A 144,179-nucleotide genomic window follows, 5' to 3' on the forward strand; every position below is an offset into this window, starting at 1 on the left:
TGGATATTGGCGGGAACTGGAACACACTGTAGTACATGTTGATAAGAGCATCCCAAACATGTTCAATGGGTGAAATGTCTGGTGAGTATGCAGGCCATGGAAGAACTGGGACATTCAGCTTCCAGGAATTGTGTACTGATCATTGCGACATGGGGCTGTGCATTATCATGTTGAAATATGAGGTGATGGAGGCGGATGAATGGCACGACAATGGGCCTCAGGATCTCGTCACGGTATCTCTGTGCGTTCAAATTGCCATTGATAAAATGCAATTGCATTCGTATGACTGCCCATACCATAACCCCTCTGTTCACAACGTTGAGATTAGCAAATTGCTCGCCCACATGACACTATACATGCGGTCTGCCATCTGCCCGGTACAGTTGAATCCGGGATTCACCTGTGAAGAACACACTTCTCCAGCGTGCCAGTGGCCTTCGAAGTTGAGCATTTGCCTAAAGTTGGTTACGATGCCGAACTGCAGTCAGGTCGAGACCAGATGAGCTTCCCTGAGATGGTTTCTGACAGTTTGTGCAGACAGTCTTTGGTTGTGCAAACAAAGTTTCAACTGTCTGGGTGGCTGGTCTCAGACGATCCAGCAGGGGATGAAGCCGGATGTGGAGGTCCTGGGCTGGTGTGGTTACACGTGGTCTGCAGTTGTGAGGCCGGTTGGAAGTACTGCCAAATTCTCTAAAACGACGTTGAAGGCGGCTTATGGTAGAGAAATTAACATTACATTTTCTGGCAACAGCTCTGGTGGACATTCCTCCAGTCAGCATGCCAATTGCATGCTCCCTCAAAACTTGAGACATCTGTGGCATTGTGTAGCATGACAAAACTGCACATTTTAGAGTGACCTTTTATTGTCCCCAGCACAAGGTGCACCTGTGTAATGATCCTGCTGTTTAATCAGCTTCTTGATATGCCACATCTGTCAGGAGGATAGATTATCTCGGCAAAGGAGAAAATGATCACTAACAGAGATATAAATACATTTGTGCAAAAAATGAGAGAAATAAGCTTTGTGCGTATTAAGCATTTCTGGGATCTTTTATTTCAGCTCATGAAACATGGGACCAGGTTACGTTTATATTTTGTTCAGTGTAGTTTGCTTAACAAATAACTTGCATGATTCCAGCTGTGTGCAATACTAGGAGTTAATATACCACAAACACCAAGGAGCTTTTCCAATGGCTTATAAGTAAGGGCACCAAATGGTTTGGGTCAAAAAGATATTGAATACCCCGTTGAAAATTGTAAAAAAAAAATGTATTAAAGGCCTACTCCTTAATTTGAAAAACACCACAATGGTAACCACTTAGTTTCAGAAGGATATCACAAGTTCATGAGCTTAGTTCATATGACTAACCACATCGTAACCTAAAATTCCCTGTAGCTCAGTTGGTAGAGCATGGTGTTTGCAACACCAGGGTTGTGGGTTCGATTCCCACGGGGGGCCAGCGCAGAAAAAAGTTGTATGAAATGTATGCATTCACTACTGTAAGTCGCTCTGGATAAGAGCGTCTGCTAAATGACTAAAATGGAAATGTAAAATATAACGTTGTTTTACTCCAGTGTTTGTAGAAAATACAAATAATTAGGCCTAATGTATTGCTTCAAAATATGGTTGAAACTATTAAGAGATTGTTATGATACTAATGATTAATAGTGCTTTATATATGTCCCAATAGGCCAAGTAAATTAGCTAACATCTTCAAATGAAATAAACCAGAAGACAATTGTATTAAGCAACTTCTATGTCATAATCCAGACAATTTCAAACAGGCACTGCTTCAGCCCTAAACCACAGATGTTCCAGTTGATAGAAAGACGCAGATCATCTCACACAGAAAGGAAATATGATTGATACACTTGTCTTAATCTCCAGGGGCATTCCATGCGAGTTTGGCCCAAAGTTTATTATGTTTAGGATCTTCCTGAAATGAAATTAATAGAAAAAAGTATATTTTTTATTCAATTTAACTAGGCAAGTCAGTTAAGAGCAAATTCTTATTTACAATGACGGCCTACCCCGGCCAAGCCCTAACCCGGACGATGCTGGGCCAATTGTGCACTGCCTTATGGGACCCCAATCACGGCCGGGTTTGATACAGCCTGGAATTGAACCAGGGTCTGTAGTGATGCCTCTAGCACTGAGATTCAGAGCCTTAGACCGCTGCTCCACTCAGGAGCCCTATATGCTTGGCATACTTTTGATATCTGCATCCAAATAATTAAGACATTTTTCGAAAGTAGCAGAGCGCTCACTCTGGAAATTTGAGGCAGCATCTACAGACTAATCATTGTAGTATCTTAAAGCAATCTATGCATGAGGACAGACTATGCTTTCAAGTTAAGGAAACACATTTTGTTTTGTTATTTGGGTAAACTACTCCTTTAAGTCAGGAGGAGCACTAAGGTCATTGGACTTTAGATCATGTGTTTGAATAAGCAGAACAAAACTGGCATGTGGTCATTACCAAAGGCACTAAATAAAACCCACTGAGATCAATGAATTATGTTAAAAGTGTGGTAACAAGTTAGTGCGACTCACCATAAAGACTATGGTCCACTTGTAGCTCTAAAAAAGGGAGAAATCTGAGAGAAGATGTTCCACTATGGCCTACAGAGGAAAGCATTGAGCTGAAATATTGCATATTACTCAAAATACATTGTCAGAATAAATAGAAATAATGACTATTTTCTCAAAATGTATCTTTTGACACATGTGTACATGCGTGTGTATTTCTGTATCTGGAAAAGTTTAAAAACAGCTGCTGGGGCACTATTATGACTTCAATCCAATAGTGCTTGTGAATATTCCTTCACAAACAAAACAAGATAATGCTTCCTTAAACCCATCAAAGCATGACAAAAATTGCTGTCTGATAGGATTTACTACAAAACAGTTAATTGAAAGTGGTGTTTGTCCATTTAACATCCCAACACAAGTAGGCTATTGTATTTTAGAGTGAATCAATCTACAGTGATGAGTCTTCTTAGCAAAAGTATGTATAATCAGAGGATAAGTATATTAATACAATTAAATGGATTGGAGGTACATTTAGGGTCATCCTGGTTTAGCAGTCTTTAGTCTTTGAAACTAACATGTGCCACATTAGGGACAAGGGCCTTGCCGCTTCCTGCCTTGTCAGGACCTGAGTCACTGGCAAAGTCATCATCATCACTGCCCAAGTCACCAAAGTCATCATCAAGCTCATTGAAGTCCTCCTTCCTCCGAGTACATCCGGTCATCTTTTGATTGGTGTATTCCTCCTCTTCCTCTCCTTGCTTCTGTGTGTAAACCCTTTGGGAGGAATTTGAATTAAAAAACTTAAAAAATGACAAATGGAACCCTTTATGATTTTTACGGCCTGAAACTACTAGTGCCCAACAGCACACTTTTGGAATGTCGATCCAGGTTTTTTGTAGGTTCTTCAGAGACTTAAGCCAATTGAAATAGAAGTAGGGAAGACTCTGGATAGTTGTAACACTTTTTACCTTTTGGAAAGTTACTCCAAGCTTTTTAATAGCTACAGAATTCAAAATGGAATACAAACAACTTACATTTGTCTGCTACAAATGTATTTTAAAGCAATCAGAGAATGCATGATTTTGTCTCAAACACATGGAAAGTAATGTTACAACTGACCCCGGGGGTCAATTAACAGTATTTGGGGTGTAATATAAAGAACATTTTTTAAATCCATTACACTCATACCTGTATACAGGTTGAAAATGGCAGATTTGGACACTGATAAGTACAGTTTTAGGCATACAGACAAGAACATTTCAAACATACAAAACAAAGACACAATTCAACAGAAACAATCACAGACATATTGATCCTCCATAACATTTTTAAAATGGGCAAGGGACACCAGAGTGTCTAACTTAAGTTGGATCTGCAGTTTGTTCCATAAATAAGGTGCAAAGGAACTAAAAGCAGTCCTACACAACTCTGTGGAGACCGCAGGAGTCTAATGTAATCCACATCTGTGATCTGGTTAAAATTAGTATATCTAGTGGAAATGAATGATGATATATATGGAGGTAGTTTTAAAAGAAGTGCTTTATAAATAAACAAGAGAGCATGTTGCTCTCGCCTCACAGATAGAGAGGCCCAACCCACATGTTGATATCGGATACAGTGATGAGTTTTGTAATTATCACCCGTGATAAACCTGAGTGCACAATGATAAATAGCATCCAGTGGTTTTAATGTGTTTGCCGATGCATGCATATAGATAATATCACCATAATCTAAAACGGACATAAAAGTAGCCTGCACAATTTGTTTTCTATTTACGGAGGACAGACAAGCCCTGTTTCTGTAAAGGAACCCTATCTTGAATTTGAGCTTTTTCCCCAATTCAGTAACATGTTTTTTAAAAGAAAGCCTATCATCTAACCATACCCCTAAGTAACATGCTATACATGAAGTCAGAGCTCTGGCTCTGCACTTCACAGCTCTGTATGGGTTTTGACGGACGGCCATTCTGAACTTGAGCACCTCGTGCGACATGACGCTCACTGTGTACACTTTGGAGAGGTGTGTGGTAGAGCTGGGACGATAAACCGGAAATTATCGATGCCGACCACTTATCACAGGCATTTTTCAGATATCGTTCAATGCGATAAGTAGCCTAAACTAGAGAAATTTGAAAGGAAATAAGTTTGCTAATATGGGTGATTGTTAATGGGATAATTGATGGCTACAACCATCAAACTACTACTAGTAGTAGAAGTAGTAGTTTAAAGGATAATAAAAATCAACACAATAACCCATAATGACAAAGCAAAAACAGGTTTTGAAATTGCAAATGTGTATTTATTTTTAACCCCGGAAATATCACATTTACATAAGTATTCAGACCCTTTACTCAGTACTTTGTTGAAGCAGCTTTGGCAGCGATTACAGCCTCGAGTCTACTTGGGTATGACGCTACAAGCTTGGCACACCTGTATTTGGGGAGTTTCTCCCATTCTTCTCTGACGATCCTCTCAAGCACTGTCAGGTTGGATGGGCAGCGTCGCTTCACAGATATTTTAAGGTTTCTCTAGAGATGTTCGATCAGGTTCAAGTCCTGGCTATGGCTGGGCCACTCAAGGACATTCAGAGACTTGTCCAGAAGCCACTGCGGTGTTGTCTTGGCTGAGTGCTTAGGGTCGATGCCCTGTTGGAAGGTGAACCGTCGCACAGTCTCAGGTCCCGTGCGCTCTGGAGCAGGTTTTCATCAAGGATCTCTTTACTTTGCTCTGTTCATCTTTCCCTCGATCCTGACTAGTCTCCCAATCTCTGCTGCTGAAAAACTTCCCCACAGCATGATGCTGCCAGGTTTCCTCCAGACGTGATGCTTGGCATTCAGACAAAAGATTTCAATCTTGGTTTCATCAGACCAGAAAATCTTGTTTCTCATGGTCAGAGTCCTTTAGGTGCCTTTTGGCAAACTCAAAGCGGGCTGTCATGTGCCTTTTACTGAAGAGTGGCTTCCGTCTGGGCACTCTACCATAAAGTCCTGATTGTTAGTGCTGCAGAGATGGTTGTCGTCGTGGAAGGTTCTCGATCTCCACAGAGGAACACTGGAGCTCTGTCAGTGTGACTATCAGGTTCTTGGTCACCTCCCTGACCAAGGCCTTTCTCCCCCGATTGCTCAGTTTGCCTTTCCAAATCATGTCCAATCAATTGAATTTACCACAGGTGGACTCCAAGTTGTAGAAACATCAATGATGATCAATGGAAACAGAATGCACCTGAGCTCAATTTAGTCTCATAGCAAAATGTCTGAATACTTATGTAAATAAGGTATTTCTGTTTTCTATACGTTTTATACATTTGCTGTCATTATGGGGTATTGTGTGTAAATTGATGAGGGATTTTTTATTTAAATACATTTTAGAATAAAGCTGTAACGTAACAAAATGTGTAAAAAGGGAAGGGGTCTGAATACTTTCCAAATGCACTGTAAATCAATGTTTTATGGGTAAATAATCACATTAAGACACAGGGTGACGTTGCCCAACCCCAGTCTATGATGAACAAGGTAAATTTGGATCATTTGTTTCACTTTGGCTGCGGATATGACTTTTCTGTACCATTCATCCCGAGCACTAAAGGTCCCGAAGCTTCTGCACATGTGCGGATCACGTTCTGAGCATGCGTTTCTTTACCTCTACTTCATGCAACAACAAAAAATGTGTGGTCTCCCTCACTGTCAATCGTGAATGACAATTCACTCAAGTTTTACCGGTGAAACGTCTATACAGCATCTGCATACAAACCATTTGATCTGTCAGTTTCACTGGGATGTGCATTTCGATTTTCTTGAGTTAATTATACAGTGTTATTTTGAAGTAGTGTTATTTTGAAGTAGTGTTATTTTGAATTATGTACAGTGAGCGAATTTTGCCTAGTAGCGCACCGCTGAGGTTTGGCCACGAGACAAAAATGCAACCATATGCACAATAATCCTTACATTTCCAAAACTAGGTGGTGTTTTTGTCTTACAGTAGCATACTATTATATTCAGTTCTGCTATGTAGAATACTATCATTATGTGATGTTGCACATTGATTCAGCTTTAATCTAACTTTATTAAATGAGCACCATACGCCAGAGTAACCTGTTTTATACGAGTAGCTAAAAGCAGAGACTGTGCGTAAAGTAGCGAATCCAGCAAATGCGCCGAAGCGTCGGGACCTTAAGTGCTCGGGAAGGACCAGAAAAGTTGGATCCGCAGCCACTCAATATTTGTATCCCTCCAGTAGATAGCAGTCTTAGAAACGCTGTGATTATCTTATAGGAATGTTTTCTGGACTTTGATTTTTTAATCCTGAACACCCCCCCCCCCAAAACAGACAACACAGTTCCCAAGCAACACCTCTGCCAGCTTAGCCCATTGTGTGTGGGCTTTAGACTCACACACACACACACACACACACACACCATAGCGTAGGAAGTAGGAACACTCACGGAATTACGATGTCCTCTTTCTTCCCACACTTGGCACAAAGCTCCAGCTTCAGGGCACAGGTTTTACAAATGACGTGATATGCATCCTTCACCGTCTTCTGAGAACATTTCACACTAAAACACACAAACACACTGAATACCCAACAAGCTTCCCTCGGTCTTCCACATTTAAAACAAGTATAGAGAAAAACATGTCCCCCACGAATGATGTAGCGCTCCTACTTGTGTCAATTATTCCAACGTATGTTGCGTGGATTAATGATATATATATAGATAGATATCCATCTCCATTGGATGTGGAAAAGCCATTTAATTTGTAAGTCCTGAACTTACATACACTGTAAAACTTCAATTAAATTGCCAAGTCTTACCCGGGCAACGGTAAACCCTGGGTCTAAATCAATTGTTTACAAGGTTTCATGTTTGTTACATTAAATAATTCAGTAATGACTCGAAAAAAATATGTCAATCATCCGTTTTGAATCGCCAGTAAAAAACAAAAACAAAACCTCTTGCCTGCTAACAGCTGAGAACTGCTAGCTAACTGGCAAGCACAAAAACAGTCAGACCCGTAGAAATCGAGAAGGGTGCAATTGCGGCCAGCATTGCAGGAACCCCTCTTTATACTTCTATTTGTCAATTCTTTAAGTTAGGACAGACAGGAGGCGGGGACGCTCCAGTACAGTAGGTGGCAATAATGCACAATAACGTTGGATGGCAGCCGCCAATAAATCCAAAAGAAGAACCGTACACCGGTAGGCGGTGTCCTGCGCCCCCGACTATCGGCATTGCTTTTCCGCAGTTCTGTTAACGACCGCAAGGGCTGTTTGTTAGCTTAGCCAGCTAGTCTTAAGGAGGACTCTGGTACACAGCAGGTGGGGCCGACACCATACACTAGCAAGCTACCTAGCATACGGTGTCGCTAACTATCAAGATGGCTAATACACGGTGTCGCCTTAGCTGTGCTAGCGAGAGGCGGGGACAACCGGTAGCAGGCTTGGGCGGTCAACCATATACCGGGGTATTTGGAAATAACCACGGGATGGTTTTTTCAATACCGTCAATAACATTGAATCTATTTATTTGAATTTTTTATAGACATTAATATTTGTAGCTACTTTTTAAGTAAATATCAGCAGTCAACTTGTGCAAGATGTTAGGAGATAAAGATCGCGTTCTTCATTTCAACTGTCAGAATTTTTTTATTTATGAAGTTTGTAGTAACTTGACAAGGAATGCCCACACGCATTTCAATATTACTTTCCTTTACTTTCAACCCAATAACTAAAAGGTGTACAGCCAGGTACAAAAATAGCAGAACTATATAGCCCACTCAACCGGTGGTAGAATCACATTGCACAGATCTGACTCTTTGTGATCACGGTTACGGTCAATGCCAATAATAACCATTTCATTATTTATAGTGTCCACACTATAACAAAGTTTACCGGTAGTCCCCAGTCACGTGGTGTTTGTTTCTAAGCACACAACTACGAGACATGTACAGCCATGTGATCTAGTTACAGTATGGAATTCACAACTAAATGCTTGTCAGTTAGATATCTTATAAGTCAACTGTCTAAATTGTGCTAAATGCAAAACCAAGTTTCGCTTGGTAATAGCAGAGAATCCAATCCTGGATTAAGAGCCTTGCTGTCTAATATTTGTTTTATGCGTGCAACACAGATTGGCATTTTTTTGTTACTTGTATAACTTTGAGCTGGGATGTATGTCTGGTGTATTTCTTCTCAAAAAAACAAAAGGAAGATCCAAAATATAACATTCTCACAAACGGGTTAAAGTACTGATGGGAAGGCAAGTATACATCCACAATAACATGTTTGAGAAAACGTTGTACTTTTTTCCCCATACAGGTTAAGGTTGGAATAAGGCTTCGGTTTAATAGGTTTAAGGAAAATAGGATTTTGAATTGAAAGAAAGGTGTCCACGAGGACAAAAGAGCATACCGTGTGTACTCACCATGTTCGAGGTTGGGTAAGGGATTTGTATTTGTTGTATTTGACTTTCCACTCAATAACTTCCTTGCAGCGTTGACATAACCCGTCGTGGACCTTCGAGTTTGCGATCTACAATAATAACATCCGATATACACACAGAGAAAAGTAAAACAGTAGAGCTACAATTAGCCCAGCAGTATCCATACAAATGGTGAACATACTGTAGCTGACTTGCCAGAGTGGCTCCAAATGTACGTTAGTAGCCAGTCACAAGACCCTACCTTTACTTGAACACTTGCTCCATATTTGTCGTTCTTGTACGCAGTCGTGTTTTGGTGCTTTTGTCCTCGCGAGCGCGATGCGTTGCCCTTTTGAGAACTCATTTTGATCTAAACATAGTTTTCTAACGTTAGCTTGCTATCAGCTACCACAACACATGGACCAGCGACTCGTCAGCGACACACAAAAAAAGTCCTTCCGGGTCGCGGAATTTTGAAGTATCGAAATAAAAGCCTTTCAGAGAAGTGTCACTAACCACGTTTCATCCAGTTTTTATTTGAGTAAAGGCATACCATATACAAAAAATCACGACAGCTGTGATGGAAACAGGAAGTCCGAGGCTGTTTTTCATGGTTCGGTCCAGGCCCCTTAGTTCCAGTGAAGGGAAATCTTAATGTTACAGCATACAATTCAAAAGTCCAGACGATTCTGTGCTTCCAACTTGTGGCAACAGTTTAAGGAAGACCCTTTCCTGTTTCAGCATGACAATGCCCCCGTGCACAAAGCGAGGTCCATACTGAAATGGTTTGTCGAGATCGGTGTGGAAGAACTTGACTGGCCTGCAAAGAGTCCTGAACTCAAACCCAACTAACACCTTTGGGATGAATTGGAACGCCAACTGCGAGACAGGCCTAATCGCCCAACTGCACTAATGCTCTTGTGGCTGAATGGAGGCAAGGCCCTGTTGCGTTGTTCCAACATCTACTGGAATGCCTTCCCAGAAGAGTGGATGCTGTTATATACAGCAAAGGGGGGACCAATTCTATATTAATGGCCATGATTTTGGAATGAGATGTTCCACGAGCAGGTGTCCACACTTTTGGAAATGTAGTTTATTGCAAATATCCACATGCGAATATGTTATTGTTCTAATTGAAATATTGTATTTACACTTTCCTTTTCAGGTAACGCATTTTTCTCATCCCCAGTCCGCATAAAATGTAAATAAGTATGCCATTCAAAATTGAAGCTCTAATGGTGCTTTCAAGACAACTGGGAACACAGACAAAAACTAGGTCAAATCATGACGCCAGTGATCTTCAGGTCGGAATGTCGGAGCTATAGAAAGATGGCCAAGTCTCCGACTTTGAATTCTGGGTTGACCGTTCAAAACGATTTTCCCATTCGGAGCTAGTTTTTTCAGAGTTCCCCGTTGTCTTCAAAGTAGGCTACTGAAGTCAGAGATTTCCGAGTTCCCAGTTGTTTTGAAGGCGGCATTAGTTCCCAGTGATGAGGTTCGATTCATCACACCGGGCGCCCGTTTAGGCGTGCTTTCTATCGGTTGAAGGTTGATTGCATTCGGTTTGGAATGGCTGCCTCCCGTGCGTGAGCCAGGTGCCCGCTTCAAAGCCACAGCAAAGTCGTCTCAAAACTAAAGTGACGTAATTAAGCACGTGTAGTAATTACTAGGATCCTGTGTTTTCCCATGCAAACGGGATTGCTTTTGATAAACGCTTTATTTGCATTTCCAATGAAAAATAGTTAGAAAAATCTAACATTTATTTTATCGAGAAAAAAAAATGTTGTGTGTTTCTGGACCATACACCATGCTGCCTTGTTGACAAAATGATCGAGCGGCGCAGATCACTGTTCGAATTGAAAAGGGCGCGCCTCCCTCCGCGCTTTCGTCTGATGACGTGACGGACTATGTCCGGTGCCCCGCGGCTCAGCATAATCGAATACGACCAGTGAGTCAGTCGTTTTCAACGCTGCAAAACACCGCCTTGAGCAATCTGATTGGTCTCTGTTAGCACATTGTAGTTTGTAATTGGCTTTCTTATAAACCAATCCAATCATCACCTCGCCACTGCGGTTTCGATATGTTCCCTTGGCTTGAACGGAAGACATCTAGCGACAGTGGGCTAGCGAGAAGGGTTGAAACTGGTGACAGTCAACAATTATATAGCATATTTGTTTACGCAAGTCTTGTGGATGCAGTTAAGTCATTATCAGGACTACTTGTTGACAAGCTTGAGTGGTAAGTAGTCAGAGCTTGGTTTGGGTAGTCGTACAAGTGTCAAGAAGATACATAGCTATTTAACGCTACCTATAAGAGAGTGGACGAGGGGGAACGAATGGACATTCAAGTCAACCTGCCTGGTTAACTAGCTACCTGTACTTGTTTCCAGTTAGCTGTTTTTCATCAGCTGGCTTGTTCAGACGTTAATTACAACCCGTGACGTTACCAATAACCAGGTATGTGTGAGATCCTCTTCGCCGTTTACCAGTTTTTCAAAGCTTAACATTATTGCCGGTGTTTGTTAGCTTGCTAACTAATGTAAATGAGCTGCTAGCTACCTTTTCTTTGCTGAGTACTGCGTGACTGTTCACTTAAATTAGACCTACGATTTGTTTTCGCTAATCGATGCGACGCAATTCTGGCAAACACGACAGGGATTCAGAAAAAAAAAGTGCCACTGTTAACGTGAATTGCTAACTAGTTAAATGTATAGAGTAACGTTAGGCCAGCTAACGTTGTAGCCAGGCCTTTTGGGTACTGTAACGTTAGTCTCTAAAACAAACTCTCGTCGACAATGATATTTTTGTGGTCCCCTAGAATCTGAATTGCTTTTATCGGAGGGGTCACCGCCAAGCTTGTCATCCAAGACAAGTGGTTATTTTCATGTTGGACAGTGCTCAACTTACTGTAAAGAAGTGGTTTCAGAATCGTCATAACTACATATCTTAACATCTGAGCATGATTCCTGTCCCCAGCCCCATCTTTAACGAAAATAGGCTTCCATAATCTGTGTGAACTAGACTGCGCCCACCCCATGTCTGACCCATAACCTGGATATTAAAACACACGCACACACCATAAAATTGTATTTGTCACGTGCTTTAACAGCAGGTTTAGATTAACAGTGACATGCTTACTTATTGCCCATTCCAAGCAATGCAAAGTAAATAATAGAAAATTAAAAACAAGGAATAAATACACAGTAATGACAACTTGGCTGTATACACAGGGTACCAGTACAGTCGATGTGCAGTGGAACGAGGTAATTGAGGTAGGGATAAAGTGATTAGGCAACACAGTATAGTGGGAGGGAATGGCATGCATTAAAATGAGCACTTGAGGACTGACTAAATGGACCAGTCAGAACTGGAGATTGAGAAACATGCATATGACAACAATATATTTTCTTAAAGCATGTGTGGTTCACAGAATACATTGAAAACACCTAGCCATTTCACCAGAGGGACATTTTGATAGGGCATCATTGAATAAGGCAGTGCAGACAGATCATCACAAAGAAGCTGACCAACAGGCTCTTAACAAACCAACTAAAAGTTATTTCTGAAAGCAAGCCTGGGACCGAGGAGGCATTGGAAAAGCTACTCTATGTACTCAGCGTAGCGAGAAACTTTGAGGCAGACAGAAGAAATGCTCATCAGTACTGTCGAATGATCCCAGGGCCAAGGAAGGCATGTATGTAAAAGCAGCTTTGTTGAGGGCAAGCCGAGGCGAGTTCATGTTATTTCCTACTTAACAAGACAGGGTGGATAGAGAGCTTTGAGAATCCCTGCGAACCAGCCTAGTAGCCTAAACACTCGCGGTCGACTCTTCCCAGGGTTCGCCGAACCCAAAATACATGTTTAGCCTCAACGTGTTTTAGATACAGGGTTTCTGTTAGAGTTTAAGCAGAGGTGAAATCTGGTGATACGCTTTAACATGTGTGACTCATGGTCGGTTGTTGGTCTGTTTGTGGAGTGAGTAATACATCAGTGGTCGAGACTCAGCTGTGAGTCACAGCTGTGTGTCTGAGCATACTTTCAAAATGGCCATCAATAACTGGGGTGTGCTTGTGCACTGGGCTGGATAAGAGACATGAGGTGTACAATTAACCTAACCACATGTAAACATGCATGCACCTTACACCCTCCCATTTGTCCTCTGTCTTGGGGAGATCATGCAAGTGTTTGCTATTTAATGTGCCACGTCAATGATACCTTTTTAGTAATAGTGAATGATGAGCAGTAAATGGTAATGATCCCCCCCTTGCCCCAGCAGGGTTTGAGGATGAACCACCTGTCCCTGAGTGAGCTGTGCTGCCTATTCTGCTGCCCTCCATGTCCCAGCAAGATCACCTCCAAGCTGGCCTTCCTGCCCCCGGAGCCCACCTACACCCTCTTGTGTGACGAGAGCGGCAGCCGCTGGACCCTGCACCTGTCTGAGCGTGCAGACTGGCAGTACTCGGCGCATGAGAAGGACGCCATCGAGTGCTTCATGACGCGCACTTCGCGTGGCAACCGCATCGCCTGTATGTTTGTGCGCTGCTCGCCCAGTGCCCGCTTCACGCTCCTCTTCTCGCACGGCAACGCCGTGGACCTGGGCCAGATGAGCAGCTTCTACATTGGCCTGGGCTCACGCATCAACTGCAACGTCTTCTCCTACGACTATTCTGGCTACGGGGCCAGCTCGGGGAAACCCTCGGAAAAAAACCTGTATGCCGACGTGGACGCCGCCTGGCACTCCCTCAGGACACGGTAAGTAAAGAGACCAGGGGGCGGAGGTGATGGTGGAGGAGCAGCTGTCTGTGACGTTGTTGACTGTCTTTCCACCTTCAGCTCGCTCCGTGGCTTATATGCCCTAGGTTGGAAAGCAAGGTGGGGACAGCTTTTCCTGTTCATTACATCGAATGATTGAAAATCAGAGCGTACTCTGGCATTGTAAGGCTAAACTGCACATTTGTAAAAAATAATTTAACTAGGCAAGTCAGTTAAGAACATTTTTATTTACAATGACGGCCTAGGAACAGTGGGTTGTTCAGGGGCAGAAGGACATATTTTTACCTTGTTAGCTCGGGGATTCGATCTAGCAACCTTTTGGTTATTGGCCCAACGCTCTAACCACCTCAAAATTATGCCAGGTTCTGCCCCACTACGCCACCCATCCACTGGTAATCCAAAGTTCCATGTCAGTTTTGGCCCATAATTGCCAAACTGACTGACACCCTCATGGTAGAAGCTGCCCCTAATGGCAGATCCAAGATAAACCCACCCCCCATAAGTCTTATTTGTAACCACACAGGGCAAAAAGACACAGACCTCAGATCAGCGCAATGGGGACCTTCCTCACCACTGCCTGCCCCAAGTATCCACTGGGCATGTGATATTGTTCTGTTCTTCAGGGAGCCCTGGCCTCGTTTAAATAACATGGTTAATCTTGCCGTATTTCACTGCCCTGTGTTTGGATTAACAGAGACATGTGGGGAAACTTGTACATGTATTTAGATGCAGATATGATAAAGATGACCATAGAATTAAGAATTGGAATACTCTCGTAATTTAATGGCATCTCTAATAGAGTTCGACGGATTTTATTTTTTTTTTTTATTTTTTTGTATTTTTATTTTTTAATGATTTTTCAACGCCGATACCAATTATTGGAGGACCAAAAAAGCCGATTTTAATATTCCTTTTTCATTTTTTTGTCTTTATATATTTTTTATTTTAAATATTTGTAGTAATGGCAATTACAACAATACTGAATTAACTTTTATTGTATTACTTTAAATAAAAATCTATTATATTGTCTCAAATAATGAAAAAAGTGTTGGAGAAGAAAATAAGTGAAATATATGTGGCATGTAAAAAAGCTAACGTTTAAGTTCCTTGCTCAGAATATGAAAATATTTGAAAGCTGGTGGTTCCTTTAACGAGTCTTCAATATACCCAGTTAAGAATTTAGGTTGTAGTTATTATTGGAATTATGACGCAGTGACTATTTCTCTCTACCATTTTGTATTTCATATACCTTTGACTATTGGATGTTCTTATAGGCACTTTAGTATTGCCAGCCTAATCTCGGGAGTTGATAGGCTTGAAGTTAAGTGCATCAAGCATTGCTAAGTGCTGCCGGCGAACGCACTAAAGTACTGTTTGAATGAATGCTTACGAGCCTGCTGCTGCCTACCACTGCTCAGTCAGACTGCTCTATCAAATCACAGACTTAATTATAATATAATAAATACGAGCCTTAGGTCATTAATATGGTCAAATCTGGAAACTATCATTTCGAAAACAAAACGTTTATTCTTTTAGTGAAATACGGCACTGTTTCGTATTTTATCGAACGGGTGGCAACCCCAAGTCTAAATATTGCTGTTACATTGCACAACCTTAAATGTTATGTCATAATTATGTAAAATTCTGGCAAATGAATTACGGTCTGTGTTTGGAAGAAATTATCTTCACACAGTTCGCAACGAGCCAGGCTGCCCAAACTGCTGCATATACCCTAACTCTGCTTCCACTGAACGCAAGAGAAGTGACACAATTTCCCTAGTTAATATTGCCTGCTAACGTGAATTTATTTTAACTAAATATGCAGGTTCAAAAATGTTTACTTGTGTATTGATTTTAAGAAAGGCGTTTATGGTTAGGTACATTGATGCAACGATTGTGCTTTTTTTTTTCTTCACGAATGCCCTTTTGTTAAATCATCACCCGTTTTACGAAGTTGAAGTAGGCTGTGATTCAATGATTAACAGGCACTGCATTGATTATATGCAACGCAGGACAAGCTAGTTAACCTAGTAATATCATCAACCATGTGTAGTTAACTAGAGAGTGAAGATTTTTTTTTATATGGTAAGTATAATGCTAGCTAGCAACTTACCATGGCTCCTTGCAGCCACAAGGTCCTTTTGATGCTACACTCGCTTAACAGGTGGTCAGCCTGCCACTCTGTCTCCTCGTGGATTGCAATATAATCGCCGTCCAAAAATGCCGATTACCGATTTGTTATGAAAACTTGAAATCGTCCCACCTCTATACAAGACACCTGTCTGAGTGGACTGATCCATTGTGGAGGCCATGGGGATCAGTCTAAAAACGTGCTACTGAAATTATTTATTTTACATAAGAACAATGGTGCAACACTTAAAAAAATATATTATTTTGTTATAAAGTAAATGTGGAATTGGTGTGCTTTGTCCAGAATCGTGGTCGCTGTCCACAATTCTGAAACGCATTAGTGCGCTGTTGAATTGGTGCCTTTTCCTAGACCATGTAGCTATATGCATAATAACATGGTTAATTTCATATTAGTGTTGAGATCAATGCGGCGGAGGCAGCAGTAGAATGAGATGAAACAGCCCTTGCCTTATTGTCTAACAAAAGTGATGAGAATGTCTGCAGTATTGAAGTTCCCCAAGAACACAGTGGCCTCCATTCTTAAATGGAAGAAGTTTGGAACCACCAAGACTCTTCCTAGAGCTTGCTTCCCCACCAAACTGCACAATCAGGGGAGAAGGGCCTTGGTCTGGAAGGTGACCAAGAACCCGATAGTCACTCTGACAGAGCTCCAGAGTTCCTCTGTGGAGATGGGAGAACTTTCCAGAAGGACAACCATCTCTGCAGACCGAAGCCACTCCTCAGTAAAAAGGTGCATGACAGCCTGCATGGAGTTTGCCAAAAGGCACCTAAAGGACTCTCAGAGCATGAGAAACAAGATTCTCTGGTCTGACGAAACCAAGATTGAACTCTTTGGCCAGAATGCCAAGCGTGAAGCATGGTGGTGGCAGCATTATGCTGTAGGGATGTTTTTCAGTGGCAGGGACTGGGAGACTAGTCAGGGTCAAGGGAAGATGAACGGCACAAAGTACAGAGATCTTTGATGATAAACCTTCTCCAGGCCCTATTGTGCCCTCTTCGGATGGGATTAGTTTTACTGGGGGAGGTTGGGTAATGTAATTATGAGCGCAAAACACCACATCTGTAATTTTAGTCCTGTCCGAATCTGCCAGTTAGTAATTTTCTTTCTCCCCAATTTCGTGGTATCGAATTGTCCCATCGGTGCAACTCCCTTACAGACTCGGGAGAGGCAAAGGTCGAGAGCTGTCCGTCCAAGCCACACTGATTCTTGACAAAATGCCCGCTTAACCCGGAAGCCAGCCACATCAATGTGTCAGAGGAAACACTGTACACCTGGCGACCGTGCCAGCATGCATGCGCCCGGCCCGCCACAGGAGTCACTAGAGCGCGATGGGACAAGGACATCCCTGCCGGCCTAACCTAGACGATGCTGGGCCAATTGTGCGCCGCCCAGTGCGTCTCACGGGTCGCGTCCTGCTGCAACAGAGCCTGGACTCGAATCAGGATCTCTAGTGGCACAGCTAACACTGCAATGCCTTAGACCACTGTGCCACTCGAGAGGCCTGTCAGTAATTTTTACATGGCAGGAGAGTAACTATTCCAGCCAGAATAACCTACTGTTTTTTTTGGGGGGGCCAACTCCAAGGTCCTCTCAAAATATTAGTCCCGTGCAAATCGACATCCCTGTGTTGAGAGAAATGCTTGCGTTTGACAGGTGTTGCTTACGGTTTGCGCAAGAAAACAAATACTTCAATTTATCGAACCAAAGTGCTGCACATTAACTTAGCTTACATGCAGGACATTCATATATCAACTTTATCAACCCTTAATGTTAATAGATATTAAAGCAAAATACAGCTGGCAAATGTTTCTAAGTAAGGTAACTTTCTCATCCATAGCCTTAAAAAACATCTCAATTGCATTGTTTAGTTCACTGAAGATTGCCAAAATATCCTAATGATTATGATCACACTTCCTCAATTCAAATATTATGGCGACACTAAACCAAAGATGGTTTAGAAACTTGGTAACCAAGTTCAGTGTGGCCCTATCACCTCAACATGTTAAAATAATGCATATTCATTCCTAGAATGAAAAACCTCCAGGCTTCTGTCATAACTGTCAATTTATTGAACAAAAATAAGAATTACAGGGGGCAGTTTGGAGAACCCCCCCCCCCCCCCCAAAAAAAGAAGAGAAATCCCATCTGAATCGTCCTCTGGAATAACAGACATTCTGGAATAATTACATGACCAACGTTCTCTAGTAATACTAGTCCTGTGCGACTCGGCCTTTGGTCACGTGCATGTGATACATATGTGTCACGTGAAGCGAGCAAGGGTTGAGGGAATGTTTTTCCTAAACAAATTAATGATTTTGGTACAGAACTTTTCAGTCAAATGGCTGTGATTATGTTTCAGCAACACGGACGGTGGGATGAACACTTTGCTGTCCTATGGTGGTCGCTGCAGCAGGGAGGAGGGAAACAACGGGTTCTAGTCAGTCACTCGCTGTTTTTTATTTTTAACACAGCACAGCAATTCTGAGCCCTGCACAATCAAATCAATTGCTGTTCGTACTTTCTCTTAATTATTTAATCGTGTGCTTAAAGCATCAGACATGCTCAATATATGGAAAAATACAAGTTTTATTTCAATGTAGACAATCGATTGGTCGAAAGAACAGACGACTCTCTTTGTTGACCAAGATCTTATTTAGTCGGGGACAGCCCTAGTGTGTGTGTGTGCTGTACGTTTATTTGTTCTGGTGCAGGGTGAGGTCGTCTTCTTTTAAAAACAAAAAATGTTTTACCTGAGTAGTCGGGTGACTCAGTCATGAGTCAGAAGGTGTGTCCCACACCGTCAGCAGACTGCTTTGCCGGTGTGTACACACACTCTTTATTGTTGCATATTGTCCTAGGGTATAGGGCGTACAGCCAGTATCCGGTTATGGCATTGAGGCCCCGCACCTGGGTGTGTCGGTAACACCATCTGCTCTCTTCACCACCCAGAGAGAGGGAGACGATAGGGACGAGGGAAGTAGGCTGAGATCCGGGATGGATAGAGGACATGTTTAATGAACTATGTCCTAGATAAGACCAGTATCGAAATTGCTTTCATAAAAAGGGTGTGATTGCGTTGTGTACACGAGTAGGATGGCACGTTCAGTGTGTAGTATACAGTTTGTTTGTGAAATTGTTGACACCCGTTTGTGAGATTCTGGAACTGAAAGGGTTTTGTTTTCTCAGTGTGAGCCTGCTGTGGTTGGGAGGGCTGTCCACTCCTATAGAATAGTGCTGTATAATTTTCTTTTCACTTGGACTTGGAGGTGTTCCAGCAGTCAATCCTCCTAAGTCTAATATTGACTGGTAGCCTAGCAACAGATCTCCAATGAGGTTTCAGACAGAATTTTATAGGATCTCTACTGAGACCCAATGCAACCCCGGCAACAGCCTGTGCCCCAGGAAGTGAAAACGACAAACTTCCTAATCAATCATATTATTGATTGGAGACAAAATTAAGGTCTCTTCTCCAGCATTGAACACACACACACACACCATAGAGGCCAGGGCAACCCACACAGTAAGTGGTTTTATTAACTTGTGGTTAGAGGTCGACCGACTAATCGGAATGGCCGATTTTAATTAGGGACGATTTTTCAAGTTTTCATAACAATCGGTGATCGGCATTTTTGGACACCGATCATGGCCGATTACATTGCACTCCACAAGGAGACTGCGTGGCAGGCTGACTACCTGTTATGCGAGTACAGCAAGGAGCCAAGGTAAGGTGCTAGCTAGCATTAAACTTATCTTATTTACATTTTAGTAATTTAGCAGAAGCTCTTATCCAGAGCCACTTACAGTAGTGAATGCATACATTTCATGCATTTTTTTTTTGTTGTTGTACTGGCCCCCCGTGGGAATCGAACCCACAACCATGGCGTTGCACACACCATGCTCTACCAACTGAGCCATATGAGCACCATCTTATAAAAAACAATCTTAACAATCACTAGTTAACTACACATGGTTGTTGATATTACTAGTTTATCTAGCTTCTCCTGTACTGCATATAATCGATGCGGTGCCTGTTAATTTATCATTGAATCATAGCCTATTTTGCCAAACGGGTGATTTAACAAGCGCATTTGCGAAAAAAGCCCCTTAAAATCAATACACAACTATATATTTTTAAACCTGCATATTTAGTTAATATTGCCTGCTAACATTAATTTATTTTAACTAGGGAAATTGTCACTTCTCTTGCGTTCTGTGCAACAGAGTCAGGGTATATGCAGCCGTTTGGGCCGCCTGGCTCGTTGCGAACTGTGAGAACTTTCTTCCTACCAAAGGCAGCCTACTTCGCTAAACGGGGGATGATTTAACAAAAGCGCATTTGCGAAAAAAGCACAATCTTTGCACGAATGTACCTAACCATAAACATCAATGCCTTTCTTAAAATCAATAGACAGAAGTGTTTATTTTTTTTTTTTTAAACCTGCATATTTAGTTAAAGGAAATTCATGTTAGCAGGCAATATTAAACTATGGAAATTGTGTCACTTCTCTTGCGTTCATTGTACGCAGAGTCAGGGTATATGCAACAGTTTGGGCCACCTGGCTCGTTGCGAACTAATTTGCCAGAATTATGACATTGAAGGTTGTGCAATGTAACAGGAATATTTAGACTTAGGGATGCCGCCCGTTAGATAAAAATACGGAACGGTTCCGTATTTCACTGATAGAATAAACGTTTTGTTTTCAAAATGATAGTTTCCGAATTTGACTATATTAATGACTTAAGGCTCCTATTTCTGTGTTATTATGTTTAAGTTGATGATTTGATAACGCAGTCTGACTGAGCGGTGGTAGGCAGCAGCAGGCTAAAGCATTCATTCAAACAGCACTTTCGTGCGTTTGCCAGCAGCTCTTCGCAATGCTTCAAGCACAGGTCTGTTTATGACTTCAAGCCTATCAACTCCCGAGATTAGGCTGGTGTAACCGATGTGCAATGGTTAGCGGGGTGCGCGCTAATAGCGTTTCAAACGTCACTCGCTCAGATACTTGGAGTAGTTGTTCCCCTTGCTCTGCAAGGGCCGCGGCTTTTGTGGAGCGATGGGTAACGATGCTTCGAGGGTGGCTGTTGTCGATGTGTTTCTGGTTTGAGCCCAGGTAGGGGCAAGGAGAGGGACGGAAACTATACTGTTACACTGGCAATACTATAGTGCCTATAAGAACATCCAATAGTCAAAGGTATATGAAATACAAATGGTAGAGAGAAATAATAACCTCAACCTAAAACTTCTTACCTGGGAATATTGAAGATTCATGTTAAAACGAACCCCCAGCTTTCATATGTTCTGAGCAAGGAACTTAAACGTTAGCTTTTTTACATGGCACATATTGAACTTTTACTTTCTTCTACAACACTTTGTTTTTGCATTATTTAAACCAAATTGAGCATGTTTCATTATTTATTTGAGGCTAAATTGATTTGATTGATGTATATTAAGTTAAAATAAGTGTTCATTCAGTATTGTTGTAATTGTCATTATTAAAAATAAAAGAAATCGGCCGACTTAATCGGTATCAGCTTTTTTTGGTCCTCCAATTATCGGCATTGAAAAATCATAATCGGTCGACCTCTACTCGTGGTTCGTAACGTCATTTGGTATGGGGCCACAATGCCCTGCACACAATGGCAGCAGTGTTCTCAGTCTGAGTGTAACCACTCAATCTTCAGTTCCGATTGACATGACTGGGAGCCAGTGGAGGCTGCTGAGGGGAGGACGGCTCATAATGGCTGCATTGGAGTCAATGGAATGGTATCAAACATGCCATTGACATTACTATGATCCGTCCTCTCAGCAGCCTCCACTGCTGGGAGCAGCTATTACTAATGTACAGGCGGGTACGTAGCATCAGGCCCTCTTAAGTGAAAAATGGTACAGAACACACAGTACACAAGACCGAATTTGCTTATAGCCTGACTGCTTCCTCCTCTTGATCTCTCCTGTCAGTTCTGTTCTTCCCTTCTTCATTCTTCCCTTACATTTGCTCGCTCGCTCGCTTAGCCTACTTCCTCTTTCTTTCTCTAGTTCTCGCTCTCTCAAAATTCTATTCAAAGGGGCTTTATTGGCATGGGAAGCATGTTTGCGTTGCCAAAGCAAGTGAAAAACATTAGTGAGAAGACAAAACATCAACAAATAACTTAACAGTTAATATTGCATTAAAGGTTTCAAAAAGAGATATACATTTCAAGTGTTATCAATGTTAGATTTGTTTTCAAATTCTTTGTGGCTCTGTGGGAAATATGTATCTCTAATGTGGTTATACATTTGGCAGGATGTTAGGAAGGGCAGATCAGTTTCCCCCTCATTTTGCAGGCACATAACCTGTCTTCTCTCGAGCCAGGTGACTCAATAGCAAGGCTTTGCACAGTCTGTACATATTCAATAATTCTGGGTCAGTCAGTAGTCAGGTATTCTGCCACTGTACTCTGTTTAGGTCCAGGTAGCATTCCAATTTTCTCCTTTTTTTGGGGGGGTGGGGGGGTTGATTCTTTCTAGTGTGTCATAATTCTTTTTTTTTATTTCTCATTTGTTTGGGTTTAATTGTGTTGCTGTCCTGGGGCTCTGTGCGGTCTATTTGTATTTGTGAACAGAGTGCCTCAGAACCAGCTGGCTGAGGAGACTCTTCTAAATTAATCCATCTCTCTCTGTAGGTGAGGACTTTGGTGTGGGCATTGCTTCCTTTTAGGTGGATGTAAAATTTAACAGCTCTTTTTTTGTATTTTGATAACTAGCAGATAGTCCTAATTCTGCTCTGCATGCATTATTTGGGGTTTTGTGTGTATTTTTGCAGAATTCTGCATGCAGTTTCTCAGTTTTTTGTTATGGCTGTGACTAATTGAATGTGTAATTGACGGTTATGATGAAGACGTTAATATGCAACAAGTTTTGGTTTATTTCATACCATTTACCCGCTCCATGTGAGCAATGACATGTCTTGTTTCTCTGTCCTCTTAATGTTGACGGAACACACGCGCCTGAGTACGCATGGAAGTACCTGGCCTGTTTCTCACAAATGTAGGGAAGTACCCAGCTGGGCTTCAGTAATTTTTCAAATATTATTTTTTTCCCCCTTCACCTCACACATTAAGTCAATAAAGTCCTTTTTGATTTTTTTTTTTAATGTATTTTTAATACATCTATTCAAATTATAATAGTTCCTCACAGTATTTGAAAAATCTTTCCAACAAACTCCCCCTCTAATTGGCGTCGCTGATAAATGGACTTATGGCCATGTTTCTATGGACGTGGTGTGTGTTTGTTTCTATTTGAATCATTGTCAATTTCATCTTCATACTATAGCATAGCTGTCCCCTTCATCATTTCCTTGTCATTTTCATTATCTTATAGGTTTTCTGAAAGTAGGTTAAGGTAGTCCTAGGTGTTTTTAACATGTAAAGAAAAGCAAATATTTCTAACACACTGGTGTCTTTGATGCATGCTTTTAACATGGGTTTGTCTGAGTAAGCTGATTCTCTGTAGGTCTATATGTCCATCCAGAAAGTTTCCTAAAGTAGCCTGTTTGGACTCTTAAGAATCAAACGCTCCTGTCATGATTTAAAATCTTTATACAAGGCCTATTTTCAGTAGCTTAGGCTACATTATGTCTCATTACAGCGTACTCCTTGTGAAAATTTGGGAAAAGTGGGACGAAACCCAGACTTCGTTTGAATGGTTTAAATCAAATTTTCAAATTTATTTTTATATAGCCCTTCGTACATCAGCTGATATTCTCAAAGTGCTGTACAGAAACCCAGCCTAAAACCCCAAACAGCAAGCAAAGCATGTGAAAGAAGCACGGTGGCTAGGAAAAACTCCCTAGGAAAAACTCCCTAGAAAGGCCAAAAACCTAGGAAGAAACCTAGAGAGGAACCAGGCTATGAGGGGTGGCCAGTCCTCTTCTGGCTGTGCAGGGTGGATATTAAAACAGAACATGGTCAAAATGTTAAAATGTTAAAATGTTCATAAATGACCAGCATGGTCAAATAATAATAATCATAGTAGTTGTCGAGGGTGCAACAAGCACGTCCGGTGAACAGGTCAGGGTTCCATAGCCGCAGGCAGAACAGTTGAAACTGGAGCAGCAGCACGGCCAGGTGGACTGGGGACAGCAAGGAGTCATCATACCAGGTAGTCCTGAGGCATGGTCCTAGGGCTCAGGTCCTCCGAGAGAAAGACAGAAAGAGAGAATTAGAGAGAGCATATTTAAATACACACAGGACACCGGATAAGACAAGAGAAATACTCCAGATGTAACAGACTGACCCTAGCCCCCGACACATAAACTACTGCAGCATAAATACTGGAGGCTGAGACAGGAGGGATCAGAAGACACTGTGGCCCCATCCGATGATACCCCGGACAGGGCCAAACAGGCAGGATATAACCCCACCCACTTTGCCAAAGCACAGCCCCCACACCACTAGAGGGATGTCTCCAACCACCAACTTACCGTCCTAAGACAAGGCCGAGTATAGCCCACAACGATCTCCGCCATGGCACAACCCAAGGGGGGGGCGCCAACCCAGACGGGAAGACCACGTCAGTGACTCAACCCACTCAAGTGACGCACCCCTCCCATGGACGGCATGGAAGAACACCAGTAGGCCAGTGACTCAGCCTCTGTAAAAGGGTTAGAGGCAGAGAATCCCAGTGGAAAGAGGGGAACCGGCAAGGCAGAGACAGCAAGGGCGGTTCGTTGCTCCAGCCTTTCCGTTCACCTTCACACTCCTGGGCCAGACTATACTTAATCATAGGACCTACTGAAGAGATAAGTCTTCAGTAAAGACTTAAAGGTTGAGACTGAGTCTGCGTCTCTCACATTGGTAGGCAGACCATTCCATAAAAATGGAGCTCTATAGGAGAAAGCCCTACCTCCAGCCGTTTGCTTAGAAATTCTAGGGACAATTAGGAGGCCTGCGTCTTGTGACCGTAGCGTACGTGTAGGTATGTACGGCAGGACCAAATCGGAAAGATAGGTAGGAGCAAGCCCATGTAATGCTTTGTAGGTTAGCAGTAAAACCTTGAAATCAGCCCTTGCCTTAACAGGAAGCCAGTGTAGGGAGGCTAACACTGGAGTAATATGATCAAATTTTTTGGTTCTAGTCAGGATTCTAGCAGCCGTATTTAGCACTAACTGAAGTTTATTTAGTGCTTTATCCGGGTAGCCGGAAAGTAGAGCATTGCAGTAGTCCAGCCTAGAAGTAACAAAAGCATGGATGTCAATAGGATCTGTATTTTATTTTTTATATGCAGAAAAGCCAACCGACAAGGTAGGCATATCTTTATTTTGACTCCGTTAATGTTGTCAATACACAAATGTGACAGATTTCCCCCCCCTTCCAACCTGACATTTGATGTAATATTTATGTAATAACCTGAATAATAATGAAATACCAGGATAATAACTAAGTGTAGTGGCTTGTTTCAAATGGGTTTTTATAAAGAACCATATCCATGTTAACAAGTGTACGAACAGAATTGTAACCCCCCCGGTGTACATTATTCTGGCCAATTACCTTAACCTCAAATTCCAAGACTGCCACAGTCCTAGTGTTTGTCTCATGTGATTTATTGGTTTGTGAGTGCACCCCAGACCTCACTACAGTGGATGGCAATGGGTTCTATAACTGATTTAAGTTTTTTGGGGGGGCCAGATCCTATTTGGGATGTTGCGTTTTATGTTCCTGTTGATGGCATAGGTAGAAGGCCCTTCTTGCCTTGACGTTTACGTCGTTCACAGCCTTGTGGAAGTTACCTGTGGGGTTACTGTTTAGGCCGAGGTAGGTATAGTTCTTGTGGGATCTAGGGCAACGGTGTCCTTTATCATTTGTTTTTCTTCTCTCTCTCGTTTCCCCCCCCCCCCCCTCGCAGATTGCATTATTGGCATGAAATACAATTTGATGGCTTTCCCATTACAATTCTATAAAGTTTTTTTGGACAAAGTAGACCCCTGTTTTAAACATGACAACACGCATCACTCAATTCAGTAGTTCCATGTATGAAACAGTTCAGTTATATTAAAACCAGGAAAATCTGGAGACCCTTTCTGATTAGAGGCCCATAAGTTCAATAAATTGTGACAAAATGAAAGCAAAGGTTATAAGTAATAGAATGGCAAAAGTCTCGCCAGACTTGATACATAGCAAACAGGGTTTATTAAAAAAGAGACCCTTATTAAATACACGAACATGTTTCGGTTTAATACAATACGCCCCCAAAAAATAATATAGATTGATCAATAATGGCTATTGATGCAGAAAAGACTTTCGACCGTCTTGAATGGCCTTTTCTGTTAAACTTTCTACTTACCAGCTGAAATAATCAATTTTAATAATAAAACTATTGTATTAATGTCCTAAAGCACAAACAATACATTATCTGATGATGAAATTGATTTAGAAAGGGGCACAATATGGCGATGTACAACTCCCCCCTCCTGTTTGCACTGGCAATTGAACCGCTTGCAGAAAGAATTAGACAGGACCCAAAACGGGTATTGGTAAAATTAATAAACGTAACTCATTTGGAGTTCTTCTGATTTATACCTGACCAGTATTGAAAGTTCAATGCCCTTGCTTAAAAATATTTTCAGAATACTCAAATCACAGGATATGAAATTAACATGGGGAAAAAAACTAAATGGCAATAAGCAAAATAATTAGTCCTTTTAAGTGGACCACAAAAAAATTAAATACTTAGGATGCTTAAGTGTATGTATATACACTGCTCAAAAAATAGAGGAAACACTAAAATAACACATCCTAGATCTGAATGAAATCTTAAATACTTTTTTCTTTACATAGTTGAATGTGCTGACAACAAATCACAGAAATAATCAATGGAAATCAAATTTATCAACCCATGGAGGTCTGGATTTGGAGTCACACTCAAAATTAAAGTGGAAAACCACACTACAGGCTGATCCAACTTTGTAATACCCTTAAAACAAGTCAAAATGAGGCTCAGTAGTGTGTGTGTGGCCTCCACGTGCCTGTATGACCTCCCTACAACGCCTGGGCATGCTCCTGATGAGGTGGCGGATGGTCTCCTGAGGGATCTCCTCCCAGACCTGGACTAAAGCATCCGCCAACTCCTGGACAGTCTGTGGTGCAACGTGGCGTTGGTGGATGGAGCGAGACATGATGTCCCAGATGTGCTCAATTGGATTCAGGTCTGGGGAACGGGCGGGCCAGTCCATAGCATCAATGCCTTCCTCTTGCAGGAACTGCTGACACACTCCAGCCACATGAGGTCTTGCATTAGGAGGAACCCAGGGCCAACCGCACCAGCATATGGTCTCATAAGGGGTCTGAGGATCTCATCTCGGTACCTAATGGCAGTCAGGCTACCTCTGGCGAGCACATGGAGGGCTGTGCGGCCCCCCAAATAAATGCCACCCCACACCATGACTGACCCACCGCCAAACCGGTCATGCTGGAGGATGTTGCAGGCAGCAGAACGTTCTCCACGGCGTCTCCAGACTCTGTCACATGTGCTCAGTGTGAACCTGCTTTCATCTGTGAAGAGCACAGGGCGCCAGTGGCGAATTTGCCAATCTTGGTGTTCTCTGGCAAATGCCAAACGTTCTGCACGGTGTTGGGCTGTAAGCACAACCCCCACCTGTGGACGTCGGGCCCTCATACCACCCTCATGGAGTCTGTTTCTGACCGTTTGAGCAGACACATGCACATTTGTGGCCTGCTGGAGGTCATTTTGCAGGGCTCTGGCAGTGCTCCTCCTGCTCCTCCTTGCACAAAGGCGGAGGTAGCAGTCCTGCTGCTGGGTTGTTGCCCTCCTACGGCCTCCTCCACGTCTCCGGATGTACTGGCCTGTCTCCTGGTAGCGCCTCCATGCTCTGGACACTACGCTGACAGACACAGCAAACCTTCTTGCCACAGCTCACATTGATGTGCCATCCTGGATGAGCTGCACTACCTGAGCCACGTGTGGGTTGTAGACTCCGTCTCATGCTACCACTAGAGTGAAAGCACCGCCAGCATTCAAAAGTGACCAAAACATCAGCCAGGAAGCATAGGAACTGAGAAGTGGTCTGTGGTCACCACCTGCAGAACCACTCCTTTATTGGGGGTGTCTTGCTAATTGCCTATAATTTCCACCTGTTGTCTATTCCATTTGCACAACAGCATGTGAAATTTATTGTCAATCAGTGTTGCTTCCTAAGTGGACAGTTTGATTTCACAGAAGTGTGATTGACTTGGAGTTACATTGTGTTTAAGATCTGCTTTCATATTGTTGAGAAATGAAAGTGTGTTATATATATATATATATATATATTACTTTAATTTTTCAACAATATGAAAGCAGATCTAGTTAAATGGAATGATCTTCCTATAAGCCTCTCTTAGAATGGCACATTTTCGGTAATACCAATTATCCCACCGAAGGCATTCTTTAAAAACGTATTATCGGTCATAACAGGTATTTATAGAAATTCATTAGGAAGATGTAAAATGTTCCTTTATTTTAAGTCTGAGGGTAGTTTAAACCTTCCAGACTTGGAATTGTCAACTCACTACCCAAGGCTTTTACTTGTGACATATAGTTAAATGCACTAAAGTGGAACAGTGGTACATATTGAAGATGCACATGCTTATCCCCAGGATCTTTTTGTCTATTTTCAAAGGCTAAAGCTAAGAACATTAACAACTTCATAGTTAACACTAGAACAATATATAGAACACAACCTGTATGTGACCCATTTCAAGAAGCTAGGCTTATGTCGCACATCACTACTTCACAGTGCCAACCGTCATGTCTGGAGGAAACATGACAGGGAGAATAGTCAGGATCGAGGGAAAGATGAACGGAGCAAAGTACAGAGATCCTTGATGACAACCTGCTCCAGAGCTCTCAGGACCTCAGACTGGGGCAAAGGTTCACCTTCCAACAGGACAACGACTCTAAGCACACAGCCAAGACAACGCAAAATTGGCTTCGGGACAAGTCTCGCAATGTCCTTGAGTGGCCTAGCCAGAGCCTGCACTTGAACCCGATCGAACATCTCTGGAGAGACCTGAAAATAGCTGTGCAGCAACGCTGCCCATCCAACCTGACAGAGCTTGAGAGGATCTGCAGAGAAGAATGGGAGAAACTCCACAAATACAGGTGTGCCAAGCTTGTAGTGTCATACCCAAGAAGACTCAAGGCTGTAATCACTGAGTACTTGTGTAAATGTTTGGTATGTCATTCAAACAAAATGAAATTGTATTTGTGTGGACCTTACTGTGAAATGGGGTATTGTGTATAGATTGAAAGGGGGGAGGGAACAAACCATTTAGAATATGCTATAATATAACAATGTGGGACAAGTTGGGTCTGAATACTTTCTGAATGCACTATATATTAGGCACCAAACGGATGAAAACAGACAAACCGGGAGGGACTACCTGGACTTTTCAAAGACGTCCCTCTTCAATGAATATAATTCTCTCCCTCTGTATTGGTGGTGTCACTGTAGTCAATCAATAACATGTATTTATAAGGCCCTTACATCCGCTGCTGTCACAAAGTGCTATACAGAAACGCAGCCTAAAACCCCAAACAGCATGCGATGCAGATATTGAAGCACAGTGGTTAGGAAACTCCCTAGAAAGGCAGGAACCTAGGAAGAAACCTGGAGGAATCAGGCTCCGAGGCCGGCTGGAGATGCAGTAGGATAGCACAGTAGATTCTATGTACTTGTGTAGTGACTAGGCCTGTCCCCCCCCAAAAAATATTGGTTGACAGAGAACCGTCTGCTATTTTGAGGTGAAAACATTACTTTGAGAATCTCTACAGGTCATTAGTGGTGGTGCGTTAAGCCAATCAGAAATACTATCAGATCCCCAAATGGGCAATTTTATATGCCTACATTTGCGCGCAGGCAAGGTAGCGGAGGGCTCCAAACAAAAGACAATGTCGACTAATTGAGGTCAGCCCTAGTAGTGACACTAGTAGAGTTCCACCCTAGACAATATGAGGTGGGGGTGACAGAGCGAAAGGATCTATTGCATTATAGTTTGGATTGGTCTCGGCTCAGGGAATACATTGATGGGGTGTTAGAGCTTGCATAACCATGGAGCATGCTCAGTGAGGTGAAGTGAGTTCATGCTGAAATTGGTCCTTTTTGGCCTGGCAGAACACACACGTTCATATCACCTGACTTTACTGTATATCAGATGTTTTAGATTAATTTATAATCAGTGTGTTTTGACAACCTCTTATTTTTATGCTTTGGCCAGCCTTTTATAGCCTGGCAGTAAAACCAGTAACTAGATTAGATGTGTCTGATATAGACTAAAGATGACATCCAGGCCTAACGTTCAAAAACGGTTGCATGTAAAGAACAGGCTGAAGTTTTTAAATTCCTCACCCACATTGAGTATTTAGGTTATTTTATATGGGGTTAATTCCTATGGGACCTTGTCAAACGGGGAAACTCCTACATAGTCCATTGGATGGCTTTGACCTCCTGTGAGCCTCCGCCCCATCACGTGCCTGTGCTGTCACACTCCAACCAGTTGGATGACCTACTCTGGGGTCAATGTTCAGCCTGGCTGGATTTCACTGGCAAGTCGCTGGGGGCAGAGGATGTCTGAAGCTTCAATACAAAAGCTTTGTGTTCATGCACCAAATGGGAAGATACTCTTTTTCATTTCAGTTGCCAAACATTTTCTGTTACATGCCCAAATGAACACACCCATGCTCTGTTTTTGTGGAGCTTCTTTGCCTCACCTTTCTAAAGTGAAATGTTTTGAAAACCTACTAGTTGCATGTTATTGATTTCATTTGCATAATCAGAAAATGAGGTTGTTCCATTGGCAACAACAATCCGCTCTTTCATGATAATTATTTTTCTTATAGGGAATAGTGGATTACATTTTGTAATTTAGTAGACGCTCTTATCCAGAGGTGACGTACAATTAGTTAATTCATCTTTAAGTACATTTTTTTCCTTCAAAGTAGGCCTATTTCTTTGCAAATTCAGTGCTAGTAGGTAGAGACAATTGCCTTTTTTGGGTGTTAAGACACTCTTCATATATTGATTTAAGAAATAGAGGTGCTGTTGTACAGTACATGCTGGGTTAGGTAGAACTGATGTTTTGTTCTCAGTCCTGCAGCGGTTTAGAGCCAGGATCATCAGCTGACTGGCTGTGTTGGTCACATTCTCCATAATCAGCTATGGAATTCTGTCTCTCACTTATGCCATTTAGCAGACACTTTTATCCAAAGTGATGTACAGAGATGTGTACATCTCTATATTTAATTTTTCTTTGGTCTTATTGACATGTCAATGGCCCCACACCTATCCTTGACTTCCACCTTCTCCTGACCAATTGACTTCTGACCTGAGTAGTGACTGAATCATGTCAATGAAGACTGACTGAATAACTTACTATATTATCATCCTGATCTTGACTAGGCCTACATTATCATATATTAGGTTATTTACCACCTTGATGCTGATAATGTTTAACCCGAGGGTATTCTGTCTCCCCCCTCAGGTACGGTATTAGGCCAGAGAACGTGATCGTGTATGGTCAGAGTATCGGTACGGTCCCGTCCGTGGACCTGGCAGCACGCTACGAGAGTGCCGCAGTCGTACTGCATTCCCCCCTCACCTCTGGCATGAGAGTGGCCTTCCCAGACACCAAGAAAACCTACTGCTTTGATGCCTTTCCCAAGTGAGAGACACACACACACACACACACCATAAAAGCAGTCATGTTTGAGTCACTCTGGACTCAATAGCCCCATCTGGTGGTCCTTGGTTGCCACCAGGTTATGGAGAAATACACTGTTGACAAGGCTGAAAGGGGAAGCTGCCTGCTGTTGACATGACCACATTGGGTAATTTTAAGTCCTATTCATGTCATCTGTTTCAGCATTGGGGGAAATTATACTTGCCTAACTGTTCCCTTCCTCTTTTGTGTGTGTGTGTGTACGTCCATGCGTCTGTCCTCACCCTGCCTCCCAAAGTATTGACAAGATCTCCAAGGTGACGTCTCCGGTGCTGGTGATCCACGGGACGGAAGACGAGGTGATCGACTTCTCCCACGGCCTGGCGCTGTACGAGCGCTGCCAGAGGCCCGTGGAGCCCCTGTGGGTGGAAGGTGCCGGCCACAACGACGTCGAGCTCTACGGACAGTACCTGGAGCGCTTGAAACAGTTTGTGGCCCACGAGCTCGTCAACTTGTCAACTTGACTTCGACCCTTAGTCCACCCACCTGCTGCAACTGAACATTTTGAAATACCCATCCTTTTTTAAAGTGTTTTTTTTTTTTGTATATTTTAGTTTATAATTTGAAACAGCGTGGTGATGAGAGACGGAGGGGGATGATGGACGGATATAATAACATGCCATTTAGCAGACGCTTTTATCCATAGCGACTTAGTCATGGGTGCATATATTTTACATACGGGTGGTCCAGGAATCCAACCCCACTATCCTAGCTGGAAAGTGCCCTTTACCAACTGAGCTACAGTGGACCACTTGAGTGTACTCAAGGATTGTGTGTTTTGAGCACAGAAGAGCAGTTGGATTTTGTGTGCTTGTCACTTTTTTTTTTGCTGCCTTTCAGAAGGATGCAGTTCTGGTCCAATGTATGGACATCTGATGCACACACCTCTGAGCATATCTAAGAGGTTTCTGTGGAGCAGCTATGCTGGATGGAAGACTGGACCGCCACTCAACTAAGTCTGTCTTGACTAAGGAGCCAAGTCTGCTACAATGTGGTCAACATGGATGTTTTGTTTATTTTTATATATATTAAGTTTGCACCTATCACATGTTACTTAGAACTGTACAAGATAAAACTCTGACATTTTAAAATGGCAGTGCCAGTGTTGCCAACTGTTCAGCATATTGAAGAAAAAGCACTGGGTACGGACAGCATCCTAGAAACCTCTCAATTGTTTAAGCTATACAAAGCTTTTTGTTTCATGTATTCTTTCAGTAAAGCTGCTACGACTCAATTTATACAGTAAAACGAATAATAAAGCTCGATCATTTCAGAGGAATAGCACTTCTAAATATTGATTTTGTATAAGCTGCCTGCACACCTGGTAGTTCTTGTTACATAGTTTAAGACTCATGCCACTGATGCCATAAAGCTTTGAAAAACAGTGACAGTCGTTAATGCGTGATTGGAAATTGCTTTGAAGACAGCTTGGTTTTACGGAGGACACAACTGGACTCTTGCGCACTTTTTGTTTAAGCCTTATATCTGACAGAATACATGTATTTTTTTGGGGGGGGAGGGTTCGGAGAGACTCTAATGCAGAATAAGGTAAAACATTTACCAATCATGTACTTTATTGTATTAGTAAGACACTAAGTGGAAGCGGACTTTGTTATAAAGTGCTACTGCATGCCATGATAGGCTAGTGTTTAATTAACCTTTTAGCTGGCTAAATTCTGGCTAGCTCAAGGCTATGGATGCTACCCATAACCTCTAGTTTTGATTGGTACTGTCTGAACTGAAATGTTTGGATTGGTTGTTGATATTAGAGTAATCAAGAATTGTTAGGATTGGTTGTTGCTGTTAGATAATGTGTCATTGAACTCTACTGGGGACTTTTCTGTACTTAAATGTAATGCTTTCATCCGTTTTCACTTTATAAATAGTTTGTACTGGACAAGCCTCTATTTAAATTCTAGTTGTAAGTACTACTGTAACTTGAATATGATGATCCGGCATCCATCTGTGGTGAGCATTTTAAATTATTCCGATGACCGCTGAAAATCTGGTCACCCAGACGATGTGATTTCTGTTCTTTTTTTGTCTAAGACGATGCATTACTGAAGGAAATTATGTAACGATCTTGAATAGTTATAATAAAATGGATATACACAATTTAAAATAAGAGGAAGTATTTGTATGTTGTAGACAAAGAAAGCACTAGCTGACTGGACACTCACAAGATGGTCGTGCCTTCAGAAAGTATTAACCTTGACTTATTCCACTTTTTTTTACAGCCTGAATTCAAATTGATTTCTCACCCATCTACACCCAGTACTCCATATTGACAAAGTGAACATGTGTAGACATTTTTGCAAATTGATTGAAAATTAAATACTGATCTCATTTAGTTAAGTACTGACATTCCTGAGTCAATACTTTGTAGTAGCACCTTTGTCCGCGATTACAGCTTGAGTCGTCTAGGGTATATCTGTATCAGATTTACACATCTGGATTTGGGGATTTTTTTTTACATTTTTCTTTCAAGCTCTTAAGTTTGTTCCCCGCCACTCCCCATCAATCTTAAAGGCTTTCCACTGGGTTTCAAGTCTGGGCTTTGGCTGGGCCGATCAAGAACTTTCACATGTTTGTTCTGAAGCCATTCCAGCGTTGCTTTGGCTGCTTAGGGTCATTGTACTGTTTGAACCACCATGTCACGGTAGGGATGATGTTAGACGGGGAATGAGCTGTGCCTGGTTTTCTCCTGGTATAGAGCTTTGCATTCAGACCAAAGAGTTGGATTTTTATCTCATCAGCTCATATAATCTTTTGCGTTATGATCAGTCTTTCACGTGCCTCTTTTGCAAACTCCAGGGGCCTCATTAAAAAAAACTTAAGTACAAAATATACCCCAAAATGCGCATGCGCTGGTTTTCAGGCAAAAGTTGGCATTCATAATAAATTCGCTTTGTGAGAATGTGATCACCTCCCTGCAAACTTTAGACCATGCATATGCACATCTTCTAGTGGTTGAAATATTGTACTGCAAGCTGACTGAACGTATGTGTAAATCGTGGATATGATGAAAAGCTTATTCACAAACTAACAATGCAGCCATTACTGAGCAGATCGAAAATCTGTTTTATTAAAAATATATAAAAATGCAAGAGTTACTGTACAGTTTACCTATGGAAATCAGTCAATTGAAATACATTTATTAGACCCTAATCTATGGATTTCACATGACTGGTAATACTTAATGCATCTGTTGGTCATAGATACCTTTTAAGAAAAGGAGCGTGGATCAGAACCTGTCAGTATCTGGCGTGACCACCATTTGCCTCATGCAGCGCGACACCTCTTCCACATAGTTGATCAGGCTGTTGATTGTGTCCTGTGGAATGTTGTCACACTTCAATGGCCGTGCGAAGTCGCTGGATACTGGCGTGAACTGGAACACGGTGCAGTAAATATTGATCCAGAGCATCCCAAACATGCTCAATGGGTGACATGTCTGGGGAGTATTCAGGCCATGGAAGAACTGGGACGTTTACAGCGTCCAGGAATTTTGTACAGATCCTTGCGACATGAGCTGTGCATTGTCATGCCGAAACATGAGGTGATGGTGCCGGGTGAATGGCACAACAATGGCCCTCAGGATCTCGTCACGGTATCTCTGTGCGTTCAAATTGCCATGGATAAAAAGCAATTGTGTTCATAGCTTATGCCGTAGCTTATGCCTGCCCATACCATAACACCACTACCCCAACGGGGTACTCTGTTCACAACGTTGACATAAGCAAACCGTACTATCAAATTCTCTAAAATGACAATGGCTTATGGCAGAGAAATTAACATTAAATTAATTGGAAACAGCTTTGGTAGACATTCCTGCAGTCAGCATGCCAATTGAACACTCCCTCAAAACTTGACACATCTGTGGCATTTGTGTTGTGTGACAGAACTTCACATTTTAAAGTGACATTTTATTGTCCCCAGCACAAGGCTTCTTGATATGCCTCACCTGTCAGGGGGATGGATTATCGTGGCAAAGGATAAATGCTCACTAAAAGAGATGTAAATACATTCATGCCCAAAATTTGAGAGAAGTAAGCTTTTTGTGCGTATGGAACATTTCTGGGATCTTTTATTTCAGCTCATGAAACATTGGACTATCACTTTACATGTTGCATTTATACTTTTGTTCAGTGTAATTAGACAGGATTCTTTTTCCTCTTTATTTTATTTTCATAATCATTGCAGTATAAATTCCTCACCTTTTTTGGACGTGATGGATTTTATATTCCCAAAGGAACAAATGATCATCCCCATCTCTCATTTAATTGGACAAGTAGCCTTGTAAATAGATAGGCTATACTTTACCTATGACCATAGCACAGCCATGCTGAAACCACAAACCACAATTAATACACCTTTGTGTATTAATGCTTTAATTACTTCAAAGGCTGATGGTGCATAGCACACTGACTGTTTATATTGTGTTGAAACTACTATCCCTTTCTAGGCACATTACCAAATACTATCAGAACATTTGATCCCTTGTTTGGGTCCGCATATAATTAAATTGACCAAGTAGTCGTTCCTGTCAGTTAATTGCTGTTGTAGTCCTTTGTAGCTCAGCATAGCGCTTGTAACGCCAGGGTTGTGGGTTTGGTTCTCGGGACCATCCACATGTAAAATGTCTGCACACATGACTCTAATTTGCTTTGGATAAAAGTGTCTGCTAAATAGCATATGATATATTATTGTATATTACGCTTGCATCAAGGTTAACACCAAAATGCTCCTTTCTGGATATGTTCATTTATTTATTTTATTCAACCTTTATTTTGTAAGATTGGTGTCACGCCAAGGTGGGTAAACAGAGCAGGTAACAGTGGTGATAGACAGAGCAGGTAACAGTGGTGTTAGAGCAGGTAACAGTGGTGCTAGGCAGAACAGGTAACAGTGGTGCTAGGCAGAGCAGGTAACAGTGGTGCTAGGCAGAGCAGGTAACAGTGGTGCTAGGCAGAGCAGGTAACAGTGGGTAGACCGAGCAGGTAACAGGTTGAGCAGGTGAGGAAGGAAGATGGCGGACTGAACGAAGTTATGTGGAGCACCTCAAGGTAAAAACATAATATTCAATATCGGTAAGTTAGACTAAAATATTAGCACTTCACAATCTAGTGGGTGATAACCTTCAATCTGGATAATAACAAAACAAATCTTAAGACATTTATCGACAAATATTACGAAAACAAGCAACAGTCAAACATGACAGAGTAAGACAGGGGAACCGAGAGTTGAAGGCAAGCCTCGAGATGAGTGATGAAAAAGCTGCGACATTGGAGAAGGAAACAAACAAGCTAAAAAGGGACAGTCAACAAGATTGAAACGAAGTGAATGAAATTAAAAAGGAGTACACCGTTCTGAGAGAAGCCTTACTGGACATACAAACTAGAACCATGAGAGAGAATCTGGTACTTACAGATATCCAGGAGAAAGAAGGGGAAGTTCCTGAATCTGTTAGAGTTCCTCCTTACAGCGCTTCAAATCCCACGCGAAGCTATCGACAAAATCCAATTTGAACGTGTACACCGCTTCGGACAAAGGTATGAACGCCAAATCGTTGCCAAATTTGCTTAATTTAAAGATAAAAGAATGGTTAAAAGCCTGGGTAAAAGACTTGCTGGGAACGAAATTGGCATGAATGATCAGTTTCCGAAGGAAATTGCAGAACGGCGTAAAGTTCTGTATCCAATTTTCAAAGAAAATAGATTAAAAGGGAAACGAGTAGCTCTCGTCGTTGATAACCAGTTGTTCAGAGACACAGACTACTCCATGGTTATTTTTTAAATGACAAAGTTCTCATAGATGAGGAAAATAATGAAACACAATTCTAGCCCGGTTATGGATTGTGACAATACAATAAAAAAAAATTAGCTTTTGTATATATCTTCACATATAACTAATTGGAACACACAAGCACAAATTCAACATGGTGAAGATAAAAACTAAGTAAACAGAAGGCACAGTATGTGTGGATGGTGGGTGTGTTTATCTTTTTATTTTATTTTATTTGTTATGTTTTGGAAAGTTGAGTGAGTGAGTAATGAAATGGTTGCATATCCCAGAACCAATGTATTGCTGTGAGCGGGGGTATGAGAGGGCTTTCAATGTTGTTCAGATGATGGATATACTTTTATAATGAATTATACGTCTTATTTATTTATTTATTGTCCTATCATGGTGGAACAGTTTAAAAAATAAATTATACATTTAATTTATTTATTGTCCTATCATGGGGATCTACATTTTTAAAATAAATTATATCTAATTATTTATTTATGATCCTAATTTAATGGTACGGTCAACAACCCTATACCATAGACACCCACCTGAATGACCCAGATACTAAGGAGAAGTCCCTAACTGTTTTATGGGCCTGCTGTAAGCGGTCTCTATGCAGCCAAAATGTGGTCAGAGACCAAGAGCAGCACTGCCCCCTCAAGATTCTGAGCCCGCTTGGCAGGGTTGGTCCTGCAAAGCCCCCTAAAGGGAGAGCATACTGTACAAGGAAATTCTCAAAGTTGCTAATGAGAACCTTGATGACCTTGTACCTAGACGGTGGGGGTGCCCCCACCCAGGCAGTGGCAGTGCTGGCAACACTAGCTGCAGTAACCCATGGGGAGGGGGTCACACTCGGACATTCAGAGAGGGGGTATATTATTGTGATCCTGGTGGCACAAAATCAAAAGTCTGACTGCATGGAGATGCTTGGGAATATGGTCAATACGGGTGACCGTATTGTGGGTGTTTCAGGGAAAGGGTGTACATTTGACCTCCATCATCTAGGATGTGACAATGGTTAATAAAATCTCTCCATTTCTGCCCATTTTTTGTGTGGTCTTGCAGGCCTTCTAATGCAGCTGCAACTGTAAATGCATTTGTAAATCAAGACCTTTCTTGAGTTGGGCTCTGGGATGGAGCAACTGTTGACAATGTGAGCTTATGGTTGTGTGGGGGGAAAGTGTTGAGTGCGTGTGGATGTATGTGTGTATCCCACAACTGCTGCGAAGGAGTAAAAGATGTTAGGGACAATAGAGGGTGATCCACAGCTATATATAATACAAATCGAGGTGAGGGCGATGGAAATGGAAATGCATTTGGCAATTGATTTACTTCAATTCGGTAAATGGAACTGTGTGCTCTTTTCGAAGGATGGATCCCAGTCTCTCCGGGGCCATGGGATCCGGGGGGCGGGGGTGGTCTGCCGGGCATTGGGATGACAACCCAACTAGGGATGAGGAAGGCTTTTAGCGGGTGGAATAGTAGGGACCAATTGGAGGTTTACTTAGTAGCAATGCAAATATCATGGTACAGCTATATAGACACTCAATCATCATGTTACTTTTTAATGGTACGTTTACAAACATATATTTTCATAAATAGAATTTAAAGTTGTGTCTCGTTATGGTAAGTGGTGAAATAAGTATAGCCAGTTACAGTTGTAATGGCCTAGCAGATAATAAGAAAAGACGATCAGTATTTACCTGGTTAAAAGAGAAGGAATATAATATCTATTGTTTACAGGAAACCCATTCAACAATTTTGGATGAAGTTTTGTGGAAAAAGAACTGGGGGGGGGTGAAATATATTTCTCCCATGGGCAAAGAAATTCAAAAGAGGTGATGGTTTTAATTAACAGTAATTTTTATCCAAATGTGCAAATTGTCCAAACAGATTATCAAGGTAGATGGATTATTTTAAATATGTTATTGGACAATAAACAGATTGTCTTATTAGATAGATGGCTTATTAACCTATCAGTCCGAATAATGATGATCCAAGCTTCTTTGAAAATATATATAAGAATTTATCAACTCTACAAGCAACACTAGGCTCTATTATTATGGTGGGAGATTTTAATTCGGTCTTAAATACTTCTATGGACCGGAAAGGAAATCACAGTACAAACTATCACCCTCAGGCACTTAAGGAAATCATGAATGTCATGGATATATTGGAATTAGTGGATATATGGAGACTTAAATACCCTGACCTAGTGAGATATACATGGCGGAGGCTTAATCAAGCTAGTCGTCTTGACTACTTTCTTATGCCATTCTCTCTGGTACCAAAAGTTTAAAAAGTGTTGATAGGGGACAGAATGCGGTCGGATCATCACATAATTGGCATAGATATTACTCTTACAGAATTTCCACGTGGGCGAGGATATTGGAAATGTAATCAAAGCCTACTAAATGATAAATTGTTTAGAACTAGGACAGAAGAATTTATAACTGACTTTTTCAGACATAACATAGGTACAGCAGATCCCCTTATTGTAGGCACTTAAGTGTGCCTTTAGAGGCCATGTAATTCAGTACTCATCTATAAAACAAAAGCAATTTAGATCAAAAGAGTCCATATTAACAAAGGAAATTGAAGGACTAACAGTACAGTTAGATAGCAATAAAAACGGTACAATAGAGGCACAGAATAAGTTAGAGGAAAAACTAAAAGAAATGGAGGAACTTATTCAAGAAAGATCCAGTGTAATATATTATAAAAATAAAGCGAACTGGATGGAATATGGGGGAAAATGCACCACATTCTTTTTCAATCGTCAATATAGAAATGCTACCAATTTTTTTTAAATTAAAACTTGTTACAAATGATGGAGTCACGCATGATTCACCAAATGATATTTTGAAAGCGTAAGTACTTTAAGAATATGTTTTCGTTTCAGGCTCCTCCATCTCCACTAACTGAAACTAATTGTATGGATTTTTTTCCTAATAATAATGTAAAATTAACATCTGTACAGAAAGACTCATGTGAAGGCCAAATTACAGAGGAGGAACTGCTTGACGCAACTGGGGCCTTTAAGGATGGGAAAACTCCAGGGCTGGATGGCATAGCAGTGGAAGTATACAAAACCTTTTTTGATATACTCAAAGGACCATTATTAGCATGTTTTAACCACGCCTATATAAATGGTAGATTATCAGACACGCAACAAGAAGGTCTGATATCATTATTACTGAAACAGGACCGAAATGGTATATATAAAGATCCAGTCCATTTAAAAAATTGGAGACCTCTTACACTTCAGTGTTGTGATGCAAAAATCATAGCAAAATGCTTGGCGCATAGAATTAAAAAAGTATTGTCAGATATTATTCATCCTAATCAGACAGGTTTTTTACATGGACGATACATTGGAGATAATATAAGACAAGTATTGGAAACAATACAATACTATGAAATATCGGGGACACCAGGCCTGGTTTTCATAGCTGATTTTGAAAAGGCTTTTGATAAAGTACGACTGGAGTTTATATATAAATGCCTAGAATATTTAAATTTTGGGGAATCTCTTATAAAATGGGTTGAAGTTATGTATAGTAACCCGAGGTGTAAAATAGTAAATAATGGCTACATCTCAGAAAGTTTAAAACTATCTAGAGGAGTAAAACAAGGTTGTCCACTATCGGCATATTTATTTATTATTGCCATCGAAATGTTAGCTGTTAAGATTAGACCAAACAATAACATTAAGGGATTAGAAATCCGTGGCTTAAAAACTAAGGTGTCATTGTACGCCGATGATTCATGTTTTCTTTTAAAACCACAATTAGAGTCTCTCCACGGCCTCATAGAGGATCTAGATATTTTTGCTATCCTCTCTGGATTAAAACCAAATTATGATAAGTGTATTGGATCACTAAAAAATGCAAATTTTACATTACCATGTAGTTTACCAATTAAATGGTCTAACGGAGATGTGGACATACTCGGTATACAAATCCCAAAAGAAAGAAATGATCTCACTCCAATACATTTTTATAGAAAGTTAGCAAAAATAGATAAGATCTTGCTACCATGGAAAGGAAAATACCTGTCTATTTGTGGAAAAATCACCCTGATTAACTCTTTAGTCATATCATAGTTTACCTATTTGCTTATGGTTTTGCCTACACCTAGTGACCTGCTTTTTAAATTATATGAACAAAAAAGATTCAATTTTACTTGGAACGGCAAGCCAGATAAAATTAAAAGGGCCTATTTATATAACGAATATGAATTTGGAGAGCAGAAATTATTCAATATTAAAGCATTAGACCTCTACTTAAAGGCATCAGTCATACCAAAGTTGTACTTAAATCCAAACTGGTTTTCTAGTAAAATAGGATGAGACATTTGTACCAATGTTCAAGAAGGGCCTTTTTCCCTTTATTCAGATTACACCTGCCCACTTTCGGTTGTTTGAAAAGGAAATAATCTCCAAAATATCTTTAATTTTTTTAAACAAGCCTTAGAAAGTTGGTTGCAATTTCAGTTTAATCCACCTGAAAAGACAGAACAAATAATACAACAAATATTGTGGTTAAATTCAAATATAGTAATTGATAAAAAACTGTATTTTTCATTGACATTTTTAAAAAAGGTATAATTTTAGTGAATGATATTTATAAATAGGACTGGTGGAGTGATGTCACACATGCAGCTAACACAGACATATGGAAATGTCTGCTCTACCCAAAATTACAACCAATTAATTGCAGCATTACCACAAAAAATGGAAGAGGCAAGTAGAAGGGGGAAAAAGTAAGGAACTTGTATGTTGGTCCTGTATTAAAGAACATAAATGGTTAAAGAAAAGTGTGATAAATATAAACATATACCAATTTCATTTAAGGACCAAAAAACTGACAGCTGTGCCATATAAATTGCAAAATAGTTGGGAAGAGATTTTCGATGTACCCATTCCATGGCACATGGTTTATGAATTGATACGCAAAACAACTCCGGATTCAGAACTTCTAATTGTTTTATTTAAATTACTATACAAAATTCTTGCAACTAATAGAATGTTATATGGGGGATAAAATCTTCCCAGCTCTGCAGATTCTGCTGTGCGGAGGCAGAGTCATTAGATCATTTATTTTGGTATTGTCCAAATGTAACTAATTTTTGGTCACAGGTCCAGGAATGGCTGAAGAATTGCAATATTTGCCTAGAACTAAAAGCCATAGTCAATCAATCAATAATATTATTATTATTTTTGCAAAAATGTTTATTTTTAATTTACAATCTGTAGAAGCTATGAGAATAGAAAGGTTCAATTGTTTTGTGAAGCATCACAGCACAGTTGAAAAATATATGGCAAATAGAAATCCGAAATGGATGATGTTGAGAGATAGATGGGAGGGGTTGAATGGAGCTGAAGGGTGGGACTAATAACAAGATAACCAATGTAAAACATACAGGGTCTGTAAAATGTATATAGGTTCAGAACTTTTGTGAAATAGCACAGTTACAAATAGAAATGAAACTGGATGGACATCAGAAAAAGAAGAAGGACTAAAAATAAACAAAAAATAACTATTGTAAAATAGACTGTGTCTGTAAAATGTGTATAAGATTAATAAATTGAAGGTAAAAGCCGAAGTGTTTATTAGTTTACTCCAATTGGGGGATCGGTGATAGGGTTTGCGGGGAATAATAATAAAGGTATATTCTTTAAAAAGGTATGTATGTCTATATAGGTATGTGTATGTATATATGTGTATATGTATGTATGCATGCGTGTATGGATATATATATATATTTACCAAAAACGTATATGGGGGATTGGAAATGATGCAGACAATTACATTGATGGAAGCAATATTCTTTCCGCAATATTAAGCTGATCCACCACAAAAAAAAATTATAATTAAAAAAAAAAAAAAATTGGTGTCACGCCCCCAGGTATGTTTTGTTGACACTGGGTGGCATTGGCGACCATCTTACAAAATTAAAGTTGAATAAAATAAATAAATTAACACATCCAGGAAGGAGAAGTTTGGCATTAACCTTGATGCAAGACTAAACAGCACACAATTGACAGGAACAACTATTGGGTCATGCTAATGTATTTTTGTTGTTGTTATTTTTTTTTTTTTCATAGCACACTGATTGTGATAGCTGATGGTACATGGCACACTGATTGTGATAGCTGATGGTACATGGCACACTGATTGTGATAGCTGATGGTACATGGCACACTGATTGTGATAGCTGATGGTACATGGCACACTGATTGTGATAGCTGATGGTACATGGCACACTGATTGTGATAGCTGATGGTACATGGCACACTGATTGTGATAGCTGATGGTACATGGCACACTGATTGTGATAGCTGATGGTACATGGCACACTGATTGTGATAGCTGATGGTACATGGCACACTGATTGTGATAGCTGATGGTACATGGCACACTGATTGTGATAGCTGATGGTACATGGCACACTGATTGTGATAGCTGATGGTACATGGCACACTGATTGTGATAGCTGATGGTACATGGCACACTGATTGTGATAGCTGATGGTACATGGCACACTGATTGTGATAGCTGATGGTACATGGCACACTGATTGTGATAGCTGATGGTACATGGCACACTGATTGTGATAGCTGATGGTGCATGGCACACTGACTGTGATAGCTGATGGTGCATGGCACACTGACTGTGATAGCTGATGGTACATGGCACACTGACTGTGGTAGCCCAATGAAAGCCTATTGTAGAGTAAGTGTGCAGTAACATACCAGCAATAGTTTACATGCAAATGCAATGCATTATGATGCAGTTATTATGCATTACAAGACTTGTCATGATTATGAATCCCTTACAATGTTTTCTAATAATATCACAAAGATCCCGACTAAATACCAGCCATTTTGAGTCAGTTGAAATGTTGATACATAGAGAGACAAAGCATAAGCCTTAACCTCAAGCTTGCAGGGATAATGTTTTATGGTAAGTGTTGCCATAAGGGTCAATACAACAGACCGCACACATTCCCTTGTAAATGAAAAAGGGGTTACTTCAGTAACAAAAAATTCAACTGTTTATAGTACTATCCCTCTCTAGGCCACTACCTAATACCATCAGAACATCCCATCCCTTGTTTGGGTCCGCATATAAGGGAATTGACCCAGGAGTCGTTCCTGTCAGCCATGTGCTGTTTACTTTTGCATCAAGGTGATGCCAAGCTGCTCCTTCCTGTATGTGTTTATTTATTTATTTTATTCAACCTTTATTTCGTCAAACGGGTGCCACGCCCTCCAGGGGCCAAATCTGTGATGACCTGATATCTAAATATTTTTAAGGACACCAAAAGTATGTGGACACCTGCTTGTCAAACATCTCATTCCAAAATCATTGGCATTAATATGGAGTTGGTCCCCCCTTTGCTGCTATAACAGCCTCCACTCTTCTGGCAAGGCTTTCCAGTAGATGTTAGAACATTGCTGTGGGGATTTGTTTCCATTCAGCCACAAGAGCATTAGTGAGGTTTGATTTGACCAGCTCCTTGGTCTTACTGATGTTGAGGGAGAGGTTGTCCTGGCACCACACTGCTGTCTCTGACGACCTCCCTGTAAACTGACTCATTTCTGTCGGTGATCCAGCCTACCACCATCGTGTTGTCAGCAAACTTCATGGTGTTGGAGTCGTGCGCGGCCATGCAGTTGTGGGTGAACAAGGAGTACAGGACTAAGCACACACCCCTGAGTGGACCCCGTGTTGAGGGTCAACGTGGTAGAGGTTTTATTGCCTACCCTCACCACCTGGGCACAACCTGTCAGGAAGTCCAGGATCCAGTTGCAGAGGGAGGGGTTCAGTCCCAGGGTCCCTAGCTTGGTGATGAGCTTGGAGGAGACTATGGTGTTGAATGCTGAGCTGTAGTCTATGAACAGCATTCTAACATACTGTAGTTATTTCCCCTCTTGTCCAGATGGGAAAGGGCAATGTGAAGTGCAATTGAGATTGTCTTCTCTGGATCTGTTGGGGCGGTATGCGAATTAGCTTGGGTATATGGTATTTGGAATGATGGTGTTGCACAGGATGTTGGTGGCACCTTAATTGGGGAGAACGGGCTGGTGGTAATGACTGGAGCGGAATTAGTGGAATGGTTTAAAATACATCAAACAGGTCTCCAGGTGTTTGAAACCATTCTATTTGCTCCGTTCCAGACATTATTATAAGCCGTTCTCCCCTCAGCAGCCTCCTGTGTGGTGTTGTGTGTCATGACCAGCCTTTCAAAGAGCTACACAGTGATAGTCATTTAGGTTACCTTTGAGTTCTTGGGAATAGGGACAATGGTGGTCAGTATGAAACATGTTGGGATTACAGACTGGGAGAAGGAGAGATTGAAAATATATGTGAAGACACCTGCCAGCTGGCCTGCGCATGTTTTGAGAACGCACCCTGGTATTTCGTCTGGCCAGGCGGCCTTGTGATTCTTAACCTGTTTAAAGTTTTGCTCACATCGGCCATGGAGAGCAAGATCACACAGTCATCCGGAAAAACAGAAGCTTTCACGCAAGGCACATTGTTATATTCCTCGGAGAGAACATAAAAGGCATTTACCTTGTTTGGGAGAAATGAAAAGGTGTCTGTAATATAATAAGCGTGTCAAAAACGAATGTAGACATTAGTTATGCATTTATATAGCTTCCAAAATCGTATATATTTTTTTACAATGGAGGAGTGCCAAGATGGCTGTGCATTGGCTTCAATACCACGCCCCCTGTAAATCATCCAGGGTTTATAACACGCTTAAAAAAAAAAATCTACAAATAAATACATTTTAAAAAGCTTCGAGTCTTGCCGGAAATTCCCACGAAGAAGCAGAAGAAGAAGAACTGGCCTGTGCCCTGTCTTCCGTTCGTGCGACAGCAGGTGGCGGCAGTGCGAGTCAACCCAAGCTCCTCCCCCGTGCTCGTGCGCTCTTTCCTCCTCACTTCCTCTCTCGAAATCGCGCCTGTGAATGGGGCTGGCGGTCTACAGCCCCGAAAGAAAACACTATGTAAAAGTATAAAAATTACACAGAACGCAAACTGTTGATTTTTCTAATTATTAGTTCCGTCAGTCCACGCGTCGGGGGCAACGCTTGCATTTTGGAAGAGAGCGAATGGTCAGTGAAGGCACAGATTAATCCCGTGCAAGGTAGGAGACCTCACATTGTTCCGATGGTACCGCAATCAGCTTCGGGTGAAGATAATAGAAGATTTCCTATAAGTATTTAGCAAATAGTCTGTCTGTAGCCTATACAGACCGAGCGACTGTGTGAATTTTCAACAGAAGAACGTTATGATTATTGCATAGTAAAAAGGGGGTGCTTGATGCACACTCCATGTTGTTCAAAAGTTAAGTTACTTAATGTGTGGACGCAACATGTTTCTGTCATCTGTCAGTGGAGACAGAGGTGTGTATTCGCCTGTAAAGTACTGTTTAAAATATATATGTGACCAAAATCCAGCACTACATCCTTCATGCAACTCTACCATTTCACTCTACTTCACTCTACTCTGTTGCAGATGTGTATGATTAACCCAGTCAGTTACTTAATCCTTTTATATCTTGAATTTCTGATATGAGGAATGTATTAAATGTGTATGAAGCACATATGTATAGTTTGTATGTTTCTCTCATTGAAAGAACACAGTTTGATGTTCATGTATGATGGGACTGTTGCTGACATAGGTTTAGGCCTAATGATTAAATCATTGGCTAGTCAGACCATTACTACTGTTCCAACTGGCTTTGTGTGTGTAGGGGGGCATTTTCCTCTAGCACTCTAATTGGTGCCATCTGTGTTCTCTTTTAACATGGCTTCAGAATATAGCAATACATTTAACATCTCCTTCATTACTCTGGACAAGGGCAGCCACGGTTACGTCCTGGATGGACGGATTAATTATAAATTTCAGCTAAACTCCCCACCTGGGGAAAACAGTAAAGGCCTGCTGGATCATTGCCTGTTTCCCTGAGTTTAAGATCCCCTTATTTTTCCACTTTCACTCTTCCCTCTCTCTCCCTGCCCCCCTCTTCCCCCTCTCTCTTTCACTCTCTCTCTTTCACTCTCTCTCTTTCACTCTCTCTCTCTCTCTCTCTCTCTCTCTCTCTCTCTCTCTCTCTCTCTCTCTCTCTCTCTCTCTCTCTCTCTCTCTCTGTCAGTAAGTAGCAGACAGATACCATGCAGATAAGTGATGGCCCCAGTTACTTCCCCGTCTTTGTGGCCAATGGTAACCACCGGTCGCCAGGATTCGTCCCCGGCAGGGTCGTACCCGTCCACTCCCCACCTCCAACCAAGGCCCCACCCCCTTCCCCCCTGAAGCCCATTGGCCCACCTCCTGAGCGCCGGGCGACCTTTAGCCTATCAGAGAATGGCCACCGCCTAGAGCGTGGTCAGAGTCTGAGGAAGAGGAGGAATACCTTAATATGCTTCGGTGTCTCCCTGGGGGCCTTCTTTCTCTCGATCATCCTCATCCTCAGCCTCAGCAGTGGAGACGTGTTGGATGGTGAGTGTGTATGTGTCTGTGAGTATGAGGATGTTATGAGCTGATAATACTGACCTGACTAAGTTACTTATGCCCATTGCTCCACAGGAATGAGAATGAACTATAGTCAATGACCTATCATATCCTGTTTTGCTGTCTTAGAGCTACTCTAAGTGCTGTGTCAGTGATGTTGTCTTTGATTGGTCATGTCTGTGTGTACAGGGAACTGTCCAGACCACAGCACCTCCCTGAGCAGCTGGAACCCAGGTCACAACCCAGAGAAGGCCATGGTCGTTCGGAGGGGAGATCTGTTTAGATTAGACTTTTCTGCCACCTTATACTCCCTAACCATCCAATCAGGAGGTAGGCTAGGTTCTCTCTGGTCTGAATGCTGTTTCTGGCTAGCTTAGAAGTACAGCGCATTTGGAAAGTATTCAGACCCCTTCACTTTTTCCATATTTTGTTACGTTACAGCTTTATTCTAAAATGGATTAAATCGTTTTTTTTTTCACTTATCAATCTACACACAATACCCCATAATGACAAAGCAAAAACAGGTTTTTAGAATTTTTAGCAAAAAACTAAAATATCACATTTACGGAAGTATTCAGACCCTTTACTCAGTACTTTGTTGAAGTACCTTTGGCAGCGATTAAAGCGTTGAGTCTTCTTGGTTAGGACGCTACAAGCTTGGCGTCGTTGCACAGCTATTTTCAGGTCTCCAGTGATGTTCGATCGAGTTCAAGTCAGGGCTCTGGCTGGGCCACTCGAGGACATTTAGACCGAAGCCACTCATGCGTTGTTTTGGCTTTGTGCTTAGGGTTGTTGTCCTGTTGGAAGGTGAACCTTTGCCCCAGTCTGAGGTCCTGAGCGCTCTGGAGCAGGTTTTCATCAAGGATCTCTCTACTTTGCTCCATTCATCTTTCCCTCGATACTGACTAGTCTCGCAGTCCCTGCTGCTGAAAAACATCCCCACAGAATGATGCTGCCACCACCATGCTTCACCGTAGGGATGGTGCCAGGTTTCCTCCAGAGTTGAATCTTCGTTTCATCAGACCAGGGAATCTTGTTTCTCATGGTCTGAGAGTCTTTAAGTGCCTTTTGGCAAACAAAAAGGGCTGTCATGTGCCTTTTACTGAGGAGTGGCTTCTGTCTGGCCACTCTACCATAAAGGCCTGATTGGTGGAGTGCTGCAGAGATGGTTGTCCTTCTGGAAGCTTCTCCCATCTCCACAGAGGACCTCTGGAGCTCTGTCAGAGTGACCATTGTGTTATTGGTCACCTCTCTGACCAAGGCCCTTCTCCCCTGATTGTTCAGTTTGGCTGGGTGGCCAGCTCTAGCTCTAAGAGTCTTGTTGGTTCCAAACTTTTTCCATTTAAGAATGATGGAGGCCACTGTGTTCTTGGGGACCTTCAATGCTGCAGACATTTTTGCTACCCTTCCCCAGAACTGTGCTTCGATACAATCCTGTCTCGGAGCTCTACGGACAATTCCTTCGACCTCATGGCTTTGTTTTTGCTCTGACATGCACTGTCGATTGTGGGACCTTATATAGACCGGTGTGTGCCTTTCCAAATCATGTCCAATCAATTGAATCTACCACAGGTGAACTAAAATCAAGTTGTAGAAACATCTCAAGGATGATCAATGGAATAAGGATGCACCTGTGCTCAATTTCGAGCCTCATAGCAAAGGGTCTGAGTACTTGTGTAAATAAAGTATCTGTTTTTTGTTTTTAATACATTTTCAAACATTTCTCAACCTCTTCGCTTTGTCATTATAGTTTGTTATTTACAATTTTCTCATTTACAATTTCTATCTTCTCTCATCTCTGCAACTCCCCACCGGGCTCATGAGGCGAAGGTCGAGTCATGCGTCCTCAGAAACATGACCCTCCAAACTGCGCTTCCTAACACCCGCCCGCTTAACCTAGAAGCCAGCTGCACCAATGTGTCAGAGGAAACACCGTTCGTTCACCTGATGACTGAGGTCAGCCTGCAGGCGCCCGGCCTGCCACAAGGAGTCGCTAGAGCGCGATGAGAGAAGTAAAGCCCCCCCCTGGTAAACCCTCCCCTAACCCGGATGGCGCTGGGCGCCGCCCTATGGGACTCACGTAAACAGCCGGATGTGATACAGCCTGGGATCAAACCCAGGTCTGTAGTGATGCTTCTAGCACTTCGATGCAGTGCCTTAGACCACTGCGCCACCCGGGAGGGTAACAAAATGTGGAAAAATGTAAGGGGTCTGAATACTTTCCGAATGCAGTGTAAATAGTCACAGCATGCAATATTTGGCACTGGGTTCCGAGATGAAGTTGAGGAATAAAGAACACAGCCTCTGCTGAACGGATTGTTTTCATGTTTTGTCATTTATATTTGTCTCCTCGCAGGCCGAGTGGTCTTTGCAGACAATGCTGAGGGCTCCAAAAACATCACTCTCAGAACGCGCCATGTGCTGATTGAAGACGGGGGTTCGCTGCACATCGGTGCCCCCAAATGCCGCTACCGCTCCCAGGCCACAATCGCCCTGCTGGGCCGTTCAGACGAAAAGGCAGTCCCGGAAGTACCGGAACTGGGCCGGAAGTTCATCGGGGTGCGTGGTGGTGCAACCCTGGAGATTCACGGGATAGAAAAGCTGTCGTGGACCCTCCTGACCCGCAGCATCTCCTCCTCAGGCCTAGCCACGGGGGGCTATGCCTTCCAGCGCAACTTTAGCCGTGGCATCAACCTGCGTGTGGTGGACCAGGACACGGCCGGTGTGCTGTTCAGCGAGCGCTACGACACGCACGAGTCACCCAACGACAGCCGGCGGCTCACGCAGCTGCTCCGGTCGCTGCCTGCAAGGCGCATCGTCATGCTGGCCGTGGGAGACTCGGCTGTCAAGAGCCTGCTGGACGAGACCAAGAGAACCATCCAGAGCCTGCTTGGTAGTACATACGTCCATGACCTCAAATACAGGTAACAATACAATTGAATACAAAATCAATATAACCTAATGAATTTGGTGAAGAATAGGTAGACATTGGCTTGAGATGGAGTCGTAGGTGATGCAAGAGAGTCATCTCATTTGAGAGCATCACAGTGTGTAGCGCGTAGTGCTTTCCATCTGAAGCTGCGTCATTGTCTGGAGGGGTGTGTAACTGTTTATACTACCCATCTCTCATGGCGGTGATGGAGGTTTTGTTTTACTCTGTCTTTCAAGATCAAGCCTAATCTTTCATGTCTTATAGAGGCGCACCCTTTCCTTCAATACCGTTGCCAGCAGGATCTCATTTTATCTGCCAGCAGAATATCACTCCATATTCCGTCAGAAAGTGAATGGGTGGAGGGTTAAGCATGCTTGCTTCCAGGATTTGTGCAAAATGAGCTGACTCTGTAGTTTTCGCCTTCACACAGAGTTCCCAAACAGGTCAAAAACACACCGTCTCTCCTGAACATAGAGGGACACACATCATGTCCACATAAATACGGACCTTTAGCAATGGAAGTGACTTGAATACAGTACAACTTTTTTGTTTGTTTTTGTGATCTGCTGTAAAACCCATTCAAATAGTCTAGTTTGGGTGTCTCACTATTTTAGGTGTAGATCTCATAAAACATCTTAAGTTAATTTTCCCCTTTTCCTTTAAAGTTTCGTTAACTTTAAGTCATTTGCACAAAATATTTTAAGGCGATTTCCCCCCTTAAGTGAAGTTAAGGATGCCCATGAGGTCCCTGAAGTGCTTAATTCATTATGGATATTTATTTATTAACTTGACATGCTAGAAAGTAATAGAAACAAGTGGAGAAAACAGTAACTCAATGAAATGTGTTTTATCTTCTGAATCAATTTGTTTCTACTGTCTTGAATGTAGAAATTGTATTTTGCCATCTCCCAAATTAAATATGACCTCTGAGGAGAAGTTCAGTGAATCAAGTCGTCTCCACGGTGTTGCCAACTATTTTTCAAGAAAAGTAGTGGTTGGATGCTCCATTTGTCGCTAGAAGTCTGTAGATGATGTCACGACGTAGTGATGTCACAACGTTCATTTGCGTATTCGCATTACATTTTTTTATGCTGTCCCTCAGTCTCTCATGCCATGATCAATTCTCCAAAACAAAATCGTGAAGGAGAACAAAAAGGAACTGATTTAAATAATTAAACAGCACAGATAAAACAGAGTAAGGTAACTTATTTTATAAAATATGTTTTAAATCATTTTTATTATGATTTATGCCTTGGCGAGCTGTGGTGTCATTTAACAACAAGGAACCAATTTTATAAATTCACCTCACTCGCTGCTGCAGCGGGGAGAGGACCAAGAGGCAGGGGAAGGGGCATGAGTGACAGGTGCACACCAGTGGAGGCTCTTCAGAGGAGGAAGGACATTTTATAAAAAAACTGTGAAACATTAAAGTTATCCTTTTTGGATAAAACTATTCTAAATATATTCAATATAAATATAAAACACACTGTTTTGCAAAGAATGCCTCAACAGCACTTTGTAGGGTAGCACCATGGTTAAGCCGGAGGACAGCTAGTTTCTGTCCTCCTCTGGGTACATTGACTTCAATACAGAACCTAGGAGACTCGTGGTTGTCACCCCCTTGCATAGACTTACAGAGTAATTATGACAACTTCTGGACGATGTCCTCCAACCTATCAGAGTTCTTGCAGCATGAACTGTTGTCATGACATGTTGTCCACCCAATCACGAGAATCTAGTACTGAAAGCATAAGCTACAGCTAGCTAGCACCGCAGTGCATAATATGTGGTGAGTAATCGACTCAAAGAGAGAAAGACAATAGTTGAACAGTTTTGAACAAATTAATATCTTCAAAAATGAAGGAGAAGCGAGAGACGGAGAGCTATATTTTGTTGTATTTTTTTCACTTTTACAGCTAGTGAATGCAGCTTGCTAGTTTAGCCTACTCAAACACCTGGCTCAAACAAAGAGGGATACTATGTTGGCTAGCTGGCTATGGCTATCCAACACTGGAACTCTTCCAAGTCAAGGTAAGCTTTTGCTTTGATTAATTTATTGCCACCGGGGCCCGCCAGTGTAACTGCTAAACGACTTGCTGCTGACTGTACTGAATGATTCTAGCGGGTTTACTAACTCATTAGTTCTAGTAGCTATTTTGACTGTGACGTTAATATGGTGATAAGGATATCTGTGTGTAGCGGTTATGATATGAAGGTTTGGCTTGGAAAGGTTTTTGCGCCTGATCACAGAAAGCTGATGTGTTGTGTACTGAAGTACACAAGCGAAGGGAAAAGGTGAGAGAAAGAGAGCGTGTGGATGCGGGAAGGAATACAACGATCAAAAGGATCATGCTGTTTGTATGTGGCTGCTATGAAAGTGAACTGTGTTTGCATGTGATCATTTAAAAAAAAATATATATAAACCCCTTTTCTTAAACAGAAGCAAACTGAACTAAACGGAGATAAACATTAACTGAATTTATCCAATATAAACTAATTTGCAGCTTTTGGACTAATGATATCTGCCTAGATCAGCTAGATGCAGGCAAAAGATTGCAAGGCGGTATTGAATGTTTCAATGTCTGTCACCTTGATTACAAAAATGTATCTCGACCTGTGCACCTCCGTTGTAAACTTTCATTCATAGGCTAGGTTGTAGCAACCTTGTGATGGGTATAGGGAAAATGTATAAGGAGTATCATGTAGTAGCTTAAACCTATCGATGTTACGTTGAGCTGGGTGAATGGAATATGAATGACAGTCATCCAATATGCTGTAATATAAATAAGGCCAATCTTCCCTCAATCTTAAATGGTACCGACCGCCACTGGTGTACACACACACACACTCAGCAGCCGGTGGAGCCGCAAGCACACACACATAAAGGGAAGTTGGGAAATCAACCAAAAGTTGCTGGGGCATCCTTCAAAAGTAGCTACATTTGTCGCTATACTTTGATTTTACCAATAAAACTCTCTGGTGGGGTCTAAAAACTTGCAAAATCTAGTGACAAAGTCACTAAGTTGGCAACACTGTGTCTTCATAGTAACCAGAGACTGCCGTACATGCCTTAAAACTACCGTAAAACCCCTTCAGTATGTGCTTACCTAATTAAAAATCTATGCAATGCCCTTAAACAATTCCCTTAGCTGTAAATTAGTCACGTTTCACATGTGGAGTTGTTGCCAAGGCAACGCTTTGGTCCCCAGCGCCAAATCAATTAAACCCATAGCGTGACGCTTTCATGAACTGATCACAAATCAGTCGCACTGCCCAGGCACCATAAACAGGGTCTGTTATGCTTCCTGATTGCACACTGATTTTGTTTGTGCGTAGCATGCATGTCTGTGTGTGAGCTAGCTAGCAGGGTTCAGGGTATTTGACAGTGTTTGTACCCTTTGCCAAAGGAGTGCAAGGGCGAATTGAGTTATTGCACACGCGCACTTCAGACTATGCACACACGCAAGCTTGCACACACACACCAGGGTTTTCGTCAGCTGGTAATGGTTTTTCTCACGGTCAATTTGGCAGGGAACAACTTTATTCATTGGCTTTTCATATATTTAAAAAACAACGGTAGGCTGCGCCTCACCCACCACTTTACAATGTGAGCTGGAGGCAGTTTGCATTTTGAAAACATACTTAATGGTTTGAAACCTGAATGTTTTACTTCCTATTATTAGGCATGCCTTACTTTGCTTGAAAATCTGACCATAGAAACACGGAGACAATTATTTTCTAAAAACATTATAGGCGGAGCCAGAGTTTCAGGTTTTGGGTAACATACAGTTTATCACACCATTTCTACCTATCTGCGTGCCAGTTATGATTTTCATATTCACATTTCCGTGGAACAGTTTCATTTCAATAACGTCTTAATAGATCAAAATCATTCTTATGTGGTTAATCATAAAAAACGTGCAAAAAATATAAAATTCAACTAATGCAAGAGCACCAGCCATTTGATACACCGTGATCATTGGCAGCTAAATTTATTTTTTATTTCACTAGTGAAGTCCGTTAAGAACAAATTGTTATTTACAATGACGGCCTACCCCGGTCAAACCCAGACGCTGTGGGACTCCCAATCACGGCCGGTTGTGAAACAGCCTGGAATCAAACCAAGGTCTGTTGTGATACTTCTAGCACTGAGATCCAGTGCCCTTAGACCGCTGCACCAATCGGGAGCTTGTATAAATAACCTAAATGAGCGCATGGAACTCAGATGGCCAATGCAGTCATTGGCCTAAAACTTCCATTGTCAACTAAATAAAGATACATAAAGCTGACAAATAACAGTAGATAATATACTGCTAAATTCCGGTTCTTTCAATCACATTAATTTCTCTCTCTTCAGCCCGTCTGCCTCTGTTTTCTATGCGTCTTGACTTGAGCTACCACTAGTGAAGTGCAACAGTATCAAATCAATCAACTGGATCCAGCTGGAAGCTGTCTCGAACAAACTTCTATCAACTAGCCTGTTCCAGGCCAGCGCCAGTGAGCTCAGGACAGACAGTTGTTGAGCAAGGGAAAGGTATTTTATGTCTCCACTGGATAAATGGGATCATCTGATGATGATGATACACTGAGCAAGAATATAAATGCAAGATGTAAAGTGTTTCATGAGCTGAAGTAAAAGATACCAGAAATGTTCCATACGCACAAAAAGCTTACTGCTCTAAAATGTTGTGCACACATTTGCTTGCATCCCTGCTAGTGAGCTATTCTTCTCTACCAAGATAATCTATCCACCTGACCGGTGTGGCGTATCAAGAAGCTGATTTAAACGGCATGATAATTACACAGGTGCGCCTTGTGCTGCGGACAATAAAAGGCCATTCCAAAATGTGTGGTTTTATCACACAGCACCATGCCACAGATGTCAACATGTTTAGAGGGAGTATGCAATTGGCATGCTGACTACAGGAATGTCCACCAAAGCTGTTGCTAGATAATTTAATGTTAGTTTCTCTACCATTAAGCTGATTCCAGCATCGTTTGAGAATTTGCGGGATCGACTAAGACCAGCCAACCAGACAGCTGATGAAACTGTGGTATCTGTGACCAACAGATGCATAACTGTATTCCCAGTCATGTGAAATCCATAGATTAGGGCCTAATGAATTTATTTCAATTGACTGATTTCCTTTCATGAACTATAACTCAGTAAAATCTTAGAAATTGTTGCATGTTGCTTTTTATATTTTTTTCCATTGTATTTGCTCTTTCACACCGAGGCTTGGGGATTATTGAAGGGGAGATTGTTGCAAAGATTTTTCGAATAGGCCTACTGTGAGCAATGGATGTAATAAAAAATACTGAGAAGCTCAGCTTATTAATGCTGGATGTGGTCAGAAATCAAACATTCCCAAATGGGAACTTTCCTACATTTGCGCGCAGTAGGCTACTTCTATGTGTGCTCAGGCACACACGCTACGTCAACATTAACAAGACCGAGAAACCATACCCATGCTCATTTCTCACATGGCGCACTCCAAACAAAAGACAATTAAACAGTTGACTCAAATTATGGTTATGAAATAAATAAAAATGTGTTTCTCACAAGTGTAGCAGGTTGTGAACTCTGCAAACAACGTTTCCTCTCCGAGAATTTCTAACGGAGATTTTCAAATCTGTCATATACCTCTCGCATCAGGTGCGCTGTTATAAAATTATGTTTTATTGTCTGCTTCACTACAGGAGTTGCAGGTTCTGTTTAGGATGAATTACCATAATCTAAATGTAATTTCTGTCATTCTGCGCACCGTGGGTGGTTGCCCTAATGGGTTACACTCTCAATGCATATGGGTCCGGTAAATTCCTCCAATTGCCGGTAAATTCAAATCTTCCCGGTCACGTTGTCCGGCGCCACATTTCCTTTATGGTAACCCTGACACACACACTTGTACTGTGCCTATGGGCATTCATGCATCATCTGCCCCCCAGGATCCTGCAGGTGAGCCTCTGAAACGAACAGCAACAATCCATTTTAAGGCAACACATACACTATCAATGAACGAACACACCCACTGCATAGAGTGACAGTAATGACCATTGCCCTTCCTTACCCCTGTCAGACCCACATCAAATGGTTTGTCCATTTTTAAAAGCCCTTTGTCCGCCCCTGCCTGGTGCATCCTGGCCATGTGTCATCTACCTAATCTGAGAGGACCGAGCTCTGATGGACAGTAGTACCGTGACCACCTCTATTGTCCACAGGGCCATTACTGGCCAAAACAAAGAGCCCGTTAAAAAAGTGTGTGAAGTGTGTCGGGCAATTAAGGATGTTCTGGGATTTAAAAAAACCTGAACATGCAGTTTCTCTCACTGGCACTTTCTTGCTCTCTCTTACACGCATGCATGCATGCATACAGACACACACAAACACTGACTAATGGCTGTTGGGAGGGCAGGGTGCTTTCACAGATGGTTCTTGTTTTTATTTCAGCGGGTAAAGGTGCTCTTTGATCTGCTGAGTGGCGTGTTGGCCCGTGATTGTGTCGTTAGGATCAGCCTCCACAGAGAGCTGACAGTCAGGCCTTCTTCCAGACGTCATTGTGTGGAGTGCCTCTTCAGATGCGAGGCTAAAATCCACACAGTAATGCAAGGGGAAATGGTTTAAAACGGTTACCACGCCTGAAAAGGTTACGCGATGGTTGAAAATAACCACATAAAGGGATAATCCACCCCAAGAAATAAAAATCATGAAATTCCTGTCAATTTGGTGAAAGCCTATGCAATAATAGTTAAGCCATTAAAACTATGAAATAACACATGGAATCTTGTAGTAACCAAAAAAGTGTCTTAAAGTAATGATGGACTTTCTTTTTCTCTTTGCTTATTTGAGCTGTTCTTGCCATAATATGGACTTGGTCTTTTACCAAGGCTATCTTCTGTATACACTCCTACCTTGTCACAACACAACTGATTGGCTCAAACGCATTAAGAAGGAAAGAAATTCCATAAATTACCTTTTAACAGGGCATGCATTCCAGGTGACTACCTCATGAAGCTGGTTGAGAGAAGGCCAAGAGTGTGCAATAATATTTGAAGAATCTCAAATATAAAATATATTTAGATTTTAACAGTTTTTTGGTTACTTCATGATTCCATGTGTGTTATTTCATAGTTTTGATGTCTTCACTATTATTCTACAATATAGAAAAATGGGTCCATTCTTTAAACTGAGTTTAATGGCTGTGATAGGCGAAAACTGAGGATGGACAGACAACATTGTAGTTACTCCACAATACTAACCTAAATGACGGAGTGAAAAGGAAGCCTGTACAAAATACAAATATTCCTAAACTTGCATCCTGTTTGCAATAAGGCACTAAAGTAAAACTGCAAAAAATGTGGCAAAGAAATTAACTTCATGTCCTGAATACAAAATGTTATTTTTGGGGCAAATCCAACACATCACTGAGTACCACTCTTTATATTTTTCAAGCATGGTGGTGGCTGCATCATGTTATGGATATGCTTGTCATTGGCAAGACTAAGGAAGAAACTGAATAGAGCTAAGCAAAATCCTAGAAGGAAACCTGGTTCAGTCTGCTTTCCAACAGTCACTGGGAGACAAATTCACCTTTCAGCAGTACAATAACCTAAAACACAAGGCCAAATATACATTGGAGTTGCTTACCTAGACAACATTGAATGTTCCTGTGTGGCCTAGTTACAGTTTTGACTTAAATCGTCTTGAAAATCTATAACAAGACTTAAATTGCTTTGTGAAGGCATTGTAGCTACAGTAGAAGAAGCTATGCCTACAGTGACATTTGGACCATCAGCATTAGTATTATTAGAAATGGCCCTGGCAACATTTATGAGCAGTAGCAGCAGTAGTAACTTCTGAACTGGGCTGTAAAAGTCTTAAATCAGCTTGTTTTGTGTGTGTGGAAACCAGGAATGCCGGGGAAGGCTTGGTTCAACTCACTCACTGCCAAACAACAAGTAGAGCGAAAAGTGCCAAGCCTCCTGGGGAAAGACCGGGCCAATGGTTGGTTACTGATGAGCGAGGGATGAGCCATCGATGGCAGGCGACTGATGAAACCGCAGTGTGATGAACTGACATTGTGCCTGGGTGTGAAGATGGCATTTTATTGCATTCAATGTGTCTTTACTTATACATTTTAAATGTGTGATTTTGGTACTTGTGTTAATTAGGCCCAAAACTGTTTCATAATTCAAACCAGTCCGTATACAGTTGAAGTCGGAAGTTAACTTACACTTAGGTTGGAGTCATTAAAACGAGTTTATCAACCAAGAAATTTGTGGAAAGTCGGTTAAGGACATCTACTTTGTGCATGACACAAGTAATTTTTCCAACAACTGTTTACAGACACATTATTTCACTGAAATTCACTGTATCACAATTGTAGTGGGTCAGAAGTTTACATACACTAAGTTGACTTGGCCTTTAAACAGCTTGGAAAATTCCAGAAAATGATGTCATGGATTTAGAAGCTTCTGATAGGACAATTGCCATAATTTGAGTCAATTGGAGGTGCGCCTGTAGATGTATTTCAAGGCCTACCTTCAAACTCAGTGCCTCTTCGCTTGACATCTTGGGGTAATCAAAAGAAATTAGAAAAGTTGTAGACCTCCACAAGTCTGGTTCATCCTTGGGAGAAATTTCCAAATGCCTGAAGGTACCACGTTCATCTGTACAAACAATAGTGCGCAAGTATAAACACCATGGGACCACGCAGCCGTCATACCGCTTAGGAAGGAGACGCGTTCTGTCTCCTAGAGATGAACGTACTTTGGTGCGAAAAGTGCAAATCAATCCCAGAACAACAGCAAAGGACCCTGTGAAGATGCTGGAGGCCACCGGTACAAAGATATCTTTGAGTCCTATATCGATATAACCTGAAAGGCCACTCAGCAAGGAAGAAACCACTGCTCCAAAACCGCCATAGAAAAGCCAGACTACGGTTTGCAACTGCACATGGGGACAAAGATCGTACTTATTGGAAAAATGTCCTCTGGTCTGATGAAACAAAAATAGAACTGTTTGGCCATAATGACCATTGTAATGTTTGGAGGAAAAAGGGGGAGGCTTGCAAGCCAAAGAACACCATCCCAACCGTGAAGCACAGGGGTGGCAACATCATGTTGTGGGGTGCTTTGCTGCAGGAGGGACTTGTGCACTTCACAAAATAGATAGAATCATGAAGCAGGAAAATTGTGGATATATTGAAGCAACATGTCAAGACATCAGTCAGGAAGTTAAAGCTTGGTCGCAAATGGGTCTTCCAAATGGACAATGGACCCAAGCATACTTCCAACATTATGGCAAAATGGCTTAAGGACAACAAAGTCAACGTATTGGAGTGGCCATCACAAAGCCCTGACCTCAATCCTATAGAAAATGTGTGGGCAGAACTGAAAAGGTGTGTGCGAACAAGGAGGCTGACAACCTGACTCAGTTACACCAGCTCTGTCAGCAGGAATGGGCCAAAATTCACCCAACTTATTGTGGGAAGCTTGTGGAAGGCTACCCGAAACGTTTGACCCAAGTTAAACAATTTAAAGACAATGCTACCAAATACTAATTGAGTGTATGTAAACTTCTGACCCACTGGGAATGTGATGAAAGAAATAGGATTAAATGTCAGGAATTGTGAAAAACTGAGTTTAAATCTATTTGACTAATGTGTATATAAACTTCTGACTTCAACTGTATGTATATATTTACCCTCAACTGCATCCTCATCAGTCAGTAGTTTTGTTTTGTCAATTTGAGTGTGTTCAGGTGTGTTGGACACACCTAGTAATTGGCCAACCCTTATCTTAATAGTTTTTTTGTGTCCTGAAAGGTGGTCTGTTTCAACAGTGGGGAAAAATGCTTGGAAGAGGTGAAGCCAATTTTATTTTTTAAATGGTCATTCCAGCGTCTGCATTGACCTTACAGCATTTACTGCAATACGGCCTTTTCAGAAGTTAGGGCATTCATACTTCTTGTGCTTCACAGAGCTGTTGTCAAGGAAGTGAGTTTGTGTTTATTCAGGACGTGCCGCTTCCACCTACTGTGAAGGCGGAGCTATATGGAGCCCTCCGCATTGTTAAAAAATTTGGGAGGCATACGGCGATGCGGTACAGAGCTTAATTTGGCGTCCGGAGGCTTCGCAATTGCATCACACCCTCTGTACGGAGCCTCCGGATCACATTGCCAGATCAAGTATAAATCGACTTGTAGTGATGCTATATGCTCTGCAGAAAGTATTTTTGTTGCTTTAATAACCTTATTGCGTGGTCTGTATTTTAACCTCTTTCAACCCATCTGTTTGATAGCTTAATAAATATTGATTGAATTTTGACCATTTGTATCAGTCCAGTGATTCTTTTAACCTCTTGATGTGCACAGGGTGAGGCCAGCTCTCACACTGGGCTTGAACACACTTTAAACGCATTCTTCCCTTTTTGGTTGTGTCAAAAGCTAAAGATGGGGCATTCGTAAAGAGGCTTCCTCCTTAGCGAAATGGGTTTCTAACACTATACTTGAAGCATGCTGGTATAATACATTATGATGCAGTTATACATTGTAAGATTTGTCATGAGTATGTATGACCCACTTATGTCTTATAGTCAGTCATCCTTATAATTTTATGTATGGAGAGACATAACATAACAATAAACCTTAATATAAGACGATACAAAGGTTCAAGCCATAATGTTATACCTGCCTGTATGCTTTAGGTAAAGTGTTACCTCAATTTCTGTTCAACTTAAAAAGCTCTCTCTCGTGTCTCTGTCCATAGGCAGGCCTGGGCCTTGGTATCTGTGATTGGTGGAGGGAACGGCTCGTGTTCAGAAGCCGTGCGGGAACACGAGAACCATGACACAGGAGGGAAGGCGCTGGCCCGCCAGAACTTCACCACTGTGGACGGGGTCGGCTTCTCTGTCACAGCCTACAGCGAATGGAAGAACGGTGCGTCATTATAATCAGTTCGGCTCGCACTTTTTAAAACCTGCTGGTATAATGGTTTATAACTTCTTACAAGCATGTATGAGCCTCACTGCCTGGTATGGCAACTGCTCGGCCTCCGACCGCAAGGCACTACAGAGGGTAGTGAGTACGGCCCAGTTCATCACTGGAGCCAAGCTTCCTGCCATCCAGGACCTCTATACCAGGCGGTGTCAGAGGAAGGCCCTAAAAATTGGCAAAGACTCCAGCCACCCTAGTCATAGACTGTGCTCTCTTCTACCGCATGGCAAGCGGTACTGGAGCGCCAAGTCGAGGTCCAAAAGGCTTCTTAACAGCTTCTACCTCCAAGCCTAATGACTCCTGAACAGCTAATCAAATGGCTACCCACACTATTTGCATTGATCCCTCCCAACACGTTTTTACATTGCTGTTACTCTCTGTTTATTATCTATGCATAGTTACTTTGTCTACATGTACATATTACCTCAATTACCTTAACTAACCTGTGCCTATATTTTTTTTTTTTTAAATGTTTTATTTATTTTATGTATTTTTTACTTCAGTTTATTTTGGTAAATACACATATTTTTCTTAACTGCATTGTTAGATATTGGGCTTTTAAATAAGTATTTCACTGTTAAGTCTACGCCTGTTATATTCGGCGCATGTGACAAATAAAATGAGATTTTTTAAAATGTATTTTTTAAAATCATGAGGCCGTTAATATGGAGTTGGTCCCCCCTTTGCTTCTATAACAGCCTCCACCCTTCTGAAAAGGCTTTCCACTAGTTGCATTAGTGCATTAGTGAGGTCGGGCATTGATGTTGGGCGATTAGGCCTGGCTCGCAGTCATCCCAAAGGTGTTCGACGGGGTTGTGGCCAGGGCTCTGTGCAGGCTAGTCAAGTTCTTCCACACAGATCTCGACGAACCATTTCTGTATGGACCTCGCTTTTTGCACGTGGGCATTTTCAGGCTAAAACAAGAAAGGGCCTTCCCCAAACTGTTGCCACCAAGTTAGAAGCACAGAATCATCTATAATGTCATTGTATGCTGTAGCGTTAAGGTTTCCCTTCACTGGAATTAAGGGGCCTAGCCCGAACCATGAAAAACAGCCCCAGACCATTATTCCTCCTCCACCAAACTTTACACCTGTCTATATAAGATTCCACAGTTGACGGTGCATGTCAGAGCGAAAATCAAGCAATGAGGTCGAAGGAATTGTCCGTAGCGCTCCGAGACAGGACTGTCGAGGCACAGATCTGGGGACGAGTACCAAAAAAATTCTGCAGAGTTGAAGGTCCCCAAGAACACAGTGGCCTCCATCATTCTTAAATGGAAGAAGTTTGGAACCAAGAAGACTCATTCTAGAGCTGGTCGCCTGGCCAAACTGAGCAATCTGGGGGCTAAGGGCCTTGGTCGGGGAGGTGACCAAGAACCTGATGGTCACTCTGACAGAGCTCCAGAGTTCCTCTGTGGAGATGGGGGAACCTTCCAGAAGGATAACCATCTCTGCAGCACTCCACCAATCAGACCTTTATTGTGGAGTGGCCAGACGGAAGCCACTCCTCAGTAAAAGGCACATGACAGCCTGCTTGTGGTTTGCCAAAAGGCACCTAAAGACTCTCAGACCTTCAGAAACAAGATTCTCTGGTCTGATGAAACCGAGATTCAGCTCTTTGGCCTGAATGCCAAGCGTCATGTCTGGGGAGAACCTGGCACCATCCCTACGGTGAAGCATAGTGGTGGCATTATCATGCTTTGAGGGGGGGCATTCAGCAGCAGGGACTGGGAGACTAGTCAAGATTGAGGGAAAGATGAACAGAGCAAAGTAGAGAGATCCTTGATGAAAACTTGCTCCAGAGCACTCAGGACCTGAGACTGGGGCGAAGGTTCACCTTCCAACAGGACAACGACCCTAAGCACACAGCCAAGACAACGCAAGAGTTGTCAGCCAGAGCCCGGACTTGAACCCGAGCGAACATCTCTGGAGAGACCTGAAAATAGCTGTGCAGCGATGCTCACCATCCAACCTGACAGAGCTTGAGAGGATCTGCAGAGAGGAATGGGAGAAACTCCCCAAATACAGGTGTGCCAAGCTTGTAGCGTCATACCCAAGAAGACTCAAGGCTGTAATTGCTGCCAAAGGTGCTTCAACAAAGTACTGAGTAAAGGGTCTGAATACTTATGTAATATTTTAGTTTTTTATCTTTAATAAATTAGCAAACATTTCAATGTAGATTGATGAGGGGAATTTTAGAATAAGGCTGTAACGTAACAAAATGTGGAAACCGTCAAGTTGTCTGAATACTTTCCGAAGGCACTGTTTATTGATTTAAATATGACTTTTCGTGACTCTAGATCCTGTTCCCGCCATTAGTTATTTGATATGCAGTAGAAAACCACTTATGCAACAGATCTTATACCACCCATTCTTTGGTCTTCCAGGTTTTCCCATATCTGGGTTCCAGGTTGATGCTGTGGACCAGGTTGTCCTGAACCTGCAAGATGATGTACGCACTTGGCAACCTGGGAACCAGGTTGTGGTTGCCAGTACTGACTACTCCATGCATCAGGCAGAGGAGTTCACCCTCCTCCCATGCCCGCACTGCACCAGCAGACAGGTCAGAGTTCAAGGTGAGCAAAAACGAAAGGGGTGTTTGTACATTCATGGGGGCTTTCTTGATTCCTCATATTGAGAATTACTGCTGTGATTTTTTAAAAATTTTTTAGATGTAGGATCTTAATTTGAGCCGGTTTGCTACAGCAGGAAAATAATTCTGCAGCAACAGGAAATGTTAATTATTATGTGTACGTTTTTCTAATAGTTGATAAATATTTTCGTAAGGGAAAGTCAAGTCTGGAAATTACAAACTTCAACCTTTTTAAACCACTACAAGTTTAAAATGTCCTGTATTGCAGGAAAGTTTTTCTGCAACACTGTGTGATCAAATTAAGAGCCAACATCTGTATGATATAAAAATAAGAATCATGATTTATTTATATATTCTGAGCATTGGTTTTTCATTTCACATCTTCTATATATGACCCTAGGGAAAAGACAGGGCTAGTACTTGTTTTTTTTCCTTCATGGGATGGTGCTGCTCAATTATATATTTCACTTCCTCCCTCCTTCCTTCCCCCTGTTTTCTGCTGTGTGTGTGAGGATGCCAGTCCTGTTTATAAACTGTCTATGGTGTCACAAGCCCAGCGAGCAAAACTGGTTGCAATTACATCATGGTCAGATTGTATATCGTAGAATTGAATTTGTGTTTTTAGCAATAGCAACCAGAAAAAAAATGTCTTCATCTGGTTGTTACTTTCTCAACCAGAGAACCAGTTTACAGCATGCGTTTACCTGAAGTGTTCTCTTTCTCTCTGTGTCTGTGTGTGTGTGTGTGTGTGTGTGTGCGCACGAATGAGGTTGGCACTGGCAGCAGTTGGCTGGTCATATTGGGAGACAATAATGGCAAACCGACAGTCTAAACTCTTTGTCTTAGAGTTTGTCTTCATGGTTAGAAGGAGAGGTGCAGAAGTTGTTCTGTTTGGGATTAAAGTCACTCTCCAATTAAATATGCAGACCTACTGTATCATAACAACCATATATTTGGCTGACTGTTGTTAATATGAACACTTCGACATATATATTTAAGTGTTTACATACAGCAAATAATTGTTGCTTTTACTGATATATGACAATGGTATATGCCATAAAAAAAATATGTGTTTTCTTTACCCCCTCCCCAGGGAGGCCCCAGTTTGGCCATGTGGGGGAGATTGTGGACGGGGTGGACATGCGGGCGGAGGTAGCAATGCTCAGCAGGAACATACTCATCTATGGGGAGATGGAAAACGCCTGCTATGGAAACAACTGGTGCCAGTTCTTTGGCCACGACACGTACGGCGGACACATTAAGGTGTGTGTCTGAGTGCTTATGTACCTGTGTGTAACTGTCAGTATAGGGTCTGTGTTGAATCTTCGAAATGACTGCCCTGAACATTTCAGCCGGAGTTTATATGCTTATTTAATGCCATTCAGTCTGGTGTAATCATGTTGAAACTTCCCATATTGCTGTGGCAGAGGGTCATTGGAGCATACAGCAGGCACTGATGAGTGAGGGCATTCTGCATTCACGCATGATCTGCCACAGCAGGGAGATGTTGATTAGGCACCAAATGGAATAAAACCGACTGAAACAGGGAGGGACTGTTTCAGTCCGTTTTCATTTCTGGTTGCAATTATAATTTTGGGGTTTTCCGTTGCATGCCCTAATGAACACAACCCACGCACCACTCAGAGAGAGAAGAGCCCTGGAGAACAACTCTCCCTACTATTAATGTTTTGTATTGTACTCTTTATTTAATCCCCCCCGGCTGAACACTTACACAACTCAGACCGACGATATACACTTCCTGATTCATACACCCCTCCCTCACACACATTATCTTTGTCCGTGTTGCATAAGCAAAATATTTGCCCTGTATAATGTGTTACGTACATTATTTCTTCTGATGAGTACATACAGTTGAAGTCGGAAGTTTATATACACCTTAACCAAATACATTTAAACTCAGTTTTTCACAATTCCTGACATTTAATCCTAGTAAATATTCCCTGTCTTAGGTCAGTTAGGATCACCACTTTATTTTAAGAATGTGAAATGTCAGAATAATAGTAGAGAGAATGATTTATTTCAGCTTTTATTTCTTTCAACACATTCCCAGTGGGTCAGAGGTTTACATACACTAAATTAGTATTTGGTAGCATTGCCTTTACATTGTTTAACTCAAACGTTTCGGGTAGCCTTCTACAAGCTTCCCACAATAAGTTGGGTGAATTTTGGCCCATTCCTCCTGACAGAGCTGGTGTAACTGAGTCAGGCTTGTAGGCCTCCATGCTCGCACACGCTTTTTCAGTTTTGCCCACAAATGTTCTATAGGATTGAGGTCACGGCTTTGTGATGTCCACTCCAATACCTTGACTTTGTTGTCCTTAAGCCATTTTGCCACAACTTTGGGAGTATGCTTGGGGTCATTGTCCATTTGGAAGACACATTTGCGACCAAGCTTTAACTTCCTCACTGATGTCTTGAGATGTTGCTTCAATATATCCACATCATTTTCCTCCCTCATGATGCCATCTGTTTTGTGAAGTGCACCAGTCCTTCCTGCAGCAAAGCACCCCCACAACATGATGCTGCCACCCCCGTGCTTCACGGTTGTGATGGTGTTCTTCGGCTTTCAAGCATCCCCCTTTTTCCTCCAAACGTAACAATGGTCAATATGGCCAAACAGTTCTATTTTTGTTTCATCAGACCAGAGGACATTTCTCCAATAAGTGCGATCTTTGTCCCCATGTGCAGTTGCAAACCGTAGTCTGGCTTTTTTATGGCAGTTTTGGAGTAGTGGATATAGATACTTTTGTACCTGTTTCCTCCAGCATCTTCACAAGGTCCTTTGTTGTTGTTCTGGGATTGATTTGCACTTTTAACACCAAAGTACGTTCATCTCTAGGAGACAGAACGCGTCTCCTTCCTGAGTGGTATGACAGCTGGAAGGTCCCATGGTGTTTATACTTGCGTACCATTGTTTGTACAGATGAACATGGTACCTTCAGGCATTTGGAAATTGCTCCCAAGGATGATCCAGACTTGTGGAGGTCTACAATTTCTTTCTGAGGTCTTGGCTGATTTCTTTTGATTTTCCCATGATGTCAAGCAAAGAGGCACTGAGTTTGAAGGTAGGCCTTGAAATGCATCCACCGGTACACCTCCAATTGACTCAAATGATGTCAATTAGCCTATCAGAAGCTTCTAAAGCCATGTCATCATTTTCTGGAATTGTCCAAGCTGTTTAAAGGCACAGTCACTTCTGACCCACTGGAATTGTGATACAGTGAGTTTTAAGTGAAATAATCAGTCTGGAAACAACTGTTGGAAAAATGACTTGTCATGCACAAAGTAGATGTCCTAACCTACTTGCCAAAACTATAGTTTGTTAACAAGAAATTTGTGGAGTGGTTGAAAAACAAGTTTTAATGACTCCAACCTAAGTGTAAGTAAACTTCCGACTTCAACTGTAATAACATGCATGTTTTTCCATTCTTCAACAGATGTCAATTGTAACTGTAAAATATAGAAATCAGTAGATCAACACGATCATAACAGTACCAGTCAAAAGTTTGGACACACCTACTCATTCCAGGGTTTTTCCTTTATTTTTACTATTTTCTAAATTGAGGTAGTCACCTGGAATCCATTTCAATTAACAGGTGTGCCTTTGTAAATAGTGGAATTTCTTTCCTTCTTAATGCGTTTGAGCCAATCAGTTGTGTTGTGACAAGGTAGGGGTGGTATACAGAAGATGGCCCTATTGGTAAAAGACAAAGTCCATATTATGACAAGAACAGCTCAAATTAGCAAAGAGAAACGACAGTCCATCATTACTTTAAGACATGAAGGTCAGTCAATCCGGAACATTTCAAGAACTTTGAAAGTTTCTTCAAGTGCAGTCGTAAAAACCATCAAGCGCTGTGATGAAACTGGGCCTCATGAGGACCGCCACAGGAAAGGAAGACCCAGGGTCACCTCTGCTGCAGAGGATAAGTTGATTAGAGTTAACTGCCTCAGAAATTGGAGCCCAAATAAATGCTTCACAGAGTTCAAGTAACAGACACATCTCAACATCAACTGTTCAATGGAAACTGCGTGAATCAGGCCTTCATGGTCGAATTGCTGCAAAGAACTACTAAAGGACACCAATAAGAAGAGACTTGCTTGGGCTAAGAAACACGAGCAATGGACAATTGACCGGCGGAAATCTGTCCTTCTGATCTGATGAGTCCAAATGTGAGATTTTTGGTTCCAACAGCCGTGTCTTTGTGAGATGCTGAGTAGGTGAACGGACGATCTCTGCATATGTGGTTCCCACCGTGAAGCATGGAGGAGGAGGTGTGATGGTGTGGGGGTGCTTTGCTGGTGACACTGTCAGTGATTTATTCAGAATTCAAGGCACACTTAACCAGCATGGCTACCACAGCATTCTGCGGTCATACACCGTCCCATCTGGTTTGCGCTTAGTGGGACTATCATTTATTTTTCAACAGGACAATGACCCAAAACACACCTCCAGGCTTTGTATGGGCTATTTGACCAAGGAGAGTGATGGAGTGCTGCATCAGATGACCTGGCCTCTACAATCACCCAACCTCAACCCAATTGAGATGGTTTGGGATGAGTTGGACTGCAGAGTGAAGGAAAAGCTGCCAACAAGTGCTCAGCATGTGTGTGAACTCCTTCAAGACTGTTGGAAAAGCATTCCAGGTTAAGCTGTTTGAGAGAATGCCAAGAGTGTGAAAAGCTGTCATCAAGGCAAAGGGTGGTTACTTTGAAGAATCTAAAATATAAAAATATACTTTTTTAGTTCCATATGTGTCATTTCATAGTTTTGATGTCTTCTGTTATTCTACAATGTTGAAAATAGTACAAATAAGAAATAACCTTGAATTGGTAGGTGTGTCCAAACTTTTGTGTGTGTATAAACATAATATGATACACAGCGAAACGTACTCTTCGCTCTCTCTCCTCTATCCCATTTCTCCTCAGATATTTGGGAATTTTACCTCGGTGCACCTGTCCCATGTGGAGCTGAGGAACATGGGGCAGCAGGAGAAGGGCCGCTACCCGGTCCACTTCCACCGCTGTGGGGACGTGGACCGACGAGGGGGCTACCTGGAACCAACCTACGTGGACGGCCTCTCCATCCACCACTCCTTCTCCCGCTGCATTACCATCCACGCCACCAACGGCCTGCTGGTCAGTGTGTGTGCAAGTACACTACTGTTCAAAAGTTTGAGGTCACTTAGAAATGTCCTTGTTTTTGAAAGAAAAGCACTTTTTTTTTTGTCCATTTTAAAATAGCATCAAATTGATCAGAATTCAGTGTAGACATTGATATTGTTGTGAATGACTATTGTAGCTGGAAACGGCAGATTTTTAATGGGATATCTACATAGGCGTACAGAGGCCCATTATCAGCAACCATCATTCATGTGTTCCAATGGCACGTTGTGTTAGCTAATCCAAGTTTATCATTTTAAAAAGGCTAATTGATCATTATAAAACCCTTTTACAATTATGTTAGCACAGCTGAAAACTGTTGTGCTGATTTAAAGAAGCAATACAACTGGCCATCTTTAGACTGGTTGAGTATCTGGAGCATCAGCATTTGTGGGTTCGATTACAGGCTTAAAATGGCCAGAAACGAATACCTTTCTTCTGAAACTCGTCAGTCTATTCTTGTTCTCAGAAATGAAGGCAATTCCATGCGAGAAATTGCCAAGAAACTAAAGATCTCGTACAACGCTGTGTACTACTCCCTTCACAGAACAGTGCAAACTGGCTCTAACCAGAATAGAACGAGGGGGAGTCCCCGGTGCACAACTGAGCAAGAGGACAAGTACATTAGCGTGTCTAGTTTGAGAAACAGATGCCTTACAAGTCCTCAACTGGCAGCTTCATTAAATAGTACCCGCAAAACACCAGTCTCAACGTCAACAGTGAAGCGGCGACTCCGGGATGCTGGCCTTTTAGGCAGAGTTTCATTGAAAAAGCCAGACGCTAAACAGAGGAACTGCCTAGAAGGTCAGCATCCCGGAGTCGCCTCTTCACTGTTGACGTTGAGACTGGTGTTTTGCGGGTACTATTTAATGAAGAAGAAGCCCAGTTTTATTGCTTCTTTAATAAGAACAGCTGTTTTCAGCTGTGCTAACATAATCACAAAAGGGCTTTCTAATGATCAATTAGCCTTTTAAAATTATAAAATTGGCTAACACAATGTGCCATTGGAACACAGGAGTGATGGTTGCTGATAATGGGCCTCTGTACGCCTATGTAGATATTCCATAAAAAAAATCTGCCGTTTCCAGCTACGATAGTCATTTACAACATTAACAATGTCTACACTGTATTTCTGATGTTATTTTAATGGACAAAAAATGTGCTTTTCTTTTAAAAACAAGGGTATTTCTAAGAGACCCCAAACTTTTGAACGGTAGTCTAATAATAATGATAATACATAGGATTTTTATAGTGCTTTTCTAAAATCCAAAGACTGTGTGTGTTTTAGGGATGGGCACGGTTATTTGAATATCCGAACAGACGTTAGTATTCAATTACTTGGGAGAGTATTCATTGTTTTTATATAGCCTAGGCCTAGTTTTATGACTTTTTTTATGAGAGCACCCCATAAAGACACACCGGTAGCCTACACACATTTCACATGTGTAGCTTGTGGTCAATCAATATGTCGGTCAATCAAAATGGCGCTACATTGAGGCTCCATGTGTAACAAGTAAAGTGGGAGATTTCTAATCAATGCAAAACTGAATTAAAATGACGGAATTAAATTGGCTAAATGAGGAGTAGGCTACAATGATCAACCTACAGGTAGGCTGTTGTTTCATATGAATGGAGTTGTTTTAGACAAGGACTGGTAGCGCAGCAAAATAGCCTCAATTAACATTTCTACTTTAGCAAGCTAACTTAGCTGGCACAGCTCTCCCGCTGTGTCTCTCCCCCTCCGTGTGTCTCTCTCTCTCTCTCTCTCTCTCTCTCTCTCTGTGTTTCTCTCTCTCTCTGTCTCTGTCCCTCTCTGTCTCTCTGTCCCTTTCTGTCTGTCTCTCTCTGTGTCTCTCTCCATCTCTCTCTGTGTCTCTGTCTCTTTGTCCCTTTGTCTGTCTGTCTGTCTCTCTCTGTGTCTCTCTGTCTCTCTCTGTGTGTCTCTCTTTCTGTCTCTTCTCTCTTTCTGGCTTTCTCTCCTCTCTGTCTGTGCCACACACACACACATATACTGTTTTCACATAGGATTTACAGAATCTTGACTGTAAAAAATTGTGGGCAATGTTTAATATGACCCCCTTACAAGCAGGCCCATTTTACCACATTCTTGCCTGCATATGTCTTTTATACCTTGCTAGTAGTGATGTGCAGATGTGGTTGGTCTTCTATTTTAATTAATCCATTGAATTTAAACCTTCAATAATGAATCTATTATTAATTAGTTTAGGCAGGTCCTAAGAAACATAATAAAATGTGTTTTCAAATGAATAGAATAGCTTATTTTGAGTTTAATTAGGCCTATGTTACAGGTCTGTGCAGCCTGCATCATCCAAATGAAATCAATAGTTTGGTCTTGTCTGTTTTAATGAACAAAATAACAACATTCCCTCCAATTTTTGGGGGGCACTGAGCAAATTTTAAGTCTTGTGAGCAGAAATTTGAACGGTGTGAGAATTTTGTGTAACTTCCGGGGCGCGTTTCCATGAACACAGGTTGTACCCTTACAATTTTAGACAGTAGCCAATAGGCTATTGTGGCTATTTGAGCATAATGGAGGCCTACCAACAATACCAATGGAGCAAATCCCAGAACATTTTCACAGAGAAATAGCTTTTGATATCTATGATATAGCCTACAGTAGCCTATATGTGGTGTTCAATGCAGGCCTACATTGCATGAAGGGCTTGATATTAATTGTTTTACTTGATCTGTAACACCATGGGCCAAATAGGTGACTGTAAATTGTATTGTGTTGTATGATGCAAGAAACCACTTTATAAAATAAAAGTAATTATTATTACCATACAGAGAATTAGACAATGTAGACTACTCCTCTGCCTATTGGCTTATTTGCATAATTCAAACCTGTCTGAAAATACAACACTACCCCTTTTGTCTTTTTACCTGACTGGCTTTTCAAAGACAGCTTGAAATGTAGCCTACATGTTTTGTGCTCTTGTAGGAAGCAGTAACTCCCCATTTGCTAACCTATATCTATCTATAACTGGGCAAATAACTCACTAACTAGCAAAGAATATCAACAAATGTGCACACGCATTGCTTGGGTGAAAGACCGCTAATGGGCTACCCCCCCATAGAATTCTACTTCATACCACTCTGGCTCTGCCTACAACAAAATCACAGACTCATTCCTGCAAAGTTAGATCTGTTTTGGTTTGTTGCATTGAAAAGGGGCTGATATAATGTTTATTCGATCACAGAAAAAACGTTGATCTATATAGTGCAAACTAATGGGGCAAACTCAGTGAAGTTCTATCTCTTGCGTCTCTGCGCGCGACACAGCATTTCTTCTGCGCGGCAGAAGATGTGTGCAGCCGCGCACACAACTTAGAGGGAACATTGGACAAAACACATACCCGATCACAGTCAACACACATACACTATATATACAAAAGTATGTGGACACCCCTTCAAATGAGTGGATTCGGCTATTTCAGCCACACCCGTTGCTGAGAGGTGTATAAAATCAAGCACACAGCCATGCAATCGCAGTAGACAAACATTGGCAGTAGAATGGCTTTAATGAAGACCTGAGTGACTTTTAACGTGGCACCGTCATAGGATACCACCTTTCCAACAAGTCAGTTCATCAAATTTCTGCCTTGCTAGAGCTTCCCCGGACAACTGTAAGTGCTGTTGTGAAGTGGAAACATCTAGGAGCAACAGGGGCTCAGCCGCGAAGTGGTAGGCCACACAAGCTCACTGAACGGGACCACTGAAGTGCGTAGCGCATACATATAGCCTGTGCTCGATAGCAACACTCACTACCAAGTTCCAAGCTGCAACGTCAGCACAAAAACTGTTCGTCGGGAGCTTCATGAAATGGGTATCCATGGCCGAGCAGCCGCACTCCCAACTAGACAAATGTGAGAATGCTATTTATTGACTACAGCTCAGCGTTCAACACCATAGTTCCCTCAAAGCTCATCACTAAGCTATGGACCCTGGGACTAAACACCTCCCCCTGCAACTGGATCCTGGACTTCCTGACGGGCCGCCCCCAGGTGGTAAGGGTAGGTAACAACACATCCGCCACGCTGATCCTCAACACGGGGGCCCCTCAAGGGTGCGTGCTCAGTCCCCTCCTGTACTCCCTGTTCACTCATGACTGCATGGCCAGGCACGACTTCAACACCATCATCAAGTTTGCCGATGACACAACAGTGGTAGGGCTGATCACCGTGAACGATGAGACAGCCTATAGGGAGGAGGTCAGAGACCTGATCGTGTGGCGCCAGGACAACAACCTCTCCCTCAACATGATCAAGGCAAAGGAGATGATTGTGGACTACAGGAGAAGGAGGACCGAGCACGCCCCCATTCTCGTCGACGGGGCTGCAGTGGAGCAGGTTGAGAGCTTCAAGTTCCTTGGTGTCCACATCACCAACAAACTATCATGGTCAAAACACACCAAGACAGTTGTGAAGAGGGCTGCACCATTGAGAGCATCCAGACTGGTTGCCTCACTGCCTGGTATGGCAACTGCTCGGCCTCCGACCGCAAGGCACTACAGAGGGTAGTGAGTACGTCCCAGTTCATCACTGGGGCCAAGCTTCCTGCCATCCAGGACCTCTATACCAGGCGGTGTCAGAGGAAGGCCCTAACAATTGTCAAGGACTCCAGCCACCCTAGTCATAGACTGTTCTTTCTGCTAACACACGGCAAGCGGTACCGGAGCGCCAAGTCTTGGTCCAAAAGACAGCTTCTACCCCAATCCTTAAGACTCAAATGGCTATCCAGACAATTTGCATCCCCCCCCCTTTTTACGCTGGTGCTACTCTGTTTATTATCTATGCATAGTCACTTTAAATCTACCTACATGTACATATTACCTCGACTAACCGGTGCCCCCGCACATTGACTCTGTACCGGTACCCCCTGTATATAGCCTCGCTATTGTGATTTTACTGCTCTTCTTTAATTATTTGTTACTGTTTATTTTTTACTTAACACATTTTTTTATTAAAACTGCATTGTTGGTGAATGCCTTGTAAGGTCTACACCTGTTGTAATCGGCGCATGTGACATATACAATCTGATTTAATATAACAGAATATAATGCAAATAATATTTTTTCTACACAACGTGTGGAACCGCTGTCATATAAACTGGCTCTAACCAGAACAGAAAGAGGAGTGGGAGTCCCTGGTGCACAACTGAGCAAGAGAACAAGTACATTAGTGTCTAGTTTGAGAAACGGTCGCCTTACAAGTCCTCAACTGACAGCTTCATTACATAGTACCTGCAAAACACCAGTCTCAATGTCAACAGTGAAGCGGCGACTCCGGGATGCTGGCCTTCTAGGCAGTGTTCCTCTGTCCAGTGTCTTGTGTTCTTTTGCCCGTCTTAATCTTTTCTTTTTATTGGCCAGTCTGAGATATGGCTTTTTCTTTGCAACTCTACCTAGAAGGCCAGCATCCCGGAGTCGCCTCTTCACTGTTGACGTTGAGACTGGTGTTTTGCGGGTACATGTTTTGTGGGAAAAATATTATTTGTATTTTATTTTATCATTTAATATTCTTAGCTTACTATAAAATATATGTGTGTTAATTGTGATCAGGGTAGGCTAAGTGTGTCTCGTCTGTTTAATTAACAAAATAACTATTGATTTAATGTGCATGGTGCCGCCAGTAACATAATTAAAGTATATATTTTTTAAATAAATTGGACTGTATGAATTGGGTTTAAAAAAAACATGAGCAGGTTTCTTTTTACAGGCATCATACCATAATGTAAAGGGTATATGAAAGGGATAATAGACTGTCACACACTGGCTCCTGCTGTCCAGGTATCTGAAGAAAAAATGTCATGAATTTATTTGAATAGCGAAAACATTTCAAATGACCATCGCGTGTGTGTGTGTGTGTGTGTGTTTGTGAGAACTTGGGAAATTAGGACCATGTGATGCTGGTCGTTCAACAAATTAATCTAAAATCTGTTGATGAAGTGAATCGACCAACATTCAGCTCCAAGCTGATTTCATGCTCTGCTCCAAAAAACGTTTCCTCTTTACTCCTGTCTCTGTGTAACCTTTCCCAAATATTTCCCCTTCCCAGGTGAAGGACACTGTAGGCTATGACACCCTGGGTCACTGTTTCTTCCTGGAGGACGGGATAGAGCAGAGGAACACGTTCTTCCACAACCTGGGTTTGGTGACCCGTCCGGGAACGCTCCTGCCCACCGATCGCAATGAGACCATGTGCACCAGCATCCGAGACAAAGTGTACAAGAACTACACCCCTTCACCGAGCATGGAGTGCAAGTAAGACACAGAAGAGACTTGTCTGGCCACGGATAGAAAGAGTGAACAAGTGACAGAGGGGAATAATAGAGGAACAGAAAGCAAGTGAAGAGGCAGGCATTTGAAAAGATAATGGCTCAAAATGAAAGCGTTATAAAGTGGAGGTATACACTGAGTAGACTGACCAGGTGAATCCAGGTGAAAGTTATGAGCCCTTATTGATGTCACCTGTTAAATCCATTTAAACCAGTGTAGATGAATGGGAGGAGACAGGTTAAAGAAGGTTTTTTTTAAGCCTTGAGATAATTCAGACATGGACTGTGTGTATGTGTGCCATTCAGAGGGTGAATGGGGCAAGACAAAATAAGTGCCTTTGAATGGGGTATGGTGCCAGGCACACTGGTTTTGAGTGTGTCAAGAACTGCAACACTGGTAGGTTTTTCACGCTCAACCGTTTTCTGTGTATATCAATAATTATCCACCACCTAAAGGACATCCAGCCAACTTGACACAACTGTGGGAAGCATTTGAGTCAACATGGGCCAGCATCCCTGTGGAGCGCTTTCGACACCTTGTAGAGTAAATTGAGGCTGTTCTGAGGGCAAAAGGGGGTGCAACTCAATATTCGGAAGGTGTTCCTAATGTTTTGTACACGTGTGTGTGTGTGTGCGTGCGTGCGTGCGTGCGTGCGTGCGTGCGTGCGTGCGTGCGTGCGTGCGTGCGTAATGCGTTAGATGAAGTGTATGTGCGGCTTTATTGGACAGGCCTACCGTGAGAGAAGACTGGGATCATGTGCGTAATGCGTTAGATGAAGTGTATGTGCGGCTTTATTGGACAGGCCTACCGTGAGAGAAGACTGGGATCATGTCCTCTGTGTGAGAGGGATAGGGCTTAGTAGTCTTGTTCCTGCAATAACAACCACCCCGCTTCATGGGATATGTTTGTGTTTCTGGGGGAGGTTGAAAAGGAGGTCTGTTTGGGGAGCAGCAGGCGCTGTATTTGCAGGAGTGTGTATGCCCGCGTGTGTGTTGGCAGACCTGTCCCTGTACAGGTTTTATGTGGGAGAGGTGGATTATTCCATGGATAACAGGAGTCAGGGTTCTGTTTCTGCTTCATATTAAATTCATATATCCTGATACTAACAATCACTCACGCCTGGAGACATCTTCTTTAATGCCCCTCCTCCTCTCTGTGTGTGTGTGTGTGTCTTGGTGTGCGTGTGTTTGTTCTAGGGCAGTGTCTACGTTTTGGATCGCCAACCCCAATAATAACCTCATAAGCAACGCTGCTGCTGGCTCCCAGGTAAGACTATAGTGATGTACGCCAACCCACCAAAGCAACCACTGTTTAGTGAATGAATAGCAATTAGCAGGGGACTGATGTTGTTTATCTGGTACGGTTGTATTGCTCACTCATCCCAGACATCAGTCATTTATATGTTTGATCTAATGGATGGTCAGTCCTTGTATCCATAGCTCCGTCTATGAATTTGAGCGGTTACGTATCTCCAGGCCATCGCTCAGCCATGTATGGCATTTCGTTGTTTTGTTTTATTATTACGAACTGCAGCTTTACGGTTTAGCAACTCATTCGGCTGTAAAACTGTTGCTTACCGGTTCATCTCGTGATCTGGGGAGATATTGTCTTCCTACTCTTACATCAACAGCAATAAATGATGACTTGAACTGGTGGGGTAAAGTTCAACATCGTTACCCTACTGCTCAGGTTCAGGCACAATTGTGTCAATGTGTAAGCGCAGTGCTCAAGGATCATTCTTTTTTTCTTCACCTCATTGTCAAAGCCACATTATTGTCCCCCACAATGAAATTCAAATAAAATGTTATTTGTCACATGTGCCAAATACAACAGGTGTAGGTAGACCTTAGTGAAATGCTTACTTACAAGCCCTTAACCAACTGTCCAGTTTTAAGAAAAATACCCAAAATAAATAAAAGTAACAAATAATAAAGAACAGCAGTAAAATCACAAAAGCGAGGCTATATACAGGGGGTACCGGTACAGAGTCAATGTGGAGGCTATATACAGGGGGTACCGGTACAGAGTCAATGTGGAGGCTATATACAGGGGGTACCGGTACAGAGTCAATGTGCGGGGGCTCCGGTTAGTTGAAGTAATTGAGGTAATATATACATGTAGGTAGAGTTCTTTAAGTGACATGCATAGATAATAACAGAGTAGCAGCAGCGTAAAAGAGTGAAGGGGGGGGCAATGCAAATAGGCTGGGTAGCCATTTGATTAGATGTTCAATATTCTTATGGCTTGGATGTAGAAGTGTTTAGAAGCCTCTTGGACCTAGACTTGGCGCTCCAGTACCGCTTGCCGTGCGGTAGCAAAGAGAACAGTCTATGACTAAGGTGGCTGGAGTCTTTGCCAATTTTTAGGGCCTTTCTCAGACACCGCCTGGTATAGAGGTCCTGGATGGCAGGAAGCTTGGCCCCAGTGATGTACTGGGCTGTTTGCACTACCCTCTGTAGTGCCTTGCGGTCAGAGGCCGAGCAGTTGCCATACCAGGCAGTGATGCAACCAGTCAGGATGCTCTCGATGGTGCTGCTGTAAAGCCTTTTGAGGATCTGAGGACCCATGCCAAATCTTTTCAGTCTCCTGAAGGGGAATAGGTTTTGTCGTGCCCTCTTCACGACTGTCTTGGTGTGCTTGGACCGTGTTAGTTTGTTGGTGATGTGAACACCAAGGAACTTGAAGCTCTCAACCTGCTCCAGGAGTCACATGTGATATCTCAGACACCATGTGATATCTCAGACACTAATTGAGGAGTCACATGTGATATCTCAGACACCAAAGTTCCGATTTTGACACAACTTGGGTGAATGATGCGTCTTGCCATAGACATCTGACATTTACAAAATTACACTGATTGGCTCAAGGAGGGGGGCGCTGCATCATTTGTAGGGGATGACATGTTTACTGTTTCCTTGTTTTGTTCTTCTCCTTTTTCTCCCTTCTCTGCCACCCCTCCCCCATGTCATCCTAAAGGATGCAGGGATATGGTATGTGTTCCACAGCTCATCCACAGGGGACTCTCATGGGCTGGTTCCAGAGACCCGGGCAGAGCTGACCCCTCTGGGGATCTTCTACAACAACCGTGTGCACTCCAACTTTAAGGTACCACTCCCTGGCAGCACTGTGTGAAAGACAAACACACTGCGGATCTATGTGGCTCAGCTGGTAAAAGCATGGCGCTAGCAGCGTCAAGGTCTTGGTGTTCAATTCCTGCAGGGATCACATATACAGTTGAAGTCAGAAGTTTACATACACCTTAGCCAAATACATTTAAACTCAGTTTTTCACAATTCCTGACATTTTAATCCTAGTAAAAGTTCCCTGTCTTAGGTCAAACCATAGTCTGGCTTTTCTATGGCTTCTTCCTTGCTGAGCGGCCTTTCAGGTTATGTTGATATAGGACTAGTTTTACTGTGGATATAGATACTTTTGTACCTGTTTCCTCCAGCATCTACACAAGGTCCTTTGCTGTTGTTCTGGGATTGATTTGCACTTTTCGCACCCAAGTACGTTAGTCTCTAGGTGACAGAACACGTCTCCTTCCTGAGTGGTATGACGGCTGCGTGGTCCCATGGTGTTTATACTTGCGTACTATTGTTTGTACAGATGAACGTGGTACCTTCGGGCGTTTGTAAATTGCTCCCAAGGATGAACCAGACTTGTGGAGGTCTACAATTTATTTGCTGTGGTCTTGGTTGATATCTTTTGATTTTCCCATGATGTCAAGCAAAAAGGCACTGAGTTTGAAGTTAGGCCTTGAAATACATTCAACGGTACATCTCCAATTGACTCAAATGTTGTCAATTAGCCTATCAGAAGCTTCTAAAGCCATGACATCATTTTCTGGAATTTTCCAAGCTGTTTAAAGGCACAGTCAACTTGGTGTATGTAAACTTCTGACTCACTGGAATTGTGATACAGTGAATTATAAGTGAAATAATCTGTCTGTAAACAATTGTTGGAAAAACTACTTGTCATGCACAAAGTAGATGTCCTAACCGACTTGCCAAAACTATAGTTTGTTAAAAAGAAATTTGTGGAGTGGTTGAAAAACGAGTTTTAATGACTCCAACCTAAGTGTATGTAAACTTCCGACTTCAACTGTACATACTAGTAAGGGCGCTTCCAATTGTCTGATTTCATACAGTATTCCAGCTCTTAATCAAAACCACAAAACTTACACATGCGCACACACTTACCTCACTCGCCACAGAAGCGTGCACACACAGGCATGCACACACTAGCCTTTACAATAGGCCTCTGTTTCTCTGGCTCAATAAATTAGGTCAGGTGAACTGGGAGCCCTTTGTCCACTCTGACTAGAACTGCCTGTCTCATAAGGAGTGTGCTTACAGTCTAAAGACTATGCTCCAATTATAAACCCATGGTATATACTGTGTCGTTGCATTGCATTCACACTTGAAGTCCACATACAAACACCTTTACACCCCAGACATATGATAATTCACAGAGCTGCTACTGTGAGTATTACTATACTCACATGTACATCTTAAAGTTAAACTGACTCCTTCATGTTGGGGGGGGGGGGTTGAAAAATAACTGGATTGTGCCTTTAAGTCTGTACTTGTGACTGTAGTTCCCATACCGGTTTGTGTTACCCAGGCTGGGCTCTTCATTGATAAAGGTGTGAAGACCACCAACGCCAGTGCTGCAGACCCCCGGGAGTACCTGTGTCTGGACAACAATGCCAGGTAAGCACAGAAAACTACATAACATTTAGAACACACAGCTGAGCAAATTTTACAAAAGAGACGAGCTGGTCATTTATTCTCTGTGCTGGCTACACGGACTCGAGTTTTGACATGAAGGGATAAACAATTTGGCGTGTGGTAGAGAGACCATGAAATTCCGCTGGCGCAAAGAGAGAAAATGCATCCATGCGGAATTACACTTATTTGACATAGCGATTTATTAGAGACCTGTTTATTTGTTCAAATGTGAAACTATGCCCGTCTATTACAAGAGACTGGCGCTCCAGGGCTCTAAAGTGCGACAAAGTATACTGAACAAATACATAAACGCAACATGTAAAGTGTTGGTCCCATTATTCATGAGCTGAAATAAAAGATCCCAGAAATGATCCATACGCACAAAAATGATATTTCTCTAAAATGTTGTGCAAAAATGTGTTTACATCCCTGTTAGTGAGCATTTCTCCTTTGCCAAGCTGATTTAAACAGCATGATCATTACACAGGTGCACCTTGTGCTGGGGACAATAAAACGTCATTCTAAAATGTGCAGTTTTGTCACACAACACAATGCCACAGATGTCTCAATTTTGAGCGACCACGCAATTGGCATGCTGACTGCAGGAATGTCCAACAGAGCTGTTGCCAGAGAATTGAATGTTCATTTCTCTACCAAAAGCCGCCTCCAACGTCGTTTTACAGAATTTGGCAGTATGTCACAACCACAGACCACGTGTAACCACACCAGCCCAGAACCTCCACACCAGGCTTCTTCACTTGCGGGAGCATCTGGACCAGCCACCTGGACAGCTGATGAAACTGAGGAGTATTTCTGTCGGTAAAAAAGCCCTTTTTGTGGGGCAAAACTCATTCTGATTGGCTGGACCTGGCTCCCCAGTGGGTGGGTCTATGCAGTCTCAGGCCCACCCATGGCTGTGACCCTGCCCAGCCATCAAATTTTATTGGTCACATACATATTTAGAAGATGTTATTGCAGGTGTAGCGAAATTCTTGTGTTCGTAGCTCCAACAGTGCAGTAGTATCTAAAGACAATACACAACAATACACACATCTAAAAGTAAAATTATGGAATTAAGAAATAGTGGCATTGACTAAAATACAGTAGAATAGAATATCGCTATTTAACAGCCTGATGGCCTTGAGTTAGAAGCTGTTTTTCAGCCTCTCGGTCCCAGCTTTGATGCACCTGTACTGAGCTCGCCTTCTGGATGATAAGCAGGATGAACAGGCCGTGGCTCGTGTGGTTGTTGTCCTTGATGATCTTGTTTGCCTTCATGTGACATTGGGTGCTGTAGGTGTCCTGGGGGGCAGGTAGTTTGCCCCCCGGTGATGCGTTTGGCAGACCGCACCACCCTCTGAAGAGCCCTGCAGTTGTGGGCGGTGCAGTTGCCGTACCAGGCGCTGATACAGCCCGACAGGATGCTCTCAATTGTGCATCTGTAAAGGTTTGTGGGTTTTAGGGGCCAAGCCAAATTTCTTCAGACTCCTGAGGTTGAAGAGGCGCTGTTGCGCCTTCTTCACCACAGTCTGTGTGGATGGACCATTTCAGATCGTCAGTGATGTGTATGCCGAGGAACCTGAAGCTTTCCATCTTCTCCGCTGTGTTCCTGTAGACGTGGATAGGGGCATGCTCCATCTGCTGTTTCCTGAAGTCCACGTTCAGCTCCTTTGTTTTGTTGACATTGAGTGAGATATTATTTTCCTGACACCACACACCCAGGGCCCTCACCTCCTCCCTGTAGGCTGTCTCGTCATTGTTGGTAACCAGGCCTACTACTGTTGTGTCGTCTGCAAACTTGTGGCCACGAAGTCATGGGTGAACAGGGTGTACAGAAGGGTGCTGAGCACGCACCCTTGTGGGGCCCTTGTGTTGAGGATCAGCAAAGTGGAGGTGTTGTTTCCTACCTTTCCCACCTGGGGGCGGCCCGTCAGGAAGTCCAGGACCAAGTTGCACAGGGCAGGATTCAGACCCAGGGCCCCGAGCTTAATAATGAGCTTGGGGGGGTACTATGGTGTTGAATGCTGAGCTATAGTCAATGAACAGCATTCTTACATAGCTATTCCTCTTGTCCAGATGGGATAGGGCAGTGTGCAGTACGATGGCGATTGCATCATCTGTGGATATACTGGGGCAGTAAGCAAATTGAGGTGGGTAAGGTATAGGGGATATGATCCTTAACTAGCCTCTCAAAGCACTTCATGATGACAGAAGTGAGTGCTACTGGGTGATAGTCATTTAGTTCAGTTACCTTTGCTTTGTTGGGCACAGGAACAATGGTGGATATCTTGAAGCAAGCACGAACAGAGGACTGGGATAGGGAGAGATTGAATATGTCCGTAAACACTCCAGCCAGCTGGTCTGCACATGCTCTGAGGACACAGCTAGGGATGCCGTCTGGGCCGGCAGCCTTGTGAGGGTTAACATGCTTAAATGTCTTACTTATGTCGGCCACGGAGAAGGAGAGCCCACAGTCCTTGGTAGCGGGCCTTCGTCGATGGCACTGTTATCCTCAAAGCCAGCGAAGAAGGTGTTTAGCTTGTCCAGAAGCAAGATGTCGGTGTCAGCGACATGGCTGGTTTTCCCTTTGTAGTCCATGATTGTCTGTAGACCCTGCCACATATGTCTCGTGTCTGAACCATTGAATTGCGACTGTACTTTGTCTCTGTACTGACGTTTTGCCTGTTTGATTGCCTTACGGAGGGAATAACTACACTGTTTGTTTTCGGCCATATTCCCAGTCACCTTGCCTTGGTTAAATGCAGGGGTTCGCGCTTTCAGTTTTGTGCGAATGCTGCCATCTATCCAAGGTTTCTGGTTTAGGTAGGTATTAATTGTCACATTGGGTACATCTCCTCCTTACACTTCCTGATGAACTCAGTCACCGTATCTGTGTATTTGTTGATGTTATTCTCAGAGGCTACCCGGAACATAACCCAGTCCGCGTGTTCAAAACAATCTTGAAGCATGGATTCTGATTGGTCAGACCAGCGTTGGATAGACCTTAGCACGGGTACTTTCTGTTTGAGTTTCTGCCTTTAGGAAATGAGGAGCAAAACAGAGTCGTGATCAGATTTGCTGAAGGGAGGTGCAGGGGAGGGCCTTGTAGGCATTTCAAAAAGTTGAGTTGTAGTGGTCCAATGTTTTACCAGCGCGAGTACTACAGTCAATGTGTTGTAGAACTTCCATAGCGTTTTTCTCAAATTTACTTTGTTAAAATCCCCAGGATATGTGGTTTCCAGTTTGCATAAAGTCCAGTGTAGTTCTTGGTATCTGCTTGAGGGGTATATACACGGCTGTGACTATAACCGAAGAGAATTCTCTTGGGAGGTAATACTGTCGGCATTTGATTGTGAGGTATTCTAGGTCGGGTAAACAAAAGGACTTGAGTTTCTATATGTTATCACAATCACACCATGAGTGGTTAATCATGAAATGTAGACCCCCGCCTTTCTTCTTCCGGAGAGTTCTTTGTTCCTCTCTGTGCGATGTACTGAGAAACCAGATGGCTGAAGGGACGGGGACAGTATATCCCGAGAGAACAATGTTTCCGTGAAACAGAGTATGTTCCAATCCCTGATGTCTTCCCCGGAAGGAGATCCTCGCCCTTAGCTCGTCTACTTTATTATCCAGAGACTGAACATTAGCGAGTAATATACTCGGAAGCGGTGGATGGTGTGCACGCCACCTGAGTCAGTCTGGAAGTCCGCTCCGAATACCTCTTCTCCGCCGGCCGCGTTTTGGAGCAGCCTCTGGAATAATTTCAATTGCCCTGGGGGGTACGAACAAAGGATCCACTTCGGGAAAGTTCTAATGCTGGTGAGTTACCGCCGCTCTGATAACCAAAAGTTATTACTGGCTGTATGTAATAACACAAAAAAATTCTGGGCTAATAATGTAAGAAATAACACCAAAAAAACGAAATACTGCAAAGTTGCTTAGGAGCTAGAAGCAGAGCTGCCTTATCTGTCTAATTAGGCCCTAATTAAGTATTTCAATTGACTGATTTCCTTATTTGAACTGTAACTCAGTAAAATTGTTGAGTATATTTTGCTGTGCAACTTTTTATTTTGGGAGTACCCATGTGACTTAAATCCAATAAAAAATGATATGCGTAACAATATTTTGTCGCAACAATCTTCTGTACACAGACAGGCTGCCTCCTGTGGCTGCTTGCTTCCAGTTACCGGGCCAAACACACCAAGCCCCACCCCCTATCACTCAAGCAGGCAGCACACAGTTCCTCCACGCTGTTTAATCTCCCAGCATGCTGTCAATTCACACACTCAACATGTTCTTCCAAAACAGGAATATTGTTCCTAAATATGAATCCACATATTTTCTCTATTATACTATTAGTTTGTATCTTGCTCTCTGCAAAACGTGAGTTAGTTAGTCTAAGGAAGCTAGCAAGTGCCTAAAATAATGCTACTCGCCAACTAGCTAGCTGGCTAGCTAAATGCACTAGCTAGGGCAAAGCAAACGTTAGCTCTAATACAGGTTGTTACCAGTGGTGGTGTAGATCAGTATGTTGTTTGTGCAATGGCATGTTCGATATCAGATAGACAAAGAATAGACTAAATGCAACATCTATTCAAATGTGATTAGGGTCCCCTGGGAAACACTGACCCAACACTTTGGTTTCTACCCTGTCATAACTCCTTCCTGACTTTTTAAATTATTGTCATGCCAAACAACACCAACCATATAAATATAATGATTATTCAAATTCTATGATTCCAACAGTTCACCCAAGTGTTTTGATCTACAGGTAACTGCCAACATAAACAAAACACCAACATTGTGTCTTAATAGGGCATAGGGCCACACACACACACACCTTTTAAACCTCCTATGCTCCTTTTGAGACCCCTCTTTCAAAGTCACTGCGATCTCTTCTTCTAGCCATGGTAGATAAAATAATTGGCAACTGGGAATTTTTATACATGACCCTAAGCATGTTAATTCCTTAATTAACTCAGGACCCACACCTGTGTGGAAGCTTTGTGTACTTTGTATCCCTCATTGAATCAAGTATTTCCTTTATTTTGCCAGTTACCTGTATATCGCAAGTCAAATCGCAATATTTGGTTGAACAATCTGTTAGACTTCCTACCCATATCGCGTAGCCCTACTAACAACCTGGTAACTTTACCAGTATATGCAAACATTTGGCAACACAGAAAGAAAGGAAAAGTGATATCTTCTTCAGGAGATGTGCTTCAAAAGTAAGTAGGATTGATATAGTCCAAATGTAGGTTACATCTCAATCAATAAAAAAAATTACAAATTCGGGTGCTTCTAAATTGTGGAGCTCCTAACTTTAGGTTTCCTTAGATGGTCGGTAGTTTAAATGGTTTAGTCTTGGTCTGTACTATACTTGTATGTTCTGTACTGGGCCCGGTTTCCTAATAGCGATTGAATTTAGGCTTACGAGTGTTTTTAACGATGCATCGTTCCTACAACAGCCGAAGGTGTACCATGTGATTCCCAAAACAACATCTAGAAAGAACCGTAGCTAAGTGAGTCGTTGAGGCATGTGTTGATACTGAAAGGATCTAAGGAAAGGCAGCGCTGATCTCAGATCAGTGTTCTTCCTTTCAAATCTTAATTTAACATTATAATTATTCAAAAATACTAACGACGGATCAGCTCTTAGAGTTATATTATCACCTGGCTGCAAATATTGAGGCTGCTTATTCTAATGTTTAGCCTACCCTATAATAATGCAGAAAATCATAGATTCGGCACATAATTACACACATGTTACACATTAAATATATTGAGGCAAAAATTACAGATAGTAGCCTCCAATTAGCAAAATATAACTCAATTGAATGCACATTAAGGGGTAGTGTATTTATATTTTAATGCAGTGATCTTGATTCTATATTAAGCCAAATCATCTGTGTATAAAATTCTAATGACGACGTTAGCTGGTCTACAAATGGTCTGAGGCAGTCCTTAGATGACTAGCGTCTATTTTTTGTATAGATTGTTTTGGGAAACCGTTCAGAGATTTAACGATGCTCCTACGAAGGTTCTTACGATGATCTTAGCCTTAAGATGCTTTTGGGAAACCAGGCCCTGTACTGTACTTGGATAGTCTGTACTGGTCTGTACGGTACTTGGATAGTCTGTACGGTACTTGTACTGTAGCCTGGAGGGTCTGGCAGATTTTTGTTTACAGAGAAAGCAAGGCTCTACAGATAGTTTCCACTCTGCAGCAGTCTGTCCAAATACAAGCCTCGGATTCAACAGATGTAAAATAGCTTAGGCCCTCCTCCAAGACCACTGCCCACGCTGTGTGTGTGTGTGTGTGTCTATACTCATATTACATATGGGTCCGTTTCAGGTTCCGTCCACATGAGAATGCAGACCCAAACTGGCCGCGGGTGGCTGCTCTCATCGACACACTCATCGCCTTCAAGAACAATGACCTCGGAGCCTGGATACGTGGCGGTGACATTACCATTCAGAACTCTGGGTGAGTGCTGGGATGTCAACACATTAAGCCCATGATGAATGCGCCTACATTCATCATTGTTCATCAATGTCCTGTGCAGTAGTCATATCATGGGTTGTCTCTTAGGTTTGCTGTATGATTGGCACAGAGTTAAGGGTCTCAAATGTTACCCAGGAGTTACCGTAGCAACTTGCATTACAATCAGAGGTTAGCATGCTATGCTAACATGTAAACAAGTGGCCATCTAGGTGTAACCTATCATCGGGCTATGTGTAGCCAATTAGCATGTTACTAATAGTTAATTTGGCTAGGAGTTCCTATTTCTCAGTCCACAAGGCCATAGATGACAGTGAACCAGTGACTCCTCCATTACTGATGCATTTATTCTCTCTGGTTATAGATTTGCAGACAATGGGGTGGGACTCTCCTTTGCGAGGTATGTACCAAGGCTCCTGTGTATGTTTCTACATCTGTGCATACCCCCCCCCCCCACACACACACACGTTTGCTCAAAAACACATCCCCTGCCTGTTGTCTTCCTTTAGTGACGGCAGCTACCCTAAGGATGAGGGCTCCAGTCAGGAGGTGACCCAGTCTCTGTTTGTGGGAGAGAGCCGGAACCGCGGCTCCAACGGAGGCCAGAACAAGTACTGGGGCCAGGGGGGAGCAGATCGCAAGATGCGGACACTACCCAGGAACAGGTGTGTGTGTGTGTGTGTGTGTGTGTGTGTGTGTGTGTGTGTGTGTGTGTGTGTGTGTGTGTGTGTGTGTGTGTGTGTGTGTGTGTGTGTGTGTGTGTGTGTGTGTGTGTGTGTGTGTGTGTGTGTGTGTGATAAAAAACAGTATTCGAAAGGGGGTGAACAAATGTGTTGCTCTTGGAAGGGAAGTACTGCTTCCTGTAACAGGATGAATGGTTTTGCTGTGTCACTTCCTGTGTTTCCTGCTAAACAATTTACTAGATCCGTGTAGTAAGCCTTATATGACAGAGACCGAAAGGGGGGGGGGCCTGTCTTAGAAATAGAGGTTGCGTTGCATATAATCAATGCGGTGCCTGTTAATTTATCATCGAATCACAGCCTACTTCAACTTCGCCAAACAGGTGATGATTTAACAAAGCACATTCGCGAAAAAAGCACAATTGTTGCACAAATGTACCTAACCATAAACATCAATGTCTTTCTTAAAATCAACACACAAGTTAATATTTTTTAACCTGCCTATTTAGTTAAAAGAAATGTATGTTAGCAGGCAATGTTAACTAGGGAAATTGTGTCACTTCTCTTGCGTTCAGTGCAGCAGAGTCAGGGTATATGCAGCAGTTTGGGCCGCCTGGCTCGTTGCGAACTGTGTGAAGACAATTTCTTCCAAACAAATACCGTAATTAATTTGCCAGAATTGTACATAATTATGACACAACATTGAAGGTTTTGCAATGTAACAGAAATATTAAGACTTAGGGTTGCCACCCGTTCGATAAAATACGGAACGGATCCATATTTCACTGAACGAATAAACTTTTTGTTTTTCAAAATGATGGTTTCCAGATTTGTAAGTAGCTCTGGATAAGAGCGTCTGCTAAATGACGTAAATGTAAATTTGACCATATTAATGACCTAAGGCTCATATTTCTGTGTATTTATTGTATTATAATTAAGTCTATGATTTGATAGAGCAGTCTGACTGAGCGGTGGTAGACAGCAGCAGGCATTCAGCAGCAAGCATTCATTCAAACAGCACTTTACTGCGTTTGCCAGCAGCTCTTAGCAATGCTTGAAGCACAGCGCTGTTTATGACTTCAAGCCTATCAACTCCCGAGATTAGGCTGGCAATACTAGAACATCCAATAGTCAAAGGTATATGAAATACAAATAAAAAATAGTCGACGCATCATAATTCCTATAATAACTACAACCTAAAACTTCTTAACTGGGAATATTGAAGATTCATGTTAAAAGGAACCACCAGCTTTCATATGTTCTCATGTTCTCAGCAAGAAAGTTAAACATTAGCTTTTTTACATGGCACATATTGCACTTTTACTTTCTTCTCTGACACTGTTTTTGCATTATTTAAACCAAATTGAACATGTTTCATTATTTATTCGAGACTAAATTGATTTTATTTATGTATTATATTAAGATAAAATAAGTGTTCATTGTTCATTCAGTATTGTTGTAATTGTCATTATTGTCTGGTGGTTCCTTTTAACATTCCTTTAAACATGAGTCTTCAATATTCCCAGTTAAGAAGTTTTAGGTTGTATATATATATATATATATATATATATATATATATACAACCTAAAACTTCTTAACTGGGAATATTGAAGACTCATGTTTAAAGGAATGTTAAAAGGAACCACCAGCTTTCACACATATATATATATATATATATATGTGTGAAAGCTGGTGGTTATATGTGTGAAAGCTGGTGGTGTGTGTGTGTATATATATATAGTATCGGCTTTTTCTGGTCCTTCAATACTCGGTATCGGCGTTGAAAAATCATATTCGGTCGACTTCTACTTAGAAATCAATCACCACTAAAAGTCTGAGAAAATGTAAGTCAGTCATGGATAACAGTTGCGCAGAGGCACTCAGATCAGGAACAGGGAGCATGCTGTCAGCCACCCACCCACAGTCAGAGAGACGGGCCTCTTGGTCGTGTTCATTAAAGGGGCAATATGCAGTTGCTACATGAATTTTGGGACTTAGAAATGAATATACAGTGCTTCCAGAAAGTAATCATGCCCCTTGACTTATTCCACATTTTGTTGTGTTACAGCCTGAAATCAAAATGGATTTAAAAAAAATGGCTCCCCCATCTACACGCAATACCCCATAATGACAACGTGAAAACATATATACAGTTGAAGTCGGAAGTTTACATACACTTAGGTTGGAGTCATTAAAACTTGTTTTTCAACCACTCCACAAATTGATAACAAACTATAGTTTTGGCAAGTTGGTTAGGACATCTACTTTGTGCATGACACAAGTCATTTTCCCAAAAATTATTATTATTATTATTATTATTTCACCATTCCAGTGGGTCAGAAGTTTACATACACTAAGTGCCTTTAAACAGCTTGAAAAATGTTGCTGCTTTGCTGCAGGAGGGACTGGTGCACATCACAAAATGGATGGCATCATGAGGAAGGACAGTTATGTGGATATATTGAAGCAACATCTCAAGACATCAGTCAGGATGTTAAAGCTTGGTCGCAAATGGGTCTTCCAAATGGACAATGACCCCAAGCATACTTCCAAAGTTATGGCAAAATGGCTTAAGGACAACAAAGTCAAGGTATTCGAGTGGCCATCACAAAGCCCTGACCTCAATCCCATATAAACTTTGTGGGCAGAACTGAAAAAGCGTGTGGGAGCAAGGAGGCCTACAAACCTGACTCGGTTACACCAGCTCTGTCTGGAGGAATGGGCCAAAATTCACCCAACTTATTGTGGGAAGCTTGTGGAAGGCTACCCGAAACCTTTTGAGTTAAACAATTTAAAGGCAATGCTACCAAATACTAATTGAGTGTATGTAAACTTCTGACCCACTGGAAATGTGAATAAATAAAATCTGAAATAAATCATTCTCTCTACTATTATTCTGACATTTCACATTCTTAAAATAAAGTGGTGATCCTAACTGACCTAAGACAGGGAATTTTTACTAGGATTAAATGTCAGGAATTGTGAAAAATTTAGTTTAAATGTATTTGGTGTTATGTAATCTTCTGACTTCAATTGTATATATATTTTTTCATCTAAAATATATTTAAAATTAATTGCAGAAATATCTAATTTAGATATGTATTCACATCCCTGTGTCAATACTTTGTAGAAGCACATTTGGCAGCGAATACAGCTGTGAGTTTTTCCACACCTGGATTGTGCAACATTTGCCCTTTTTTTTTTCTTCAAAATTCTTCAAGCTCTGTCAAATTGGTTGTTGATCATAGCTGGACAACCATTTGCAGGTCTTGCCATAGATTTTCAATAAGATTTGTCGAAACTGTAGGTTTTCCTCTATTATTTTGCCATTCTGTTTCTTTTTAATCCTGAAAAACTCCCCAGTCCTTAACCATTACAAGCATACACATAACATGATGCAGCCACCACTATGCCTGGAAATATGGAGAGTGATAATGTGTTTTATTGGATTTGCCCCAAATATAACAATTTGTATTCAGGCCAAAAAGTGAATTGCTTTGCCACATTTTTGTGCATTATTACTTTAGTGCGTTGTTGCAAACAGGATGCATTCTTTAGAATAGTTTTATTCTGTTCAGGCTTCCATCTTTTCACTCTGTCAATTAGGTTGGTATTGTGGAGTAAATACAATGTTGATCCATCCTCAGTTTCCTATCACAGCCTTTAATCTTTGTAACTGTTTTAAAGTCACCATTAGCCTCACAGTGAAATCCATGAGCGGTTTCCTTCCTCTCTGGCACCTGAGTTAGGAAGGACGCCTGTGTTTTTGTAGTGACTGGGTGTATTGATACACCAGCCAAAGTGTAATTATTAACTTCACCTTGCTCAAAGGGATATTCAATGTCTTTTTTTAAAATTTATATATATATATCTTTTTTTTTTGCCAGTTACCAATAGGTACCCTTTGCAAGGCATTGGAAAACCTCCCTGGTCTTTGTGGTTGAATCCATGTTTGAAATTCACTGCGCCACGGAGGGACCTTACAGATAATTGTATGTGTGGCGTAGTCATTAAAAAATCATGTTAAACAATATTATTGCACTATCCATGCAACTTGACTTGTTAAGCATATTTGTACTAATTTAGGCTTGCCATAACAAAGGGGTTGAATACTTATTGACTCAAGACATTTAAGCTTTTCCTTTTTAGTTAATTTGTTCAAAAGAAACAACATAATTCCACTGTGACATTGTAGGGTTTTATGTGTAGGCCAGTGACAAAAATCTCAATTTAATACATTTTAAAATCACACTAACACAACAAAATGTGGAAAAAGTCAAGGGCGTGTGAATAGTTTCTGAAGGCACTGTATACCCATTGATTCTTGAAGAATATAACTTATAAATGCCTCGTGAGCTTAGTTACACTGTCCTACCCCATTAGAACCCAAAATATCAGTTTGTTTTACTCCAATGTTTGTAAACAAAGTAAAATTATATTTAAAAAACACTAGGCTCAAAACATGGTTAAAACTATAATTTGGATGGTCAGTCCTTGCATCCATAGCTCTGTCTGTGAATTTGAAAGTTTCCCCATCCCTCAGCTTTTTACCGAAACAAGGGCGGGTGGTTTCTTTGTTATGGTTTCAACTGCTGATGGTTTCAACTCACTTTAAGGCATGCAACGGGAAAAAGTATTAAAACATTTTGTAGTAAAAAAACAAACTAATATTTGTTATCGGACACGTCCAGGTAGTAGGAGAGAGGCGCTTCAGAGGGAGAGGCCGCTAATCCAAAAGCGATATAGTGAGGTTAATCCAAGGTAGATAGTTTACAGTGGCAATAATCAGAGGCGGCATTGGGCACAGGAGACGAGTGGAAGAGTCAACAATTAGACGGCAATCTGAGGAAGGCTCCAGGCAGATGGCAACGATCACAACAGCACAGTCAGTCAGCTAATGTAGCATGCTAGTACTAAGCTAAGGTTGAAAAACTATTGTAGCCTACTATACGGAAAACAGGACAAAAAGTTGACCAAACTAATTGGAGGACGAAAAACAAACAGAACAGACGAGGTACTAAACAATTAGAGCAGGCAGGAATGATTTTCCACTTTCCTTTTGAGCCAGAGGCAAACCTGCTGGTGCAGGAGAAGTCAGCTGCCTGGACTGGAGCGGCCGAGCAGGATCATGCGGCCTGCACGTGTGGGGAATCTGATTGGTTGTTTACATCACACCACCTCGTGATTGGTGGATTGTAGCTCACCAATGCCAACACTTGGGCTGCATTGCTAGTGGCTAACGTTAGCCAGTTTGAGCTAGCTAACGCAGAGTATATTCTCCATATGACGTTGAGAAATAGTGCATTGTGAGTAGTTAAGAAGATATCCGGAAATAAGTTAGTAAATATGTTTTACAAAAATTTCAAAAATATAACTGTGTTTGTAGTTATAGATAACCAGATCGTGACTGCAACAAATTTGCTAAGTCTTTGAACACACTGTGTTCTTACATTGTGAGTATAAACTCATGCTTTCTGCCCTTTAACCAAACTACAATTTATAAAGGAATTATAGAACATTTATAAAGTGTGCATAAGCACTACGTAAATGCTTTTCAAATTATTTATACTACATGAAGGGTGATTAAAAAAAGGTCATATCTGGTGCCAAACCTGGCATGTCCCCTTTGCCACCCTTTATATAGCAGGACATTTCAAGGGTTTATTTAGGCTTGGAAGTTGTCGGTCATTTAAAGTGGTCGCTCTGGTCATGCTCGCCTGTGGCCGCTACCTCTCCGGTGGTCACAAAACCTGGGAACAGCTAATTGCAGCGTGCTCTAATTTCTCAGACGACTTCCCTAATTTTTGACGGCCCTGTTACCCCTCTCTGGGATTAATGGGCCTTTTTTTTTACACTTCCTGACCACCCTGTAACTGCTAGATGTTTGTTGTTGTCGCTGTTGATGAGGTCACAGCCAGGATTTTCCCAGAGAGTGACACAACAATGTTCCCACTTAGATACCCTTCTATTATCTAGTTAGACCCCGAGGACAGGCTTTTCCCCGCTAAGACAACGAGCTGATAACCCTAGCAATAGGCTTAATGTTTCTCTCCAGTGTTATAAATAGCTATGCATGACTTGTAGGTTGTCAGCTGATCCATTCTGGAAGGTAATTTGAAGTTCATGTATGTTGTGTGACTCTCGCGCTTATTTTTCCAAGGACATTCCCGATCCGTGGCTTCCAGATCTACGATGGTCCTGTTCGGCTCACCCAGAGCACTTTCCGAAATTACGTCCCGACGATGGAGCGCTTCACCAGCGCGGTGGGCTTCAACCTGAAGAACACCTGGCAGCTCACGCCCCGCAACAACCTGTCCAAGCTCAGCTTCCAGCCCACTGTGAGTAGCTAGCACACCACTCCACCTTTCATCCTAGAAGTGGGCACTCATTCACTGCCCCTCATGCATAGAAAAGCATTGGATTGGCGCAAGCAAGGTGGTGCCATATTGTTTATGCCATATTCCTTACACCAGCGAGTCCTTTCCTTTTGAATACAAGGGGTAGTGTATGAGTGCACACTTTGGGAGAAGGGCAATTGTTCTCCCCCTTCTTTCAAATACTGACAGAATAATGATGTTACAAAATATACAGTACCTGTTACGCTCGTCGTAAAGATTGGACCAAGGTGCAGCGTGGTTGGCAAACTTTTAATAAAATTTAACACCGACAAAACAACAAAATACAAAATGAACGTAAAGTTCTGCAGGCTACACAGCAATTAACAAAAACAAGATCCCACAAACTAAGGTGGGGAAAAGGCTGCCTAAGTATGATCCCCAATCAGAGACAACGATAGACAGCTGCCTCTGATTGGGAACCATACCCGGCAAACAAAGAAATAGAAAAACTAGAATGCCCACCCAAATCACACCCTGACCTAACCAAATAGAGAAAAAAAAAGGCTCTCTAAGGTCAGGGCATGACGGTACCAGTCAAAAGTTTGGAGACACCTACTCATTTCAGGGATTTTCTTTATTTTTACTATTTTCTACGTTGTAGAATAAAAGTGAAGACATCAACACTATGAAATAACACGTATGGAATCATGTAGTAACCAAAAAATTGTTAAACAAATCTAAATATGTCATACATTTTACATTCTTCAAAGTAGCCACCTTTTGCCATGATGACAGCTTTGCACACTCTTGGCATTCTCTCAACCAACATCATGAGGTAGTCATCTGGAATGCATTTCAATTAACAGGTGTGCCTTGTTAAAAGTTAATTTGTGGAATTTCTTTCCTTAATGCTTTTGAGCCAATCAGTTGTGTGGTGACAAGGTAGGGGTGGTATACAGAAGATAGCTCTATTTGGTAAAAGACCAAGTCCATATTATGGCAAGAACAGCTCAAATAATCAAAGACAAACGACAGTCCATCATTATTTTAAGACATGTTTAACACTTTTTTGGTTACTACATGATTCCATGTGTTATTTCATAGTTTTTACAGAAACTTTGAAAGTTTCTTCAAGTGCAGTCGCAAAAACCATCAAGCGCTATGATGAAACTGGTTCTCATGAGGACCGCCACAGGAAAGGAAGACCCAGAGTTACCTCTGTTGCAAATGATAAGTTAATTCGAGCTAACTACACCTCAGATTACAGCCCAAATTAATGCTTCACAGAGTTCAAGTAACAGACACATCTCAACATCAACTGTTCAGAGGAGACTGCGTGAATCAGACCTTCATGATCGAATTGCTGCAAAGAAACCATTACTTAAGGACCCAAATAATAATAAGAGACTTGCTTGTACCAAGAAACACAAGCAATGGACATTAGACCAGTGGAAATCTGTTCATTGGTCTGATGAGTCCAAATTTGAGATTTTGGGTTCCAACCACCGTGTCTTCGTGAGATGCAGAGTAGATGAACGGATGATCTTTGCATGTGTGGTTCCCACCGTGAAGCATGGAGGAGGAGGTTCGATGGTGTGGGGGTGTTTTGCTGGTGACACTGTCAGTGATTTATTTAGAATTCAAGGCACACTTAACCAGCATGGCTACCACAGCATTCTGCAGCGATATGCCATCCCATCTGGTTTGCGCTTAGTGGGACTATCATTTGTTTGTCAACAGGACAATGACCCAAAACACACCTCCAGGCTGTATAAGGGCTATTTGACCAAGGAGAGTGATGGAGTGCTGCATCAGATGACCTGGCCTCCACAATCACCTGACAACAACCCAATTGAGATGGTTTGGGATGAGTTGGACCGCAGAGTGAAGGAAAAGCAGCCAACAAGTGCCCAGCATACAGTGGTTGCTCAACTAAAGGTTGTGTGATTATGCTGCAGGACTTAGAGGTCATTTGTGGTTTAGTATGGTACCCTGCATCACCACTTCATTGCTCCAGACCAGCGCAAGGGGGAGTTAGAGCACTGATTATGCTTTTGGGTCCTACTGTGTCTCTAACTGACAATGAATGGGTGACATAAACCTAAATAGAAACTGATAATTGTGCACAACTTCAGTATTACTTACTAAAACTGCTGTTACGCTAAGGTTTTTATTTTATTTTGTTAGGATTATTTTGCTCCTACTGTAGTACAGAGTCCACTCCCAACCAGTCACGTTATACAGCGCCTGAGTGGCGCAACGGTCTAAGACACTACATAGCAGTGCAAGCTGTGTTGCTACAGATGCTGGTTCAATACCTGTGCCACCCTCGACTGGGAGACCCATGAGATGACTGTACTTTTTTGGTTTCTCTCCCTCTAAAAACCAAAATAAATAATTCTAAATAACAAACTGTCTTTCTTTACAAATTAGTAACAATGTCTCACCTCATGTTCAAGAATGTCATTTTTCTCGCTCATTTTACGTTATTTGAAAACAAAATCATCTTCAAAATGTATTTTTTTAAACAAAGTGATTTATTATTAATTTAGAATTCTATAAAAGCTTGTTGGATATTCTAACAGATATATTATTAATCTCTCTGGGGTATGTGGGACGGTAGCGTCCCACTCGCCAACAGCCAGTGAAATAGCAGAGCGCCAAATTCAAAACAACAAAAATCTCATAATTCAAATTTCTCAAACATACAAGTATTATACATCATTTTAAAGTTAAGCTTCTCGTTAATCCAACCACAGTGTCCGATTTCAAAAAGCCATTACGGCGAAAGCATACCATTAGATTATGTTAGGACAGCACCTAGACAAGAAAAACCACACAGCCATTTTCCAAGCAAGGAGAGGCGTCACAAAAAACAGAAATACAGCTAAAATTAATCACTAACCTTTGATGATCTTCATCAGATGGCACTCATAGGACTTCATGTTACACAATACATGTATGTTTTGCTCGATAAAGTTCATATTCATATCCAAAAAACCCATTTTACATTGGTGTGTAATGTTCAGAAATGTTTTGCCTCCAAAACTGCCGGTGAATGAGCACATCAATTTACAGAAATACTCATCATAAACGTTGATAAAATATACAACTGTTATGCACAGAATTAAAGATAAACTTCTCCTTAATGCAAACGCTGTGTCAGATTTCAAAAAAGCTTTACAGCGAAAGCACACTTTGCAATAATCTGAGTACAGCACTCAGTCACCAAAACAAGCCATACAGATACCCGCCATGTTGTGGAGTCAACAGAAGTCAGAAATAGCATTATAAATATTCACTTACCTTTGATGATCTTCATCGGAATGCACTCCCAGGAATCCCAGTTCCACAATAAATGTTTGTTTTGTTCGATGAAGTTCATCTTTATGTCCAAATACCTCCATTTTGTTCGCGTGTTAGGTTCACTATTCCAAATGCAGAAGGCGCACGCACTAAAGTCCAGCCGAAAGTCAAAAAAGTTATATTACAGTTTGTAGAAACATTTCAAACGATGTGTAGAATCAATCTTTAGGACGTTTTTATCATAAATCTTCAAAAATATTCCAACCGGACAATTCCTTTGTCTTCATAAAGGAAAGAGAACTGAGCTCGTGCTCATGGCCGCGCACGTAACTAAAATAATGGCCGACTGCCAGACACCTGATTGAAACAGCTCTTATTCTCTTCCCATTCACAGTAGAAGCCTGAAACAACGTTCTAAAGACTGTTGACATCTAGTGGAAGCCTTAGGAAGTGCAATATAACCCCATAGACACTGTATATTGAATTGGCAATCACTTGAAAAACTACAAACCTCAGATTTCCACACTTCCTGGTTGGAATTTTTCTCAGGTTTTTGCCTGCCATATGAGTTCTGTTATACTCACAGACATCATTCAAACAGTTTTAGAAACTTCATAGTGTTTTCTAATTATATGCATATTCTAGCTTTTGGGCCTGAGTAGCAGGCAGTTTACTCTGGGCACGCTTTTCATCCGGACGTGAAAATACTGCCCCCTACCCCGATGAAGTTAACCCTGTTATTAGCAGGACAGTATATATTGGTCATGGCTCCCGAGTGGCACGCAATGGGATTGCCTTGCAGTTCTCCAGCTGCATCCACTGAAAGCACACAAGGTTTAAGGCACGATGGCAGGGGGCACGGGATGGGCCGCAGAGCTGCGCACAGAAGACCGACCTAGCCCATGGGGAAGCGAGGGGGGGTGGACCCCCGCCACACTGGCAACACTTTAATGGGCATTGCACTATTAATGGAGTTAAAACGTCCCCTAATAATGGCATCTTTATGCTTTCGTTAATCAAGTAATGATTAAAAAAAATTGTCTGTCAAAATGCTGATTTTTATTTAGTTATGGATCTGTAGCGAATTACTATGGGAATAAATATCACTGAATGACAGAAATATCGTCTATGTAATTATTGGCGGAGAGTCACGTCATATTTTTTGATATACTGTAGTCCTACCGTAGGCGACATGAGTCTCACTAGTGTTGAGTAATGTGCTGTTAAGTGGTGTAGGTTTGATTTATTTAAAGAGCATATTGAAGTTAGAAGCAATAGGATTTGATGCAATAGCCTTCAACTATTTTAGCACCATTCCGCGCTGCTCTGAGACAATCATGGGGACTGGTCTTGATAAATCAATGAGATTTTTATTTTGACTGAATCTCCGTTTGGGTATTGGTTAGACTAGAATTAGAAAATTAGGGTGTAGAAATGTTTTGCTCTTTCTTAGTGTAACCTTTATTTAACTAGGCAAGTCAGTTAAGAACAAATTCTTATTTACAAGGACAGCCTACTTTCTCCCCGTCAGGGAATTGAACCCTGGTATCCCGCACGACACATGGATTCTTTAGCTAAATATCCCAGTACTGTACTCCCGACCGTCACGTTGTACAGCACCATATTTTCCGTTCCATCCTAACGGAAACCCAGGTTTTTTTTTCTTGCAATAGAAACACCATAATATTAATCAAATTAATTAAGCAACATTTCTTAAAATGAGTCCCATATACTATGTTCTTACAAAAAAGGTTTTAAAATCGCTAGTACAGCTACTATTGAAGGCTATCAAATGCTTCTCAAAGATGCCATCTGGTGGTCAAACTAGCACTAACTAGCATTAATGCTACAAGTGGTTGACACTTATCACACTTAAATAACATGCCATAGAATTCTGCTGTACCATGCAAGCTGCACCGCAGTATGCTGCAACTTTTAAAGGACGAACCACTGTATGTGGGAACTCCTTCAAGACTGTTGGAAAAGCATTCCTCATGAAGCTGGTTGAGAGAATGCCAAGAGTGTGCAAATCTGTCATCAAGGCAAAGGGTGGCTACTTTAAAGATTCTAAAATATAAAATATATTTTTGTCTAACCTCACTAGGGTAGGGGGCACTATTTTCACCTCCGGATGAAAAGCGTGCCCAAAGTAGACTGCCTGTTTCTCAGGCCCAGAAGCTAGGATATGCATATAATTTGGATAGAAAACACTCTAAAGTTTCCAAAACTGTTAAAATAATGTCTGTGAGTATAACAGAACTGATATGGTAGGCGAAAACCTGAGAAAAATCCATCCAGGAATTGGGATTTTTTTATGTTTGTAGTTTTCCATTGACTGCCTGTACAGATTCCTTAGACTTAGGACTCAAATTGCACTTCCTATGGCTTCCATTCTCAAAAATGAGGGAGTAAGACCACTCTGAATGAGTGGTCTGGGAAAATCTCCAGAGCGGTTTTCTGCGTGCGACCGAGAGCGCGCCTTTCTTGTTTTCCTTTTATATTGACGAAGCTATTGTCCGGTTGAAATATTATTGATTATTATGACTAAAAACAACCTGAGGATTGATTATAAACATCGTTTGCATGTTTCTACGAACTTTACTGATACTTTTCGGATTTTTCATCTGCCTGTTGTGACTGCCTTTGAGCCTGTGGATTACTGAACAAAATGCGCCAACAAAACTGAGGTTTTTGGATATAAAGAGGGACTTCATCGAACAAAACGAACATTTATTGAGTAAATGGGAGTCTTGTGAGTGCAAACATATGAAGATCATCAAAGGTAAGTGATTAATTTTATTGCTATTTCAGACTTTTGTAACTCCTCTACTTGGCTGGTAACTGGGCTGGGCGCTGTTCTCAGATAATCACATGGTTTGCTTTCGCCGTAAAGCCTTTTTGAAATCTGACACAGCGGTTGGATTAACAAGAAGTTCATCTTTAAGCTGATGTATAACACTTGTATGTTTTAGGAATTTTTATAATGAGTATTTCTGTTTTTGATATTGGCGCTCTGCAATTTCACTGGATGTTGGCCATGTGGGACGCTACCGTCCCACGTACCCTAGAGAAGTTAACAATTTTTTGCTTACTACATGATTCCATATGTATTATTTCATAGTTTTGATGTCTTCACTATTATTCCAAAATGTAGAAAATAGTAAAAATAAAGAAAAACCCTTGAATGAGTAGGAGTGTCCAAACTTTTAACTGGTACTGTATGTCTGACAAAGGTCACCGACTGAAACATTAGTGTTTATAGAGTCTAGAACTTACATCTGCTTTTTTGAACGTTTTCATAATTCCCCTCTGAGGGTCCTGTTAAGATTTATTGGCACTTGTGCTTTCACTGACAGCTTTGTTTTTAGAGTGCAGGGATCAGACACGGTTTTCCCGCACATGCTTTCCTTCTGTCTTTCTTTTTTTCCCCTGTTGGTTCGGTCCCATCTGTTGGTAGAATCCCCTTTGCCCTGGAACACAGCAAAGCTCAGAGTTACGGGGTTGGCACTTACAGACAGACAGAGAGAGACATTGTGACTGAAAGAGAGGTAGAGAAACACTGACTAAAAGAGAGAAAGAAACACTGACTGAAAGGGTGAGAGAGAGACACTGACTGAAAGAGAGAGACACTGACTGAAAGAGAGAGACACTGACTGAAAGAGAGAGACACTGACTGAAAGAGAGAGACACTGACTGAAATAGACTGTGAATGTGTGTGAGAGAGAGACTGACTGAGAGAGAGACTGTGACTGTGAGAGAGAGACTGTGACTGTGAGAGAGAGACTGTGAAAGAGCGACTGTGACTGTGAGAGAGCGACTGTGACTGTGAGAGAGCGACTGTGAGAGAGACTGTGACTGTGAGAGAGGCAAAACTGCAAAAGAAGCACAACTGAAATTGTTTTAAAAAATAATTAAAAAACCACAGATGACAACTGGTTTGATGCAGATTGTAAAATTATAAGGAAAAAGCTTAGAACACTATCCAACCAAAAGCACATAGACCAAAATAATGATGAATTACGCCTTCATTACTGTGAGACTTTAAAACTCTATAAACGTACACTCAGAACCAAAAAGCAAAGTACAACAGCAAGCAGCTGACACTATTTGAGGAGTCCATAAACACAAACAACTTCTGGCAAAATTGAAAAAAACGAAAGAAAAATCAAAACAAGAGGAATTAGCGATACAAAATGGTGACATATGGACAACCCATTATAAAACACTCTTCAACACCGTTCAAATTGACACAAACGCAGAGCAATGCCAAATTCACGAGAAGTTGAGAAATCCACGAGAAATCCATTGGACTCCCCATTTTCTGACCAGGAGCTCTAAGAAACTTCAGGCCCTCAAATTTAAAAAAGCATGTGGACCTGATGGTATCCCAAATGAGATGCTCAAACTCACTAGTGCAAAATTTCAATTGGCTATATTAAAACTGTTTAATTTGATCCTGAGTGTAGGTTATTTCCCTGACATCTGTAATCAAGGACTCATAACCTCAATCTTTAACATATTATGGGCAGGTGGGACGGTAGCGTCCACCTGGCCAACATCCGGTGAAATTGCAGAGCGCGAAATTCCAACTACAGAATTATAAATATTTAACTTTCATAAAATCACAAGTGTAATACATCAAAATAAAGCGTAACTTCTTGTTAATCCAGCCGCTGTGTCAGATTTCAGAAAGGCTTTACGGCAAAAGCACACCATGCGATTATCTGAGGACAGCGCCCAGCATACAAAAGCATGAAAAACATATTTCAACCAAGCAGGTGCGACACAAAAGTCAGAAATAGCGATATAATAAATGCCTTACCTTTGATGATCTTCTTCTGTTGGCACTCCAAAAGGTCCCAGTTACATCACAAATGGTCCTTTTGTTCGATAATGTCCTTCTTTATATCCATAAAAACTCAGTTTAGCTGGCGCGCTTCAGTCAATAATCCACCCAGTTTCCCTCCATCAAAATGCATACAAAATGAATCCCAAACGTTACTAATAAACTTTTCCAAACAAGTCAAACCACGTTTATAATCAAACCTTAGGTACTCTAATATGTAAATAAATGATACAATTTAAGACGGAGAATTGTTATTGTCTTTACCTGAGGAAAATACCAAAGAACGCGCTCTCATTCACGCGCTTGGAAACACTACAGCCAAAATAGGAGCCACCTAGAAAAACTACAATTTCTGTCTCATTTTTCCAAAAACCAGCCTGAAACTCTTTTTAAAGACTGTTGACATCTAGTGGAAGCCCTAGGAACTGCAATCTGGGAGGACTTCGCCTTATAATAAAAGTTATAGCCATTGGTAGGCTGAATTGTATTTATTTTTTTATTTTTGGGGGGGATGGTTTGTCCTCGGGGTTTTGCCTGCCATATCAGTTCTGTTATACTCTGACATTATTGTAACCGTTTTCTATCCAAATCTACCAATTATATGCATATCCTAGCTTCTGGGCCTGAGTAACAGGCAGTTTCCTTTGGGCACGCTTTTCATCCGGACGTGAAAATACTGCCCCCTACCCAAGAGAGGTTAAGAACGGAGACAAATTTGACCCTAAAAAGCATTTGTGTGAACAATAACCTGGGGAAGGTTTTCTGTGGTATTATAAATGTAAGAGTTCTAAACTTCCTTAATAAACACACTGGCTTGAGTAAAAGCCAAATTGGATTTATACCAAAACATCATATTTACACCCTACACACCGATAGATAAACATGTCCACCAAAATAGATGCTTGCTTTATCGACTTCTAAAAAAGCATTTGATTCTATTTGGCATACAGGACTGTTCTACAAAGTTATTGAAAGTGGTGTAGGGGGTAAAACACATGACATAATTAAATCAATGTATACTGGCAATACGTGCAGCATTAAAATTGGCAAAAAAAGAACATCATTCTTTAACCAGGGGCAGGGCCTTGGCCAGGGTTGCAATCTGAGCCCTGCACTCTTCAATATTTACATCAGTGAATTGGCCACTATTCTAGAAAAATCCTCAGCCCCTGGTGTTAGTCTCCACAATTCAGAGGTTAAATGCCTACTCTTCGCAGATGACCTATGCCTGCTGTCACCCACAGCACATGGCCTACAACAGAGCCTGGACCTGAGCAGTACTGCCAGACCTGGGCCCTGGCAGTAAACCCCAAAAATACTAAAATAATGATTTTCCAGAGAAGATCCAGATCTCAGGGAATTAGACCAAAGTTCTCAATTGGTACAATATATATAGAGTACTGCACACACTACAATTACTTAGGTTTAAAAATAAGCTCAACTGGACACCTTAATGATGCAGTGAATGAACTGAGAGAGAAAGCACGCATTCTACGCCATTAAAAAACAAATTCAAATTGAAATGCCTATTAAAATGTGGCAAACTATTTGAATGTGTCATTGAACCAATTGCACTTTATGCCAGCGAGGTGTGGGGTCCACTTGCAAAACAAGATTTCACCAAATGGGACAAACACCCCATTGAAACCCTGCATTCTGTAAGATTCTCCTACATGTCCAGAGGAAAATTTCAAGCAATGCATGCAGGGCAGAATTAGGCCAATATCCACTAATAATAAAAACTCAGAAAAGAGCAATTAAGTTTTGGAAACATCTAAAATAGTGACCCCCCCTCTCATATCATTACCAAGCCCTGCAATGCTAAGAGCTGAGCAAAGAAAAGAGTCCCCTCATCCAGCTGGTCCTGGGGCTGAGTTCATAAACCTGTTCTGCTAACAGACTGAAGCCTCAGGACCAGAACATCCAATCAATCAGAATAAAACAAATTACAACACAGTCAAAACAAAACTACATTGCTTATTGGGAAACACAAGCACAAAGCAAAATGCAGTGCTAATCTGGCCCTAAATCGTCAGTACACCGGGGCTAACTATTTGACCATGATTACTGAACAAAACCTCAGAAAAAATCTTGACAAAGTACAGGCTCAATGAGCACAGCCTTGCCAATGAGAAGGGTAGACACAGGAAAACCTGGCTCCTTGTAGAGGAAGGGCTGTGCAACCGCTGCACCACAGCAGAACCTGAGACAGAGCTGCATTTCCTGACAAAATGTCAAAAATATAAAACAATTAGTGTCATTTCCCCAAATTTGAAACCCTAATTCATTATGTACATTGACTGACTGACTATGTGTGAGAGAGAGACTGACTGACTGTGTGAGAGAGAGACTGACTGACTGTGTGAGAGAGAGACTGACTGACTGTGTGAGAGAGAGACTGACTGACTGTGTGAGAGAGAGACTGACTGACTGTGTGTGAGAGAGAGACTGACTGACTGTGTGTGAGAGAGAGACTGACTGACTGTGTGAGAGAGAGAGACTGACTGACTGTGTGAGAGAGAGAGACTGACTGACTGACTGTGTGAGAGAGAGAGACTGACTGACTGTGTGAGAGAGAGAGACTGACTGACTGTGTGAGAGAGAGACTGACTGACTGTGTGAGAGAGAGACTGACTGACTGTGTGAGAGAGAGACTGACTGACTGTGTGAGAGAGAGACTGACTGACTGTGTGAGAGAGAGACTGACTGACTGTGTGAGAGAGAGACGGACTGACTGTGTGAGAGAGAGACGGACTGACTGTGTGAGAGAGAGACGGACTGACTGTGTGAGAGAGAGACGGACTGACTGTGTGAGAGAGAGACGGACTGACTGTGTGAGAGAGAGACGGACTGACTGTGTGAGAGAGAGAGACGGACTGACTGTGTGTGAGAGAGAGACGGACTGACTGTGTGTGAGAGAGAGACTGACTGACTGTGTGTGAGAGAGAGACTGACTGACTGTGTGTGAGAGAGAGACTGACTGACTGTGTGAGAGAGAGAGACTGACTGACTGTGTGAGAGAGAGAGACTGACTGACTGACTGTGTGAGAGAGAGAGACTGACTGACTGTGTGAGAGAGAGAGACTGACTGACTGTGTGAGAGAGAGACTGACTGACTGTGTGAGAGAGAGACTGACTGACTGTGTGAGAGAGAGACGGACTGACTGTGTGAGAGAGAGACGGACTGACTGTGTGAGAGAGAGACGGACTGACTGTGTGAGAGAGAGACGGACTGACTGTGTGAGAGAGAGACGGACTGACTGTGTGTGAGAGAGAGACGGACTGACTGTGTGAGAGAGAGACGGACTGACTGTGTGTGAGAGAGAGACGGACTGACTGTGTGTGAGAGAGAGACGGACTGACTGTGTGTGAGAGAGAGACGGACTGACTGTGTGTGAGAGAGAGACGGACTGTGTGTGTGAGAGAGACGGACTGTGTGTGTGAGAGAGACGGACTGTGTGTGAGAGAGAGACGGACTGTGTGTGAGAGAGAGACGGACTGTGTGTGAGAGAGAGACGGACTGTGTGTGAGAGAGAGACGGACTGTGTGTGAGAGAGAGACGGACTGTGTGTGAGAGAGAGAGACGGACTGTGTGTGAGAGAGAGACGGACTGTGTGTGAGAGAGAGACGGACTGTGTGTGAGAGAGAGACGGACTGTGTGTGAGAGAGAGACGGACTGTGTGTGAGAGAGAGACGGACTGTGTGTGAGAGAGAGACGGACTGTGTGTGAGAGAGAGACGGACTGTGTGTGAGAGAGAGACGGACTGTGTGTGAGAGAGAGACGGACTGTGTGTGAGAGAGAGACGGACTGACTGACTGACTGACTGACTGACTGACTGACTGACTAACAGAGAGAGACTGACTGACTAACAGAGAGAGACTGACTGACTAACAGAGAGAGACTGACTGACTAACAGAGAGAGACTGACTGACTAACAGAGAGAGACTGACTGACTAACAGAGAGAGACTGACTGACTGACTGACTGACAGAGAGACTGACTGACAGAGAGACTGACTGACAGAGAGACTGACTGACTGACTGACTGACTGACTGACTGACTGACTGACTGACTGACAGAGAGAGACTGACTGACAGAGAGACTGACTGACTGACTGACAGAGAGAGACTGACTGACTGACTGACTGACTGAGAGAGACTGACTGACTGAGAGAGACTGACTGACTGACTGACTGACTGACTGACTGACTGAGAGAGAGAGATTGACTGAGAGAGACAGACTGACTGACTGACAGAGACAGACTGACTGACTGACAGAGACAGACTGACTGACTGACAGAGACAGACTGACTGACTGACAGAGACAGACTGACTGACTGAGAGACTGTCTGTGTGTGTGAGAACGAGACTGTGTTGGAGTGCCCTCTAGTGTCAGGCTTGACTCAGCTCAAAACATCAATTTTCAACATGTCTTTCAAGGACTTCTGTTGAACGCTCTTCTCTGACACCTGGGTCGTTTTCACTAGGAACGTTTTGCTACGATGTGCATTAATGAATACGACTCTAACATACATTCAGCTCAACTCTCAAATACTGTCGACTTCCATGATCAGAGGTAGGAAACCTACACACAAAGTTGTGCATCAATCACTTTCTAGGCCATACATGTCATCGTTGTAAGTCGCTGGTTGTGTTGTAGTGTGTGTATATCTTAACCTATTGTCTGTGACAGGTGGATCTGAGGGTGTTCTTCGGGCATCCTGGCCAGTGGTTCGAGGAGAATGATCTGGACGGGGATAAGAACTCCATCTTCCATGACGTGGATGGCTCTGTGACGGGCTACAGGGACGTGTATGTGGGCAGAGCAGACAACTACCTGATCCGTCACCCCGACTGTGCCAACATCACCCAGTGGAACGGGTTGGTCTGCAGTGGCACCTACTCTCAGGTACGTGGGGGGGGCGACGATGACATTTGTCATAATGCCTATCACCAGTGACTTTATTCACTTCTTAGGTAACAGTTTCCTGTATCAGAAGGTCGGCTGGACCTCACTAAAGTCCCGTAGATCACTTCATTACTCCCTTCTTGTTTATAAAGCTCTGCTCCACAAGCTTCCAACATATCTCACTTCCCTGTTGAAATATGAGATACCAAACCCGTTCGTAGGGTTGGCTAACTCTTGGGGTATGATTGGGAGGCATTTTTATATTGTCATACCGTCCTTCTCTCAAACCGGGATATACGGTATTATTGGTTTAGTCCACAAGGGGTCGCTGAAAAATCAAAGAGGATTTTACCAGAATGCTAAGATAATTAGCACAAGTAATAGCGAATTTCAATAGAGGCTGCTAGCTAAATATGCTAACGAATCAAACGAGAGAGAAAAATGATTTGCAAAGACAGGCAATCCATCTTAGGAAGTTAAACATACAGTGCATTCGGAAAGTATTCAGACCCCTTGACTTTTTCCACATTTTGTTACGTTACAGCCTTATTGTAAAATGGATGAAATAAATAAAAACTTCTAATCAATCTACACACAATACCCCATAATTAAAATGCGAAAACAGATTTTTTGAATTTTTTGCAAATGTATTAAAAATAAAAAACAGATGTCTTATTTACGTAAGAATTCAGACCCTATGCTATGAGACTCGAAATTGAGCTCGGGTGCATCCTGTTTCCGTTGATCATCCTTGAGATGTTTCTACAACTTGGAGTCCACCTGTGGTAAATTCAATTGATTGGACATGATGTGGAAAGGCGCACAACTGTCTATATAAGGTCCCACATTTGACAGTGCTTGTCATGGCAAAACTCAAGCCATGAGATCGAAGGAATTGTCAGTAGATCTCCGAGACAGGATTGTGTCGAGGCACAGATCTGGGGAAAGTTACCAAAAATGTCTGCAGCATAGAAGGTCCCCAAGAACACAGTGGCCTCCATCATTCTTAAATGGAAGAAGTTTGGAACCACCAAGACTCTTCCAAGAGCTGGCCGCCCGGCCAAACTGAGCAATCGGGGGAGAAGGGCCTTGTTCAGGGAGCTGACCGAGAACCTGATGGTTACTCTGATAGCACTCCAGAGTTCTTCTGTGGAGATGGGAGAACCTTCCAGAAGGACAACCATCTCTGCAGCAGTCCACCAATCAGGCCTTTATGGTAGAGTGGCCAGACGGAAGCCACTCCTCAGTAAAAGGCACATGACAGCCTGCTCGGAGTTTTCCAAAAGGCACCTAAAGGACTCTCAGACCATGAGAAACAAGATTCTCTGGTCTGACGAAACCAAGATTGAACTCTTTAGCCTGAATGCCAAGCATCACGTCTGGAGGAAACCTGGCAGCATCATGCTGTGGGGATGTTTTTCAGCGCCAGGGACTGGGAGACTAGTCAGGATCGAGGGAAAGATGAATGGAGCAAAGTACAGAGAGAGCTTTGATGAAAATCTGCTCCAGAGCGCTCAGGACCACAGACTGGGGCAAAGGTTCACCTTCCAACAGAACAACGACCCTAAGCACACTGCCAAGACAACGCAAGAGTGGCTTCGGGACAAGTCTCAATGACCTTGAGTGGCCCAGCGAGAGCCCGGACTTGAACCCGATCGTACACCTCTGGAGAGACCTGAAAATAGCTGTGCAGCAACGCTCCCCATCCAACCTGACAGAGCTTGAGAGGATCTGCAGAGAAGAATGGGAGAAACTCCTCAAATACAGGTGTGCAAAAGTTGTAGCTTCATACCCAAGAAGACTTGAGGCTGTAATCGCTGCCAAAGGTGATTCATTAAAGTACTGAGTAAAGAGTCTGAATACTTATGTAAGTGTGCTAAAAAAAAATTCTATACAGTTTTTGCTTTGTCATTGTGGGGTATTGATGAGGGGAAAACTATTGTAATCCATTTTAGAATAAGGCTGTAACCATAACAAAATGTGGAAAAAGTCAAAGGGTCTGAATACTTTCCAAATGCACTGTGTATAGGTAGGAGCTACCGAATGTCATTTTTGTTGAGTTTGGACATTTACAAGCGAATGTGAATGAGAGAGATTTTGCAAATCAACAAAGTTTTGACGCATTCTTGTCTGAAGGAAAGTCAGTACGTTCTGTATATGTGTGGAGTCGCAAGAGTCGCCTGCTCTGCTCGGAGAAGACGACCGAGAACGTAGAGGAGAAAAAACTAATTCAGTCACTAGCAAGTAACGTTTAATGGTCGCCTTAATGTAGAATTATGAATTTTTTTACGCCGGGGAAAAAAAGATCAAATGCATAAGAAATATCTTCATATTGTAATTTCTGCTCAGGATCAGACTAATTTCGTGCTTCTGTTGCACGAATTCACCAACGAGTGTTCTATCAGCAGACAGCGCTCTGACTCGTGTAGCTTACTTTTCTCCTATACTTTTCTCTTTGTAGCTACTTTTCTCCCGTACTTTTCTCTTTTGTAGCTACTTTTCTCCTATACTTTTCTCTTTGTAGCTACTTTTCTCCTATACTTTTCTCTTTGTAGCTACTTTTCTCCCGTACTTTTCTCTTTGTAGCTACTTTTCTCCCGTACTTTTCTCTTTGTAGCTACTTTTCTCCTGTACTTTTGCATTAAAATGCAAATCAATTTATAACATTTTTGACATGTGTTTTTCAGGATTTTTTTGTTTTGTTTTTCTGTCTCTCACTGTTCAAATAAACCTACCATTAAAATTATAGACTGATAATTTCTTTGTCAGTGGGCAAACGTGCAAAATCAGCAGGGGATCAAATACTTTTTTCCCTCACTGTAGCTGTCTTTTTTTTTTTAAGTTTAAAAAAAAATTGTTGCTGTATTGATGTAGTTTTTGTCCTCAGGTCACCATTGTAAATGAGACACTGGTCTCAATTGGATTCACCTGAATAAATACAAATGTATAAAAGTGGTTACCGAACTCAATTGGTCAACAACCTCTACTGTCTGTCCTCCAGGTGTATATCCAGACCCAGGGAGCTCCCAGCCTCAGTCTGTCCATCAGTAGAGATGAGTACCCTGAGGCTCCCCTGGTGCTGAGAGGTATCAACAGCCATGGGGCGCTGTCCCAGCAGTACCAGCCTATCCTCATGATGAGCAAGAGCTACACCCTGCACTGGGACGGCCCGGCTCCCAGAGAGATTGTCCTCTCCCTCATCAACTTCAACCAGTGAGTGACACATTGGGACTTGTGTGTGGGTGTGTTTCTTTAAAAAGCTGGTTGGTCTGTGTCTTGCTCTCTGTCTTGTTTGTCCATATTGAAACTGGTCTTGGTCTCTTCTCATTTTCTATGCAAGGTCTGGATCTGAAGGGCTCTGGTTTTGACCGTCTCTGCTGTGTGTGTGTGAATGCGTGTGCGATGAAAGGCTATGTTTGCATTTGTCAGTGGGGTTAGTTCATAAGCCAGATCTTGAACCTTCATCGTCACCTTTTGTCTCCTGTCTCTTCAGAGGTGACTGGGTGCTGGTGGGCCTCTGCTACCCACCTGATACCACCTTCCAGGTCATGGCTGACATCAACGACCGCCAGAGCAACACCTTCGATGACATCGCCGACTACGGGCCCTTGTACTCCCTCGCCGATCTGGAGAAGAAGCCGCTGGAGAGGAAGTACTTCTTTGACCACAGTGTGGGGTGAGAGAGTCACTTTATGCTACTGTCTGTATATCTGCTGGCCCTCTCTCTCCGGGGCGAATCTGAACTTCCAATTAAGTGTAATTTTCACTTAGTCATGCTTTGAAGTCTTTGGGAGACTAAGTGAACATTTTACTTAAGTTCTGATTTGCCCCTCTGTCAGTGTCTCTCTCGTTCTCTTTGTTCCTCACCTTTCTCTCGATTGACACCAGCCTCTCTGCTCTGTCCTAGAATGCTGTGGCTGTATTTGCGGGCGAGGCAGAGACGCGACGGCCACAGCTACTGCTCGGTTAAGGGCTGCGAGAGGGTGAAAGTGATGGCCACCACGTCGTCCTCCAAACTGACCTGTAACTGCACGACCAAGGCCTATCCCAAATACACCAAGGCCCCCTCGGCAGTGGTACCCATGCCCACCCTCAGCACCCAACCTTGCAGGGACTGTGGAGCCTCCCAGGTCAGTCTACTAGCCCCCCCCCCCCCACACTGTCATTGTTACATTATTATTTGTATTGGAAAAGGCTTGAGCACATTAAAGCCCTGCTTTGAATCTGTGTGTTTCCTGGTAGCTGGTGTTTTCCAGTGACCCGTGGAATGCCTACCTCCAAACTCAGATCAAATCTCTCAGCAGCAAGGAGCAGCATAGTGGAGACACACAGTCCTTTATCACTGTGAGTACCACAGGTTTGAAATAACATGTTAGTACATTATGTGTTTTTGTTGAGTACATTGTCCCTGTGCATCTTGTTGGTATGTTGGTTTTTCTCTGTTCTCGACGCAGTTGTTTCTGTAAAACATTCATAATAATGTCCATCAAAAAGCCATTCTAAATGTTTATTGAATGTTTATGAATAGAAAAGCACCACCCATGTTTTAAATCTGTATGTGGTGTAGCTTTCCGGCGTACTTCTTATCCACTTTTCTACAATGTCTTTTTTTCCTCAGGTGAACAGTGAGACATTCTCCTTCACACAGCCAGGCTTCTTCCTGGTTTCTGTGGACGCCTGCTCTGGAAAAGTCACAAAGAAGTCATCTTTCTCCAAAATGGACTCTAAAATGGAGCAGTATTTTAAAACTGGAATACCAAAGAGGTGAGGGGGAAAGGATTAGGCCCTTTGCTGGTTGGAGTTAGAACTCAATTGGTGGTCTGTTGCAGACCTGGGTTGAAATACTATTCAAGTAGTTTCTTCTTGTCTGGAAGAACTTTTGGAATTTTGATGAAAGACATTTGTCTTGATTGTGAATCGATTAATCCTAATTGGTTATATTCTCTCATGACTAGGTCAATAGTGCTTCTGGGAACGCGAGGGCAGCCTGATGGCTTAGCCGGTGTTGCACCGTATCTGGTCCCCCTGGGCATGGCCAAGGCAGCAGATCTGCAGAGTAAAGGTTGGTGTCACTTTCAGATGGTTCCCTTTCGCGGGTGCGATTACTCTAGGCCAGGTCTGGTTTTTCTATGCTGTTCTCTGGCCCTTGTCACTGTTTCCCTCTTTTACCCCTCCTCTCTTCCTGCTGTCTCTCCAACTGTCTTTTCTCTGCAATGTATACTTTTTATTCTGTCTCTGCTCACCTCATTACAGTATTTTCCACATGACACTTTTTTCTCTCACAGAGAGCCTGGTGTTTTGGGGGTTCCAGGGTGGCTCTTTCCCCCCTCCGTGGGCCTCTATCCTGGCTGGGCAGGGTGAGGAGGGGCTGGGGCTGCAGGAGCGCTACCTCCCCCTGGGCCTGGAGGCCTACGGCTGCACACAGACCAGCACACGCACACGCAAAGACATGGAGCTACTTAGGACCGCCACAGGACCATAGTGACCAATGAGAACACAACTTACCCAAAACACAACCAACCAGCGAATGAATGTGAATTTCTATTATTTATTATTTTATTGGCAAAGATGTTTACTAATTTTTGTGTGTGTGTGTGTGTGTGTGTGTGTGTGTGTGTGCGCACATGCCTGCCTGGGTGTGGTGTAGTGGGATGTGTGTGTGGGGCTTGGGGAGGGTCTGTAGATGCATGAAAAATATGCACTTTCCTAGTCACATGATTTGCAATATCAGCCAGTCATCTCACGGAGCCATGAATTCATATTCAGCCTTCAATGAAAACAACCAAAAAGACCCTGCACATCTGCCATATTTCAACAAATTAGACTGGGAACAGGAAATCAATGGGGGGGAAAGCAGATGAACAAAGTAACCACATCAAACTGGTGTGGTCGTCACTCCTATCCAGTTCCCCCTGATGGGGTTCTGCCTCAGGCCAGTCTTTGACCGGTCTGCTGCTCACCACATCCATAGACCAAACGCATCATTAAGAAGAGGACTGACAAAGCAAACCAAAGGAAAAACACTCATTATTCCACTGTCTGTTTCCTTGCACCCCCCGGGGGGAGTTTTGTTCAGCTACTAGATCTGTTGAAATGGGATTTTACTAAACGAATCATCTAAGTGTATTAGAATGAAAATATTTTGTATGGGATTACGTTGAGACTGTTGCATTTTCAAAAAAACATATATTTTTTTTCAAGGATGTCTTTTAAAAAATTTTTTTTTAGATTTATTTGATCTCTAGACAGTGACACTTTCTCCAGGGCTGGCTACGCGTGCAGCAGAGATGGGTTGTTTCTCTTCTTTTTCTTCTCATTATCTCTCCATTGAAACGGTGTTTCCAACTCATTTACCTTTTAGTATGGTTATGTGCACTCCCCTACGTATTTATTTGGATAGTGAAGCTAAAATGTTTCATTTTGGCTCTATGCTCCATTTTGGATTTGAGATCAAATGTGTTATGAGGCGACAGTACAGAATCATCTTTTATTTGAGGGTATTTTCATACATCTGTTATGAGGTTTAGCTCTTTATGTGCAATATCTAGTGTGTGTGTGTCCCCCCCCCCATTTGAAGGTGGATAAGTATTTGTCCAAATTCACTTATAGTGTATTAAATTTAGTCGAAAACGTTTAGTATTTGGTCTCATATTCATACAGTAGCACGCAATGACTACATCAAGCTTGTGACAACACACTTGTTGGATGCGTTTGCAATTTGTTTTGGTTGTGTTTCGGATTATGTTGTGCCCAGTAGAAATGAATGGTAAATAATGTGTTGTGTCATTTTGGAGTCACTTTTATTATAAATATGAGTAGAAGGTTAGCAATTTTTAGGGGGATGACATGTATGCCTTTAACTTTCTCACTCATCATTATTCACAATTCATTCATGATTGTCTGTAATCATGGTAGCATCCAAGTGTTGAGATTAATATTATATTGTGAATTACAATAAACGTGACTCCAAAATGACAGAATACATTATTTACCATTCGTTTCTAGTAGGCAAAACATAATCCGAAACACAACCAAAACAAACTGCGAATGCATCCAACAAGTTTGTAGAGTCGCAGGCTTGATGTAAACATTGCATGCTAGGAATATGGGACCAAATCCCAAATCATTGACTACATGTAATGCACTAAGTGAATTGTCCAAATACTTATGACACCTTTAAATGGGGGGACTAGATACATAAAGTGCATTCATTTCTAAACAGTAAAACCTATGTATGAAAATACCCTCAAATTAAAGGTGGCATTCTGTACTGTGGCGTGATATAAAACATGTGATCTCAAATCCAAAATGCTGGAGTATAAAGACAAATTTGAAGTTTTACCTTCCCTGTCTAAATCAATATCTATGGGTTATGTGTTGTTTATTATGTATCAATGCCAAAAGTATGTGTTTTATAAGAGTCTGAGGGACATTTACAAGGTAAACATTGCCTTATAACGAACGGACTAGTAGTCCATACCAAAACCAAGGCTTACTGTACCTCTCAGGTCTCTGTGGGTGATTTGAGCAGGGCTCCCTACTGTGCCAGTGATTTGTGACTTTCTGAATGGGATTGGGAGTATTCTTTTTAGCTGGTGAGCTAGATTTCACAAAGAAATGGTAGAAAATGTGCAAACTGTGCCTACCCGGTACCCCGGGCAAACTAAATGAATGCAGCCATTGTGAGCGATTCTCTGTGGAGGAGAAGGACCTGCTTTTTAACCACTGTTCTGTTGTAAATATGTTTTTGTTGTTGTGCTCCCCCCCCAAGATGCACAATCCAAGATTGAGCTCTTTTAATACAAGTATGTTGGTGGTGTGGATGAAAATATTGAGAGGTTGTCAATGGAGAGTGCCTTTCAAATTCATGTTAGTTGTATTTGACATGTTGATTCACTACTCATGAGTGTTTCTTCAATCAAACCTTTTATATTTGAAATTTCACATCATTGCTCTTCTGAAATTGGGGAGTTGATAACCATTTGTACTTTGCGATGGTGTTCTGTCTTCATTGTTCTTGATCTTATTTTAGCTGATGTATTCAACAAAATCAAGGATGCCTCTTCAATGACAAAATGTTATGCACCAAGGAATCCGATTACTGAAATCTTGGATTAGCCTATGAGGTTCGTGGGGCAGCTGTATAGAGTACACTTAGGTTAAAGATGGCAAAAAAAGGTTAGGCAGGGAGACTACCAAGAATAGTGTATTTCTGTAAAGATGTGCTGCTTGACAAGCCTACTACTTGGGGGCAGGCTTGTTACAATTGTTAGGAAGTCCTACATATGCCCATTCCCCCCCCCCCAAACAAATAGCATATGAACATGTCATAAGCCATTGCAAAATGTGTAGAATTACAGGAAATTAGTTTTAAAACTACAGAATGTTCTCTCAGGCTCATGGCAAGATCTACAGAATACCCGAAAAATTGGTAGCACTTAACTCCAAGTAATAAAGCATTTATAATGGATTAGAAAATTGTTTCTTCATTTATTCATCCTTACTTCATTCATATAGGTCATTATAAACCATTTACTAATCATGTTACGTTTTGTTTACGAGGCCTCGTCTAGAGTGTGAACTATTTATACTTTGTAAGTGGGTTGGTTTCGCAGACCCAGATTAAGCCTAATCCTAGACTAAATAACACTTTTTAAACTGACTAACTGCATTTCTCAGACAGTTTAAAATGTTCTCAAACTTGCCCTAGTCTAGATTTAAAATGTCTGATTTCCAGAAGGACAATTAGAGTTAATCTAGATCTAAATGAAGGCTTAAATGAAACCTGGCCAGAGGCAGGTTTAACTTCAGATTAATGGATGTTGACCCCCAGGTTGAACTTGGAAATGGAGGGAAATGGATTAAGTAGATTTTTTTCAATGATGATCACAGAGCACCACCAAGACCGGACAGAAGGGCGATTATAGACAGGAGCAACTCACTGAATGATTTTGATGAAATCAATTTCTGTGACCATTTCCGTATGTACAAAGATAATGCAGCTGATATTTGTTTGCTTGAGCAAGGTTTTCATCTGACTCTGGGGAAGGCCCTTCCCTACAAGTACTGACCAGCTTGAGGTTTTTGGCATCTGGAACCTTCCATCGTGAAACAGGAAATTTGTGTTGTGTAAGTGAACCGACTATGCAGAATAGCCAACAATGTCTGCAATGCTACAGTATATGTGAACTGAAAGACAGTTATGTCAAGTTCCCCGATTCTGTTGCCCAAGCCAACTACAATGTAGAGTCCTATAAATATTGGCTGTGTAGATGGATGTTATATTCCCATCAAGTGTCCCTCTACAACAGATTCTGAGGAGTACAGGAATCTTAAAAACTGGTTTTCAATAACATGTACAAAGTGTGTGCACGCTGGAAAGGTGCAACGCATGACTCAAGGGTTTTCCAAAACTCCTCTGTAAGCTCAGTTTGAAGGAGGACAACATACAGTAGTGGAATCATACTTGGTGACAGTGTGTGTGTGCACAGACCAACTTGTTCACCCCCTATCTTCATCCAATAGAGCCTAAGCAATAATGGTACAACCAAACTCATATCCACACCAGAGGTGTAGTGGAGTGCATGTTTGGTGTATGGAAGAGTCGTTTCCAGTGTCTCAGCAACACATTGCGCTTTCAACCTAGAAGATGCTGCATTGTCTTAATTGCAACAGCAACAGCTTCACAATTACCTTAAACCGCATGGCTATCCAGATCCTCGCATTGAAGATGAGGATGATGCAGATGTTCCCATGGAAAAGCCAGCAGAGATGGAAAACCCTGCAGAGATGCTTTTGCTATTCAGCACTTCTCACAATAAAGATAGCTCAAGTGATTGAAACAAACAATAGCCATGGATTGATCACAAAAAAAGAATCATTCACAAATGGAAATATCGGGACCCCGAACTGTTGCTGGTTGGAGAAGAACATTGGTACTGCTGATGCTGTAACGCTCGTCGTTAGAAGGAGAAGTGGACCAAGGTGTAACCGATGTGAAATGGCTAGTTAGTTAGCGGTGGTGTGCGCTAATAGCGTTTCAATCAGTGACGTCACTCGCTCTGAGACCTGAAGTGGTTGTTCCCCTTGCGTTGCAAGGGCCGCGGCTTTTGTGGCACGATGGGTAACGATGCTTCGTGGGTGTCAGTTGTTGATGTGTGCAAGGGTCCCTGGTTCGAGCCCAGGTTGGGGAGAAGAGAGGGACGGAACCTACACTGTTACAAAGGCGCAGCGTGGTAAGTGTTCATGATACTTTATTCAAGAAACACTCAAACAAGAATAACCAAAAGAAACCAAAACGAATGCGAACAGTTCTGTCAGGCTCAGAATGCTAAACAGAAAACAAGATCCCACAAAAACCCAGTGGGAAAAGGCTGCCTAAATATGATCCCCAATCAGAGACAACGAAAGACAGCTGCCTCTGATTGGGAACCATATCAGGCCAACATAGAAATACCTAATCTAGAATGCCCACCCAAATCACACCCTGACCTAACCAAATAGAGAAATAAAAAGGCTCTCTACGGTCAGGGTGTGACAGATGCTTTGTGTTTCTCTCCTCCATAGTCAACTCAACACGAAGGATTTGCATCTTCGTACCTTTTAAATACGTTGGTTTGAGCTCATGAAATTCCGTGGCCAGTTTCTCATGCATGCTCAGCCTCTTTTTCTTTGCCCTCCGGCCCGGGTTAGTGACACGATCCTCTGTCCTGGCTGCTGCAGATGTAGTTGGCTGACCATCCTGTTATGACAAGTCCCATCCAAGCTACAGTGGTCATATGCCTCTAGAAAATGATTGCATTGCTGTATTGGAGAACATTATTTCTTCAAGAGTTAAGTTCATGACATCATTTTTAGTATGGGAGTACAAGAGATGACTGACAGCATTACCTATTCTGGGGATGGCACATGTTGAATGAATGTGTCCTACCAAATGAGGATTGGAACAGTACCATATGGTCATTCAGGCATACCTTCCAGGGGCTACTGGCTATCAATCATCCCGGTCAACAAGACCATTGAAATCAATGCTGTATACCTGCGTACTATATTGTGTCATATGTCAAGATTCTTTGACCTGCATAGGTGTTAGAGAGAGAGAGGGGGAGTATGATCTCTGGCTGCAGGTAGTAACTATGGCTGCCAATCCTGCATTTCAGCTGTGCTGTATCACCTGCATTTGTGATTGATTGTGTCCTGCTAATACTGTGTCTGTAGTCAAGATAGAGTTGTCATATTATCTCACATTTACTCAAAGAATCTCAGTGGACGGGCAGACTTGTTATGGTTCTACGGATATGGTTCTTTTAATGAGCCTCTAGAGCAGATGGCTTCTCGAAAACATCTTCGGTAGAGAAACATCCACCAATTAAAACATATCTGTCTACACAGTGGTGAGGTGGCCTCTTCAGTATGAACATTTGAGCACAATAAAAGAACATAAAAAGCATTGAGCAATTTATTTCCCTTCATGCACTGGGCTGGGAAGGAAACACTAATAAAAAAATGGTGATGCTTTTAGAAAGTTTGGAACTGCAGGCTATGGATTCCCGCAGGTCTATGCTTTGGTCTGTATTGGGCTCTAGCATACTTAAATTGAAAATAACTCCAGAGGTTTAGGGAACAGTTTAATACATATACATTTACATCATTTAGCAGACGCTCTTATCCAGAGCGACTTACAAATTGCTGCATTCACCTTATGATATCCAGTGGAACAACCACTTTACAATAGTACATCTATATCTTTTTTTTTTTTTGGGGGGGGGGGTAGGGGGGGTTAGGATTACTTTATCCTATCCCAGGTATTCCTTAAAGAGGTGGGGTTTCAGGTGTCTCCGGAAGGTGGTGATTGACTCCGCTGTCCTGGCATCGTGAGGGAGCTTGTTCCACCATTGGGGTGCCAGGGCAGTGAACAGTTTTGACTGGGCTGAGCGGGAACTGTGCTTCCGCAGAGGTAGGGAGGCGAGCAGGCCAGAGGTGGATGAACGCAGTGCCCTTCTTTGGGTGTAGGGACTGATCAGAGCCTGAAGGTACGGAGGTGCCGTTCCCCTCACAGCTCCGTAGTTGTAGGATTTGCTGATGAGACAAATAGGCTACATGTCCAATGTTACAGTAAAGGGTAAATCCATTTGAATTCAATCACTTTTTGACAGCATCCCTTTTGATTTCAACAACATTTTCTATACGTTTTCCCATGGAAGAAGTGGTCAGAAAGCGACTTTTTGGACCTGAATGCCAAAATATTCAGTAGATCAAGGTGCTCATAGTTTACCCATTTTGCATATCCCACCATACCATGAGATATCCATGTCTTCAATCACTGGAAAACATAAACAGTTGAGTTTGATATGTATTAAAAGCTTACAAACAAGGTTGTCAAACTATTTTTCATAATTTCTTGATTTAAAAATAAATAAATTATTATGACTTTTTTCAACCTTTAACGTCAATTATGTAAAAACGCATAAACTCAACAAAACAAATCCATATTTGCATATGTTGTAGCTTAGAACCTACTTTACATTATCTCAGTATTTTCTGTTGTGCCCGCCATCAGTTGAGAAACAATATGATCTCGAAAACAGGATGGGTGTCATTTAAATCATAGAAATATAATTTATAAAACGGACCTATCCCTCAAATCCCTGCAAATTAGCTGGTACACCATTGAAATTGAATTGAACTTTTACCTTTTAATTACTACCAGAAAGATGGCCGCCGATTCACCCACCGTCGAATGTCAAATTAAATGGTCATGCCTATTCTATTATGTATATTTCTATGATTTCAATAGGTTTCCTATGGAGGATTGACAGTATAATTTCAAACAACAGTATATTCCCATTCAAGTCAACATTCTCTGATGTTTGGCCCTCCAACCATCTTTGTGGTACCATTTGAAAATGTCAATTGTATTCCCATTTTCATACATTTATCAGCCAAAACATGACACCCACCCTGTATTCAAGGGCATGTTGTGTCTCAACTGATGGCGGGCACAACACAAAAACTTCATGATGTAAAATAAGGTCTAAGCTACAACAACAAGTGGTTTTAGATCATTGATGTTAAGGTTAACAAATTACACATTTTCATTAAAAAAAATGGAGGAAAAATCAAGAAATTATCAAATAGTTTGATGACTCTGTAAGCTTTTAAGTTACATAAATCTCAACCGTTTATTTTTTCCAGTGATGGAGACATGGATGTCTCATGGTAGTGATGGGGTATGCAAAATAGGTCAACTTTGAGCACCTTTATCTCTTGAATATTTTGAATGTCACTTTCTGAGCACTTCTACAATTGGCAGATATGTATAGAAGGTTTCGATTAAATCAAAAGGGGTACCTTCAAAGAGTGAATGAATTCAAATGGATTTATCCTGAAGTGTTTTCCAGCTCCAGATAACCCACATGGCTTTGCCTTGGACAAAGTTCTGTGTAGACGAGGTGCCATGCCAATGCTATCATAGTAAAAAATATATATATTACTACTATTTGTCATTAAATGATAAAACTAGCTTTCTGTGACAAGCTTAGGCAAATCAATCTGGTGCCAAATGCCATTTTTTTCACGATAAAGTGACTAATTTGTAACTTCTGTCATGCCCAGGCACACATCTACATGAGTGATAGTTTAGCCAAAGATTGTATAGGGAAGGAAGAGGTTGGGCAGCTACTAGCAAGCTAAGTTCAAGGAAGGAGGGAGCTCATGGATGCAACAGAGCACAACTGTACTGTGACGGATCAGCATGGCGGATAGTTTAGGTGGTAGCGGTAACGCAGTTAATATCAATAATAATTCCAAGAACAGGATTAATTGAACAGGAACAAGATAAATTGGGATGAATGCTGCTGGGGAAACATTGAGTAGTGTTGAGAGTAGACTTGTAAAGCTCAGGACTACTCTAGACAAAGACATTTTTGAAGAAACTTTGATTTAACTTTATCAGTCATTAATTTGAAGACAAACTGTCACAGAATATGTGCCACCTCTTTGGTGCCGAATGGTGTATGTTGCTAGTGTGTGTAAAAGCCAAATGAGATGTGCAAGATGTGATAGGGATCATGAGTATGGTAAATGTGGGCCTGATGTTAAGGTTAAGTGTTGCAACACTGATGGAGTACAACAAAAAGTCATGGAAGCGGGGAGGTACAAAATAACAAATTATGTATCTTCTGCTGAGGCTGCTCGAAAAGTGACCAGCAAAGCCATTGTTCAAAATGCTCTGGTTCCAGAATATCGGCAGACAGTGACTGCTCCAAGGAGGCCCGTAAGCTCCTCAGCCTACTGTCAATGTGACATGCGAGCATAAATGCTTGGTTACGGAGAAAAGTATGGTTGTAAATCATGTAAACTTCTTGGCCTTCTTGTTTAGGTTAATCAATATGAGTGCTGTATGCAAGAGGCGGCAGGGTAGCCTAGTGGTTAGAGTGTTGGGCTAGTAACCGAAAGGTTGCAAGTTCGAATTCCCGAGCTGACAAGGTACAAATCTGTCGTTCTGCCCCTGAACAAGGCAGTTAACCCACTGTTCCTAGGCCGTCATTGAAAATAAGAATTTGTTCTTAACTGACTTGCCTAGTTAAATGAAGGTAAACATAAAAAAGAGCAGGACTGGATGAATAATGGAATGGAAGTAGTGGAAGTGGTGAAGGCAGCCAATGAAATTCTGGGGATTTCAGATACTGAATCATACTCCAAATGATGACCAGGAACCTAAGTAACCTTACATGTAGTGATATTGAATTGTGTTTGGTTGTCAATAGTTCCATCTGTGCCACTGACTATTATAATTTATATGCTGATTTACATCTCCATCTCAAACAGAAACTCTTACGTAAAAAAAATAGGACTAAATCAAACTTTATTTAAAGTGCATTCAAAGTTTGATTTGATTTAGTGCTATTCTTTAACTTAGATTTTTGTTTGAGATGGAGACGTGAATCGAACATATAAATTAGTTTGCATGAGATATTTGGTTGCTTTGACAGCTAAACAGAATTCAACAAGAACAAATGATATGTTGGATTCACGTCTCCAACTAAATCAAAAATAAAAGTTAAAGAATGTGATTATTAAACCAGTGGCTTAAATGGAACTATCCAAGCAGTACATCGCCTTTAAATGTGGATGTTTGGTTGCGTTGTCAACTGAAAACAATTCAATATTTATTTTGTAATACAGTAAATAGCCTAAAGTTAAGGATATCTTACAAACTAAAGTAACATTCAACATTAAAATGAGTAACACATGCATGGACTTATTTTGAGGTTACTGCAACTATACATTTCTTCTTATGCAATCAAATAAAGCGTTCATGTTCAAGATAGCATGCATATTGTAGGTCATCGCAGGTCTGTGGAGATCTTCACAATTGCTTTAATAATCTGCGCAGAATCTCTAACAGCACTGATCACTTGCAACATTTACTTTTAATGTAATCTCAGCTGCAATTCAGGTCATTTGGTTATGCTGCTAGATGAAGCACGGTAGTAACGCATTAATCTGTTATATAAATAAACAGTGATTGTGGTTGAAGATTTTAGGGAGGGGACTAGTTTGTATCAATGATGGTCGGGGGACTTGGGTCAATGTGACTAGAGGTACATCGTCAGGTTTAGATATTACATAAGTGGCTTCCTCCATTGCTGGTATATGTGAGTGGGATGTGAAGTCAGAATCTACATTAGGGGGTGATCATTTCCCAGTTTTGTGCAATATAGACCTTGACGTGTTTTGACAGACGGTGCTTTGACAAAACAAACTGGAAACTATTTGACACTTTATGTCAATGGGTCAGTAGAAGACTGCTACGTCTATGAATTCCGGCGTATTGGAACCTTTCTTATTGGCTTTTCCAATAGGACTGGGGATGGTAGATGGACGATGGTTCCTTGGTGGGCCGAAGCACAGGGGATGGTAGACGGATGACGGTTCCTTGGTGGGCCGAAGCACAGGGGATGGTAGACGGACGGTGGTTCCTTGGTGGGCCGAAGCACAGGGGATGGTAGACGGATGACGGTTCCTTGGTGGGCCGAAGCACAGGGGATGGTAGACGGATGACGGTTCCTTGGTGGGCCGAAGCACAGGGGATGGTAGACGGACCAAGTAGATTAGTCACGAAAGTCAGAAATAGCAATAAAATTAATCACTTACCTTTGATGATCTTCATATGGTTACACTCACAAGACTACCGGTTACACAATACATTTTAGTTTTGTTCGATAAAGTTCCTCTTTATATCCAAAAACCTCCATTTTGTTGGCACGTTTGGTTCAGTAATCCAGTGGCTAAAATGCGGTCACAACAGGCAGACGAAAATTCCAAATAGTATTCGTAAAGTTCGTAGAAACATGTCAAACGATGTTTATAATCAATCCTCATGTTGTTTTTAGCCTAAATAATCGATAATATTTCAACCGGACAATAGCGTCATCAATATAAAAGAAAAACAAGAAAGGCGCACTCCCGGTCACACGCAGTAACCAGCTCTGGGGACATCCCAGGGTCCACTCACTCAATGTGGTTATTCTTCCTCAATTTTCAGAATAAAAGCCCGAAACAATGTCTAAAGACTGTTCACAACTAGTGGAAGCCATAGGGAATGGATTCTGGGTCCTATCCCTTTAAATGGTGGATAGGCTTTCAATGGAAAAACACCCATTTCAAAATAATGGCACTTCCTGGATGGATTTTCCTCAGGTTTTCACCTGCCATATCAGCTATGTTATAGTCACAGACATTATTTTAACAGTTTGGAAACTTTAGAGTGTTTTCTATCCAAATCTACCAATTATATGCATATCCTAGCTTCTGGGCCTGAGTAGCAGGCAGTTTACTTTGGGCACGCTTTTCATCCAAAATTCCGAATGCTGCCCCCTATCCTAAAAAAGTTAAACAGCCACCACTAGCCGGCCTCCGCCCAGTACCCTGCCCTGAACCTGAGTCAATGTTCTAGCCGGCTACCACCCAGTACTTTACCCTGCACCTTAGAGACTGATGCCCTATGTACATAGAGTCATTGAACACTGGTCACTTGAATAATATTTACATACTGTTTTACCCACTTTATATATACAGTGCCTTATGAAAGTATTCAGACCCCTTAACTTTTTCCAGATTTTGTTACGTTACAGCTTTATTCTAAAATTGATTCAATTGTTTTAATCCCCTCATCAATCCACACACAATAACCCATAATGACAAAAATAAATAAAAAGTGTTGTGGGTGCAAATTTATGAAAAAACAACAACTGAAATCACATTTACATAAGTATTCAGACTCTTTACTCAGTACTTTGTTGAAGCACCTTTGGCAGCGATTACAGCCTCGAGTCTTCTTGGGTATAACGCTTGGGTATAACGCTCAAGGCTTGGTTTTTGCTCTGGCATGCACTGTCAAATGTGGGACCTTGCATAGACAGGGGTGTGCCTTTCCAAATCATGTCCAATCAATTAAATTTACCACAGGTGGACTCCAATCAAGTTGTAGAAACATCTCAAGGATGATCAATGGAAACAGGATGCACCTGAGCTCAATTTCAAATCTCATAGCAAAGGGTCTGAATACTTATGTAAATAAGGTATTTCTGTTTTTACTTTTAATGGACATTGCTAAAATTTCAAAAAAACTGTTTTTGCTTTGTCATTATGGGGTATTGTGTTTATATTGATGAGGAAAAACATACATTTAATCAATTTTAGAATAAGGCTATAACGTAACAAAATGTGTGAAAGGGGAAGGGGTCTGAATACAAGTGCACTGTATGTTATGGAAAGAGCAGGTGTCCTTAATGTTTTGTATACTCATTGTGTGTATATATATACATATATACACACAATAATATATGTGTATATATATATATATATATATATATATATATATATATATATATATATATATATATATATATATATATATATATTAGTTGAAGTCGGAAGTTTACATACACTTAGTTTGGAGTCATTAAAACTTGTTTTTCAACCACTCCACAAATTTCTTGTTAACAAACTATAGTTTTGGCAAGTCGGTTAGGACATCTACTTTGTGCATGACACAAGTAATTTTTCCAACAGTTATTTACAGACAGATTATTTCACTTATAATTCACTGTATCACAATTCCAGTGGGTCAGAAGTTACACTAAGTTGACTGTGCCTTTAAACAGCTTGGAAAATTCCAGAAAATGATGTCATGGCTTTAGAAGCTTCTGATAGGCATCATTGACATCATTTGAATCATTTGGAGGTGTACCTGTGGATGTATTTCAAGACCTACCTTCAAACTCAGTGCCTTTTTGCTTGACATCATGGGGTAATCAAAAGAAATCAGCCAAGACCTCAGAAAAAGAATTGCAGACCTCCACAAGTCTGGTTAATCCTTGGGAGCAATTTCCAAACGCCTGAAGGTACCATTTTCATCTGTACAAACAATAGTATGCAAGTATAAACACCATGGGACCACGCAGCTGTCATACCGCTCAGGAAGGAGATGGGTTCTCTCTCCTAGAGATGAATGTACTTTGGTGCGAAAAGTGCAAATCAATCTCAGAACAGCAGCAAAGGACCTTGTGAAGATGATGGAGGAAACCGGTACAAAAGTATCTATATCCACAGTAAAACGAGTCCTATATCTGAAAGGCTAGTGGGTAGTACTGCAGATCATTCTAAACTGGCAGTATTGGAAGACTGCTTGATATATGAACAATATTAAAAGAGGGGTTTTGGCCCAGAGATTGGGATTAGGGTAGATGAACATGGACTCATGGACCTTGATATAGGGCCATCTCTGGCAATGGGAAATGTGCCAGCGTGGTTTTATACAAGGTCATATGTTGATCTTAGCCTGATCGAAGAAAATAAACAGTGTCGTGAAGAAGATAATACAGGAGCAATAGTGGATCAATATATTAGTAACCATTTTTATTCTTGGTTGGCAGTGTACACAGATGGTTTGAAAGATCCCATGAACGGGAAGAAAGGAGCATGTGTATTACGAAAGTATTCATACACCTTGACTTATTCCACATTTTGTTGTATAACAGTGAGAATTTAAAATGTTATCCAATACCCTAAAATGACAAAGTAAAAACAGGTTTTTAGACATTTTTGCTCATTTATTGAAAATTAAATATAGAAATATCTAATTTTACATAAGTATTCACACCCCTCAGTCAACAATACATGTTAGAATCACGTTTGGCAGCGATTAAAGCTGTGAGTGTTTCTGGGTAAGTCTCTAAGAGCTCTGTCCATTATTCTTTTCAAAACTCTTCAAGCTCTGTCAAGTTGTTTTTTGATCATTGCTAGACAACCATAGATTCTCAAGCAGATTTAAGTCAAAACTGTAACTCGGCCACTCAGAAACATTCAATGTCTTCTTGGTAAGCAAGTCCTGTGTAGATTTGGCCTTGTGTTTTATGTTATTGTCCTGCTGACAGGTGAATTCATCTCCCAGTGTCTGGTGGAAAGCAGATTGAACCAGGCTTTCCTCTAGTATTTTGCCTGTGCTTAGCTCCATTCTGTGTATTTTTTATCCTGAAGAACTCCCCATTCCTTAACGATTGCAAAGATTCCCATAACATGATTCAGCCACCACTATGCTTGAAAATATGGAGAGTGGTACTCAGTAATGTGTTGTATTGGATTTGCCCCAAACATAACACTTTGAATTCAGGACAAAAAGTGAAATGCTTTACCACATTTTTCAGTATATCTTTAGTGCTTTATTGCAAACAGGATGCATGTTTTGAAATATTTTTTATTCTGTACAGGCTTCCTTCTTTTTACTTTGTCAATTAGATTTGTATTGTGGAGTAACTACAATGTAGTTGATCCATCCTCAGTTTTCTCCTGTCACAGCCATTAAACTCTAACTGTTTTGAAGTCACCATTGGCCTCATGGTGAAATCCCTGAGGGGTTTCCTTCCTCTCCAGAAACTGAGTTAGGAAGGATGCCTGTATCATTGTAGTTAATGGATGCTCAAAGGGATATTCAACGTCAGCAATTTTTTTCATTTTTACCCACCTACTGTACTAATAAGTGCCCTTCTTTGAGAGGCATTGGAAAACCTCCCTGGTCTTTGTGGTTGAATCTGTGTTTGAAATTCACTGCTTGACCAAGGGACTTTACAGATATTTGTATGTGTGGGGTACAGAGATGAGTCATAGAAAAATCATGTTAAACACTATTGTTGCACACAGAGTGAGTCCATACAACTATTATGTGACTTGTTAACCTGTTAGTGATCACTTCGCGTGCCAATCCCTTTAGCGGGATCGATTTGACAACATCCAGTGAAATTCCAGAGCGCCAAATTCAAACTACAGAAATATCAATATTCAAGATTCACGATAATATAAGTGTAATACATCAAAATAAAGCTTAACTTCCTGTTAATCCAGCCGCAGTGTCAGATTTCAAAAAGGCTTAACGGCGAAAGAATACCATGCGATTATCTGAGGACAGCGCCCGCACACAAACACATGAAAATAATTTTCAACCAGGCAGGTGGCGACACAAAAGTCAGAAATAGTGATATAATTCATGCCTTACCTTTGAAGATCTTCTTCTGTTGGCACTCCAAAATGTCCCAGAAACATCACAAATGGTCGTTTTGTTCGATAAATTCCTTCTTTATATCCCCAAAATGTCCATAAATTTGGCACGTTTGATTCAGAAATACACCGGTTCCAACTCGCCTAACATGACAACAAAGTATCTAATATGTTACCTGTAAACTTGGTCCAAACATTTCAAACAACGTTCCTAATCCAACCTCTGGTATCCTAAAACGTAAATAATTGATACAATTTAAGACGGGATAAACTGTTTCCAATACCGGATAAAAACAACGTGAAGAGTCCACTTGGAGTGACACTTACAATGAACAGCCCTACTTCTTCATTTCTCAAAAGAAAAACATCAACCAATTCCTAAAGACTGTTGACATCTAGTGGATGCCATAGGAACTGCAACCAGGTTCCTATTAAATAGGGCTTTCAATAGAAAACCATTGGGAAATACTATGACCTCAATTTTTTTCCCCCCTGGATGGTTTGTCCTCGGGATTTTGCCTGCCAAATCAGTTCTGTTATACTCACAGACATTATTATAACAGTTTTAGAGTGTTTTCTATCCATATCCACTAATTATATGCATATCCTAGCTTCTGTGCCTGAGTAACAGACAGTTTACTTTGGGCATGCTTTTCATCCGGATGTGAAAATATCTCTAAGAATTCTTAAGCAAACTTTTTAGTCCTGAATTTATTTAGGCTTGTCATAACAGAGGGGTTAAATACTTAATGACTTAAGACATTTCAGATTTGAATTTTTTATTAATTTGTAAAAATGTCTAAAAACATAATTCCCCGTTGACATTATGGGGTATTGTTTGTAGGCCAGTGGTAAAAAAAATCTGAATTTAATCAATTTTAAATTCAGGCTGTAACTCAACAAAATGTGGAAAAAGTCAAGGGGTGTGAATACTTTCTGAAGGCACTGTATGCAAGAGATAAACAAATGATTTATCTGTATATGCAACAGAATTAGTCGTGATAATTATTGGATTGCAATAGATAGAGGAAGTGCAACTAAGAAGAATAGTAACATGTTCAAATTCTGCATCAGTTTTTTGCAGTCTAAGATCTGGGAAAATCAGTATGTGAGGATTTATGGATAGAAATAATGACAATGTTGTGGGGGTTGTTCGGGTTACAAAGACGTGATAGAGTTTCAGTTTTGTTGGAGTCCTCCTCATATAGAAGTCAATGGAAATGATATATTAGATATAATAGGAAAGAAAGCAGTGATTTAGTGGATATACTGGTGCAATTAGAGAGAGAGGACATTAAATACAAAAGACTGAGTTGGATTGCTGGCAGAAGCAACGAGATGCAAGTAATTAGGGGAGACATTTTTATAGTACAAGGACATCTGTACGAGAGATAGTGTCTTGTAGTGGGAACAGAAGAGAGAAAGTTATGTTATCTAGGATGAGATTAGTGCACATGGGATTTAATTCTTCTTTGCAATTGAAGCATGGTACTGGAATTTGATGGGTTTATGGTCAAATAAATGGTTGAACATGTAGTATTATAATGTGAATCTTATGATGTAGAAAGGGAGAGTTTGTTTTCTAGTGTAAGAGTTGGACAGGGATGGGATTTGGGTGGTATTTTGGGTGGGGGGGATGGTAGTAGTGAGGTGTGTAGGGGTTTATTTGATTTGATTAGAAACACAGGCCTCACACTCCAGTACAGTAGGTGGCGGTGTATGCACCTTTCAGTTGGATGCAATCTGTCAATACAATTTAAAGAAGAAGAAAAATATTGTATAGTATGTAAGGTTGCCATGGGAGGGTATATTACTGGAAATGTACCAGTAAACTACCAGAATTTTGATATCTTTCAAGGATTGTATGTAATCTATTACAAGACATCTAGTGGCCCTTTTGGGTACACAAGATTTTCACAGGTGTCTGTAATGATCTCTGGCCCTCTGTGTGGCCTTATCACATGTAAAATATATGAAATAATAAGAAAAATAAAGAATAACATAGCTGTAAAACATTATCCTAAATATAAACTTAGTGAATACCATTGGTGTTTGATATGGTGGTTTCAGAATGAAACATCCTTTATATATTTTTTTTTATACAATTTTATTTATTTTACTATGTCAATATGCACAGTATTTGTTGTCAATGTTTTGGCATCAAACTGGCGGCAGTTGTGAAGAATAAATAATAGTTGAAAGATTAGATAGTTGATTAGATGCTTTTTTCATTAATTAGGCTATTTTCTCTACTAGAAACTCATGGACAACATGGACAAAAAAGAATACCATAGTTAGGTAAGCTTGCCATATATTGCTGTTAATTATCTGGAGATTCTGGTGACTTTGGTAAATTACTTGTAGCGTTGCAACCCTAATAGCATATTTAGGTTTAGAAACTCTGTGGTTTAGCCACAGTTTAGCGCAAACCTTGATGGTGCAAATAATTTGAGCACAGCTTTGTTGGACAATGGAGGAAGATGAAAGGACAAGACAAGACAATCACCGTAAAGCTGAAAATACAGTATGTAGGCATCTGTGTACTTACCGTTTATTTTCCCTGTAGTAGAGCTTTTGAAGTTTTGAAGTTCTAACCATCTGTCAAATTGGCAAAAAATGTGGCCACCAGTCACATACAGTAAGTAACACCTAGCTGCTGATAAGCTAAGTCGACCATTATAATGTAAGCAAACTTTGTTGTGAGTTTAGCACAGGTGTAGGCCCTAGTCTAAACATTTCATCATAGGCAGGGTACTGTTAAAATTTCAAATACAGCTAGTACGCTTGGCCCAGAGATATCATATTAAATTACTAGAGGGACTGTGTCATGAAACCTCAAAGCTACAGAATGGTATAATAATGGCAGCCTTTTCCGTCAGGGAGAAATTCAAACCAGTCAAATGCTGCGTTCAAGACAACTCGGAACTCCACAACTCAGACATTTCTGACTTGAAAACTGAGTGTTTCCTATTTGGAAAGAATCAACCAAATGAAAGCTCCATGAAGAAAACGTACGCATGTAGAGGCAGTTCATTTAAAAATAATAATCTTTCTACTAAATCTGTCTGGATATCTACCCAGCAAACATACAGTGCAGATAATCTTCAAATGCATTGTTTAACAGAATACCTTTTACACAACAGCACTGGCTGACCATGATTGACCAACTCAAAATGGCTAATCTTTTACAGTATACTGTCATAAGAAGGTTCAAGTACATTCTAGTATTTAAATTCCTAATTCTATGGCTTACATTTTTTTCTGACTTTGTGAAATTGTAAATGGGGTAGATGAAACTGTTCTCATATTCATTTGTAACCTAATTGTCCTCCTAATCATGAATCTTCTGTTGCCAAGGTTCCAATTAGGCTTTTAAATGATATGCGAAATGAGAAATGGGTTAAAAATCCGACATGATAATCATGTCGCAAGCGGTCTGCAGCCCCGCCTCACAAGTGAACAGCTGCAAGAGCATACCATGTAGAATACAGAACAAAACATCCACACACACACATACGCAGGTTAGCATTTTTCATCATGAATCTTGTTCTGGGGGCATCTCTGCAGAGTGGTCAATAGCTAGCACAGCCACAAAGTCATAAAATCTAATTGTAAACGTAACCTTAACCACACTGCCAAACCTAACCGTACATTAAGACTAAAAAGCTAATTCTATCCCAATAAACATCAACCTGCCACACCTAACCCATACTCTTACCCTAACCCTAGACATTTTACATTTTAGTCATTTAGCAGACGCTCTTATCCAGAGCGTGAATGCATACAGTAGTGAATGCATACATTTTTTTGTACTGGCTCCCAGTGGGAATCGAACCAACAACCCTGGCGTTGCACACACCATGCTGGCGTTGCAAACACCATGCTCTAACAACTGAGCCACAGAGCTCCTAACCCGTATCGTAATTCTAACCCTAAAATTAATTCCAACCTTATCCATAATACCCCCTAGAAATAGCGTTTGACCTCGTGGGGACTAACCAATTGTCCCCAGTTGGTCCAATTTTTTGTTTGTTTACTATTCTTGTGGGGACTTCTGGTCCAAGAATAGTTAAACATGTCAACACACATGCACACCAAAGTCTAGGACTTTATCTACCTTGTGAGAAGCGTGGTGTTATCATTTGTCTTTGCTTATAAAAAAGGAAACCACAGGTTTTTTTATGTTATACACTGAATACAGTATATTAGTAATACAATTATATACACTGATCCACTGATTTCTACACGGAATTCCCTGAAGTCTCGCCACTCATATGTGGGGATATTCACAGTTAAGCTATTTCTGTACTGTAGACTACTATAGCTTAGCGTTTGTAGTTGTTTTTAGGTTGTTGTTATGTATGCATATTTGTGTGTGGCAGTGGTTTCATAGCTGATGTGTGAGGTCCTGAATAATTAAACAGTTCTGACAGCAACACAGGGGTGCGTTACCATGGTAGCCCCTCACCGTGGACATGCCACACTGTAGGTTAATGTAAGTCTCTTCCCTGCTTAATGTCAGAGGAGGGTTGCTCTCCAGAATAGGGCACAGCTTTAAGTGCACAATGAGTGGAGTAAGACCTGTCAAATAGTCAAAGCATAAATCATTTCATACCCACTGCATAGATTAGGCTAGTTAAAGAACTAGGCCTGTAAAACAGTGATTTCATAAATCTCAAGACTGGTTCTTCAGGAAGTATATTTGGGTAGCTGCCATATGCCCAAAACTAAAGTGAAAAAAATAAATATTCTAAAATTAAAGTTAAAAAAACATATAGTTACAAACCATTGTCTAAACAACACAAAATGTTGTGGCCACCTTAAATTTAAAATTGTGTGTACACATTTTTGTGTACACATATTGCCTGACCTAGATCAAGGTACAGTTACTGTCTCAGTGGGGGAAACTTAGCTGACTACACTGACATTAGAATGCCACTGGAGGGATATGCAGCAGTTTTACGGGCTCTGACCAATTGTGTTATTTTGTGTATTTTTTTGTTGCAATGATCTTAACTTTTTTTGTACATATTGTTTCCGCCACTGTGGTCCTATGACCGAAAATAGCTTCTGGACATCAGAACAGCCATCACTAACCTCGATTTGGACGAGGACTTCTTTTTCAATGAGTCGGTTATCCCAGATCAGGCCAAAACCTCTGACGCTTGAGGAAGGAGGAAACGGCGCTATATAGGCCGGCGTGGGGGATACCTGACAAGAATACATCGGAGAGTGGATAAATCGCCTTTACCCGCTGTTCTATCGGCGAACGTGCAATCACTGGAGAATAAACTTGATGAGCTCTGTTCGAGACTATCCTATCAATGTGACCTGAAGAACTTTAATATCCTATATTTCTCCAATTTGTGGCTGAACAAGGACATGGTAAATATAAATCTTGCTGGTTTTTCTATACATCGTCAGGACAGAACTGTGGTGTCAGGGAAGCTCAGGGGAGGGGGTGTGTGCCTCTTTCTTAACAACAGCTGATGCACAATCTCTAATATTAATCAGGTAGTCTCGAGGTTTTATCTATATAGAGAGTTTTCATCTATATTTTTTCTAGCTGTTTATTTACCACCACAAACCGATGCTGGCACTAAGATCGCACTCAACGAGCTGTATAGGGCCATAAGCAAACAAGAAAATGCTCATCCAGAGGCAGCACTCCTAGTGGCCGGAGACTTTAATGCAGGAAAACTGAAATCCGTTTGACCTCATTTCTACCAGCAGGTCACCTGTGCAACCAGAGACGAACAAACTTTAGATCACCTTTACTCCACACACAGAGACATATACAAAGCTCTCCCCTACCCTCCATTTGGCAAATTTGACTACAACTACATCCTCCGGATTCCTGCTTACAAGCAAAAACTCAAAAAGGAAGTACCTCAACTAGCCTGTACCCCCGCACACTGACTCGGTACCGGTGCCCTCTGTATATAGCCTCGTTATTGTTATTGTGTTACTTTTTATTATTACTTCTATTTTAGTCTACTTGGTAAATATTTTCTTCTTCTTGAACTGCACTGTTGGTTAAGGGCTTGTAAGTAAGCATTTCACAGTAAAGTCTACACTTGTTGTATTTGGCGCATGTGACCAATAACGTTTGATTTGATTTGACACGCTCAATACAGAAGTGGTCCGATGAAGCGGATGCTAAGCTACAGGAAAGTTTCGCTAGCACAGACTGGAATATATTCCGGGTTTGATGGCATTGAGGAGTTTACCACATCAGTCACCATCTTCATTAATAAGTGCATCGACAACGTCCGTACGTACATATCCGAACCCTAAGCCATTGAGTACATTACCATTAGCTAAAGACTTTCTATACTCGCTTTGAGGCTAGCAACAATGAACTGTGCATGAGAGCACCAGCTTATCTGGAAGGCTGTGTGACCACGCTCTCTGTGGCCGATGTAAGACCTTTAAACAGGTTAACATTCACAAGGCTGCAGGGCCAGATGGCTTACCAGGACACATACTCAGAGCATGCTCTGACCAGCTGGCAAGTGTCTTTAATGACATTTTCAACCTCTCGCTGACCCAGTCTGTAATACCTACATGTTTCAAAAAGACCACCATAGTACCTGTGCCCAAGAATGCCAAGATAACCTGTCTAATGGACTATCGCCCCGTAGCAATCACATCTGCAGCCATGAAATGCTTTGAAAGACAGGTCATGGCTCAAATCAACACCATCATCCCAGACACCCTGGACCCACTCCAATTCACATACCGCCACTATAGATCCACAGATGACACAAACTCTATTGCACTTCACACTGCGATTTCCCACCTGGATAAAAGGAACTCCTACGTGAGAATGCTGTTCATTGACTATGCTCAGCGTGCAACACCATAGTGCCCTCCAAGCTCATCACTAAGTTAACCTGTTATGGCTTGGGGGCAGTATTTTCACGGCTGGATAAAAAACATACCCGATTTAATCTGGTTACCACTCCTACCCAGTAACTAGAATATGCATATACTTATTACATATGGATAGAAAACACTCCAAAGTTTCTAAAACTGTTTGAATGGTGTCTGTGAGTATAACAGAACTCATTTGGCAGGCAAAAACCTGACAAGGTTTCAGGCAGGAAGTGGCCTGTCTGACAAGGTGTCGTTCTTCTTGTCTCTGTTTATTGAAGAGTGAGGATCTTAGCTGTCCCGTGACACTTCCTACGGCTGCCATAGGGTCTCAGAAGGCGGTAAAAAGCTGAATCGTGGCTTTGCAGGCTCTGGCTGAAACAAAGTAGCGCGTTTGGGTAGTGGCTGGTTACAGTACTGTGAGACTCAGGCTCGTGCCCGCGTCGACCGAAAGCTTTGTTTACTTTCCTCAGTTTAGCTAAAAGGAGATTCCTGGTCGGAATATTATCGCTTTTTTACGAGAAAAATGGCATAAAAATTGATTTTAAACAGCGGTTGACATGCTTCGAAGTACGGTAATGGAATATTTAGATTTTTTTTGTCACGGATTGCGCCATGCGCACGACCCTTATTTACCATTTCAGATAGTGTCTGGGACGCACGAACAAAACGCCGCTATTCGGATATAACGATGGATTATTTTGGACCAAACCAACATTTGTTATTGAAGTAGCAGTCCTGGGAGTGCATTCTGACGAAGACAACAAAAGGTAATGAAACTTTTATAATAGTAAAGCTGATATTGGTGAGTGCTAAACTTGCCGGGTGTCTAAATAGCTAGCCCGTGATGCCTGGGCTATGTACTTAGAATATTGCAAAATGTGCTTTCACCAAAAAGCTATTTTAAAATTGGACATATCGAGTGCATAGAGGAGGTCTGTATCTATAATTCTTAAAATAATTGTTATGCTTTTTGTGAACGTTTATCGTGAGTAATTTAGTAAAATGTTAGCGAATTCCCGGAAGTTTGCGGGGGTATGCTAGTTCTGAACGTCACATGCTAATGTAAAAAGCTGGTTTTTGATATAAATATGAACTTGATTGAACAAAACATGCATGTATTGTATAACATAATGTCCTAGGGTTGTCATCTGATGAAGATCATCAAAGGTTAGTGTTGCATTTAGCTGTCTTCTAGGTTTTTGTGACATTATATGCTAGCTTGAAAAATGGGTGTCTGATTATTTCTGGCTTGGTACTCTGCTGACATAATCTAATGTTTTGCTTTCATTGTAAAGCCTTTTTGAAATTGGACAGTGTGGTTAGATAAAGGAGAGTCTTATCTTTAAAATGCTGTGAAATAGTCATATGTTTGAAAAATGGAAGTTTTTGTATTTTAGAGGAGTTTGTATTTCGCGCCACGCCCATCATTGGATAATGGAGCAGGTGTTCCGCTAGCGGAACGTCTAGATGTAAGAGGTTTAAGGACCATGGGATTAAACAACTCCCTCTGCAACTGGATACTGGACTTTCTGATGGGCCACCCCCAGGTGGTGAGGGTAGGCAACAACAGATCCGACACGCAACACTGGAGGTCCTCAGGGGTGCGTGCGTAGTCCACTCCTTTACTCCCTGTTCACCCACAACTGTGTGGCCATGCACAACTGGAGAGCCGAGTACGCCCCATCCACATCGACAGGGATGTAGTGGAGCAGGTCCTCGGTGTCCATATTTCTTAGGAATTATCATGGTCCACACACATCAACAAAGTCGTGAATTGGGCACGACAATGCCTCTTTCCCCCCAGGAGGCTGAACAGATTCAGCATGGGCCCCTCAGATCCTCAAAAAGTTCTACAGCTGCACTATTGAGACCAACTTGACTGGCTGCATCACCGCTTGGTATGGCAACTGCTTGGCATCAGTACATCACTGGGGCTGAGCTCCCTGCCATCCAATACCTTTATACCAGGCTGTGTCAGAGGAAGGCCCTAAGAATTGTCAGACTCCACCCACGCAAGTCATAGACTGTTCTCTCTGCTACTTCACGGCAAGCAGTACGGATGCACCAAGTCTGGAACCAACAAGACCCTGAACAGCTTCTACCCCCAAGCCATAAGACTGATAAATAGTTAGTTAGGGTAGCTATTGGTTAACTATTTAACTATCTGCATTCATCCTCTTTGCACTAACTCTTTTGACTCATCACATACACTGCTGTTAATGTTTATTATCTACCCTGTTGACTACCTATATGTACATATCTACCTCAATTACCTCATACCCTTGCACATGTACTTGGTACTGGTACCCTGCTAGAATCTTGACTAGAACCAAACATTTTTATCATATTACTCCAGTGCTAGCCTCTCTACACTAGCTTCCTGTTAAGGTTAGGGCTGATTTCAAGGTTTTACTGCTAACCTACAAAGCATTACATGGGCTTTCTCCTACCCATCTTTCCGATTTGGTCCTGCCGTACATACCTACACAAACGATATGGTCACAAGACGCAGGCCTCCTTACTGTCCTGAGAATTTCTAAGCAAACAGCTGGAGGCAGGGCTTTCTCCTATAGAGATCCATTTTTATGGAATGATCTGCCTATCCATGTGAGAGACGCAGACTCAGTCTCGACCTTTAAGTCTTTACTGAAGACTCATCTCTTCAGTAAGTCCTATGATTGAGTGTATTCTGGCCCAGGAGTGTGAAGGTGAACGGAAAGGCACTGGAGTAACAAACCACCCTTGCTGTCTCTGCCTGGCTGGTTCTCTTCTCTCCACTGGGATTCTCTGCCTCAAATCCTATTACGGGGGCTGAGTCACTGGCTTACTGGTGCTCTTCCATGCCGTCCCTCGGAGGGGTGCGTTACTTGAGAGGGTTGAATCACTGACGTGATCTTTCTGTCCGGGTTGGCGCCCCCGCTCGGGTTCATGCCGTGGGGAAGATCTTCGTGGGCTATACTCGGCCTTGTCTCAGGATAGTAGGTTGGTGGTTGAAGATATCCCTCTAGTGGTGTGGGGGCTGTGCTTTGGCAAAGTGGGTGGGGTTATATCCTGCCTGTTTGGCCCTGTCCGGGGGTATTGTCGGACGGAGTCACAATGTCCAGTATTTAGGCTGCAATAGTTTATATGTCAGGGGGGCTTGGGTCAGTCTGTTATATTTCTCCTTTGTTCTCTCTCTCTCTCTCTCTCTCTCTCGCTCTCTTGCTCTGCCTGAGCCCTAGGACCATGCCTCAGAACTACCTGGCCTGATGACTCCTTGCTGTCCCAAGTCCACCTGGTCGTGCTGCTGCTCCAGTTTCAACTGTTCTGCTATGGAACCCTGACCTGTTCACCGGACGTGCTACCTTGTCCCAGACATGCTGTTTTCAACTCTCTAGAGACAGCAGGTGCGCTAGAGACAGTCTGAATGATCGGCTATGAAAAGCCAACTGACGTTTACTCCTGAGGTGCTGACCTGTTGCACTCTCAACAACCACTGTGATTATTAATATCTGACCCTGCTGGTCATCTATGAACATTTGAACATCTTGGTCATGTTCTGTTATAATCTCCACCCGGCACAGCCAGAAGAGGACTGGCCACCCCTCATAGCCTGGTTCCTCTCTAGGTTTCTTCCTAAGTTCCAGCCTTTCTAGGGAGTTTTTCCTAGCCACCGTGCTTCTACACCTGCATTGCTTGCTGTTTGTGGTTTTAGGCTGGGTTTCTGTACAGCACTTTGTGACATCAGCTGATGTAAGAAGGGCTTTATAAATACATTTGATTGATTGATTATCGTTACTCATTGTGTATTTATTCCTCATGTATTATGTCTTTCCAGAAGCATTGAGAAAATTGTCTGGCTGTGGGGACTGTGCAGGGGGGATTAACAGTACTACTTGTACTTACTCGTGGCACTGCCGCTGTTTCATCCTTTCCTGCATTTAACCTTGCCTAACGATTGCGTCTGAAGGCCGGTTTGCAACTCGGCTATCTTCAACATAAGGTGATAGTTCTCCCTCATATTGAAAAAGTTGAATGAAAAAAGTAGAGCGAGGACAAAACTAAGATGTTGGTAAATGTGTTAAATACAGAGTTTGATTAAAAGTAACAGAGACAACAGAATTAACTTTTGACCCATGTTAAAAAACAGAGCTTTTAAAAATATGTTACAATTTTAACCTATTTAAATTAAGTGTTTGCCATTATGAACAAAAAAAAGGTCTGTAACATCAAAAAAAGAAATCCAATCAAAGTTTATTGGTTGCATAGACAGTTTAGCAGATTTTTTAGTGGGTGCAGAGAAATGCTTATGTTACTGGCTTCTAACAATGCAGTAAAATGTAAATCAAGTACACAAATAATAATAATAAATAAATCAAGAATCGTTGGAAATAAATCTAATTAACAACTCAAATAGCACTGTAGCAGTAATCCAAATGCAATCTATATGTATGTACACAATATATACTAAGAATGGTATTATGTACAACAGTAGATATAGTATAGAAACATTGTAGATATATTATATATTAGCATACTAGAAGTCCAGCTACGACATCCACCGAGCCATCAAACTGGCAAAAGGACAATATAGGAACACAATGTGGCACTGTGTTCACAACATTGACATCAGCAAACCGCTGTCTGCCATCTACCCGGTACAGTTGAAACCGGGATTCATCCGTGAAGAGAACACTTCTCCAGTGTGCCTGTGGCCATCGAAGGTGAGCATTTGCCCACTGAAGTCGGTCACGATGCCGAACTGCAGTCAGATCAAAACCCTGGTGAGGACGACTAATGTTCCCTCAAATTTTTTACAGCACTGAGCAAATGTCAGGTTTGCTGAGTGCAAAATTTAACTTTCGGAAAATTCTGTAGAACTCCCAGCATGCGTTTACTATGAACACTGAGGCTATACCTGCTTTAAGATGTAGCCATCTAGGCTACTGTGGCTATTCGATCATAATGTAGGCCTACCAGAGTGGCCTACCATCAAAAACAATGAAGAAAATGCATCCCATAACATTTGAATAACATGGAAATAGCTGTTCTGTCATTCAACCAACAGTAGCAGCCAATGTGTGTTGTTCAATGTAGGCCTGCATTCCATAAGACTTTTGAAAAAAAACATGCAGGGTTTGACATTAACCTGTTTATCCACTTGTCGTTCAGACAAGGAGATAACTGAACATGCTGTTGTGTTGTTTGATGCAAGAAACCACTGTACAAAATAAAGTTAATTATTATTCCCATACCATTATTACAGAGAATCAGATAAATTATGCTACCCTCTGCCTATTGGCTACTTAGCTTATTCAAGCCTGTCTCAAAATACAACACCGCCCCTTTAAGATAAAAGAAAAACTCTTTACCTGACTTGCTTTTCAAAGATATCGAGAAATGCACCCTTTTTGTGGTCTTGTAGGAAGTACAAGACCACGGCTCTTTAAAAAAATATGTTTAGAATTTTTTCAAGTCAAACAGTTTGCGATAGTTTGACTATGATTGGTCTTAAAACAATTCTAATTAAATTATTACATTAAATCATACTCTACCATAACCACAATGCATTTAAAAATGTAATGAAAAAGAATGCTATTAAACATTTGCATTTAAAGTAAAACTTTTTTAATGTATATGAACAAAGTGCATATAAATGTAACAATTCAAAACAAGTACAATCTGAACAGCATAACAGTAGAATATTGCACCATATCAAAGAAAAACAAATAACAATGTGCAAAACTGCAGCATCCCACTTAAAATATTAAACTGGTCCCTCTTTTCTCTCTCTTCTTTATTGCCATGATATAACCAGCAGCACACAGCAATGCTGACCATATTTTGCTTTTATGAGAGATTTGCATTCAGAAATGCAAGCTGCCTCACTTTCGAGGGGCTGATGCGGTTTCTTCTCTCAGTAATTATTTGTCCAGTTTTCGAGAAGAACCTCTCAGAGGGACTGGATGTGGCCACTTTGCAGAGTCTCCCTGTCATGACTTTAGTAAGCCGTGGGTAGACAGAGGCCTTTTCCACCAGCTCAGAGGATCTGCAGATCTTCCAAATAGGATTGGACCTCCATTATGGCATCTGCTGAGGGATTCCTTCGTGCTGCATCCCCAGTTGCTCTCTCGTCAAACAGCATTCAAACATCAGACGTTTGTGGCACTACTGCTGGTGCTTCTGCTCCATCTGCTCCCTCTTCTTCCTGTTGCCCTGGTGCCTGAGCCAGCTGACTGCTGGGGCTGTCCCTCCCTGCTGCTGAGCTTATTCTTTGAAGAGCCTCATCAATCGCTCTGGCATCATTGAAGGCTAACTTCTTAAACCTGGGGTCAACTGCAGCGGTTTCTGATCGCACGTGATTATATTCCATTCTGTGGAACTTTCTGTCCATTGATGAACATAGGGAGTCCGTCAACTCTGTCACATGTCCTGTGGTTACATTTGCTTCTCTCTGGCAGCTGGCTGTGATTCGTTGCAGACTCTTACACAGGAGTATCATTTTTGAGGCTGTCACATAGCTGAAAAGAGAGAACAGTAACTTATTAGTTCAGATTCATGTTTTGTCTACTGATACTACATTCTCATCTACTGCTCATATACATAAATAATACTGGATTAAATAATTATGCAGTAATAACTGTGTATTGTACCTCTCTCCACTGATCTCCACAGTGGCCTACTCAAAGGTTTCCAGGACTCTGTACACCTCCTCCACCACCTTCCATTTCTCTTGGGTCAGAGAATCAACAGGTGCATTAACAATGGCCAGGGTAGAGATGATGGCATCCTTTGCCTCAAGAAACCGCTTCAACATATACAATTTTGAATTCCACCTTGTTGTGCAGTCTTGTTTAGGCCTCAGCTCAGGCATCCCCATCTGGCGCTGTGTAGACTTCAGTTTTTCAGCACCTATTGTGCTCCTGTGGAAGTATTCCACAGCTGCTTTCACTTTGTCCACAGTGGGCTTCATCACCTTCAGATCATCTCTTACAATCAGGTTGATTGTGTGGGCAAGACATGGATGATGGGTCCATTTGAACATTTTCATGGCTGTGGTTGTGTTAGCTGCATTGTCGCTAACACAATAGACCACTTTTCCATCTACTTGCCATTCTCTGGCCACTTGTCACGTCCTGACCAGCAGAGGGAGCAATTGTATTAGTTTTGGTTAGGACGTGGCAGAGATTTTTTTGTTACGTGTGAGTTGGTTGTTGGACTCCCAATTGAAGGCAGGTGTGCTGAGTTGCCTTTGATTGGGAGTCCTATATAGTAGTGTGTGTTTTTCCTTGTGGTTGTGGGTAGTTGTTTTTGCACTGTGTTTTGTGTGCCTGCAAAACTGTTCCTGTCGTGTTTATAGTTGTTTTTCCTGTGGATGCTTTACTTGTGTTTATTAAAAATATGAGTATCCACATTCCTGCTGCGCCTTGGTCCATTCCTGACGACAGTCCTTACAGAACTACCCACTACAAAAGGACAAAGCAGCGGAGGAGGAAGGAGCATCAGGTTGATGAATGGACTTGGCAGAGTGAACGACGATTCTGGGAGGACAAACTAAGGGAGCTAATGGAACCCGAGAGGCAGCCCCAATCATTTTTTTGGGGGGGGCACAAGGGCTGTTTGGCGGGGCGAGATTGGAGCCCCAGGCCAGCTCCCCGTACCCTTGTGGGGCAGAGACAGACTGGACAGGTCCCGTGCTTTGGGGTAGGGGCTGTGGTGAGACCTGGGATTTTCAGGCCGGCATGCGCAGTACCAGCGCCCCGCATGTGCCAGGGCGAAGTGAGCATCGAGCCTGAAGGGGTGATGCCAACCCTGCACTCAAGACCGCCAGTGCGCCTCTACGGTCCGGTGTTTCCCGCTATACGCACTAGCATGTAGGTGCGTGTTTCCAGGCTGGCACGTCCAGTACCAGCTCCACGCATCAGGCGTATAGTGCGTCAGCCCAGCCTCGCCAGTCAGGAGCTGCCAGAGCTGCCCGCCAGTCAAGAGTCGCCAGAGCTGCCCGCCAGTCAGGAGTCGCCAGAGCTGCCCGCCAGTCAGGAGTCGCCAGAGCTGCCCGCCAGTCAGGAGTCGCCAGAGCTGCCCGCCAGTCAGGAGTCGCCAGAGCTGCCCGCCAGTCAGGAGTCGCCAGAGCTGCCCGCCAGTCAGAAGTCGCCAGAGCTGCCCGCCAGTCAGGAGTCGCCAGAGCTGCCCGCCAGTCAGGAGTCGCCAGAGCTGCCCGCCAGTCAGGAGTCGCCAGAGCTGCCCGCCAGTCAGGAGTCGCCAGAGCTGCCCGCCAGTCAGGAGTCGCCAGAGCTGCCCGCCAGTCAGGAGTCGCCAGAGCTGCCCGCCAGTCAGGAGTCGCCAGAGCTGCCCGCCAGTCAGGAGTCGCCAGAGCTGCCCGTCTGCCCGCAGATGCCAGAGCGGCCCGACTGCCCGGATCAGCCAGAGCGGCCCGACTGCCCGGATCAGCCAGAGCGGCCCGACTGCCCGGATCAGCCAGAGCGGCCCGACTGCCCGGATCAGCCAGAGCGGCCCGACTGCCCGGATCAGCCAGAGCGGCCCGACTGCCCGGATCAGCCAGAGCGGCCCGACTGCCCGGATCAGCCAGAGCGGCCCGACTGTCCTCCGGACCAGCCCGAGCGGTCCGCCTGTCCTCCGGCCCAGCCCGAGCGGCCCGCCTGTCCTCCGGCCCAGCCCGAGCGGCCCGCCTGTCCTCCGGCCCAGCCCGAGCGGCCCGCCTATCCTCCGGCCCAGCCCGAGCGGCCCGCCTGTCTTCCGGCCCAGCCCGTGTGGCCCGCCTGTCCTCCGGCCCAGCCAGAGTGGTCCGTCTGCCAGGGTCAGCCCGTCTGCCCGGCGCAGCTATCGGCGCCACCGAAGTGTGCGACGTCGAAGGTGGAGCGAGGTTCACGTCCCTCACCTGAGCCACCTCCAGGATAGGTGGGTTGGGGAGGGAGGGTGTAGCACAGTGCCGTCATTGACGGCAGCCACCCTCTCTTCCCTCCCTTATTGTTTAGGGGGTATTGTTTATTGGTTTTGTTGGGGTATTGGGGATTTTTTGTGTTTTCTTTTTTAAGGTGCATTCCGGGGTCTGCACCTTTAGGGGGGGGGGGGTACTGTCACGTCCTGACCAGCAGAGGGAGCAATTGTATTAGTTTTGGTCAGGACGTGGCAGAGATTTTTGTGTTACGTGTGAGTTGGTTGTTGGACTACCAATTGAAGGCAGGTGTGTTGAGTTGCCTTTGATTGGGAGTCCTATATAGTAGTGTGTGTTTTTCCTTGTGGTTGTGGGTAGTTGTTTTTGCACTGTGTTTTGTGTGCCTGCAAAACTGTTCCTGTCGTGTTTATTGTTTTTTTTTCCTGTGGATGCTTTACTTGTGTTTATTAAAAATATGATTATCCACATTCCCGCTGCGCCTTGGTCCATTCCTGACGACAGACCTTACACCACTCAACAGTTTCTCTGCCAAGTTCTCTGAGGTGTGTCTGTCGCTGAACTCAAAGCAGTCCAGAAGACAGCTAGACA

The 144,179-nt window shown here is 42.0% G+C and overlaps 3 protein-coding genes across 11 annotated transcripts; 2 read left to right on the forward strand and 1 right to left on the reverse strand.

Moving 5' to 3' along the window:
- Positions 1-1,025: 1,025 nt before the first annotated feature.
- On the reverse strand, positions 1,026-9,485 carry cssa20h9orf85 (chromosome ssa20 C9orf85 homolog). Its single transcript, XM_014160661.2, has 4 exons — positions 9,213-9,485; positions 8,954-9,060; positions 6,974-7,087; positions 1,026-3,307 (listed from the first exon to the last, which is right to left on the reverse strand). The coding sequence occupies exons 1-4, from the start codon at positions 9,312-9,314 to the stop codon at positions 3,091-3,093; spliced, it is 540 nt and encodes a 179-aa protein (XP_014016136.1). The 5' UTR covers positions 9,315-9,485; the 3' UTR covers positions 1,026-3,090.
- Positions 9,486-10,886: 1,401 nt separating this feature from the next.
- Positions 10,887-33,749, forward strand: abhd17b (abhydrolase domain containing 17B, depalmitoylase). 6 transcript variants are annotated; one of them, XM_014160659.2, is made up of 5 exons: positions 10,887-11,188; positions 11,340-11,406; positions 13,223-13,701; positions 31,391-31,570; positions 31,866-33,749. In XM_014160659.2, the coding sequence occupies exons 3-5, from the start codon at positions 13,235-13,237 to the stop codon at positions 32,089-32,091; spliced, it is 873 nt and encodes a 290-aa protein (XP_014016134.1). In that variant the 5' UTR covers positions 10,887-11,188; positions 11,340-11,406; positions 13,223-13,234; the 3' UTR covers positions 32,092-33,749. The 6 variants fall into 6 exon arrangements, with proteins under 6 accessions (XP_014016134.1, XP_014016133.1, XP_014016135.1 ...); XM_014160657.2 differs by having other exon boundaries at positions 10,888-11,188; positions 13,226-13,701; XM_014160658.2 differs by having other exon boundaries at positions 10,887-11,406.
- Positions 33,750-46,350: 12,601 nt separating this feature from the next.
- On the forward strand, positions 46,351-115,735 carry cemip2 (cell migration inducing hyaluronidase 2). Of its 4 annotated transcripts, none has more exons than XM_014160649.2 (24): positions 46,351-46,578; positions 47,590-47,933; positions 48,135-48,275; positions 50,302-50,869; positions 61,644-61,813; positions 64,257-64,445; positions 65,556-65,725; positions 69,413-69,622; positions 75,724-75,929; positions 77,141-77,210; positions 78,921-79,049; positions 80,571-80,659; positions 87,033-87,164; positions 87,544-87,579; positions 87,689-87,844; positions 94,020-94,197; positions 107,042-107,257; positions 110,259-110,470; positions 110,751-110,933; positions 111,165-111,387; positions 111,500-111,601; positions 111,876-112,021; positions 112,213-112,319; positions 112,543-115,735. In XM_014160649.2, the coding sequence occupies exons 2-24, from the start codon at positions 47,609-47,611 to the stop codon at positions 112,737-112,739; spliced, it is 4,155 nt and encodes a 1,384-aa protein (XP_014016124.2). In that variant the 5' UTR covers positions 46,351-46,578; positions 47,590-47,608; the 3' UTR covers positions 112,740-115,735. The 4 variants fall into 4 exon arrangements, with proteins under 4 accessions (XP_014016124.2, XP_014016126.2, XP_014016129.2 ...); XM_014160651.2 differs by having other exon boundaries at positions 47,594-47,933; XM_014160654.2 differs by having other exon boundaries at positions 47,597-47,933.
- The last annotated feature ends 28,444 nt before the right edge of the window (positions 115,736-144,179 follow it).

The sequence above is a fragment of the Salmo salar genome, chromosome ssa20, assembly GCF_905237065.1.
Source record: "Salmo salar chromosome ssa20, Ssal_v3.1, whole genome shotgun sequence".
NCBI classification, from domain to species: domain Eukaryota; kingdom Metazoa; phylum Chordata; class Actinopteri; order Salmoniformes; family Salmonidae; genus Salmo; species Salmo salar.

What these genes read in the sequence shown, in the direction of transcription:
- abhd17b (XM_014160658.2), top strand. Translation starts at nt 13,235, where the DNA reads ATGAACCACCTGTCCCTGAGTGAGCTGTGCTGCCTATTCTGCTGCCCT. An exon ending in TGGCACTCCCTCAGGACACG is followed by an intron (nt 13,702 to 31,390) that starts GTAAGTAAAGAG and finishes CTCCCCCCTCAG; the next exon opens with GTACGGTATTAGGCCAGAGA. An exon ending in TGCTTTGATGCCTTTCCCAA is followed by an intron (nt 31,571 to 31,865) that starts GTGAGAGACACA and finishes TGCCTCCCAAAG; the next exon opens with TATTGACAAGATCTCCAAGG.
- cssa20h9orf85 (XM_014160661.2), bottom strand. Translation starts at nt 9,314, where the DNA reads ATGAGTTCTCAAAAGGGCAACGCATCGCGCTCGCGAGGACAAAAGCAC. An exon ending in GAGCAAGTGTTCAAGTAAAG is followed by an intron (nt 9,061 to 9,212) that starts GTAGGGTCTTGT and finishes TTATTATTGTAG; the next exon opens with ATCGCAAACTCGAAGGTCCA. An exon ending in AAAGAGGACATCGTAATTCC is followed by an intron (nt 3,308 to 6,973) that starts GTGAGTGTTCCT and finishes TTCCTCCCAAAG; the next exon opens with GGTTTACACACAGAAGCAAG.
- cemip2 (XM_014160649.2), top strand. Translation starts at nt 47,609, where the DNA reads ATGCAGATAAGTGATGGCCCCAGTTACTTCCCCGTCTTTGTGGCCAAT. An exon ending in CGTACGGCGGACACATTAAG is followed by an intron (nt 65,726 to 69,412) that starts GTGTGTGTCTGA and finishes ATTTCTCCTCAG; the next exon opens with ATATTTGGGAATTTTACCTC. An exon ending in CGGACACTACCCAGGAACAG is followed by an intron (nt 87,845 to 94,019) that starts GTGTGTGTGTGT and finishes TATTTTTCCAAG; the next exon opens with GACATTCCCGATCCGTGGCT.